At 49.1% G+C, this 144,179-nt stretch overlaps 1 protein-coding gene across 1 annotated transcript; it reads left to right on the top strand.

Annotated features, from left to right (window-relative positions):
• Positions 1-9,476: 9,476 nt before the first annotated feature.
• HS3ST2 (heparan sulfate-glucosamine 3-sulfotransferase 2) lies at positions 9,477-93,204 on the top strand. The gene is made up of 2 exons (XM_080679175.1): positions 9,477-10,261; positions 91,845-93,204. The coding sequence occupies exons 1-2, from the start codon at positions 9,810-9,812 to the stop codon at positions 92,461-92,463; spliced, it is 1,071 nt and encodes a 356-aa protein (XP_080535301.1). The 5' UTR covers positions 9,477-9,809; the 3' UTR covers positions 92,464-93,204.
• The last annotated feature ends 50,975 nt before the right edge of the window (positions 93,205-144,179 follow it).

Raw genomic sequence — 144,179 nt, forward strand, 5'->3', positions numbered from 1 at the left:
CCCCGTATAATAAGGATGTACTCATGGGTCCCATTCCAGAGTCTTCTCGTTCTTTTTCATGTTTGAATGAGGCCAGTTCCAAGACTGCTAGCTGCTTAGAGTAGTTTGGGGACAGGGTGGAAGGCAAAGATTTGGGCAGTTGGCAGTTTTTTTGGGGGTTTATTGTCTCAAAATAATTTTTACGAGGTTGATAAGTCTTTAGCCCCAGGGGGGGATCATCTCTCTAAGTGAGATTAGAAGCCACAGAGGGCTTTAAACAGAAGGACCCCTTTAAGGGTTGAGACAACTTTAGGAAGACCTGTTGGGACTGTATCAATCAGTGTCTACTCAGGAAAACAGAACCACTCAAGGTATTTCAAACAGAAATAATTTAATACAGGAGATTGGTTCCAAAAGTGATGGAAGGGTGGGAGGAGCCAAAAGGGAAGGATGCAGTTGCTTAGCAAGTAGTACTTAGGCTTCAGACACCAAAGGGGAGATGATGATACCAGAGCCCATGACTGTTATATCACTGTGATTGCTGGAGCATCTGTTACTGTTACTGCAGCCTCAGGAACCACAGCCACAACCACCTTGCAGGAAGCCCAAGGTCACACTCCGACTAACACTGTAGGATCCTGTCTGAGAGGTGCAGGGTCTGTTACTCCTGTGCGTTTTGTGCTACTGAGGCTACAGAAATGCCCACTTCTACCTCCATGCTACATGAACAAGCAATTTGAAACCTACACTTAGCCAACACTGCAGTTGCTGCTAGTGCCATGTGAGCTAATTCTAGGAGAACATGGTCTCTCCCGTCCATTGTTTGCCACTGTCCTGCCAGGGCCTCCCATAGGGCAAACCTAATTGAAAAGCAGCTGGCAAAACCAAAACAGCTAGCCAGGGATGCTGGGGAATGTCATTTTCAGGTTCCTAGCACCTTGCAATCCAAAGGGGAGCATGGAAGAGAGGGAACAGAAATGAGAGGGGAAAAAAGACTGGGAGTGGCTATTGGAGGAATTAGGTGAGAAAGGAGGGCAGCTTGGACTAGGATGACAGCAATGAGGTGGTGAGAGGCAGTCAAATTCTGTATATTTTTTGAGGTAAGAATCAACAGGATTTGCTCACAGATAAGACATGGAGTATGAGAGAGAGAGAGAGGGGGGGGGGGAGGGAGAGAGAGAGAGGCTAACTGTGTGTGTGTGTGTGTGAGAGAGAGAGAGAGAGAGAGAGAGAGAGAGAGAGAGAGAGAGAGAGAGGCTAACTCTGGATTGTTCTTGGTCTTAATGAAAGATTAAGTTCCTATGTACTTAGATGACTAAGACCATGATAAAAGCAGGTCTTAAGGAAGTAGGAAGTTCAGTTGTGGACATGTTTAGTTTGAGATGCCTATGAGACATCAGGTGGAGATGCTGAGTAGACAGTTCAGGGAAAGAGAGATACAAATTTGAGATGTAGTCGTATGTAAGTGGTATATAAAGCCATGGGACTTATGATGTCACTGTGGTAGATAAATAAGAGATGATGCCCAAGGACTAATCCCCATGATACTCCAAGATAAAGGCCATGGAGGCAAAAAGAAACCATGAAAGGTGGTTTAGAAGAAGCAGAGGGGTGAGAACAGGAGAAGAACGTGGCATCTTGAAACCCCAGTGAACAAAACCTTTTAAGAAGAATGTCAATTGCGTCAAATGCTGCTTAGAGGTCAAGTTCAACGAGGACCATGAATTGACTTGAGATTAGCACTGTGGACGTCATTGGTAACCTTGAGAAGAACGGTTTTAGAGGAGAAGGAGCACAAGTGTGATTGGAATAGGCTCCAAGATGAGTGGAGAGAAGAATTTGGAGTCCCTGGTGAATAGAGATCCAATGCCTACCCCCATGCTGCTGAACTATATGTTTATCTCTATGTATTTATCCAGTAAGCAAATGCTGGACAGCCACGCTCTTGAGGAGTTGAACTTTGTGTGTTGATGGGAAGGGCCCAGTGGAGAGGGTTAAAGCTGGATTCAGGAGAAAAAGGGAAGGACTGCTGGAGTCACGTCCTTAAGAAGACAAGAATGGACTGGATCTAGTGCACAAATGGAAGGGTTGGCCTTATCTAAAATCAAGTCATTACCAGGAGAGAAAATCAAGCATGTGAACATAGCTATAGGTAGGTGGGAGAGGTGGTGGTAAAAGTTCTCTTCCATTTGCTTCTATTTACCAGTGAAGTAGGAAGCAAGGTTGTCAGCTGATGAGAATAGGAGAGATGTTAGAGGTCTGAGAAGAGGAGAGAAGGAACTACATCGGAGAATGGGACCACGAAGGGGCTAGGGAACTAACTGTAGGATGATTGCAAGGAAGTGTTAAGAGTCCACTTGAGATTAGAAATGATGAGTTTTGAGTGATTCTGGTCATCATGCTCGTGCATTTGCTGTGTTCAACAGCGTGGGTGTACGCACTGGGCACTGGCTGGGCAGAAAATTGATTTTAAGCAAGAAATATAGCACAGTGAGAGAGTGCTAAGGGAGTTGATGATATAAACAACAACAGAAAAACGAATATCATATTTCTCCATGGAGTTTAGACCAAGTAAAGAGAGGACAGGAAGGCAGTGCTCAATAAACAGAGATTCACCCCTTTAAGACAAGTTGCACTAGATCCTCATGACTAAAATTGTTGTCCTCTTGGTAAATGGGGTATTTGAGGGTCTTCCCTATATATTTACCCAACAAGCAATGTTGGACACTTGTCATGAGCTATGTTACTTCCCTAGAATCATTTAAAATATCAGGGAGATAAGCTGAAAACAAAGCCGGAGCAGTCTTAAGTGATTACAGAGAACAGAGATTGATTTTATTTTATTGCCAATAAAATTTTCAAGTAGGTTGAAAGATGCAAATCTGGTTGAAAAGTACTTATCTGTATCAATTAAAATAGCTTAAATCCAAAAGATAATTTATCGATGGATATCATTTAAAAGTTTGCAGCATAACAATGGCTAGTGTTTATTGAGGGCGAATTGCTAGCCAGGCTCTGATGAAGAGCACTGCATTTGTTATCTTGTTTAATCCCAGTAGCAGAGCCAGGACTGGAGGCATCTGCTTCCAGAAAATGCACTTCTAACCACTGTACTCTTGAGGAGAGCTTCAGGCAAAGCTGAATCCAGGGATTTGAACATTATTCCCAAGACTCAGTCTTTCATTCTCACTTTAATTACTCTGTGTTGAATTAGTTCCCATGCATGTCAGGTCCCCTCCATTCATGACAGCTCAGGCTTAAACGATCCTTATATTTAGCATTTCCAGAGAAAGTCGTTTTCCTCTTCTGAAAGTACTAGATCTACATCAGTCTGTTTATAATGTTAGAAAATAGATTCACAATATTGTTAAGTAAAAAACCCTCACGCTTTACAAAACAGTAGATATGGGCTGACCCATAAATAAATACATTTACAATTGAGAAGATATAAATAAAACACTAACAATAGTTATTTCTGAGTGTTATGATTTGGGGGACTATATTTTATTTTTGCTTCTCAGTATTTTCATTTGTTTTTACATTAAGAATATATTATCTGTATGATAAAACTATTGAAGGTAAACAAAAACTCAATAGCAGCAAACAAATGTATATCTCCATATTGTTCTCTGAAGCTAGGTCCTTTCCCACTCATCCCATCCTGTGTTGCTAAGTCCTGTGTCTCAGGAAATTGATAAATTGGGGGTGGCAGCACCACTAGTGACAGTCTTATCTGCTTCCATTTGGTTAAAGACAAGAAGAGGAGGAGGAGTACCCCAGGCCAGCTCTGCCACATTAGTATTTATTTATTTATTTATTTATTTATTTATCCTCTCCGGAGGATATTTTCCATTGATTTTAAGAGAGAGTGGATGGGAGAGGGAGAGACACACCAATGTGAGAGAGACACATCGGTTGGTTGCCTCCCACATGCCCCGGACCAGGGCTGTGAGCATGCATCCGAGGTACATGCCCTTGACCGGAATTGAGTCTGTAAACTGATGCTCTATCCACTGAGCCAAGCTGGCTAGGGCTCTGCCATATTACTGAACATGGGAACAGGCTCAGTATCTTCCCTGACACTATAAGCACTTTGGGTCCATTTTGAAATGGAATGTTAGTTCTTCCTGGGAAGCCCTCACGAGGTAGCATTTAGTGGTGCATCACGAAGGAGAGAAGACAAGTAAACCAAGGGGGTCCCAACTGAACATGCAGCCAAACTCCAAGTACCAGGCTGATTTGGAAGTAGCTGTTTAGTCCCTGCCTCTAAGGAGTTTCCGTCTCATTAGGAAAGCAGGGCAGTAAGATAGCGTGGATTAAATGATGCAGGGGTGAGGTGGGCTCCACAGTGCTCACCCCAGGGGAGACCATGGTGAGAGCTGGTCGTCAGCCTCCCCATTCATGCTCCAGCAAGGGCGCCCCATTCTCCAGCCTGCAGCGCATATGAGAACATGGAAAATCCACCCTGCTTCAGACTGCTTCCTAATTTCTCAAGTACAGATCAGAATAATCCCCATCCTACTGTCATGGGGAGAGGATTAAACTGGGTAATGCATCAAAATGCTTAGCCTAGTACCTGCAGCTGAGAAAATACACAATAAATGGTGCCTATCATTATTATGAGTATGCTCACGAACAGCAGAAGTAAGCCAACATGGAGATGACAAAACGTTTGGAATCTTACAAAGTACTTAAAATGGCTCCTAATCTTATAGATCTGGTTCCTTCTGCAGGCAGTATCTGGTTTCTTGAACCTTTGCCCTGTGATTTTATCCAGGGTATGGAGTGTACTAGTATGTAAAATTGTCTCGCCCTCACTCCCAACCTCCTTCCTAAATGTAGAATATGCATTCGCATCCTCCTGGCTCGGATGGGAACTTGGCACCTCTCACAACCTGCAGACCACATGGCTCCAATTCACAGTCCTTTGCTTCATAAGAACTACCATCTTTGGAACATTTTCTCACATTTCACAGAACTCAGCTCGAGAGGAAAATGTGAAACTTATATTGAACTAAAACTGAAAAATAAGGCTTGATTGGTCCAAAGACTTTAGGAAAAGAAAATGTCCTTGTTTTATAATTTTCAAATTCAAGGTCTGAAATGCAGGGTATCAGAGTGAGAAGGGAGACTCGTGGTAATGCTGATGCAAAAGAGACAAAGGCGTCTCAGCGAGGGAGGAGCAGTGCATTCTGTGCTTGCCATTCTGTGACACACCAGCTCCCCAGCTCCTCAATCCTGCGAGCTCTCCCAGCGTTCTTTATCGGTATGAGCTATTCTGAATTCTTCTTTTTGCTTACATTAGCCTGAGTCTGTTTTTGCTGCTTGCAACTCAGTAACCCTTACTGATTCCTAAGTAAAGGGGGGTGGGGAGGCAGGTGTGAGTGAGAAGGAAATGAATAAGGAACAAAGAGCAGCAGAGAAAATGGATAAAGCAGCTAGATCCTATGACTACTTCAAATTTTGAAGGGTTCCAGTCCTAGTCCAAATGTATCCTTTAAAACAAGTCTCCATCCCACCTCCACCGTCTCCCACGAAAATGGTCCCTGTTCCTTGTTATTGATGTGGCTACTGTTTTGGTATTGGTCAGGACTCGTTAATTGCAAGTAACAGGAAGATAACTAATCAGTTGAAGCAAAAAAGCCCAGGGACCATGCTTCTGGCGTGGCTAAACTTAGAGTTGACAGGGTGCTGTCTGAGCCGCCACCTTTCAGTCCTGCTTTCCTCTGTGTTTGTTTCAGTCCCGTTTCCCCTCCTGATGGCAGAGGTGGCCACTGGAAGCTCCAGGCTTACTTTGTACTAGCTCATCATCTCAGACGAAAAAGCGTTTCTCTTTTCCAACAAAAGTCCTGTGGTTGATGCTCACTGGATATCTGAGTTGCTTTCAATAAAGTATGATTAGAAAATTATAGTTGTTCGGGCTTGGTCATATGCCTGCCCTTGAATAGGATCAACCCACACAAACCACACAGGAAAAGAATGAGAGAAAACCTTTTCTCCAAGGACATTAGGATTACTAGTTGCTCTCCATAACTTTTCTTCAGTTCTTTCTGGATGACCAAACACCCAAATGTTATCCAGGAATCGAGCCACGCAGAGTGAAGACTACAGTCCAAAGGATCTCCCAAGACAACCTCGGGACAGTGTTCTCACCAACTGAATATAAGTGGCAGTAATGGACGCAACGTCCAGGAAATGTCCTCAGAGGGATGTGCCATGTCCTTCTCTGTCCTTGCTTCTTGCCTTTGTCCGGAATGTGGTCATGATGGCTGGAGGTGAATAAGGCATCCTGGACCATCCGGCCATGTCGGAATGGAGGAGACACATCTTGGAGCTTGGGTCCCTAACACTGTGGAGCCACCAGCCCTGACTCACCTTCACCTTCTTCCAGGTGATAGAAAAAGGAACAAGAGCGTCTTTGACAAACCATAACCCAATATAATCCTCCTCAATCCCTCCAAAGGAAACTCATGGTGCTGCTATGAAAAGGGGTGAGAAGTACTAGGCAGGCATGTCCCATCTTACTCCCTGAAACACTCTATCTAAGCCATGGTCATTACTTGGGTGGAACTTTGAAGAGGCAATGCTGCTGGCTCTGGTGTATTAGAATACCGAGAACTTCAGAGTGTACACATTCAAAGGAAAAATAAGTTTAAAACGGAGCCAAGCACAGAGTTGTGAGAAGGAACTACACCCATGTTTTCCCCACTAAGATCAAAATGCTGGTCAGAGTGGGTTAATCTACATTTAACCTTGTAACTTTAAGAATGGAGGGCAGAAATAGCAGGTTCACTTGTGAAAGTACCTATTAGAACCCCTTTCAACATATTTGTGTTGACATTTTTATTAACAACTTTAGTAATTAAATTGTAATCAAACACAGATATGACATGATGCCAATAGAATGGTTGTCTTGAATAACAGAACCATAGAACTACACATCAGAACCCAAAGAGGTTTTTGAAGTTAATCTTGACTCCCCATTTTACAGGTGAGAAAACTGAGGCTCGGAGAGGTCAACCAACTTGCTCCAGGTACACCTGGAATCAAGGGTGAAGCTGTCTGGATTCAATCTTCCTACTTTCTCTTTTTGAATAAATGGAAGTTATATCATGATTCAAGATTCAAGTAGAAATTTAAAAAAAAAATGAAAGCAGTGAGCTGATGAGACCAGATACAATGCAATCAGGTCAAATGTGTAAGGACCTACATGTTCGGTCCAGAAAAGCCCACTGTCCAAGCACAGTGTGCAGCTGATGTGCCTTAATCAGCAGCACTTGTAAGAAACACTTAGAGATATGAGTTAGCTGCAAGCTTGAAGTGTCAGCAGCGTGATGGGGCTACAAGAAAGAGATAAAGCAGCCATAGGTGGCATCGCTAGAAACAGTTTACAGAAGACAGGTCTGAGTCCTGTGAACCTTTCAATCTATACCTGTGATTCCTCCTTCAGTCCCAGGTGTCAAGAGTTTAGAAATGATCTAGACCAGTGGTCGGCAAACCGCGGCTCGCAAGCCACATGCGGCTCTTTGGCCCCTTGAGTATACCTCAATCAGATTGAGGATGTTTTTAGCAAAGGCCATCTTAGGAGTACCCTAATTAAGTTAATAACAATGTACCTACCTATATAGTTTAAGTTTAAAAAATTTGGCTCTCAAAAAAAATTTCAATCATTGTACTGTTGATATTTGGCTCTCTTGACTAATGAGTTTGCTGACCACTGATCTAGACAAATTAGTTCAGCTCTAGGATGGCATTACATGAGGAATGGTCAAAGGAAGTTAGAAAACTGCAAAGCACTGTAACATAGAACTTGAATCTTGGAGTCAGACTGCCTGGGCTTAATCCCAGCTCTGTCAATTACTGAGGATATGTTCATTAAGCCTTGATCTCACTGTCTGTAAATGAGAAATGATAACAGTACCCTAAACCTTTGGAGATAAAGGAGGTAATGCATGTCATGTGATTTGCACATTACTGGCACAAAGCAAGCACTCCATAAATGTTAGCTACTATCGGGATTAAGGAAGCAAAGTGATGTGGGGATAATGGTAACAACCTAATAGGCTGTGGTGAATATTAAATGAGTTAACACATGCAAACTTGGTAGCAATTATTATCTGCAATAGAGGGACTGATCTAAGGTTTCCATTGATGGGCCTGGTTTAGGGGCAAAATATACCCTGACAGGCTACGGTTCACAGAGCCTGATCAGAAGGATGCTCAGGGGTGTGTGTGTGTGTGTGTGTGTGTGTGTGTGTAGGGGGAGGGGGAAGGAGTGAGGGTGGTCACTCAGACATTCTATGGGGGTACTCACTTGACCACCTGGGAAGGGTGGCTTGGCATTGTCATGGACTGACAGCTGCTTTCTGGGCCATGGTCCTTTAGGCCTGTTCTGATGACCTCTGAGTAGGGTTGGTCACTCAAGTTTGCTCCGGTCATGGCCACTGAGGCTTGCCTGGGGGCAGACACAGGGATCATTCCAAGTGGGGATGCTCCTAAGTCCCTCCCCTCTCTTTCCTTCACCCTCTTTCCTTCTCCCTGGGCCACTGAGGGAGCAAGTCCCTAGTGCCCTGGACCTGAGAGACCCTATGGGAGCCAGGACAGCTCCCAGAACAGTCCGCCGCTAGGGGGCGGCCGCTAAGAGGGAACCCGCCCGCGCGGAGTCCGCTCCTTTGGGGTTTGCGCACCCCCACGCCCAGAGAGAGGTGGAGTGACAGTGGGGTGGGGGCACAAGCTTCATGGGTGTGAGACAGCCAGTCGCCTGGTGAGTCAGCGCGTGGGGGTAGGGGGCGAAGGAGCTCCCTGAATAGTCACGGATTCACACTCCTGCTCCGCTCCTCCACGCATCCCGTCTAGAGCCTGTGTCCCCCCGTCTCGCGCGTGTCCCCATCCTGCGTGTGTTCCCGCGAACGGCACGATGTCTGAGCCCAAGCTCTGAGTCTGTTTGATGCGGTGGGGTAGGGAGGGAAGGCAGTGTCCCTGTGGGTGTGTCTATGCCAGGTTGGGCGATTTCTTCCCACTCCACGTGAGTGTGGGGGTGTGTCCCGGTGTGTCCCTGCATGTGCGCGCGTGTCCCCGCCGTGGGACCGCTCAGCAGTGCAGAACGCTCGCGTCCGCCCGGCCGTGTCTGGGTCCGGATGCTGGCGCCATCTCGACCCAGGCTCCCACCCCGGCGTCGGGAGGCCAGCGCTTGGGGTGTCCAGCCTTCTGACGGAGCAAATGCCTCCACACCCTCCCTCCACACCCCGCGCTGGCCAGGGCGCCCCAGGGCGCGGCCTTCGTGGGCAGGGCCGGGTGTGTGTCCTGGGCGGGACAGAGGATGGGGGCGGGCCAGGTCCCCGGGCGGGGCGCGGGCTCTGGGGACCGCGCGGCTGACGTCAGGCGACTCCTTAAATAGAGCCGGCAGCGCCTCGCTCGCCTTTCCGGAGGAGCCGGAGCGCGGCCGCTCGAGCGCCACCGAGCGGCCGCCGCCACCGCACAGCCGCGCCGCCGCGGGTCGGGAATGGGGCTGCGGGCGCCGGGCGCGCTCCCAACCCTTCGCGTCGAAGGGCCGAGAAGCGCCGGGAGTCGCCCCGCCGCCAGGAGCCCCGCCGCCTAGGACGGCGCGATGTGGGAGGCGCTGCTGCCGGTGCCCCCAGGAACGACCGCCCCCCGCCCCCCGGGCACGGTGCGCGCCCCGCCGGCAGCGCCTGGAAAAGACGGCAGCCCCACGGCTGACCCGCGTGGCCCAGGCGGCGCCGCCCGAGCCCTCTAGGCGGCCGCAGGGCCCCAGGAGCTCGCCGCCAGCGCCCCCTCGGAGACCATGCCCCCCGGCGCGGGCCCAGGGAGCCATGGCCTTTAGGGTCCCGGGCCGCGCGGGGCCACCTCAGCCGCGGAGGGCGCGCAGGCTGCTCTTCGCCTTCACGCTGTCGCTCTCCTGCACTTACCTGTGCTACAGCCTCCTGTGCTGCTGCGACGACCTGGGCCGGAGTCGCCTCCTCCGCGCGCCCCGCGGCCCCCGCGCGGACGTCCCGCAAGTTCTCCCGGAGCCCCGCCCCTGCGACCCCCCGGGGCCGCCGCCCCGCGCGCCCGCCGCGCCCCCGCCGCGCCTAGCGGCTTCCAACCTCTCGGGCTCACCGAAGCCGGGCACCAAGCGGCTGCCCCAGGCCCTGATTGTGGGCGTGAAGAAGGGGGGCACGCGCGCCGTGCTGGAGTTTATCCGTGTGCACCCGGACGTGCGGGCCTTAGGCACCGAGCCCCACTTCTTCGACAGGAACTACGGGCGCGGGCTGGACTGGTACAGGTAAGGGGGCAGCCCCGCACCGCGCCTGCTTCCCACCGGCTTCATGCTCAGAGTCACCCCTGCCTTTTCTCTTCCCCTTCACCCGGCTGGTCGGGTGGGTTCAGGCTGACACGTGGGGGATGACCCAGAACTTCCGTTTCTTCTCTGGACACGCGGTTTCTGGAATGGCAAAGGGCCCTTGTCCCTGGAGGGAAGGGAGGGCTCTAGCCAAATTCAGGACGGGCAGCGAGCTGACTCCGTGTCCAGCCTTTGGGATGGAGCACGGTGCCCAGGGAAGGGGCAGGGAGGACGCCTCTCACAGTCCTCCCCCGGCCTCCTCCGCGGGCCTTTCCTGGCCTCTGAAGGGCCCTGAGAAGGATGGAAAGTAGAACAGGAGGACCTTTGTGACAAGGCTCTGTGCTTGGGGAGGTCCCCACAGTTCCAACCGGATGAGCGAGGTCATCCCAGAGGTGCCGGATGAGGAAGTTCCTTCTGCAGGCTCACTTCCAGCCCCAGGTTTTGCTGCTTTAGCTGGGCTCAGACCCCGTCCCTCGGACCCGAGTTCCTGGTCTTCGACAGGGAAAGGATACCTGGATGGGAGGCTTCGCTCTCCCTTAGCTTGAGCAAATTCCTAAAACACTTTGAGCCTCGGGTTTCTCGTCGCTTCTACAGCCGCCAAGATGGGGCGTTTGGGATGCTGGTGAGCTCTCAGATGAATATCGGCGGGTTGTAGGGGCAGCCAGTCCACTCCTCCGCTGCACTGCTGAGGGTGAGAGTCACCCAGGTTGGTGGGTCTGGGGATAGCCTGAAGCTTCTGGAAGGTGGCAGCTGCCACTGTTCAATGTCCATTTACCTCCCAAGCCCTGTTTGGTGCTGAGGTGTAGGCCTGGCCCATGTGTTGGCTGAGCGGGGTATCCTGGGGATGGTATAACGTATAGGTTCTCCATGACACATGGCTCACAGACTTCTCGACATCCCCCTGACCCCGTGAAGACTCTAGAAAGGTCTGCCTAGGATTGGAACTGGGGAGGGTAACATGGTAACTGCACAGTAGCTGAGGCTAATTTTTAAAATTTGTATAAAAGTAAACCCATTAGGAAGTAGCAAGTCCTGGGCAAAGGACAACTTTATTAGAAGGACCCACTGAGCTCTTAATAGGGGGCCCTGGATTTGCAAGAAGCAGGGCAACAGGCTGACTTCCATCTTTGCCAGTTAGCCTTCAATGGGCATGGTTGTGGGAGCAAGGGTGGCACATATGCCATCCTCAGGAGACAGGCAGGCATGCAGTCTGTGTCCGGGAAAGCCAAGCTGGGATAGCTGGCTGGGGGTGGCCCAGCACCATTATGTTGGCTCAGTGGAATAGAGTGATCCAGAAAGGCAGGTTTGGTGCTTTCCATGCTGTGACCCTCAGGTACCCATCTGGGCATCTGAGCTGAGCAAGGGCAGAGCCGGAGCCTGACCCCAGGCGGGGGATGCCACTGCATGCACCTGCAGAGCCCTGTGTGGGTCAGTCATGGCCACACTCTACTGCACAGCAGAGTTTCCTGGGGGAAAGGCTGGAGATCATTATGAAGCCCTTTGCCAATGTGAAGTGCTTTCTGTGTGCAAAAATCACAAAATGCTGGGCACCTGGCCATTAGATATTGTGTCCTCCAATAAACACCCGTGCCCTGCACAGGCTCTGGGCCCTCTTCCCGCTCCACCCCGGCGCCGCACCTCAGGCTTCCTTCCCAGGGCCGTGTCATTCAGGGATGGCTGGTTTTTATTTTTAACCTTGGCATGTGTGATTCGAAGCCAGCTTAGCTGTGAACCTTCGAGATGGAGCCGTGCCTTTTTTTTTTTTTTTTTTTTTTTATGTAGCACATTTGGATTCTGCTAAAATTCTCAGCTGAGTCTGGTAGGTTTTATTTAACATCAAGCACACTGACAGCTCCACGTCTCAGGGTCTGACTTACCCTCCCTTCTCCCTTCATATTTTTAAAAGAATAATTAGCCTGGGGGTCTGCTTGTGAATTGCCATCTATGCTAAGGTAATACCATTTGGATCTGTTTCCATAATTTCCAGAACATTTCTATCTGTGTGTTTTACCCTTCATCACTCAAGTAGTAAGCATTCATTGCAGAAATGAAGGGGATTTCTGAGGTCCTTTAAAGCCCACGGTCCCACTTGATTCCTGAATTCCACAAGTTGAACGGCAGGTGACGTGATGCTGCTGCCTGCCTGCTACCCCAACTGTGTCACAGATGTGAGAACTGGAACCCCAAGGAGGAGCATGTGGAACAGGGTCACAGGCAAACTGATGAAAGTTAGCACCAGAAGTCCCTGGCACATGTGTGTGCCAGCGTGTGTGCATTCCAGCAGGTGCTCTAACCACGGCTCCCCATGGCTTGCCACCAGGAAGCCAGGATGCACTGGTAGACTTGCCCAGTGTGCCTTTGTGCCCTCGGTGGTGGACTATTTTCCAAAAGTGGAGTTGCAGAGTTCCTGGCAGTGGGTCTCATGTGACTTGTCCCTGCTAAGCCCCTGAGGATAAGTTCCTGGGGCCAAGGCCCAGATTGGATGGACAATGGGAAAACTAATAGCTTCACCCTCAACCCAAAGGAGAGACTTTTTGCTGTGGGCAGACAGATAAACCAGGAGGTGACAAGCAGTGCCTGAAGGCGGGTGACACAGCTAGAGGGACACCCTCGGCAGAGACCAGGAGACAGAATGTGCACCTTCCTTGCTCCCAGCCCGAGCTCTCTTTCTTGGGAACCAGCCCAGGTCAGGCCACCCAAGCAGAGCCCCGCCCTCTGCAGTGGTACCTCCTTTAGGTATTTCCTGAGACCCCCTCACAGAAGCTCTCCCCTCACCTATCCTTCTTGCCTGGTTCCCTTCTTTCAATTTCCTTCCCAGGGAGGCAGCTGGGCCTGCAGGTGGGGTCGGCTACCTGCCTGCCTGCTGGGCAAAGTGAAAACACCCTGAGGAGGGACCCGGACAGCACCTGCCAGAGACTGGGTGTGGTCACCTGGATGCTGTGATTGGAGGCAAAGTGCTCTTTCTGAATCTCCGGGTGCTGGGCGTAGGAGGGCACCTGCCTAACTCTCACAGGGGGAGTTTTGAAGAGTGGATGAAACACTGATGTGAAAGTGCCTGGAACTCTGTGGTCCACAGAGAAAAGGCAGAATGTTACCGCTGTAGCGACTGTCACCCCCTTGCACCACCCACACTCCTATGACCACCTCCGTACTATTAGTATACAAGGATGATTTCTGCTGGGCTGCTGTCACCAGATGGGGCTGAGGAGTTAACTAATTGCTGGGAAACTTGTTCCATGAGATGAGCAAGGGTCCTGGCCTTAAATTTTCCTTTCAGTTCTGCTTCAATTTAATTTTCATTTTTGCTCCCTTCCTTCAATAAAAAGTCACTTCACGTTTCTCATTGTCAGTTTGCTCACCTTTAAAATGGAAATGCTGCCTGACCTGCTTCGCAGTCTTGTGAAAATCAGTAAGACAGCCCATGTGACAATGCTTCCCCGATCTAAGATTATGCTTAGCATGCTGCCATTCACCAAGGGCTGGGAGTGAGGCTGAATCGTCAGGCTCTTCATTTTTTATTTTTTAAATTGATTTCAGAGAGAGGAAGGGAGAGGGGGAGAGAGATAGAAACATCCATGCTGAGAGAAAATCATTGATTGGCTGCCTCCTGCACACCCCCTGCTGGGGATTGAGCCATGACCAGGAATCAAATCATGACCTTTGGTTCATGGGTTGATGCTCAACCACTGAGCCACACCAGCCAGGCTAGGGCCTTCAACTTTTATAAAGAGATACGAGCTGTGCCTCATCCAGTAGTTTTTGGCGTCTTGGGGAGGCTGAGTTTTGCTAGTTTTCGGCAATGGGTGGGGAGCGTTGTGCAGAGGAGGTGAGCCTTCTCTAACACACTGAAATGCCGGCAAGAGCAGGGTAATATGTGATCATTGACTGTGCTCCGGTTGCTGCATTTTGATAGATGAGCCTGTTCTGTAAATTTTAGACTCCAATCCACTGCGTATTTATTTGTTCATTGTGGATTGTGTTCTGGGACCATGTGAGACGAGGAAGACACACTATTTGCCCCAGAGGCAATGTTCACATAAGAAAGAGAATAAAAACACAGAATAAGGTGTATTGCTTTATCCAGCTCACTGCAGTCAAGAAATTAATCTTTAAGGACATACTTTAGGAAGGAATAAAACCAAAGGCAGAGGCCAGGGAAATAGTTAAAATACAGAAGGCTTGAAGCATCTTTAACAAAATGATCAAGACACAACACACACTCATCCACACTGTTGAGTGTGCACAGATGCCTGGGTAGGCACACCCACATGACACACACTTATCCATGCTGTTGAGTGTGCACGGATGCCTGGGCAGGCATACCCACACCCACACGATACACACTTATCCACGCTGTTGAGTGTGCACAGATGCCTGGGCAGGCACACCCGCACACACCATTACATGTCTGTGCAGACTCATCTCCGTAAGGAGTGTCGCAGCCTCGGTCCGGAGGATGTCGCACACACTGATTAAATGAAACCGCCCATAAATCCCCACTCACCTGGCAGCTCCTTCGCGGGAGCACGCTGTCGATACAACAGTCCCTGCACGCGCCCAGCTCTGGTCAGGCCCTGGGCGAGCAGGACTGTCTTTTTGAAGAGGTGGCTTTGCTCTCTGGAGCGCAGAGGGACGGTGGAAGAGGTTGCAATGAAAATTTTTTAAAAAGCATGACTTTCCCCAAAGCCTCAGTTAAGGTTTTTAGGTTAAAATGCGAAAATATCACTTACCATGGATTCTAAAGAGCATACCCCTCACATTTAGCATCTGACATTAGGGTCTACCTGACGATGGGTGGGGTCTCAGCCTCAGTGAGATACCAGCTTCCCTGAGGGTGGGAACCGCTCCCAGAGGGTGTCTGCCCTGGAGACGGCTGGCGATGCCTGGCTGGGCCGGACCCATTCCTTGCTGGTCTCTGCAACCAGCAGGCCTCTTCTGGCCAAGGAGCTGGGCCGTTTTGGGTGCTGATTGTCACCCTGCCATCTCCCTGAAGGCGTCTGTCCTGAAATGAGGGAGCATGCGGGCTGACACCCACCAGCAGGTGAGACGCCGTGCGGACATGTTCTTCACGGCTGCTGGCTGCCAGCTGCCTGCAGGCCCACCGGGGCCTCCCAGGTGAGCGGTCACCAGCGTGCTTGCTGGTGCTCCCTGCACAGGCATGCGGGTGGCAGAATCACCCCTTCCCCAGGGAGAGCCCACACATCATTCCTGAGTGGCCGAGTGTGGGGTGGGGGGATTGGGGGGAGAAGGAAGCACAGGGCTCTCTCTTACGGGTCCCCTAAGGGGCCTCTGGATGGGAGACCTGGGGGGCAGGGGGGTAAGCACGGGCTGAGTCGGGCTGGAGGGTCTGAAAGGTCACCCAGCCAGCCTACCACTGGGACTCACGGTCCTCCAGGGCTCAGCTGGGCGGGTTCTCCATTGAGTTGTCAAACGCCCACCATGGCAGGCACAGCGCCAGGCAGGCCAGCTCCGACACTATGTTCTCACCGCGGGCGGGCGGCAGTGATGGGCTGAAGTGCTTTGTAGCCCTGGGCAGCTTGACGAGGTGGGAAAGCCACCAGCGAGTGGAAATAACAGCATTTCAGAGGTAATTGCTGCCCGTCACGCCCACAGCTGGGCAGCAGGGGTAGCTGAGATGCTCTTCCAGGGACAGGGCCAGGGGCAGTGGGTTCCTGGCTGTCCATCTGCAGTTCCTTCTCCAGCTTGAAGCCAGAGGCACTAACAGTGGCTCCACCGCACCGGCTCCAGGCGTAAGAGAACTGGGGTCTGTTCCGGGAGAGGCCGGCTCTGGGCGGGCATCGCTCCCCTGTCCCTGACGGCAGGTTTTCCAGGCTTCCTATGTCCTGGTGCTGCCTTCCTGATGCCTGCCCACCTGGCACATCCTCTGTTGTTATTCTCTTACTATCGTTGGGTAAGTTAACACATTCAAAAATTGTAGTTTTTCCATAAAGAACTGGATCATTTTCCCTTCAGTGTATATACTTTAGAATAGAGACTATGTTCTCATAATGCAAACTTCAAAAGTGACCGAGGAGAGCTAGTGAAACTGCCCTCGTTCCTGCCCGTGTCCGCCATGTGCTCCCTTTCCCGGGTACTCCGGGGGGTTCGTTTTTGTGTGCCCTCCAAGGCGTGCACTGTGCATTCGTAAGCACAACACACATCATGCAAATATAGTTAAAATGCATATTTTTTAAAACAACTTCATTTGAAAACCACCCTAAATGGAAAGCCAGCGTTACTTGCCATGATTAGAAAGTAATCATAAAAATAAATATATTGAAAACAAAACAGTGCTCTTGGATTTTGCTGCCTGAGGTGGCTGAGAGGCCCAGGCCTGCCTGTCTTTGTTTAAAAGAGGATATTTCAGAAAGACCAGTTAGAGCGGTTAAAGAAACACTAATAATGCCAGGCATTCCCCCTGTAATCAGAAGGCTTGGGAGTGAAGTGGAAAAGATGATGCATTTTCCCCCATGAGATTCGGCGATAGGTAGTAGGTCTTTGTTGAACTTAAAATTAGCGGGATGGGGTGCACGCCAGCCCCACAAATGCCTACTGGAGTCTGCAGAAAGCCCAGCTCAGTGAAGCCATCGCTGTTTCCAGCGTTCAGTTTCTTTGATGTGTTAATGATAGGAAGAGACAAGCCAAGCGAAAACTCCGAACAAACATGAGCATTAGGAAAAGTACTTTGGCCCTGGCAGTGTGGCTCAGTTGGTTGAGCGTGGACCCTGGCACTGAAGGGCTGCCGGTTCAGTTCCCAGCTAGGGCAAGTGCCCAGGTTGAGGGTTCGGGCCCCGTCGGTGCTTATGGAGGCAACCCATCCATGTTTCTCTTTGACATTGATGTTTCTCTCTCTCTTTCTTTCAAAAAAAAAAAAATCAAGAAACATTTTTAAAATGTATTTTGACTTGCAGTATATGCAAGATAGTCGGCCTTCAGAAGAGCAGGGTTCCCTGCATAACAGCGTGGCGGGTGTTGGAGGTTTCTTCACTGCTCTCTCTGGTGGAAAAGCGGCATGTCCCCATGACTCTATCTCCCTAGGTCCGTGGTTGGCAAACTGCGGCTCGCGAACCACATGCGGCTCTTTGGCCCCTTGAGTGTGACTCTTCCACAAAATACCACGGCCTAGGCGAGTCTATTTTGAAGAAGTGGCGTTAGAAGAAGTTTAAGTTTAAAAAATTTGGCTCTCAAAAGAAATTTCAATCGTTGTACTGTTGATATTTGGCTCTGTTGACTAATGAGTTTGCCGACCACTGCCCTAGGTGGTCCTGCACCCGCAGGCGTCAGGTTGCAAAAGTCAGCAGCAAGTTAAGGGAAAGGAGCTCATCCCTTTTTAAAAATTATGAAGCTCATCGAAAAGAATGGCCTCTCACCATTTGAGACAACATGGGTGGACCTAGAGGATATGATGCTGAGTGAAATAAGTCAGACAGAGAAAGACAAATACCATATGATTTCAAGTATATGTGGAATCTAATGAACAAAATAAACTGACGAACAAAATAGAAACAGAGGCATAGAAGCATGGACAGACTGATGGTTGCCAGAGGGAAGGGGGTGGGAGATGGGGGGAAAAGGGGCGAGATTAGGAACTAGACACTGGCAGTTACAGAATAGTCACAGGGGTGTGAAGTACAGCATAGGGAATATAGTTGGTAGTGTTGCAATAACTACGTATGTGCCATTTGAGTACTGGAAATATATAACTAACCACTCTGCTACATACCCGAAGCTAATATAAAATAACATTGAATGTCAACTGTAATGGAAAGATAAAATTGTTGAATCAGGATCTAAAGTTACAAAACATAACAAAAGTGTGAGGCTCACGTGGGACAGGGTGTCTTTAAAAGCCAGGCTGCCACGTTGCGCTCCGCTCCGCGCACCTGGCATGAGGCTTGGCGCGTCCCAGGGCAGGGTCACTTCGCTCTCTCCACACTGTCACCTCAGCGAAGGAAGAGGGAAGTAGTGCTGTGTCCCTGGACACAGAAAGGACCTCCACTTGAGAAAGTTGCCCGGACGTCCCGTATGTTCAACAGAAGTAACTCTGAGAGCATCTGAGCGCAGCCCCCCAAGCTTGCCTCTCGTCAGGCAGGTGGCCATCGGTGCTGAAGGGAAGGCCATGCGAGCTCAGGGTGCCCTGGCCTCGGCTCACTGACGGGTGCGGGAGCCCCCGGGACCCTCGGCTGGCTAGGAGCTGCCTGTGAAGGGGGAGCAGAGGCATGGATTAGATGCCCTCGGGGGAAGGACAAGGTGGCATTGCAGCAGCGATTCAAAGCTTGGGCTCTTGAATCAGATGAAAAGTGGGGATCTCAGTGGGATCTCAGTTCCACCTCCTGCCCGGTGTGTGTCCACCAACCCGTGGCTTTTCTGTGCCTCAGTCCCCGTGCACACGGGGATGTCACAGTACCTGCCACATGGGGCTGCTGTGGGGAGGACAGGCCTGAGCATGTTACCATGCTCAGAAATGTCTGGCATGTGGAAGGTATCCATGCGTGTTAGCTGTCATTGTTGGTCATTGATGTTTGCCATCAGACTTTTGCTGAACTAAGTGCTGAGGATCTAGAGATGAATAGGATGCAGACCCTCCACTGGGCTCTTTGTTGTTTGATGGGGTCATTACATGTTCATGGAAGTTTTTACAGAAGTCAGATGGTGGCAGGTATCATAATAGAGATACAAGCAGAGCTATAGCATGAAGAGGAGACAGAAGCCACCTGCAGGGTCTTGGGAACACATCCTGGAGGAGGTGGCGCGTCACTGGGTCTCCATGGGCATAGAGGAGGACTTTTTCAGGGGATGGGTGGTCTTGTAAGGACGTTTTTTTAAATATATTCATCTCATGATTTCACGTTTGCTTACAATCAAATCATAAAATAAAGTTGGTTCAGATTACTTGAGTTCTGCATGCATTTATTGACCACCACTGAGCCAAACCTTGGGAAAATGAAGATGAGAAAGAAGATCTCTTTAATGAGCTGAAGGGGCAGAGAAGTCCGATAGCAAGACTTGCTGAGAGAGAGAACACTCCTGGCATGTGGGGTCACAGAGGAGGGGCTCCTGCCTGGGGCAGGTCAGAGGGGCTGTGGGGGAGCTGAAGCCTCAGCTTTAGGGGCTTGCATTGCTGTCGCCTGGATCTGGTGCTTCTCATCTTGTGGTCCCAGCTCACATGTTACCTCACACACCTTCCTGAGCTGCCGGCGCTGCTCCCCTGCCAGCATCACCTTGTTTTATTTACTTCGTCTTTGCTTCAGTCTCAGATTATCCTGTTCTTTGTTTTTTTTTTTCCCGACTCTCCCCCACTAGACTCAAAAGTCCCTGAGAGCAGGGATCTTGTCTGTCGTGTTCATGACTGTACCCCAGAGCCAGAACAGTGCCTGGCAAACAGTGGGTGCTCAATCGACAGCTGTTGAGTGTACACAGTTAGGTTTAGGGATAAGTAGGAATCGGCGAGTCTGCGCCAAGGCTGCATGCTGGCCCCCGCTCTTTTGTAGGCTTTTCACACAGGGGTCTCGAGAGACTGGGTGAGAGAGTGCAGGATTCGGATGCTATGACCCACCCCTCATCTCCACAGGTGTTTATTGAGCACCTACTCTGTGCTGGGTACTGTCAGAGTCCCTGGGGAGAGAGCAGTGAAAAACAAAATCCCTGCCCCATGGTGCTCACTTACTGTGGGGTGGGAGCAGAGGGACATGAGATGGATATGCACATCACATCCATGGCACACGGGGACCAGCACGGGCTGTGGGGAGCATGAGGGAAGAGGTGGCAGGAGGGTGCAGGTCTAGGCAGGAGGGAGGAAAGGACTCACTGGGAAGGAGCTATGCAGCCAAGACCTTACATTTCCCAAGGCTCTCAGGCTGCACTGTAGGGGGTGGAGGCAGGGCAACTGGTCAGGAGGTTTTGCAGTGGCCACGGTGGGGGCGAGGTGGGCAGCTGCAGGATTGCTGATGGGTTGTGTAGGGCAAAGGCGGTGGTGATGATGACCTCTATCAAGGGTTTGATGTCTTTCCAGCCCTTACAGTGACGGGCTGGCGTTTGAATCTAACATACTTCCCAGTACAGCCCCTGGTGTGACTGGCATGCACCTGTCTATAGGTGCCCTTGAACTAACCGAAGAGAGGAGTCCTGTCCTGCGGTAACTTAGAGGCTTCAGGGCCACCCGCAGGCAGGTGGCAGGTGGCACAGTCCCTTTTTCTAGGGCTCATTGAGGCCTTTTATAAGGCGCTGCTCTTAGGTAACCTCTTAAGGTTCTTGGACGGTTGAGTTAGCTTTGTCGCAAACCAGAAAAAGGCGATTGTCACTCAGTATCTCGCTCTTGTTCCAGCCTCATGGACACGCACGGCAAGGGAGCTGCCTTGATGACGTTGCTAGATTTAGGGATTTGTGTGTGTGGTTTCCTTCAAACAGAATTGAGCACCATAATGGTTTCCTGCGAGCTGACTGGGACCCGAGCCCCCCGACTCCCCCAAAGCTGCCGAGCATGGGGGAATGCTCTCTGCTTTGGCAGCCTCTTTGCACTGTGTTGCTGCTTTGATGGTTTTAATGAAGATATGCAGTCATCTCACAGTTTTCATTCTGCTCGAGCGGGATGGCTTAAAGTGGAGGTGGCATTTCCCAGGATCAATCGCATTTTCAGAAGTGGTTGGTAAGCCCTCCCCAGCTTTTGGCCACTTCTGGCTGAAATGCTGTGGAACCTGAATTATTAATTCCGTGAAAAATGGGTTAAGTCATTGCAAAGCTCTGTGGTGGCAAACTTGTACTTTAAGCTCCTTTCTTGTATTTTCTCTGAGAACCAGACATTCTGGGCCACGTGGCCACTCTCTCTCTGCCAGCCATTTCTCCTGGAGGGAGAGAACCTACTTCATTCCATTGTTCTCCCTGCCAAGGATGAAGAGGAGGAAATGGGCATGAGTGACTGCGGGAGGTACTTATGTCAAAGCCATTTTTATAGGCACTCAAATCTGGACCTCACTCAGATGACAGCTGTGCAAACAGGGCTGTCTCTACAACATGAAGCTCTGAGCCCGCTTGCCCGTTCAGGTGGCGGATGCCCAGGGGAGCGTGCAGGAGGACAGGCAGCCCTGAGCTGCTCTGGGCACGGCCTGCGAGCTGGGCACAGTGACCAGCTGCAGAGCTGGCCCAGGGAGAGGCAGCTTGGAGCAGTGATGGCATCACAGATTCCACATTCCCAGGGACTCTGGGCACGAACAGGAAGAATGACGCTGGCTGTGGGACAATAGGGGGACGGGGGGAGGAGGATTGTCCCATTTAGACAAATTCCATTTAGAGAGAGTGCTGGTCCCATTGGAGGGTACTTGTCCCATTTAGAGAGATGACAGCTAGTCAATCCCAACAGGCTTTTTGCAATCCCTATATTGCCAGATCTTCTAGGCTTTATTGTGGGTTTTTTATTTAAGAAAAAAGCTTGAAATGTGGCCTTTTAAAAATGTGAATTGTCAGTTTATAATTGTGTCTGACTCACGACTTTTGTAGAACACGTGGACCCAACAGGACACGTTTGTGGCTGGTGTTACTGTCGGCTGTTCTTCCGTGACTCTGCGAGGCTGGGCCTTGGAAACGGGCCTTAACGCTTTCTCCCCGCCTCTGGCGCCCAGAGCTGAGGGGTAAGCGCGTCACCTTTCTAAGCTCGGCTTTCTTCATGTGAGACGAGGGTTTTTAGCGTTCCTGCCTCCTAAGGTTGTGGGGACTCAGCGTCATAAGTACATGTTAGGTCTTATTCCTGGGTTGTGCGTGGAGGAGGCATGACCCTCACTAGGCTGATGGGTATGCTTGGAAGACGAGAGGCCTGACATGGACCTTGGTCAAGGTGAGGAGAGTGGGGTCTTCGCAGGCCATAGGGAGCCCAAAATCCCTACTGCTCCTCATTGTCACTCACGTTCGTGCCCACAGAGTCCCTGGGGATGTGGTGTTTGTGATGCCATCACTGCTCCAAGCTGCCCTCCCCGGGCCGCTCTGCAGCTGGTCACTGTGCCCAGCTCGCAGTGCCAGCCCAGAGCAGCGCACGGCGCCCACCCTCCGGCACACTGCTGTCGGCGTGGGTCATTGATAGGGCAGAGGTGCTCAGAGGTGTGCGGCTTAGAGACGAACTTGCTTGCGTGGACGTGAGTGCCTCTTTGAGTCAGTGGTTTGGTGTAGATAGAAGTCCAGCCTGGAGAGGGGGGTCTTGCTAGCAAGGAGAGGCTGTGGGCGGGGCCAGGAAGATCAGCCTGGAGGAACTGCTGTTCAACCTTGACCAGTAGTGGGCACCTGCAGGAGGACAGGAGAACCTTGGGATGGCGGTGCCAAGGAGGCTAGAGGGAGAAATGATGGAGCAAAGAAGGCAGCCACCCCTCAGGAGGATGAATTGTGTCAGAGGTGACAGAGAGAGTTGACAGAGAGGTGACAGAGTTCCCTTTTACGCCAGCTGAGCTTGTGTGTGAAGGTGGCTCCCTGGGATCGGGGCCCCTGACACGTGGAGCTTTGGTGGGAGAGCTGGGTGATCACATGGCCTTGGTCTTGCCTCGGGCGGTCTGTCTAAGACTCCTCCCCCATCAGCATGTCATCAAAGTTCCACCTAAAATCTGACACGTTGTTCCTCAACCTTCAGCCATTTGGGTGTCATCTTCACGGTTTATTTTGGATGCATCTAGAAATACTTCATCTCCTTTACATGGTATTGATGCCCACTCATACCTTTTGATTTAACTTAATTACTTAAACATGAAACTTTGAATCACCATCCTAAATGAGAATCACCCATTGTTGGAAATAGAGTAGTCATAGAAACCAAACGATGCAATGAAGTCCCAGCCTCACGCTGCTGCCTGTGCCATCTTCTGCCTGAGGCAGCCCCTTTTTTCTGTTAAAGACAGAGAATCACAGCTGTGAGCGGGTGTTAACAACATGTCAGCACCTAAGACTGTCTCCATGATGTAATCTAAAGCTTTGGATAGAATGAAAAAGGGAAGGCAATTATTTCCTAATGATGTGGTTTTGTAGCATTTAAAGCCATGCCTGTGTGCCACCTAAATGTGTTTTTAACCACTAGTGCTTCATGCCCCGCACTTTGGGAAATGCCAGCCTAACCACCCAGATCCTTCTCGCTTTGAGGTCACTGGGTCATTTTATCATACTTGAGTGTCATGGTCCAGCAACAGCTTGGGGGGACTGGCGGACACTCTAAAGTCCGGGTGGTTTGCAAAGCTGTGGTTGCAATTTAATTGCAGATTGGTGGAGCATCCTGGGGGAAGCGAATGCCTCAGAGGAGCTGCAGGAACAGACCCAGCCATGTGGTGTTTTCAGGTCTTTTTCCAGGATCAGTTTCATGTAGTTTTGGACTCTGGGTTTGATAAGCTGCAGTATGTGCTCTTGAAGATATTACCTGAGGCCTAACCCAAAGTTTCCTTACAATCCCAACATAAATGACCCAGGCAAACCTTTATTTATTGTTTCTTTAAAAAACTGTGAAGGTTGGCTCTCAAAGGCATTGTGCTGAGTGAAAGAAGGGTTGCGCTGTAGGATGCCATTTACATGACACTCACCAACAGAGAAGGCTAAAGGACAGAGAACAACCCGTGGGTCCCTGTTTGGGGCTGGGGGGCGGAGGGGAAGGTGGGTGCTGTGACCATCAAGAGGCAGGTGAGGGAATTGGAGGCCATGGAATATTCTGTACCCTGATTGTGTAGTAGTCACATGAATCTATACATGTTACAATTCATAGAGCTGAACACCAGTAAAAAGTCTGTCTTACTGTAAGATATTTTAAAATATAAAATAAAAAGTAAAATTTTATATTCAAAACATCCATGGGCCCTGGCCAGAGTGGCTCAGTTGGTTGGAGAGTCCTCCTGTACACTGAAAGGTCACAGGTTCGATCCCCGGTCAGAGCACATACCTAGGCTGCAGGTTCGATCCCCGGTTGGGTTGCATAGGGGAGGCAAAGGATCTCTCTCTCTCTCTCTCTCTCTCTCTCTCTCTCTCTCTCCCCTGCCTCTTTTCCCCTCTCTCTAAAATCACTTAACATGTTCTTGTGTGAGGATTACAAAATAATAATAAAAGTTAAAAAATTAAAACATCCATGATTAGACAGCTCAGCTACTGAAGGGCATCATACACCCCTCAACAGCAATTCCTAATTGTCAAAGAGACCCAGCTCCCAATTTTTCTAGTTCACAAACCTCCCTAACTTCCATCCAGGTTATTAGTTGGAATCAAGGATAGTAGTGGCCTTTAAATCTTCCCTATCACATGCCCACACTCGTGACTGACACTGTGGTTTGAAGCAAAGGTTCAGAAGATTCCATTTAGGTCTGGGGCCACCGTGGCCAGCCCAGACATTCAGCAGGCACTTCATAGTCTCCTGACATCATGTCTGTCCTGGTGATAACCAGCCCAAGGATTGAGCTAGAAGCGCCCCTCCCTCCACCTGAGCCAACTCAGCAGGGACAAAAAGCTCCTGGAAAAATCCTGTCCAGCCAGAGCCAGGAGGAGCCGCCCCAGACGAGAGGCCCACACTTTCCTCTTCCCATCCCTTGGTAAGGACCCCATGCTCCCACAGCCCCCATGCCACAGACTCCACTCCAGCCACTGCTAAGGTGGCCTCCAATCGTCTCCTCTCTTCCCGTGGCATCTGAAATTGGGCACAGAGACCACGTGAACAGCACAGTGGTCATTGAAGCCTGGCCTGGTGCTGGCACTGGATGCAACGGCGCCCTGTGACCCCCACTGACACCAAGCTTTACCGAGTTGGCTGAGTGGGTTTCTTTTCCTTGGGTAACTACGTCACTACCTGGTTGGTTGGGCGGAAGTTCTCTGGGCTGGAGGCAAAAATAAGAATGTTACCACCTGTGGGTGATAGTGGAACTCACAGAAGTGGCTGCAGTAACTCAGGAGCCTGTGTAGCTGAAGAGGGAGGTCACAGGTGGGTGTGACCAGGAAGTAATTTAACACAGTGATGGGGATGCAGTGATGGGAAGGTGGAGGGTGCGGCAGTTCGGGTCGTAAAGCTCAGTAGAGCAGCAGTGTGTGCACAGACGGTTCAAGGGCCACCCTCCGATGCCTCTTCCTCTATGTCAGCTTCGGGGAGAGCTGGATTATGTTGTCTGGTGCTACCACTTCCCAGTGACTGGTCTGCTTGGTTATTCATAGTTACTGATTTCAAAAGTGATGATCATGCTACTTATCAAGATGTCTGGCATCTATTATGGTTACCATTGTCCCCAACATATAAATACTTGTACTTTTTCTGATTATAATCCTATCTAATAAAGAGGTAATATGCTAATTGACCACCATGCCCTCACAAAGATGGCGGTGCCCACAGCCAATAAAGAGGGAACATGCTAATTGATTGCCACGCCCTCACAAGATGACGGCGCCCAGTCCCCTCAGTCCCGCCTCATCCAGCCTCAGTCCCCCAGTCCCCTCAGCCCCGCAGGGGAACGCTGTTGGAGGCGATTGGGCCAGCAGGGGAGGGCAGTTGTGGGCAATCGGGCCAGCAGGGGAGAGCGGTTGAAGGCCATCGGGCTGGCAGGGGAGCAGTTAGGCGTCAATTAGGTCAGCAGGGGAGTGGTTAGGGGGATATCAGGCTGGCAGGCAGAGTGGTTAGGGGCAATCAGGCAGGCAGGCAGGCGAGTGGTTAGGAGCCAGCAGTCCAGGATTGTGAGAGGGATGACATCCCCCGAGGGGTCCCAGATTGGAGAGGGTGCAGGCTGGGCTGAGGGACAACCCCCCCCCCCAATGCATGAATTTCATGCACTGGGCCTCTAGTTTATCTATAAGTAAATAAGTAAGCAAATAAGCAAATAAAGGTATATCCACATGGTGCAGGCAGTTTGGCAGCTAAAGAAATATACATATACACTGAATTGAAAAGTTCTGAAGACTATTGCTCAGTTAAAAATAACAAGGTGAAGAATGCATACTATCTTATGTGGAGAAGGTGGGAAGGAACAATATGTATCCCAGTGTTGACATTTATGCATAAGTTAGTTCTGAGAGGACACATAGGAGGAGACTAACAGCAGCAGTTCCTGGGGAGCTGGGTGCACAGGACCAGAAGCAGGGGCTCCTCCCTGCCTGCTGGGTGTTGGAGCCATGTCAGTATATTCTTCGAAAATTAAAATGAGAATTGTACATTGTGGGAAAGTAGGAAATCGATAAAAAGAATTAGAAAGTTACCCAAAATTGTACTTCTGGTTGTAACTGCTGTTAGAATTTTCTTTGTACCATTTGAGACAAATCATGTGTATATTTTATATACCACTTTATATATAGATACATACATGTATATATTATGTTTTAGACATCGTTTTATAACTTGCAATACATTTAACAGCATGGCATGGCTGCCTTGCTGTGACAGTAAGTGTGGATCTACAGAATCATGTTCAGCACTTACACAGCACTTAGCTCTATAGCCATATCATTAGCTATTTAACCAAATCTCCTAGCGATGGAAGTTAGGATTGTCCCCACATTTTATTATTAAACAATAAAAACAACAGCAGCAAGCATTCTGTCTGTTTCCAGGCTCAGAAGAAATCTCTTACAGAAGAATTGTGGGTTTGAGAAGAAGCCTGCTTACACACAGACACACTGATTTTGCCACAGATCCTCCCCCACCCCCACCCCCTTCCACCCCTGGGACACCGCCTTTCAACGCGGGTGGCGAGCTAGTCGGTCTTCGCAGTCTGACACATGAACACAGCCTCCTTTTAACTGGGAAACTTCTGGCTGCTTTTAAAAATGTTTATTGCTCATTTGCATTTATTTTCTGAAATGTTGGTTACTGTTTTTCCTGCTGGAGATTTTTATTTTTATTTTAAAAAGGGGATGCTTCATGCTTGAGGCTCTTATTTGGGTTGCCTCTCACTGTCATCATCTCAGACATGTTGCTGGTGGGCGAACAGACTTTGGCTGGCTTTTAGATTCTCATCTAGTCTGACAAGCACCTCTCCGTAAAGGAGTTCACATTTTTTGTGTGTTCTGATTATCAAGATATTTGGACATTTTTCTATCATTTATTTTGTTCATGTTCATTGTTCATTCCCTCCTCTCCTGACTCTCTGTTATTGAATTAGTGAGGAATTCTTTTTTTTTTTTTTTCTTTATTGAAGGAGCATTGGTTTTAACATTATAAAACTTTCAGGCGTGCCACAGAACCTGCCGTCTGTACCACCATGCCGTGCCACAGCTGAATCCAGCTTCCGTGGCGCTATGCAGTGGACCACCGCTAGCTGTTTGCCCTCCCCCTTCCCTCTGCTAACCACCCATCTGTTGGCAGCCTCTGTGAGCTCTTCTGTTCATTTTTGAAAATATTCCACATATAAGTGAAATCATCAGTATTTATCCTTATTTTACTTAGCATAATACCTCAAGGCCCATCCGTATTGTCGCAAATGGCAGGATTTCTCATGATTTCAGCCATCATTCTCAGGGCCGAATAATAGTCCATTGTATACACCCATGTCATGGCTATTGTGGCCTCATGGTTATTACCTCTTGTAAAAAGTCTTGGAATTCCTGGCGTGAGTTAAACGCATCTACAGTTCCCAGTGCCAGCACATATTTCTCCTATTTTTGTCATTAGCAGGACCAGGGAGGTGGGTGGGAAGCTGAAGCCGGCATTGTAACCTTCTTTTACGTCCTGGAACTACCGGGCTTATTTGCGGTGTTTCTCTCTGGGAGCTGGATCTAAATTCTTGGTCTCATGCTTATCGACAGCCTCTTTCTCCTCTTTCCTCCCTCACACCATTGAGCCTTCAGTGCCCCTGTGTCTCGCCGAGGAGGACAGGGTGGCCTCATCTGCCCAGAGTTCTGGAGGGTCCCCTCCCCCCAACACAACACACACCGGCTCCTTATTGGGACAGCACAGGGCATGGACACCCTTGACCTTGCCGTAGGTCTGAGTTTGGATTTTCCTGAAACCAGAGATGGATCCAGGAATGTGAGTGCAAGTAGTTGATTTAGGAGGTGATCCCTGAAGGCAGGGGTGATGGAGTGGCAGAGGGACACAGGGGCGGGGAGGTCGATTCTGAGAGCTGCCCGGCCCTGTCGTGGCTGGGACCCAGTCCCCTGGGGAGTCTCGGGAATGCTAGGGAGCTCTCAGAAGTCCTCAGCGTCGACCCTCCAGGAAACTCACTGGCTGGGAGTTTTCCCCAAGGTGCTTTCTTCCTGGTGGCTCTGGCCTGGCCTGTGTGGGAGAAAGGCCGCACCTCGGCCTTGGGGAGAGCCCTGGACAGCCTCAGAGAGGGGCCAGGGCCTGCGGCCGGCTGGGCGCTTCTGGGTTCACAGGACCCACCACCAGGGCCGCTGGAGCCCACAGCAGGCGAAGGGGGAGTGGGGGCGGGCACAGGCGTATCTGACAACCCGGCAGCGCCCTCTTGCTCAGGAGCTCGAAAAGAAGCTCGGTTCTCACACTTGAAGGGCTCCCCGGGCCCAGGACCTCAGCACCCCCAGGACCTACTTTGCTGCTCAGTACTGATCGCTCAGCAATGACCTTTAAGCCCAGTTTCCAGGCTGGACTTGGTCTGGACAGAAGATCCGATTCTCCTCCTACCTTGGTCTCTTGCTAAAGGCGCCTGTCCGGCCTGCAATGCTCTGCCTGCTTCCAACCAGGCTTCCTCCTCTGGATGGGCGCCTTGCGGCAGTGCCAGCGCAGCCACCGCTCCCGGGGCTGCCAGCCCCCTGTGTGCAGGCGGCGGTGATGTGGATGGTGGGAGCGGCCAGGCCTTCACACACGAACACTGCCTGGTTCCCCTGAGGAGTGAGTGACACTCGGCAGTCCTGCCTACCAGGAAGGAGCTGCTGTACAGAGCCCTTAGCTCTGGGTCAGGGGATCCATGTTCCAGGTCCAGGAAGTACATCAGCTTGCTCGGACTTGGGTAAACGATGCATGTGCTCCTACTGTTTCCATCTGTAGAATCTGAGCGTTCGATTGGACTTGTGTATTCTGAGTGGATCTTAAAGAAAAATAGAAAGTAAGAGTGCAAGAACATGGCCAGAATTTGGGAGTTGCCTTCACAGGGCCTGAACCTGGAGACCATGGGCTTCCAGGTCTGCTGTCTGTCTCTAGAATCTCTGAGCAAAACTGCATGGAGCTCCCGGGACGCGCCACTGCTCCCTGGTGGCCGAGGCGGGGTCCGCGCTGCTGGCCTGTGGATGCGTCCCCCACAGGCCCACCAAGCGCACCCTCAGAGGCAGGGGCTCGAGGAGGCTTTTTCAACAGTTGGTGGGGGCTTCTCTCTCCTCAGGCCGCAAAATGAGTCCTTAAAAATCACGCAGCCCCATTGCCTCCTTGGCTGCTCCTACACCCTTGTTTCGTTCAGTCCAGGTGGGCTGTAGCTGAGTAGTTCAGGCCAGCCGCCTTGCTGGGGAGAGTCGTTAGGAAGAGCTGTCGATTAGGTGTCCTCAGCTGCTGACACCCGGAGCCGCATTGAGGGAAGGGCAGGGGCACAAAACGGGCAAGAATGTGGTTGAGAAGAGACTGTGCCGAGGACAGTGGCCTGCAGCGGCAGGGGCCTCTGAAAAGTCTCTTCTCCTCCTGTCAGCTGTCAGGGCGGGTGGGACAAGTGTCTGCCAGGCGCCCCAGTCCCATCCAAGAGCCCAGGGAATGCTGCTTCTTCCCAGGAAATCCCGCCTGGGTCTCATGACCTCAGGACTCGGGCATGCGGTGCCATCTTCCGTGTGTACCACCCACACGGCCCAGCACTGCCCAGCCACCAATACCCGCCCACTGCTCCCTGCACATCAGCCGGCTCCACCCCCCCAGCCTGTGGGCTCCCTCGTGATGACCACCGCGCCTCCTTGCGATGCTGAGCGACCGCAGTACCTGCCGTTGCTGTGACACGACGCACGTGCCTGCCGCTGGCCACCTCCTCTGTGCCTAGGAAAGTGCTGGCACTGTGACACAGAGTACTGGTTGCTGAGTGAACAAGTGATATCTGTGTGACATCAACCGGGCAGGGCTCAGGCAGCTCCAGGCAGCTGGCGAGGGCGGAAGGGAGTGACCTCCCTCGGGCAGCTGGAAGGAGCTGCTAAAAGGAAAGGAGTCGCAGTATGAAGGATTGCGACCATGTTCTTTTCCGCCTGTAGCTGGACAATAGCTGCCGTCTGCATGGCCTGCCAGTCACATTTGATAACCTGAATCACACCTTGCAGCAGCATTTCTCACGCTACATCTTTCTTGTCAGAAGCTGCAGGACTGGGACCTCTGTGAGTTCAGTGAAATGTCCTCTCCGCGCCATAGTTTCCTCTGGCTCAGGCAGCATGTTCTGTGCTTTTCTGAAGATGACACGGTTTTCTCCCTTTCACCCAAAGATTCCGAGATGCCCTCCAGTGAGTTAGAGCTAATCCTGTTGGGTGGGTGCTTCTAACTTCACTTTGCTTATAAATTTCCCTGAGAATGTGATGGAAGCTGTGCTCCCATCCCCCTCAAATTGACAAATACATACATGCCACATTTTTCAGAACTTACTGCCTGTAGTTACTGCCGTCTAAATATGGTCTTCTCAAAGAGCTATGTCTTTTTACCTCAGCTTTTTTATGTAAATGGGAATGGTCACTTTCTGGGGGAGAAAAACAGCAACCCTCAAAGTTGTGCAAAATAAGACAAAGAGTAGCCTTTAACTTTACTCAAAAGTCCATTTTCGCCCTGGCTGGGTAGTTCAATTGTTTGCAACATCACCCCAAAGCACCAAGGTTATGGGTTCGATTTCTGGTCAGGGCATGTACAAGAATCAACCAATGAATGCACCAATAAGTGGAACAACAAATTGATGTTTCTGTCTCTCTCAAATCTATCTGTCAGTTTCTTCTTTTGTTGTTGTTAATCCTCATTAGAGGATATTTTTTCCATTAATTTTAGAGACAGTAGAAAGGAGGGGTCAGGTGGAAAGAGGTGGGAGAGACCCACATCAATTGGTTGCCCTTGCATGCACCCCAACGCCGACAGGGAATTGATGGGAATTGAACCCCCTACCCTTCAATTCGAGGGCCAACACTCTAACCACTGGAACAAGCCGGCCAGGGCAAAAGTCAGTTTCTAGGATAACACTGGCGCCCAGAGGAAGCTGAGGTGGCGGTGCCGTGCACACGGGGTCTTCGACAGCAGAGGTATGGGGGAGCTCTGCCCCAGGGTGGCCTGGTGCCCAAGGGTGCCAGATTTCCTCCTCACGTTGACTTCATGCCACCTCATTTCCTCTGCACTCCTGTCGGGGGGTCACCTCCAGCCCAGGCTGTATAGATTCCAGAGATATCACTTGCTTTTGCAAGTGCCCAAAGGAGCTCACAAAATAAGGATGCTTCGATGTGTCAGGGTGCACTGGGAGGCAGCAGCAATGTCATCCAACTGCCGAGAGTGCGAACTCACCACTTCCTCCATGCCCTGCCTCACGCCCTTAGGAGAAAGGTCCCTGTTGTCTAAAATTTATCAATATTTTTACTTCCTTCCCACAAAACACAAGAACCTTGGTATACGAACCTCTACAGCAACCCCCATCTACTATGTTTTTGTCTTGGATTTTACTTACAACTTGTTTTTACCGACCCATATCCTATTATTATTACTTCCTTTTTAGAAAATAGTCAACATCTATGTAGATTTACCTGGAGGTTTCTTTTTAAAAATATATATATTTTTATTGATTTCAGAGAGGAAGGGAGAGAGAGAGATAGAAACATCAATGATGAGAGAGAATCAGCAATCAGCTTCCTCCTGCATGCCCCCTACTAGGGATTGAGCCCGAAACCCGGGCACGTGCCTTGCCTGGGAATTGAACCGTGACCTCCTGGTTCAAAGGTTGACACTCAACACTGAGCCACGCCAGTGGGTGATCTGGAGGTTTCTGAGTTCCTTTTCCCTCACGACCTCTGACATGCCCTCCCTCCTCCGAGTCCCACTGCCATCCACTGAAGTATGGCCTTCGGTATTTCTCCACTGGTACATTCTGTCTCTTGTTTTTCTGAAACTGTCTCTATTTTGCCGTCAGTCTTGATAATTAGTTATCTCCGCATGGAACTCTAGGTTGTGGGCACTTACATAGTGGGCGGCTGCTCTTCCTCTGGTCCTGGACAGGGCACTGCCAGCGTCTTATCTCGGGCTGCTTTAGACTAGAGCCTCGGTGTTCTGTAATTTCATCCCAATGGGTCTAAAGTATGGACTTGTTTAGTTTGATTTTGATTGGAACACATTTTGCTTCCCAAATCTGAGGACTAATGCTTTTTTATCAATTCTGGAAAATTATCAGCCATCATTTCTTTTGAGTATTTTTTTTCTGTTCTACTTCCTTCTAAGAGCTCCTGTTAGATGTATGTTGTGCCTTCTAATGTATTTCTCCCATTTCTACCATTCTCCTATTTCCTTCCTTCAATTTCTCTGTATTAAACTATAGAAAGTTTCCTTTGTATTTTTTGTATTTGTGGGAGTATTTATTTTTAACAAGAAAAAGGCTCAATTTGGAAAGACTAGAACTTTTGCCAAAACTTGGATTTACCCATTTCCCCCCATAATGTATTATCCTTTTATTAATATTTCTACTTTTTCTTTTAATCGCTTCAATTATGTTAATTTTACACTTTCTTTTAAATTGCTTTATTATCTCAAGTTCTTGGAGAGATCCCATTTCCTCTCTGTCCTGTCTTCTTCTTCTCCATTGTGGTGGATCATATCTCAGCATGCTTTGTGATTTTTTTACATTTCGAGCTCATCTTAGCTGCAGTTGCTTTGGCATCTAAGTGCCACGTGGAAGTGTTCCCACTGAGTGGCTTTGCATGTGCTGCTGCTGAGCTGGGACACACTTTTGTGTGATTCCTTGCCTCGAGATTCCTGTACCATGCCAGACACAAACTCAGGGCCTCAAATTCTTAAGACTTAGTTTTTCCTCCCAGGGCCCTGAGTGAAGACAATGGTCCTTAGAATTCTGAGCCAGTGGGAAGAGTTACTCTTGTTTTCCGCCCCAGAGATGGGAACCCTTGTAAGAGTCCCAGCTCTGTGCCGGGACTCCCGACAGCACTCACCTGACCTCAGGTCACACCTTCAGCCCTTCTGGAGCAGGACAGCATTGTCAAGGAGGCTTGCAGAGAGCTGTGTGCCTGAGGGCTCCGGGCATCATCTGTCAGTGCTGCCTTCATTTCTGGCAGTCGGGGACTTCACTTTCTTTTTTGTGAACTCTGTATTTTGTATTGCAGTATTTTATCTAGCATTTCTATTGACAGGAAAACTTATGTTGGCTCAGGCTACTTTGCTCGGGGCCTCATGGTGGCTCTTTAATCAGGGCTCCATTTGCTTAACAATACAATAAACAACTTAGTAGGATACTGAGGGTAAGGCTTTGTGCTAGAGCAAATTCAACTTTTGGTACAGCTCCAGTCTTTTCAAATTGAGTTTTCTTCTCATTAACAAGCGACGCTATTGTCTGATGGCATTTCAGTATGGACAGATTTGAGTTGGCCCTTCAGGGAGGTTTCTGCATTGGGCGCAGAGCCCAGTCTGCACTTGCGAATATGTTATTATTGGCTTTGGACAGTCATGTCCCCAGCACATCTCATTTCAAATCCCTTCTGTCTTCCCCCTGTAACGCCTCCCATGCTATATGCTTGACCTTACTTTGTACCCTCGTGTAAGTGTAGTGAGATCCTGGATCATGTCCCATCCATGGGTTTAGTATCGCCCGTGGTGCCAAGCATATAGTAGGCAGTTACCAAAACAACTGTATGCTTTCTAGGAGCTCATTTGTAGATATTAATACTAAAACAATTTGAGATGTCCTTTCACACCTATTATACCAGCAGAGTTGAGAAAAATGCCCCTTGTTGGAGTGGGCGAGAGGGTATAAGAACTCCTGTGCACTGCTGCTGGGAAGGCAGACGGACACAATTCTGAAGAGCAGTCTGACGTTACTGTCAATCACAACATGTCACGCTCAGACCCAAAGACATTCTCACAGAGCTCCATAGAAAGACATGCAGAGAGCGATGCGGCGTGGTGGTGGCGGTGGAGAGTTAACCCAGTCTTGGTGCGCGTCCCTGGGAAAGTGAAAGGTGGGGACACAGCATGGGGTCCTATGCGCATTTAGAATCAGCACATACATGAATACAGAGCAACACGGACAGACCTTAAAAGTACAGCGTGAGTGAAAGTGCAAGAAAGGGACGGAGACGCTCAGCACAGCACCATTCATGTAAATTTTTAAAAACCCACATGCAAAACAATACACATTTTGCAAGAACAGACTCAAGAAAAAAGATGCATGCCAAACATATGAATATGGACTGCCTATGGGAGACGGGTATGAGGACAAGAGTGGATTCAATAATTAATAAATGCACAGACCAACGATGATAAACCACAGGGCACGGAGTATGATTAACTCTCAGTGCATGATGTTTAAAAGATAATCAGAGCCAAAACCGGTTTGGCTCAGTGGATAGAGCGTCAGCCTGTGGACTGAAGGGTCCCAGGTTCGATTCAGGTCAAGGGCATGTAGCTTGGTTGCGGGCACATCCCCAGTGGGAGGTGTGCAGGAGGCAGCTGATCGATGTTTCTCTCTCATCGATGTTTCTGACTATCTATCCCTCTTCCTTCCTCTCTGTAAAAAATCAATAAAATATATATATTTAAAAAAAAAAAGATAATCAGAAAGAAACATTTGTTCAGTTGGGAGTCTCATTTCTCTGACTTGCTGCCAGTCCATGTGGTATGTAGAATCCTGTCACTTTTATTTTAATATTATCCTTCCCTTCCTGGTCTCGGAGAAGCTCTTTAATTGCAGGAGTTGGATCTTATCTGTTGTTACATGGCTGCAGCAAGATGTAGTTGAAAGACGAGTTCAGGGTTCAGATGAGCCTCTTACACGGACTCTGTGACCTTGGACAAGGTCATGTCATCTTTCTGACCCTCCATTTCCTCATTTGGAAAACAAGGGTGAAAAGACCTCTGATGCCTGTTAAAAGGACTGAGTATTTGTGACCTGCTGTCCCCTATAGAGTGTCTACAGTAGGTGTTCAACCTCTCCTTGGATGGTAGGAGTTCTGTCCAGAAATGAGCTTTTGTTCAGCACAGACGGAACAAAAGAAGTTGGCTTTAGGTCTGGCTAAAACAGGACTTCCAACAGAATTTTTTAAGCACCAGGACTGCTTCTGAGTATAGTTGTGCAACATTTTCCTTTGAGTGCCATCAGGGAGGAATTCTCTGTGTTCACACCCGCCTCCACCATCCCACGCCCCAGCCCCATGTGTCTGCGCTCAGCCTTGAGGAGTCTGACTTCTCACTCTCCTTCCTCCCGCTGGTCTTGGGAGCGACCCCCTGTGTGTTTGCGCTGACTTCTCTCTCCTTTTATGCGCTGTCTGAGAGAGACCTAACTCACAAGGGGCCAGGTGATTGCCCGCGCCTGCTGCAGTGGGGAGAGACCCTGACACTGGCCTGTGGACCATGGCGACTTTGTGAGGCCTTGGGACTGATGTCAGTCATCTTCACAGCAGGTCACACATGCTGTAGAAGTACCCAGCTGCTTTCCAGGGTCTTGCATTTAACCTGAGACGTCTTTGAAAGCCTTCATATTTTGAACATTTTGGAAAATGCCCTGATTCTCTGTGATTTGGGGGGTGTTTGCACCCTGCGCGCCTTGTTTTTCTCAGCTAGGAAACAGGAACAATGGCGTGCTTAAACAGCCAAAGGGACATGAAGCATGCCATGTACCCTGCATTGCAGATGTGACAGATAGTCCCACTTTGTGGCAGTGATCGCTCCTGATCCATGTCATTTCAGCAAACGCATACTTCTCTAGAAGAATCTGTCCTCTGCCTCTTTAAAATAATATAGCCACCCAAAGACTAAGAATATAAATTAAGTGTGTGTGTGTGGGGGGGGGGGGATTTTTACTAAAACGCTTGCCTTGTGGCAGTGTTGCAGCTCACCTTCTCCATGTGGTGGAGTTCTCACTCTGATTCAGACAGACTGAATAGGCTAGGTTGTGCTGCAGTAATGAACAGCCGCAGCGCCAATGGCTTGCATAGCAGAGGTTTATTTCTTGCTTATGCTACGTGTCCTCCAGGTATGGGACCTCTGCTCACTGTGGACTTGCAAGGACCCAGCTCATGGAAACTTCACCTCAACATGGGCTTCAAGGTCACCCCAAAGTGGGAAGGGTACGTGGTGTGTGTGTGCTCTGGCTCTTAGTGTTTCTGCCTGGAAGCAGCTTCAAGAAAAGGTTGATTCAGGACGAACAGGGCCCTTAATGCTCCATCTTTTGGGTCTGCTTCCTCTGAGCTATCTCAACCCTCAGGTTCTGGCAGTCCCAGGCATCACATCAGCACAGCACCCAGTCCTCAGAACAGAGCCGCTTGAGCAGTTTCCATACACATCCTGGGAGCCCCCCGCATTGCCATCCTGAAGTGATTCGATGACCATGGCTAAGGTGATACTGTGCATTGCCATCAGCTCAATGGAGCTTGTCCCCACTCCTGGGCCTTAGCGTAGGAGTAGCATTGCTCCCGTAACATAGAATGCAGGATGCCCACTTAAATTTGAATTTCAGATAAACAACAGATTTTTAGTGTAAGTCAGTCCCAAATATTGCAGGGGACATGCTTACACTAAAAAAATTCATTGTTTATCTGAAATTCAAATTTGACTGGATATCCAGTATTTTTATTTGCTAAAAATAGCAACTCTATATGGGCACCCCTACCCAAACCACATACAAGAACAGGTGGTTCCTCCAACGCAAAATCAGATGCTGTGTTATCAGAACAAGAGACAATGTCTACCGGGTGGTGTAAACCACAGTTGTTCATGACAATGACTATGAGGGGCTGGATGGGTGTGATTTCGCTGAGGTGTATATGTGGAATTTGGTCCTCAAAGAATACCTCCCAGTAGTATGAAACTGTACCAGTTACCCATTGCTGTGTAACAAATGCCCCAAAACTTAGCCACTTAAACCAGTAATTACTTCTCATGGCCCCACGGCGTGACGGGCTTACACAGCATCGCTCATGCTGTTGAGGTCAATTACCAGCGGGGGCTGTAAGCATCTGAGCGGTCTACTGGGACAAAGGTCCAGGACGGCTCACGTGGCTGGCAGTCAGCTGTGAGCTCAGGTGGGTTGTCAAGCAGAGTGACGACACGTGGCCTCTCCACGTGGCTTGGGCTTGTTAAGGAGCTGGGAGCTGAGAAGAAGCATCTCGAGAGCAAGTGTTCTAGAAGGTCCAAGCAGAAGTTGCTGGATTCCAGAAGTCCCAGAACATCACTTTCGCTGTGTGCTGTTAGTCAAGCAGCCACTGGGGCCGGCCTAGATCCAAGGGCAGGGCAAGTAGACCCCGTATCTCATGAGAGGAGCAGCACGTGTGTACAGGAGGGAAGGAATGGACGGGGTCGCCTTGGAGATTGCCAACCACATGTACTTTATGTGCATTATGTAACTTACCTTCACGTTCACTATTAGGTAGCAACTGATGGAGCCCCATTTAATAGATAGGAAACCGAAGTCTTAATGCAGTCAGGGGACTTGCTCGAAATCAGACAGCTCGGAAGTGGCAGAAAAGCACTAGAACTCAGGACTTCTGATTCCCAGCTAATATTTTTCTCTCCACTGAAGCCCACTGTCCACTGGAGGGGAGCACCACTCTGCGTGGATTTGAGGATAAAGATGCAGCTCCCTCCTCCTGCAGGAGGACGCTCCCAATATAATGCGTGTTCTCCTGTCACGTGTGCGTGTCCACCCCCTGCTTGTTGTATCTGGGTCTCCTCTAGCATTATTTTTGATAAAAGGTAAAGAACTTCTCAGACTAAGGTAATTTTAAAACAGTGATGGTGTCGATGGCTGGGAGAGTATTTATTCCATAAATACCCCTCCCCTCTCCCTTCCATGCGATGCGGTATGCTCCCTTACCTCATCAGTGCTGAGTGCGGTCACGTGACATATTTTGCCCAAAAGGGATATTAGCTGTTGTGACATGATCAAAGGTTGGAAATGTGCTGTGTTGTTGGGCTTGCTCTGCTGCTCACCATAAGAACATGCCCCAGGGAACCAGCTGGTCCTGGAAAAATGGGACGCACGTGGAGGAGCCCGGGACCGGGCCTGCAGCTTAGACCCATGCCCAGGTGAGCCTGGACCAAGCTCATTCTGGACAGAGGTCCTCCACTGAAAGGGAGGTGCTCACCAGGGAACACATGGCAATGTCTGGAGGTAGTTTTTGTTGTCACAACTAGGAGGAGGGTGCCATGGGCATCTGGTCGGTAGAGGTCAGGGGGCTGTTGAGCACCCTATGTGCACAGAACAGCCCCCATGACAAAGAAACATCCTGCCCCCAGTGTCAGCAGGCTGAGGCTGAGCGCCCTGAGTGGGACTAACGAACGTCCAGCCCGTAGAGGCATGCGCAGCAGCAAGTCACTGAGACTGGAAACCTCTGAGTTTGGGGCAGGTTTCCAGTGAGTGTTATCGGTAATGGCAGATGTAATGGCAAAGGCGAGAACCATGTTTTGTGAGGCAAGCTCATAAGTGGTTCTTCCCAGGTGGACTTTGCCATCTCCTTGCTGGCTCTGGGCCCAGTCACGTCCTCTGGCAACGTGTGGCCCAGCTGATCAGCTCAGACCCTGGGGAAGGAGAGCACCCGCTTCGGCCTCAAAGATTCTTCCTTCGTGTGTCCTGTCATCCTCTTTCTTGACTCCTGAAGCCCTCAGTGACCATCTGCCTCCCAGTCCTGCCTCCCCTCCCGCCTCAGTCACATTCAGTTTGTCTAAGGGGTTTCTCCAGCTGGTCACTAATGCTTGTTTCTCCCTGAAGCCTTTTCCCACATCCTCTCTGGAGGGCCTCCCCAACCCCAATGCCTGTATGTCCTCGACGGTGACTCATGTCCCCAAGGAAAGGAATCATTCTTTTCTCGTTAAGGAAAGACAAAAGGTGTTCCTTTTGGTCCTTTATAAAATCTCGTAAGATGTTTTTATATAATCTTGGTTTCCAAACTGAGAGAAGGATCAGGTTCTGACTGTTCTGCACAAAAGAAATTATAGAAACGGTTTTCACTTACTGAACATATGATCTCATTTTATACCCTTAGCTGTTTCGCTCACTTTGAGGGACTTTTCAAAAATTGAGATACATTTGCATATAGTGAAGTAGACAAGTCTGATCCATTTTTACACCTGCGTAATCACCAGCCAGATCAAGAACATTGCAGCACCTCAGCAAGGCCCCTGTGCCTCTTCCCGGCGGTCACTACCCACAGAGGTCATCTTAGTCTGTCTTCCATCATCAAAGGTTAATTTTGCCTGTTCTCGAACTTCACAATGTATCATGGTATTTACTCGTTTTTGTCTGTCTTTTCGCCCACATAATGTTTTCAAATTCATCTACATTGTTGGGTGTGTATCATTTACAGGATTCATTTTTTTGTTTGTTTTTCAAAACAATTTTCACCCTGGCCAGTGTTGCTCAGTTGGTTGAACATCATTCCATGTACCAAGAGGTTGTGGTTCCATTCCTGGTCAGGCACATCCAGTAGGGTGTGTGTAGGAGGCAGCCAATTGATGTTTCTCTCATCAGCGTTTCTCTCCCTCTACCTTCCTCCCTCTCTAAAATGAACAAGAACTTGTTAACGTTTTTTTCACTTACAGTTGATATACAATATTATATTAGTTTCCAGTGTATGCATAGTGGTTAGACATTGTATAACTTAGTGTTCCCCCCATAAGTCTAGTACCCACTTGGCACCATACATAGTTATTACAATATTACTGACTGTATTCCCTATGCTGTACTTGACATCCGCATGCCTAGTTTGTAATTACCAATTTATACTTCTTAACCCCTTCAGCCTTTTTTTAAAACCCTCATCTGAGAACATGCTTAGAGAGAGGAAGGGAGAGAGAGAGAGAAACATCAATGTGAGAGGGAAACACATCAATCTGTTGCCTTTCCTACGTGCCCCAACCAGGGTTCAAATCTATAACCCAGGCATGTGTCCTGACTGGGAATAGAACCAACAATTCTTTGATGTACATGATGGCCCACTTTATCTTTTTCACCCATTTCCCCAACCCACTCCCATCCGGCAACATCGGCTTGTTCTCTGTGTCTGTGAGTTTGTTTTGTTTTTGTTTCTAATATGTTTCTCACATATTAGTGAGATCATGTTATTGGTCTTTCTCTGTCTGACTTATTTCACTTAGCTTAATGACCTCAATGTGTATCCATGCTGTAGCAAATGGTAAGATTTCGTTCTTTGTCCTGGCCTAGTAATATTCCATCGCACATACTAGTTAGTATGCACCTCCTCTTTTTATCCACTTGTCTATCGGTGGGCACTTAGGTGGCTTCCGTGTCTTGGCTTGTGCATAATTTGGAGGTGTTTAAATGGCTTTTCCACAGGGAAGAGGAAGGATTTGGTACATTGTCTACCACTCCTTTTTCAGGGGTCCAGGAATGGAGGAGAGGGAATTAGGGCTTCCGGCGAAGGTGGGCATTTAAGTCTTTTCCCCATCCCACACTCCCAGGACAGTGATCAGCACAATAGGAGGGAAATGGCTTCACCTGTTTGGTAGAAACCTCAAGGAATCCTGCGAGGCCAGTACCGATGAGGCTGGTCTGAAGGTGCTGTGGAGGGCAATGACACTTTCCCCGGGGCAGGCAGAGATCCCTGACGCAAAGCCAGCATGGTGGCTGGGCTTCCTCCGACACTGGGAGGCTGCCATGAGCAGAAACGCGCCACGGAAGGCACCTCCCTGCGCTGGCAGCCAAAGCAAATACAAATCTCTGGGGACGGGGCGTCCTCAGAGGCTGGCTGTCTGGCTGAGCAAGAAGCCTGGCACACGTATTGGCCTAAGGAGGTTGACTCTTCTGTAGTTGATTTGATGATGTGTTCTTTCCTGGAAAAACACCCATTTCATCCAACTTTTCAGTTTATAGGCAGGGACACAGGTGATCCACATGAGACACATCCATCGGTTGCCTCCTGCCCCCCGACCCGGTCCAAGGATCAAACCTGAAACCCAGGTACGCCCCCTTGAATCCAACCCACAACCCTTCGGTATGCTGACCGACACTCTAACCATTGAGCCACGCTGGCCAGGGCTCCCAATTGTATTTTGAATCAGCTGATAGTTGGCTGGAGTATCACTTCAATGGTGTGGAATGTGTGTCTCAAACTTTCTGAGCCTTGAGCTGCTGAGAGTACCTTCCTGTGCCCGCAGGCTCCTGGAATCTTCAACTCGAGTGGTATCTCCTATCTGGTGCACAGGGGGGAAGGCAGAGGCAGCCTGAATGTCTCCCTTTATAGGTAGAGTTCTTTAAAGTTAGAACATTACTGGGAGACATGTCTAGGTTTAGTGTCTTTTTATCAATAGTTTTCTGATTATGATTTTCACTCTTTTGAAACATAGAGTTGTTGTCATTAATTCAGAAAACTGTTTATCTCATATTGAATATTGGTTTTGGCATCCTATTCCTTTCTGTAACACCTGCCACCTCTCACCCCTTCCCCTCTATCCTTCTCCTCTGAATCCCAGGAACCTTCGCTAGGCTGTCCCCATCATCCCTTAGCTGCTCTTCCGCATCGTTCGTTTAGCCGTAGAGGATCAGGTGCACTTTTAATGGCTTACATCATTGCCTTGAAACCACACTCATGTCAGTCTTCCCCTCTGTCCCAGCTATGTTTTTGTTCCATGGAGTCTGCATTTTCTTTAATTTTATTGAAAGTACAAAGCAAATGCCAATGGGATTTACTTCTGTTTCCTGCAGAAAATCATTTGCAGAACACTCATTTGTCCTCTGCCCATTTTAGGACATAGAGAGCTGCATAGGCTTCACATTTTAAAATTACTTTTAATTGATGAGCGCTAAATCCAGGACCGGCATTTCCTCCCAAGTAGAGGGCATTGGGCTCCTCTAGTGATCTCCCTCCACAAAGGTCCTGGGCTGATTCTGCAAGTTTGGGGACTGAGCTGGGGGACAGAGAAGGAAGGCGAGGCCACAGGCCACATGTGACAAGGCCACATGGCAGGTTCCAAACAACCCTGGTGTCCAGACACCTCAAAATCAGGGGTTTTTGTGAGGCTCAGGACTCTTATGTACAAGAGACATTAAAAACAAACAAACTGACTTAAATGAAAGAGAAGTTATCTCGCCCAACTGAGAAAGTTCAGGGGTCATTCTGCCTTTGGGATGGCGGGGTTCAGGGGTCATTCTGCCTTTGGGATGGCGGGGTTCAGGGGTCATTCTGCCTTTGGGATGGTGGGGTTCAGGGGTCATTCTGCCTTCGGATGGCGGGGTTCAGGGGTCATTCTGCCTTGGGGAGGCGGGGTTCAGGGTATAATGCAGTTCCCTCTCCCTCCCCCCTCAGCTCCATGGGCTGGCCTGGTCCTCAGGCTCTTCATGGTGGAGTGATGCCTCTCACCTCAGTCCTCATAGCCTCACCTTCCAAGTTCAGCATGAGGGATGTTTTCTCTCCCAGCATCCCAGGAAGAGCTTAGGCATAGATCGTTGCTCTGATTAGATCCCATGCTCACCTTTGAGCCCCTCATCACCTCCTGGAGTGGGGCCTTCTCCTGGGTTCAGCAGGGTCGCACACCCGCTTCTCAAGCAGGGGCTGGAATGTGCCCCATGTACATTCTAAAAACTGTTGGGGTCCTGTTACTCTAAGGGTGAGTGGATGGCAGGGCACAAACAATAGACGTGCATTACAGACGCTGTCTCAGTTAACTCTGTGAGCCCACTCCTTCCGCAGTGGGCCAGTGTGGCCTGGCCTCACAGGGCTGCAACGTGCACTCCGCAGTCAGGCCAAATCCACATCCAGGGCCAGTCACCCCATGGCCGGACATGTGCATACCTGCCACAGTTCTCCAGCAGATGGAGTGCCAGTGGGTGCCTTTTGCTGCTGCATGAAGGTGCCTCATAGGCTGTGTCACGTGGCAGGCCTCTCGCGGTGGCTCCTCGGTGGCTCTTTCCGCAGGCTGAGAGCTCTTTCCCCGTGCTGCCAATCTGGACGCAGTTTCTTTGGCTTATTTTTGCATGTTTAAGTATGTAAATCCACAATCTTGTGTCATTTTCCAGAAATAGAAACCTTGCTGCCAATATAGGATTATTCTTCTCCCCAGCCCCCAGGTCTGGTCCCAAAACATAGACCCGCACTGAGGAAGCTGGCTCCCACCTACCTCCTGGGTGCCGAGCGTTAGTGGTGGGGCAGACGCGTGGGAAGTCCATCCTGGGGCAGATCAGCCAGGCTCTGGGAGAGAATAAAAATGTGTCCATAGATGCTACATAATCTCAGTAGCAACCCTTTCCTCGATGCTGACATCTAATACAGCATATGCCCCAGGGTTTTTACATGCACTGTGTCATCTAATCCTTACAACAACCCCACAGGCATATATAACACCACCCCAAAATAAGGAAAGGGAGGCTCAGAGAGGCTAGATAACACCTGTTTGTTTAAAAAAATGTGTATTTGCCTTAGTCCATTGCTCAGTGGTTAGAGCCTTGGCCCCCAGACCACAGGTTCGATTCCCAGCCCAGGTCAGGCCTTGTGCTAGAAGCAACCAATTGATGTGTCTCTCTCACATAATGTTCCTCTCTCTCTCTCTCTCTCTCCTCCTCCTCCCTCCCTCCACTCTGTCTAAAAATAGATGAAAAAATATCCTTGGGGGAGGATTTTTTAAAAAGTATATTCAGTTAGGTCTCAAACCCGTAACTTTGTGTGAGATTTCCTGATGTTAAGTGTGGTGACAAAAATAATATTAACTTTAATGACTCATGCAAATGTGGCTGAGGGTGTGATATGGATTCAGACCGGCTGGGTTCAGGTTGGGCCTTGGGCACATACTACCTTTGGGACCTGGTGCCTTTATTTGCTCTTCTGCGAAGTGGTAACAATCCTGGCCTCCGAAGATGGTCAGGAGGCCAAAACGCGTGATGGCCACCTGGCAGTGGCATGAAGGCTCAGCGAGTGCTGCCCCTCGATCTGTCACTTCATTTGCTTGTTACCCTTAGCTTTCCGCAGTCAGTGTTCATTCTCACCGAGAAGATGGGAACGCGAGACGCTTACCTCGTCGAAGGACCATTTTCTTTCCTCAGGCCTCGCTGATCCCCTGCAGAAAGCCAGGGCCGGTGCTTCCAGTGCGTCTCCAGGAGGGTTGGAGATGACTGTAAGCATAAGCTGTGGGAAGCGTGTTGAGATTTCCTTTCCAGACCCGTGTCAGAATGGAAGGGAAATGTGTTTGAGGAAAATGCACCTACAACTTTAGCCAAGTGCCCAACTCTCACAAGAACAAACAGAACAAGGTTTAACTCTGGATGAAACCCCGGCTCTCCGATTGCACACTGGGAAGACGTCTCTGTGCCACCGCTAATGATAGCCCGGACGTCAATAATGGAATGTGAGAGATAAGCTTCTAATCAATATTTTTTTTTTTTTTTGCTGGTTTAGATTAAAGCACAGAAAATGCCCAAATGCTCCATCTGCTTCCTCTAAGATTTCTGGTAGGCTAGAGCCCAATTATGGCTGCCTTATCCATTTTTAATAATCTTCCTATGACATGCAAACGCAGGGAGGGTGCGATTATACCCACGTCAGCTTCTGTTTTAGAGCTTCCATTTCATCCATAATTAATAAGCCACTCGGCGGCTGGAGGGGAGATGAAGGAGAGACGGGAGGGGTCCCGAGGCAGGCCAGTTGCCCCTCCGCTGCTCACACACCCACTCTGCCAGCCTTTCCTGCCGCCTGCCTCGCGGGGGCGCCGTGCCGGTCACCACAGGGCTCTGGACATCCAGGAAGAGACACAACCACTATGTCAGACCAGCACGCTCAGCTGCCGAGATACCCGGGATGGCGTCTGCTCTTGCCTTGTCAAGTGCGGATAGCTCCACGCCGCGTTCTCACCTAGAAGGCTGTAGGCGGGCCTTGGAACCAGCTTCGTTGTCAGAGGACCGAGCAGTCGGCTTAGAGAGGAGACAGGTGGTTGGAGCATTGAGCTCAGTCACACAGCCTGGCTCCAAGTCCCTGCTCTGCTCTGGGCGACCTTAGACAGGTGCCTTCACCTCCCTGCGCCTGCTCCTGTATAGAATTGAGGGCACGCCTGCCTCACTGGGCTTCTCCGTGAGCATGGGTACCAATTCGCCCTGGGGGTGGCAAAGCGCTGCATCAGCATAATAAAGAACAAGCAGTGTTGCGGAGCAGAAATACCAGAAGACCACTCTGCCCTTGGTTTCTGATCCTGCCCACCTGCTCCTCCCGGTTCGGTGTCCCCGGGCTCTGGAAAGACCCACGCTTCACACGAGAGACTCGTGTGGAGTAGGCTGTGACACAGTACAAGTTATTGCTCTTGTTCACACACGGTGTGACTGCCTCTAATAATTCTTGGCACAAGTCTTTCGGGGACTCACAAATTTGCAGAAGCCTAGTCGACGGGATCCAGTAAGTTCTCTTGTCATTTGCTGAAAATGTAATTGAATCAACAATTTACTGCTCGATCTCATGTTCGGTGCGACGGCTGCCAGGGCTGCCAGACCTCCCTCCCTCCTTCCTGGGCAGCCTCAGGAATCCACCCCCCGCCCTCCCCCGCCCTACAGCATCCTGGTTGGGCGGAGGGTCCTCCCTGCCTGAGCTGGGTTCTGCGCCATCTTAGGAGGTCTCCCCTTTCCTTCAGCATTCCCACTGCCAGTCATGAGTAGTCCAGCAATCTAATCTGTAACCTATTGCTGAGTTGGACCTCAAACACTCACCTCTGGAAGAGCTGAGCACTGCCCGATGTTGGCGGGGGAGGGCAGAATCAGAGCTGTATTTCTGAGGAACGAGGGTCACCTTCACCTGCTTTGGTCCCGGGGCCTTTCTTGGGAAAGTTGGTGGTTCACCTGAGACTGACGGGGAGGCAGGATGTGGGCAAGTGGCGTGGGAGTGGGAGCACTGATTGCCCCACCTTCCCCGGCCCGGGTGCCCCCACGCACGCCCAGCACCCCCTGCCCAAAGCCTCTGTACCTGCTCGTCCGGCTGGACTTTCTGCCCCCAGGAGGTCACCTGGCTGGTCCCCTGCTTCACTAAAATCTCTGCCTCAGTGTGAATGAGACACTCCCCCCGCCCATCTCACCCCTACCCCCCGCACATTCTGGAACTTCCCATCCTACTCTGTGCTGCATTTTCTTCACAGCAATTCTCACTTTCTACTGTATCATGCACTTCGGGGAGGGTCTCTCCCGGTCTCGGCGGGACTTGCTGAATTCCTGCTCCTAGGACCATTCTGACACATGGTGGGTTCCAGTGTCTGTGGGAGGAGCCTGGGAACCAGCCACGTCTAGTTCAGCTTCAGGTCTGTAAGCTGCTTTTCTGCCTCCAGAACCCGGCGCTCTCTGGTCCCTCAGGGACTCGGCTTCACCCTGGTCTCTGCTTGCGGCCTGGGTGGCTGCCCCAGCCACGGCCTGAACAGAGCTGGACCCGCTGGCTGCTGGCTCAAGCAGGTGTTGATGCCATGTGCCTGTGGGGCCTAGAGGCGGGCTGTGCCCTGGGAGGTCTGTGGGGAGGCGAGGTGACAAGGCAACTAGAGGAGCTGCGGTCCCCAGGCCAGCCCTCGTGGTCTCTTGTAGACAAGCCTCTGCCATCACCTGAATACTAATTAATTTTTAATCCAGAGTTGGGAGGGGCTGCCCTCCAGGAGCCATGCGTCAATGGAACTTAAAAAATAAAATACAGACCTCTTACTGTGGCCTCTACCACCTGGCCACTGCCACCCTCTGCAGCCTGGCCCCTGCCCCTGCTCACCACTCTCCATAGGGCCCCTCTGCTTCCTGAACCTGGGAGCTCTCTTCCTACCCCAGGGCCTTTGCACTTGCTCCCTAGGATGCTCTACATCCCAGTTGTCTCCCTTTCATCCTTCAAACCTGAGCCCAGCATATCCCATTGGAGAGACTTTTCCTGCTTAAGGTAGACTCTCCCATCCTGTTTAATTCCTCCGTGACATATTTTGCCTACTTGTTTAATTTGTCCTGCCCCTCCCCCCAGGGAAATGTGAGCTTTGTGAGAGTGAGGTCCATTTACCACTGTGGCCTTAGCGCCTAGCGAGGCACCCTGCACGTCATAGGTATTCAGTAAACATGTGTATTGAATAGATGAAGGGATGCACCAACAGGCCACATGAGCGTCCGGGATCTAAAGGCACTGGTGTGGAGTGTGTCTCATGCCCGAGGCAGAATCAGCAGCAGAGGTTGCTAACTGGTAGACTGAGGAGGAGGTGGAACATGTGGTTGGTTGAGGGATCTAATTGGCCTCCCAGAGTTTTTAAAGGCAAACTAACAGGCCCCTGTTATTCTTGCAATCCCAGCTGGTTAGCATCAGTTGTCTTAAACTCTTCCCATAGCACACGTGTCTGTTACCTGCCTGGCCCCTGCAGCGTGGGTTCACCTTCCCTGGGCTGCTGGGTCATTTGGACTCAGAACACAGACACCTGTGGCTTCTACTGTGGTCTCCCAAGAAGCTGGCCCAGAGCCAGTCTTCTCACGTAGCAGCGATGGCCCCAGGCTCAGAGGTGATCTTGATGGAGAAGGATGAGCAAGGTTGACAACCAAGAGGAAAGAAAATGGGTGAAAGGTAAAGATTTGGGACATCTCCTGTGGGATGTGGGAGGCAGCCCCTGAGAGCAGCAGCCAGGTCTGTTTGGTCCGGTGCTGGTAGCTGAGCACCAGCACATCTTGGAAAGTTCCGGATGTGAAGGAAACACTGGAGGTAACTTTTTAAATGGCCAGGGCTAACACGGCTGTTCGCTTCTGAATTTACGGCATCCCCCTGAGTTAGGGTTTACCACTTTCCCCATCAACCTGGTAAAAGAGTGGAGACAACAGATAATGATTTGTGTCCTGTGTGCCTTTAAGACGCAGTGGGGCAAAAGTGGCATTGTGTGTAGGTGGCCCAAGTGTATGCATGTCCTTAAGCTGCTGTAACAAATTACCTCAAACTCAGTGGCTTAAAACAGTAAGAGTTTATTCTCTCACATATCTGGAGGCCAGAAGTTCAAAACCAGCAGCACCGGGCTGAATCGGTGTGGCAGGGCCACACTCCCTCTGGAGAGCCTGCCTGCCTCTTCCAGTTGGTGTGAGACACTCCCTGCATATCTTGACTTCTGGCCACATCACTCTCATCTTCAAGGCCAGCTTCTGCAAGCTCCTCATGCTCTGTCTTCACATGGCCTGCTCCTCTGTATGTGTCAGATCTCTCTGCTACCTGTTAGCTAGGTGTGTGCTTGCATGAGGGACTAGTGTCAGTTTAAGCCCCCTCAGGCCACTTGGCCCACAAATGGATGCCAGGCAGCAGTACCACGGAGTAGCTTAGCTAAATTGCCCAGGACTATGGTAACCTTAATGTATGGGACACACATTATCTTAGTAATAAGCAGGGTGAAAATTGAAGTCTCAGGTAACATATCAACTTAAAAACTAAAAATACAGAGGGGCTGTCAGAGTCGTCCAGTCCACACTGTCGCTGCAGCCAAGGGCATGCATCACGGTCAGCAGGTAATCTCTACTCGCGGAGCTGGTGCTGTGATGATGCGCTTCTGACCCTCTCAGACTGTCCTAAGTATCAGCTGGTTACAAACAGCAGGAACCTCTTCAAATTATGTGAAGAGGGGACTTATCAAACAGTTGCAGGATCTTTCCCAGAACCAGAAACCAGTGTGGGAACTCCAGGGCCACAGGAAGAGCTAGCCAGGAACCAAGGCAGCGTTTCTGATCTTGGTTCCAGGTTCCAGGAGAGATGGTTTGACTGCCGTAGTTTGAACCCAGTCCACAGCTGGCCCAGTTCAGTCCAGTCCAGCCATGGCTGCAGGGCCATTCCTGTCATGAAGGGCTGCTCGTGGAAGGAGATGCAGACCCGGCAGACAGACCCCCGTGTATCTGGTGTAGTTACTGAACACATGCAGATCACATGTTGCTACTTCTGGGAGCATGGCCCTCAAGACACTGTGATTAATAAATAAACACAGTGCTGCTTTTTAAAAAAGGCAAAATAGATGTCTTGATAGGTAAATCAAGGAAAAAAGAAAACTCGAATGTACAATATTAGAAAAACCAAATAACATATATATACATACTAGAGGCCTGGTGCACGAAATTCATGCATGGGTATGGTCCCTAGGCCTGGCCTTCGATCAAGGCCATTTTTCCCAGCTGTCCACAGCCGGCCCTGCCCCTTGCTGCCACCCACCCCCGGTTCCCCATTCGCCATCAGTTGATCGGTGCCTGATGGCCAGGGGAAGAGACCAAGAGGTTGGCTGTTCCTGCAGGTGGCCATCAGGTGATCTGAGCCTGCCCGCCAGGGAAAGGGACCAAGAGGTGGTCAGTGTGCCTCATAGTGACTGGTCCAGCAGTCATCTGGTTGTTCTGCCGTTAGGGTCAATTTGCATATTACCCTTTTATTATATAGGATAGAGGCCTGGTGCACGGGTAGGGGCCAGCTGACCTGCCCTAAAGGGGGTGCCAGATTGGGGTGGGGGGTCCTAGCGGGGGGGCGGGTCTGGCCTGGGCTTGGGGCTGCTGAGGGTTTTCAGGCTGGCCACACCCCCAATCAGAGTGGGGGTCCCCACTGGGGGGCAGGGCCAACCTGGGTGAGGGGCCACCAGGGGTTTGCAGGCCTCAGGCAGTTTGCAGGCCAGTCATGCCCCCGACTTTGTCAGGAAGGACATCCGGAATGATGTCTGGAAGATATCTGGTCTATCCAGTCTAATTAGCATATTACTCTTTTATTAGTATATATATATATTTGGCCTGGTGCACAAAATTCATGCACATTAAAAGGGAATTAATTAGAGGAAATATTTTAATATTGCTATTTGCCCTTTCTCTATAATAGAAGTGTCAGAGATGAAAGAAAATTAGTAAAATGTATATGAAAATCTCCCTCCTGTCAGGTACACACCGCAGGACCCAGAGTCAAGTCCCTGCCCACCTGCATGTGCCTCTAAATTGTGCGAGACTCAGACCCAGCCAGCCCCACCCCTGTCAAACTCCGCAGGGTGGGGGCGCAGCCTCAGTTCCCCTATCAAGCCCCGCCGGGTTGGGGGCACAGCCTCAGGTCCCCTGTCAGGCCCCACCGGGCGGGAGGTGCAGCCTCAGTTCCCCCAGACCTGGCGCGAGGGCGTGAGGGTGGGAGGGCGGGATGACAATTTGCATATTAGCTCTTTATTATATAGGATTGCATTTATTAAAAGGTAAAACCTCATTTAAGCAGATGGTTTTTTAGAGGGAAAACTTGATTCAAGAAGGTGTAGAAAAACTGAAAATATGCTAACAATTTTACATGCATTTGAAAATAATGTCCAAAAAAAAGCTGCAAGACCAAAAAGATTTTATGTGTGCGTTTAATCAAATACTCAAGGACCTAGGTTATTTATGCTGTTCAGACATATAAAAAATGCGCTTTCATGTTTATCTTAGCAAATTGGAATTCTCTGACACCAAACTTTGAATACAGATGCATAAACCCTGCATGATATAGGAGTAAATAGTGTTCAGCTAAATCAGCAAAAAGAAACACGTAGCTAGAGAATGTGGGGGTGATGCGTCCAAGGGGATGTCTTCCAAGAACGCAGGGACGGCTTGTTACTCGGATGCACAGTTGATTGGATGGCTTTTAGATGAGGCCTTAATGGAAGTCAGTGGTCATTTATGAAAACAAAGTAACTTTGGACTAGAAGTTACCTGTTTTATGCATCTGACTGGTGCCCTACAGTGTGTTCCAGCAGCATTTAAATGTAAAGCCTAGAACAGCACCATGACTGCAGTGACTTAGTATTGTTCTGGAAGGTATAGCCAATGTAACAGACAAGAAAGAAGGTAAAATAGTCACAAATCCTGAAAAGAAGTGACCTCTTTCTTTTTCAAGATTAGTGGATAATGATATTATCTGCCCACAGAACCCAAGGGGATCAACCAACAGTCTATTAAAACTAGTAAGAATTTGGCAGAGGGGAAAATACACACACACACACACACACACACACACACACACACTCACACACACACACACACACACACACTCACATACACACAGACACACACCAATTCAACAATATTGATACACACACACACACCAATTCAACAATATTGTGTGTGTTGGGGGAGCAGGGTTGTTTACAATGGAAATAAAAACATTAAATAAATGTACAGAAAACATCTATATGAAGAAAATTACAAAACTTTACTAGATAATGTAAACAACAGTAGAGGGCATGGCGTGTATCTGCATGTCAATTATTCTCAAATTAATTAACTGATTATTTTTAATCCTCACCTGAGGATATGTTTCCATTGATCTTAGAGAGAGGGGAAGGGAGAGGGAGAGGGAGGGAGGGAAGGAGAAGGAGAGAGAGAGAAAGAGAGAGGAAGAGAGAGAGAGAGAGAGAGAGAGAGAGAGAGAGAGAGAGAGAGAGAGAGAGAAAGCATTGACTGGTTGCCTCCTATATGCACCCTGACCGAGGACTGAACCCCAACTCCAAATCTGAGTATGTGCCCTGACTGGGAATCAAACCTGCAACCCTTTGGTGCACGGACGATGTTCCAACCAACTGAGCTACAGTGCTAATTTATTCTTTTATTCAAACAAAGGGAAACATATTCCTGGAGATCGGTGAAAATACTGAAAACATTTTGAACATGGAGAATAAAGTTATTATATTAAAACATAAGTTTATAATAATTAAAAGTATAGTACTACTATAAAAAGCACCAGTGGAATAGAATCCATAATTTAACATGATAACGTATTTGAATCTGTGGGACAGACTTACTAAAAAACGGTGTTGGGACAACTGGCTAGCTATTTGGAAAATATTCTTCTCTCACATATATCAAAATGTCTCAACGTGGTTACAAATTTAAATGTTAAAAATACAGTGGTGCCAGGACTTTTATGTGGCTTTTATGGTTGCAGATATCAGACTGCAACCATTTCTTTCATGAGTAAACCCTTTTTGCTGAGGAATACCTGGGTGACGTTTTGGTTTATGATCAACACATTTAGAGGCTCCAGAGAAGACCTGCCCCCCTGCCCCCAGCATCTCTGGGGCTCATAAGCAAACAGCTGAAGGGCCCACAGAGCTGTTGGACTGGCTGGCTGGCTCCTCACTCAGGAGCTCGAGGGTGCCCTCACAAGAAGACAGCACACACCTGTTAAAACTTTTGGCCTTAAAGAGACATACATTCTCTAAGGAAAAGTTGCAGTTTTCCAAGCCCCAGCTCCTCACAGCTGCTTAAAACTGACAGCTCCTCTCCTGGCCCCGCAGGATGCCCTGCAGGAAAGCCCTCTGGGTCACACTGACTGCTCCTGGTTTACAGATGGTTCCCATTTAAAGTGTGAAAATATGTGCTCCGAGGAGCTGAAAACCCCAAACACCACACTCTGCAGCCTAGAGATACTGTTCACTGGAAAAGCACCTCCAGCAAGGCTCCCGCAGCCCGGCTGCAGGCCGGGCAGTGCTGCCCCCGCTGCGTGCCAGCCGGGGAGTGTCGGGGCCGTGCACTTTTCCTTGTACGCGAGTCAGATCCAGAAGAGGGCCTTCCTGGCACTGAGGGGCAAAGGGCCGTGAGAACCTGACTGTTGATCAGTGATGCTTTCACAGAAAAATCTCCATCAAAAGGGGGAAATGTTAACATTGACAACCGAGGCCGGGTTTGGGAGGGCCTGTAGGAGGAGCGCTTGTGCCCTCTGTCAGGTGCAAGGCCCTATAGGAAGAACTCTTATGGGTATAACAGCCCCTCCTCCTCTGCTCCCCTCTATGCTAGAACTTACTTTCCTTTGTGTCCCTGGGGAATTGCACCTGACTCACCATGGTTGCACATACCAGATTGCAATCTTTTCTTTTTTCCAAAATAAGTCCTTTTTGCTGGGGAAAAAGAATACAGTAGTACCCTTATCCATAGTGATACATTCCAAGACCCTCAGTGAATGTCCGTGACCACAGACAGTACCAAACCCTATATACACTATGCTTTTTCCTATGCATTTGTACCTATGATAAAGTTTAACTTAAAAATTAGGCTCAGTAAGAAATTAACAACTACTAATAAAATAGAACAGTTATAACAATACTGTAATGAAGTTATGTGAGTAGTTTATTAAGTAAAATTAGGATGACTTGAACACAAGCATTGTGATACCTGGACAGTGGATCTGATGACCGAGATGGCTACTGAGTGACTAACTCTGGACAAAGGGATGAGTCACGTCCTGACCAGGACAGAGCAGGACTACGTGAGATTTCATCACGCTGCTCAGAATGATGTGCAATTTAAAACTTATGAATTGCTTATTTCTGGACCATGGTTGCCCACAGGTAACTGAAACCATTGAAAGCAAAACCGTGGTAAGGCCGGGACATCTGGTAAAAATTTTCCAAGAATGACACCCATGACAGAAAGCGTAAAGGAAAAGACTAAGAAATTGGGCTCCATAACTATATAAAATCATTTTTACTCTAAAAATATTATAAAGTTAAAGCAGAATGGGTAGTGATATATTCAACCCATATTCAAGAGTTAACTGTCCTTGGAGAACCAAGATGGCGGCATAGGTAAACACCTGTACCTGCTGCCTCCCATAACAACATCAAAATTACAACTAAAATACATAACAACTATCATCCAGAACCATGGGAAAGCTGGCTGAATGGAAGTACTGCAACTAGAGGTAAAGAAGAAAGTGCATTGAGACTGGTAGGAGGTGCAGAGGCATGGAACAGGCTGGCACCTGGGTGCACTGCTTTTTTAATCAGGAGAGATATACAAGCTCCCACTTGCTCTGAGCTTCAGTGCCAGGCGAGACTCTGGGGGACCCAGACACATACAGGGAGAAACTGGACTGTCTGGCATGGAGGCGGCTTTCTTCCAGATGGAGGTGCTCACAATGGTCATTGTTCCTGTGCTGGTACCTCCCTGGTGCAGGGCTGACTGGCAGCCGTTGCTGTTTGCTCCGCCCTGGAGATTCCCTGAGACCCTACCCTACCCAGTTTACAACCCCACCCAAGCTGTGTGGAGCAGCTTTTGCATATGAATGGCCTGTCCTTTCTCAGCCTAAAACCTGTCAAACAAGCTGCAGCTGGGTCAGGGAGCCCCAACGATATCTAAATAAGGCCCAAGGCCTGCAGCACCAGCAGCCTGCCTTGCTTCACAGCTGGGCCTTGTCTGGGCACTTCCAAACCTGATACAAAGGGGAGGAATCTGCATATCTCTCCGTAGCTCCTGCTGGGTGGCCCCAGGCAGTGGCTGACTTTGCACCTCCTTTGAGATCCAAGAGCCAGTGTACACAGTGGTCAGTGTGAGACTGTACCAGATTAGAACTCTTCACATCCATAAGCAACACACTCAAGGGGCAGACTCAGTGAGCACCAAAGCCCCACTGAAGCAAGTCCTGCCCCATAAGGGTGTCTCCTGCATAGCAGCTCTTCCACTGTAGATACAGCTGGTCCCCACAGCCAATTGGCCTGGAGGTCAATTCCTCCCAGTGATACCAACAGCAATCAAGGCTTAACTACAACAAGACTGTGCACCCAGCCCACAAAGGGGTGCACCAAGAGTGTCCACCTCAGGTGACTGGGGTGGCTGAGCTACTGGGCCCTATAGGACACCTAGCACACAAAGCCACTCTGTCAACACAGGGAAGCAGCCAAAATGCAGAGACAAAGAAAAAGGTCACAAATGAAAGAAATGGAGGAAAGCAAACTACTGGATATAGAGTTCAAAACCACGGTTATAAAGTTACTCAAGAATCTTCTAGAAACCTCCGAGAAATTTAGTGAGACCCTCAAGGATATGAAAAAGGACCAACTAGAAATTAAACATACACTGACTGAAATAAAGAATAATATACAGCCATCCAACAGCAGACTAGAGGATCCCAAGAATCAAGTCAAAGATTTGAAATACGAAGAAGCAAAAAACAACCAACCGGAAAAGCAAAAAGAAAAAAGAATCCAAAAATATGAAGATAGTGTAAGGAGCCTCTGGAACAACTTCAAGCGTACCAACATCCGAATTATAGGGGTGCCAGAAGAAGAGAGAGAGCAAGATATTGAAAACCTATTTAAAGAAATAATGACAGAAAACTTCCCCTACTGGGTGAAAGAAATAGACTTACAAGTCCAGGAAGTGCAGAGAACCCCAAACAAGAGGAATCCAAAGAGGACCACACCAAGACACATCATAATTAAAATGCCAACTGCAAAAGACAAAGAGAGAATATTAAAAGCAGCAAGAGAAAAACAGTTAGTTACCTACAAGGGAGCACCCATACGACTGTCAGCTGATTTCTCAACAGGAACTATGCAGGCCAGACGGGAGTGGCAAGAAATATTCAAAGTGATGAATAGCAAGAACCTACAACCAAGATTACTCTACCCAGCAAAGCTATCATTCAGAATTGAAGGTCAGATAAAGAGCTTCACAGATAAGAAAAAGCTAAAGGAGTTCATCACCACCAAACCAGTATTATATGAAATGCTGAAGGATATTTTTTAAGAAGAGGAAGAAGAAAAAGGTAAAGACAAAAATTATGAACAATAAAGTGACAACAAATACATATCTATCAACACGTGAATCTAAAAATCAAATGAATAAAAAATCTGATGAACAGAATAAACTGGTGAATGTAATAGAATCAGGAGCATGGAAATGGAGTGGACTGACAATTCTTGTAGGGGAAACGGGTGTGGGGGGCAGAAAGAGATTGAACAAATATCTTATATGCATGTATGCAGTACCTATGGACAGGGACAGTGGGGTGGTGAGGGCCTGGGGTGGGGTGGGAACTGGGTGAAGGGGAGCTATGGGGGGAAAAAGGAGGGACATCTGTAATAATCTTAACAATAAAGATTAAAAAAGAAAGAAAGAAAAAAAAGAGTTAACTATCCTTAACTTGTACATATTGATAACATATAAACAAGAAAGAGACAAATATCCTAATAGCAAATTGGGCAATGAGCACAAATAAGCAATGTGTATTTCTATCTACAAATGAAAGAAAAATGCTTGATTTTGTAGTCACACAAAAAAGATAAAATAACAGCATCTTTTCACCTGTGAAGTAGGAAGTACCCTCTTGTGGGCTGTTGTGAATGTCAGTTGTGGAAGAAAAAAGCCTTGGACTCAGTCACACACAGAAATCCTGCTTTTAGAAAACAGTTTCAAGGAAATAGCAGAGTAGATGCATGATGTTTAATAACTTTTGTTTAAATATTTAAAAAGGCCAACAAATCTCCAAGGTGGGAGATTGGCGTGGAATACCATACAACAGTTTGAGAGAGGAAGTACATGGATGCAGGCTATTAACACGGGAGATTACCTATTGTGCAGTAACGCACTTTAAAAAGTTACAGAACAGCACGCTCTTTTAGTGGGATTCTATTTCCTTTTTTGAAACTACTGTGTGTGCACAAAATCCTACAAATAGAACCATAAAAGGGCCGGGAGAATATACCACACACTGTTAATAGTGTTTATCTCTGTGTGCCGGGGCGATACAGGATCTTGGTTTTTCCTCTTTCCTTGTCCGGTGTGCTATTTCCACAGTCAGGCAGATAGTGCGGTGTCAGGAAGTATCTCGAGTCCACAGCAATTAAGTTTCAAATCCATTTCTGAGCCTGGGCCCTGCCCAGGGCTGTGGTTCATCTAAAGAGGAGTCCGTCCACCACTGTGCCCCACCCTGCAGTTCCGGGCACTGATGTGTTTCTTTTCAGAGTGAGCTTTGCTGCCACAGCACCCGGAGGTCTCCCAAGTGGGGATGCCCACCTAATGCCAGTCCTTCGTGTCCCCTGCCAGATTTAGCCAGCGGTGCAGTGCTTTTCCTAATTGAATAAAGCCCATCATTTCATTTTTAAGCACACGGTCCCATTAGTGTCAGTAATTAGACATTAGCAAATATGAAGATGGCCCATTAATGAAGCAGCGTTTTTGGAGCTCGTGGGGAGAGCCCAGCGGGGGGACTCACGCACAGATGCTGATGGAGGATGTTGACGGACCTGTTACATCATCGCAGCAGCGGGGGTGGCCTGTGCCTGGCAGGGATTAAGCTCCAGACCTGCTGCTGGGACTTGCATTGTCAGGCCGACAGAAGGAAGCCCAGTGAAGCCACATGAGGCGTCTATGAAACTAGCCCTTCGGGGCCAGGCCGACTGCCTCAGTGAGGCCACCCTCCTCGGCCCTGTGGACAAGCCTTTGAGCACCATGTCTTCCATCTCATGGGGAGGCCGTGCGGCTTGTGCACCCGCCAGCTGAGGATGCAAACCCAGCTCTGCCACTTTCTAGCTCTAACCATGGGCAGGTTACTGCCAAGTATTTGGCCCACCCAAGACTCGGTTTCCTGGTTCAAGATTATAGAGTAGGTCTGAGGTGAAACCCCAATCTCCGGCCTCCGCTTCATTCAGGCTAGGGTGCAGATGGAGCCCTTGCATGCCATCGTGGTCCAGCGGAGGTTGGAGAGAGCCTTCGAGTCCCAGCCTTATTCGGGCCACTGACCCCTTGAGAAGACCGGGTAAACACAGCGAACCTGCCAGTATACTGAATACTTACTGTGAGGGGTTTTACACATGCTCACATGACGTTTATAAGGTGGGCACAGTTATTAACATCCTTGAGCGTACAGTGAGGAGACAGATGTTCAGAGAGCTTAACAGCTTGTCCAGGATGACAGGACGTGGCTCGGGTAGAATTGGAATCCAGGCCATTCGCCTGCAGAGCACAGGTTCCCCCCTGGGCTGTCCTGTCCTGTGCACACCCTCCCAGGTGTTTACATACACAAAACAGCATTTCTCAGGTGATTCGGGGTCCGCGGACCACCGCCGAAGCCCGCAGGGATGCCCAGTGCTCCGTGCTGGCAGGAACACTGAGGATTGGGGGTGTGTCTGCAATCTGACCACTTGTACTCTCTCTCACGGTGACTGTCAGCAGCCTGCCCTCTCCCTCCTCCGTAGCCCTGAGACCTGCTGGACCCCACGGGCCAGGTCACTCCTCTGTCTCGTTTCACTCAGAGGAAACGCGGACCTCCATCTACGAGCTCCGTCCCACACCCCTGCCTCTTCTGCTTTGTCTCTGACCTCCTCTCCAGCTGCTCCCCAACTCCTGCCCACTCCAGCAGCCTGGCTTCCTCGCATCCCCGTCCCCGTGCACAGCAGCACAGTCCCCTGGCGTGCGCGCTCCTCTGAGAGCCTCGCGCCTGCTCCCTCGATTTTTTTAAATCTCTGCTCAAACACCCCTTCTGGGTAACGCCTCCCCTAAGATGTTAGCCTCCCTCACCCCCCAGCCTCCCTATCCCTGCTTCATTTTTCTCCTTAGCATGTGTTTAACATGCTGCATAGTTTATTCGTCTTGTTTATTGTCCATCTCTCCGTAGCAACATGATTTCCATAAAGGCAAGGATTTGTCTTGTTCAGTCCACCTCTGGACTCTGGAACAGTGCCTAGCACGTAGTAAATGCTCAGTAAATATTTGATGAATGAATGAACCTGGTCCAATACCCTTCTACCCGCAGGGCCCTGGTATTTGGAGGCAAAGTCCCAGGGAAGCTAGCACGTTGACTCTGTTGGGAGCAGTCGGGCCAGTAACATTTCCTGGGCTGGAAGTCTGTGTGGCTCAGACTTTGATGTTGGCAGCGATGAGGACTCACTCCCAGGACCAGGGTGGCTTCCTGGGAGGGGCAGGCAGGCCTGGCGTAGCCCTGTGGGAGCCAGGGGGATGACTCCAATGGCGGCTGTGCTTCTCGGCAGTCTGTGTCGTTGATGGAAGCGAGGTCTGTGCCTGGAGGGGCCCGAGGAGCACAGCAGACACTCATGAGCGCTGCAAGCGTGGCCTGTAAATCTCTGCCTTGACGCGGACCGTCCTCTGTCACCTGAGCATTAGGATGTCAAGTGCAGCCCTGGAGATAAAGCGAGGGGAAGACTGTTTAATCCACCCATCACTTCTCTCATCGACCGCAAAGGTGATTGCTCCAGACTTATTTTCCAGAAGATAAATTCCCCCTTAAACACATCCTGATTTTATTGTCATTTACCCCAAGTTTTAGCTCCTGCACCAAATATAGCAAATGCTGCTCGTGGGCAGTATTTGGCCCAGAGAGGTTTTGTTTGGCTCACATGGTATTTGAGGAAAAAAAGTATTGGGCGCCAACTTAAAAATAAAAACATACCACAAAATGGAATTTCTGACTTGTCTTAAAAAGTGGGGAAGTTGGGCAGCAGCAGACCCGTATTCCCGCTGGCTGAAGTGATCGCTCTATAGGTGAGCTGAGGGCCCCACCGCCCTACCCAGCTCTTCCCACTGTTTCCTGCCTAACCCATGGAAGTGTCTGAACTGGCAACTCTAGCCTCCGCCACTGGGTCTGGGCTGCTCTGCTGAGGGCACAGGAGGGGGCAGCTCTTGACTCCAGAACAGAAGATTCTCTCAAAATTCATCTCAAAGAATCCGAAATATAGACGTATTAAGCAATCTTCCCCCTGCCTGAAGCTCTTGTACTTGTAAGAGGCAAAATGAGGAGCTATTTATATGATTTCGAGACATGTAGCCACTTCCATGGGTGTGCTCTCGAGGAAGAAGGCTGGTGTCAAACCCTTCCACCTCTGCACACACGTGACCGTGCACGTTTCCTAAGCTCTCCATGCCTCAGTTCCCTCATCTGTCAAGTGGCGATAACTGTAGTTCCTGCCCTACTGGGTTGGAGTTGAGAATTACAATGCTCATGGAAGGCATTCCGGGCACACGAGAGGTAAGTGGTCGACCGTGTTTGCTAGAACAGGGACCCTGCACTGTCACGAAGATGCTTGAACTTGGAGTCTTCAGGGCAGATTCCCAGGCCTGCCCCTCCGCTCTGAGGAAGACACGCCACTTCTCTGAGCCTGGGCTTCCAGCGCCCCTGGATGCGGAATCTGCCGCATAGGTTACCACATGGAGCTGGTGGAGGCAAATGAAGCCGAGCACGTTCAAACCACCACACTCAAAGCCTGGCACAGAGTAGACATTCAAATGCCCAGCAGATCTCCTCTCACTTTCGTGGCAAGTTTCTTGGACTGTTTCCCCTTGACTTCTACTTACATCTGACACTTTGGGCAACAGACAACCTAGACGGAGCAGAGGGGGCGGTGGGAGATGGCTTTTGTCCCTGGTACAGGGAACTTTGACTACTAATCACCCCCTTTGTTCTTTAGCTTTTGTAAATGACCATGCAGGGGATTCTGGGTGGGGGTGTCTGGCCTCTGGCTGGATCACACATGTCTACTCTGTGGCAGTCTCTGACAACACAAATCCATGTGCTCCTATTGGCTTTTGTTGTGTAACCAACCACTCCAAAACTTGGTGGCTTACAACAACAGCCTTTACTAAACCCAGCTACTCTGCAGGGTGGCAGTTTGGCCTGAGCTCACCTGGGCAGTTCTTCTGGTCTGGGCCGGGCTCACCTGAACTTGTCTGGACTCACTCATGCATCTGTGGCCAACTAGTGGGTCAGCCAGTGCAGACTAATGTCTGGTGGCTTTGGTGGCTTGGTCCCAGATGCACGAGATGCTGGGGCCCTACCTCCCATAGGTTAGCCTGGGATCCTCCAGCAGGTTAGCCTGGGCACGCTCAGTGGTAGCTATGGGGTTCAGTAGCAGCAGGAGGATAGGCCTTGATGCATGAGGATTTTTCAGGTGTTTGCATGTGTCACATTTGCTACCGTCCTATTGGCCAAAGCAAGTTATGTGGCCAAGTTTGGGTCATTGTGGGAGGGTTCTACCAAAGGGGGCTGACACAGGAAGGGGAGTTTCTGTAGCCAGTTTTCGCTGATGGACCCCACCATGACCAGTCGGCCAGCTGGCAAACTGCTCCCTCGACTTGAATTGAGTGGAAAACCTGGAGGGTGAGTGCTCTGCCCCACATCCCATCTTCAAGTTCTCGGGCTCACCAGGAATTTGTTCCTTGGCGGCTGCACCAACCAGCGCTCCTGGGGGTCCGCACCCTGCTTCCCCAGCCTGGTCCACAGTGATGCCCATTCCAGCCTCCAGCCCAGGCTTCCCACGTGGCCCAACATGGCCAGAGTCACTCGGGCAGTGGGCCCATGTGTCTAACAGTCTGTGCCTCTTAAATGCCAAACTCTGCCAAGGCCATATGCTGTCTGGAAAAAGGCATTGTTCACTAGGAACATCATTGCTGAGAACCGACAGAGGCAGCCGCCGGGGCGGGAACCTGTCAAAGTCGTGACCCATGCTGGGACCTGTGTGCCTGCAGGCCCAGGCAGCGGCACCAGCTGGACCCACCTCCGAGTTCCTGGTTCTTCTCGGTTCTCTGGGCCCCACACCCCTCAGCTGCTAGCACCAAAGGGGGCAGTGTTCTGAGTCCCCAAGGCCCTCTGGCGAGGTTCACCAGGGTCTACACCCCCAGGCACGTGGCCAGGATCTGGACAATCTGGGGCCTGCCTGATCTTTCTAGAAACCCTGTGGGGAGGCCGCATGGGAGAGTCCCCGTGTCTGTTTCCCCCGGAATGGGATGATGTGGGGCAGGACTCCTAACTGCAGCTGGAATGGGGTGGGGGTGGGGGGGCACACCAAGAACAGGAAAGGGCCCAGAGGCCAGGACTGCAGAAGCATGCCCAATGGGGCCTCAGCACAGCAGCCAACATGGCAGCACTCACCATGTGCCTGTACAGTGGGTACTGTTGGCATTGCTACTTTAGAGAGGGGGAAACCGAGGCACCAGGCACTGTGCTGGCTTAGCCAGGTGAGTGGAGGGAATGACCAGCATGCCCTGGTCCGTCGTCATTACACCTGCTTCCAGAGTTGGGAGAACGAGGTGGTCGTGGGAGGTTGGAGGGGAACTCGGAAGGACAGAAGCAGATAAGGGGAATGAGTGAACCCAGAAATGGTGGTCTTGCCATGGTGGGGTTGTCACACAAATCGTATCCCCTTAAATGGGCCGGCACCCCAGAGCTTGGCCTGGATGGTCTCCGGCAGCACCCCAGCTGGCCCTCAGGCAGGTTCCCTCAGGTCCTCTGCCGGAGCTGACCTCTGGCCTCTGTAGACTTCCAGGACTTCACACTGTTGAAGGGGGGTGGGGGGCAATAATACATTCTTCTCCCTTCCCAAGCTCAGAACCGATTGAGTGGAATCAGACAAATGGCAAAAGTCAGCTCTGTCACTGAGGAGGGGGCTACAGAATGTAGTCAGAAGAGCCCGCTAATGGGCCTCTGAGTTAGACTCACCCCCTGGTACAGCATAGCTGGGGGTGCGTGGCAGTCAGGCCCAGAGGAAGGGAGAATACCTTTGTTTGGGGGGAGCTGGCTCCAGCAGGGCTCGGGGAGCGGGCTACCCACAGCGTGGTTGGCTACTTCCCCAAACTTGCCAGCTTGCTAAGTCCGCACGGGGAAGGACTGAGGGGTAGGGAGGGACCAGGGGTGTTGGTCTAGCTAGGGCCTTTCCACATGCTCACAAGCGGGCAGGGAATGGAGGTCCTTCTCACATGCCAGGTAACTCAGTGACAGGGAGCGCATGTCCCTCTGTGCCAGGCTGGGAGCTTCTCACGTGGACAGAGGAGAGGACCTGAACACCCTAGGGCAGGGGTGGGCAAACTTTTTGACTCGAGGGCCACAATGGGTTCTTAAACTGGACCGGAGGGCCGGAACAAAAGCATGGATGGAGTGTTTGTGTGAACTAATATAAATTCAAAGTAAAGGAGCGGAGGGGAGAGCAAGAGAACCCTCCGCTCTTTCGGCTCCACGGGCCGGATAGAACAGCTGAACGGGCCGGATCCGGCCCGCGGGCCGTAGTTTGCCCACGGCTGCCCTAGGGTCATGGCGGACCCTGAGGAGGGTCAGGCCAGCGTCAGCTTGGATTTCATGCCAGACCCTCCCAACCCCAAAACGCCAGGCAGTTAGAGCATCCTGGGGAGTTCCGGGAGCTACTGTCTCACACAGCATGGTTTAGCACTAACCTGCGCCAGGCGTGGGGCAGGCATGGAGGGTTTGAAGGTGGTGCCACGGATCAGGGCACTAACAGCTGTACACCATGCAGCCCTGAGTGCTGTCTTGCGTGAAGAACAGTTTCTCAGAGGAGGTGCTGCTGGCGCTGACTGCTGAAGCAGGAGCAGGCATTCCCGGGCACAGTGCTGGGACTGGGCGCCGTGCAGGGCAGGACTGTGGGAGCCGCACCGAGGGCAGGGCCTGAGCCTCCGGCCTTTCTGCAGTCAAGGGCACGTGGACGGCAGTAAGAGACCACGAATGCCATCCTGAGTGCGTTGTTGAAGGTTTTTTAGAATTTGTTGCATGTGTTACAATTTCTTAAACTTCTGTCCTTGTAGCCCCTTCGTGATTTTTTCGATTTAATATAGAAAGTAAAATTTAGAAAGTAAAATGTTATCACTGTGGTAAATGGAAAACTGGTATCTCTTGTCAAAGAAATACAACTAAAACAAATGAAGCTATTCACTTATGATTGGACGCTGTTGTCTGCCAACGGCTCAGAGCCTGAGACCTGCTCTCCCTTTGTCAAAAATGTGTTTGAGACTTTGTCCTTGACTAGCAGGAGCGATCAGAGAGGGCCTTTCTGGTCTGCGAATCAGTTAGTTCATGCTGAGCCCCAGGACCACCCCAGTCACCCCATCCTGTGGGAGACCCGTAAGCCAGTGGATTCCTGAAGGATATTAAGCATGACATAATCCAAACAACAGAATAAGAAGCTATGGAGTATATTGAAAGTTGGCAAGTGGTGCAGAGAAATAAAACAAGACGTGAAGATGGGGAAAGCCGGGGTAGGAACTGCGATTTTAAATACGTTGGTCAGGGATGTCTTCCCTGAGAAGCTGTGCTCGCATACAGACTTGGAGAAGGGATGGGAGGCATGGAGATACGAGGGAAGAGCTGTGCTCCCACCCAGACAGAGCAGCAGTGCAAAGGCCCTGCGGCAGGAACGTGCCGGGCGGGTTCAACTGCAAAATAGCCAGTGAGGCTGGAGTGGAGTGAAGGAGAGAGGAGATGATTGGAGGTGAAGTCAGAGGAATAAGGGGGCGGTACAGATGATCTGCTGGTATTTGCCCAACGTTTCAGGAGGGAAAGTGGAAACTTTAGTCAACCATTTTGTACTTCATTTTCACGAGATGAGCACCAGCCTCCACCTGCCTGTGCCAGGATCGTCTGGGCTCTGGCTACACACTCGACATTACTACAATGTCGTCAGCAACCTGACGTCTGTGTCTAGACAGCCTCAAACTCAACCTCTGCTTTCTGAGCAGGTACCCAGAGTGACTGGCTACTTTCTGGGATTCCAACAGGAGCCTCAAGGGTTTCAGCGTCTCATCGATCAGCTCAGGAGCCCCAGTCCCCGAGGCCCCGCAGAGGGGGCTGTGGCGTCAGGAGCTGCCCCACTCTGCCGGCTCCTGTGCGGCCCAAGGGATGGGATGGCGCTCCTCTGTGGAGTGGGTTCTTGCCAGGGCCTGCATGTCCTGGGCCATGCCTTTGGGAGGATAAGGCAGACGGTGGGCGGGGTGGGTGGGGGGTGGTCACCCTCTGCTGTGTTGGTAACCCAGTTGGGAAACCCCCACCCCCCAGGGATGAGCTATGAGCTGCTTTAAACCACTGCCAACTGGATGGCATGGGTCACGTGGTGGCAGTTCCCTCCCCGGTGGAAAGTCAGAAGGCTCTTCCCATCGAGCCATCTGCCTCGATTCCTTTGGCCCCATACACCCTCTTCCCTGAGCCAGTGTGTCTAGGGAGCTGGTCCCACCTTACGTGACATTGACTGTGTCTAAGGTGTGGCGAGGGGAGGAGAGGCGCTCGGCACTCACAGGCTGAGTTCGCCGCGGCGCTAATGCGGCTGCACACAGGCCTTGCCATCCATCCGTCTGCCAGCTGGAGTGTAAATTAATCTGGAGGTAGCGACGCGACCTCCGAACGCTCCCACGATGCCTGAGTGTGGAATCTCTTCCTCCGCTCCCCCAACTTTCATCTTCGGCCACCAAAGCATGGGATTTTCCATGGCCACACGCCTCAGACAGGGCTCGGGCCCCTGGTCTGGGAGGGAGACCGTGGTTGCCAACCCTGTGCTGGGAGGGTCCAGGTGAGAGAAAACCAGGAACCGCCCAGCCCCACCAAGCTCCATGCGGCCTAGAGCCCAGCCTGTGGGCTATCTAGGGACGGTCTGCCTCCTCGGTATTAGTGAGTAATCGAATGACCGAGGGAGGACTCCAATTGGCTGAGTCTCTTGTCTCCATGTGTCTATGTCCACTAAAGGTGTGGGAAAAGCTTGCATGTCAGAGAGAACAGACCACCTGTCGGTTTTGACTACCCAGCATCCCTTCCCCTCTCTGGCTGCCCTTAGTTTTCCTTTGGGGAACCACCTTTATGCCATGTGGTCTTGGTTGGGGGAGGAGAGGTTATAAGGCAGCAGCCCATCCACTGAGGTGGACACAGAACCTAAGCTGGCCAATCAGGGAATCCCTTCCCTTGGCCATTGTGATGTGTTCAGGGATGGCATGTGACTCAAAATGAGTCAATCAGCATTTCCCTGAGATGCTATGTGGACTCGGCTAGAAGTCAGCCCCTTTTCTATGGGAACTCAAGTGTGCCAATGGTCATCTACCAGGCACACTCAGAAGCAGGCGCAAAGTGCAGGCTGGGAGCTGCTCTTGGTCCTGCCTCTTACCTGGCTACCACTTCCTCTGCCCCCTCTCCCCTGAGGCCAGCCCTCCCCCCCCACCCCCCGCCCTGTGCTCCAGTGAGGGCAACAGGATGCACATCCCACCGTGTTGGAATGGCGAGGATCAGGGAAACCATGTTGAGAGAGGAGAGCATGCAGGAAGCTGACGGGAGTAGAAGAAAGGTGACTTCCTTGGCAGAATGCTAACTTCTCACCAATGATGATGCTGGGTTTTCAGGGCCCGTGGGAAGCTGGAGAGGACACTTCAGAGCATCTCAGAAATGGTGCCCCCAGTTCTTTACCTAATTTAACTGTTTGCAAGATCCTCAAGTTCTCAGCAGGTAATTGGCCAGCGCTGAGCACACAGGCTGGGCACCGGCAGCCAAGAGGACACGTTTGAGTTGGTCTTCACCATGATTTTGTAGCTATTGATATTGTTTAAAACCCCTTGCCAAACTTTTATAATTGAGAAATTTCCCATGAAAATCTTTATTTCTGACTTCACTTCTTTTAAAAAGCAGCATATGTGAGCTTTCCGAAGAGCATGTGGGGGTCAGCGAGGGGAGGCGAACTTCGCTGCAGTCGGGTCCTCAGACCACGGTCCCAGCTCTCCAGCCAGATGCTCTGCGTGGGCACATGCAGACCGCAGTCCAGCACTTGCGGTGTGTTCTCCTCTGTGACAGATGCCGGCTCCCAAGCACGTGCCCTGTGTGTGCTCCCCGCTCTGTGTCGTGAGATGAGAGGAGACAGGAAAGTGCAGGCTCATTTCCAGCCGAGTGCTGGCCAGGTGCTGGCCCAGCAGCAGCCCCGCCGCCCGGGGCCCACCCTCTGAGAGTGAGCCAGGAAGTGGAGTGACCAGAGAGATGGTGCAATGGGCAAGAACTGAAGGAAGACGAGCCACTTTGCCAGGACAGCAGAGTTCTAAAACAGAAGCATTTGAAAAGCTGTTACCTGGAGGCCAGTTCATAGCAGGCCCACCCATGCTGTGGAAGATGGATGGGAAGTTCAAGGAGACACAGTGAGCATGGCCGAGAAAGTGAAGGGGGCTGTCTTGGGACGTCATTAGAGTGGCTGGCACAGCCACTTCACTGGTTGGGGGAGGGGGTGTATTTTTGTTTTGCTTTTTGGCTTGACAATAAAATATTAGTGCTGGCTGAGCTGTACACTTCCTTCTGTTGTGATTTGAAGTTAGCAATTAATCACACCCTCCTCACTTCCTCGTTCCAAAAGATAAAAAGCATAGATGCCGTGGAAATGAACATTAATTTCTACTTGCACTCCTGGCCAGACCAAGAGCAGGCATTCTACAACCAACCACCATCTCTGACACCTGACCTTCAGGCTAGCCCGCAGGAGAAGTTGGGGTGCCCAGCCAGCCAGCCACAGAGAGGATCCGCCTTAACGGCATGTTGGTGTAGTGGAGAAAAGCCAAGGTGGCATCCAGACCCGCCTCCAGGAACCAGGAGGGCTGGCCCCTGCCCTAGTCGTATAAGGGCTCCATTTCTAGGCAGCTGGAAACAGAGGGGGAGGGAGGCATGAGGGTGAAGAAAGAAGCTGAGCCACGCTTGACCCAGATGTCACCACATAAGTGTCCTTTCCGAGTCTCACAGAGCACCTCAGGGACTGTTCTATAAGTGTCATGTGACTCATGTCACTGTTTTACCTTATTCAACCCTTGTACCAGCCTATGAGGCACGACTAGTATTGTCTCCATTTATAGATGAAAAACTGGCTGAGGACACGCTGGTTAGAGGTTGAGCTGAGCTTCAAACCAGGCTCATCTACCTCCAAATGGGAGCTCCCCGCGCGGAGGGCATGGGGCTCCCCACGCGGAGGGCATGGGGCTCCCAACCAGAGGGCAGGCAGGCAGAAACCTCCCTCCGGGACTTTGGCAGGAGCTCCGTGGCCCTGACACAGGACGTCATAATAGGAGCTTCACATCCTATGTCTCCTGGCCCAGGGCAGGGCCCGCAGCATCGCTCCCCCACACACAGTCTCCAGCAGCTGGAGCCGCGTTAAACCTCTGCCGACTGGATGGCTGGGGAACATGGGGCAGTTCTCCCCGCTGTGAAAGTCAGGCCACTGAGACATCCACCTCCATCCCTTTAGCCCCATACTCCATCCGCCCTGCACCAGTGTCTTCACTGCTATATGCGGCACCACCCTGTGTTTGTCTCTTTAAGGGTCCGTGAGAGGTGGCCTGGGAGAGGAAGGCCACCCACCCTTGTTCTCCTAAACCTCCAATTCGGGACAGGCCCCCAGACGCCACCTCAACCCGGAGATGCCCCTATTCCAGAGGTCAAGGGGGGAGCCTTCCCAAGGTGAGCAGCACCTACTCACCTTGGCGTGTCAGAGAGAAATGAGGACTTGGGACAGCACAGTGGCCAGGTCAGCCCTCTGGTCCTTGGTGGTCGAAGGCTGGGAGTCAGAGGTTCCAATGGACCATCCTGGCCCAGCCTGGCTGTCTCTGAGGGTCAGGTCATCGGAAACCAGGCTTGGTCCTCTGGCTCATGTGGGAGCCGAGCTTCCTCACACCCCAACACTGAGAGCTACGTGTGCCTGGCTGAGAGGAGAGCAGAGTATCTGCTAAGCAAAAGAGCCTGGAGGCACATTCGCTTCTCCCTCAAAACCTCTCCAGGCCGCATGGGCTCCGCTGTGCAGCTCAAGTTAGCTGCACAGTCACACCCAGAGCAGCCGTTGGTGCATAGAGATACGAGTCTCCCAGCAAACACAGCCAAGCCACAGATGCTTCAGAGCAGTGAACACACTGAACTATTGCTGTCCCTTTCCCTCCGATGCCAACAGGCAGAAAGCCTTTCTCAGGAAGCACGCTGGGGAAGGGGTGCTGGGAGCTAAGAGCGCGTTCGCATTACCCTGCACTCAGGGCTCAGGTGACCCAGTGTTGGAGGCCCATGTTCGGCCCAAACTCTGGTAAAGTGGTTCCTTGTACAGGCCCAGGGCCACTTCCCACCTTCTGCCAAAGAGCCCCGGGTGCTGCTCCTAGTCACCCCACCGCTTGGGAGACGGCCTGGCAAACCAGGTGGAGACAAGGCTGCACCCATTTTCCCTTGGCTGGGCACACGAGGACTTTCAATGCGCCTGAAGCGGTATGTGTGCGCTGCCCACAGAGCCACCTGTTTGTCCCGGATTTCAAAACACAAGACAAACTCGGGCCCGAGGAGACACTGGCTCCCGCTCCGGTGCCAGAGCACATTTTAGAGGTGAGTCCACTTGGAATTATGAGTCACAAACCTCTCCAAGCCCCCAGCACCTCTGAGTGAACGTCTGTGCCTCGCGTTCGGTGGTCACAGCCCTGGTGTCCGCGACCTGGGAGTAGGTGCTGCTCCCAGCTCCTCCCTGGCTCCTGGGCAGGCCTGGCTCACACCTGGCCGTGCATGTTATCTAACCCTCACAGAGGTCCCGTGCGGGGTTGTGTTCGAGGTTCTCCCGAGAAACCAACCAGTAGGCCACGTGGAGAGGCGCCTGCGAGGGAGACGGGCGGGAGGAGCTGGCTGGTGTGGTCAGGGAGGCCCTGAGGTCTCGCGGACCAAGGTCCGCAAGCTGAGACCCGGGAGAGCCCGTTCCTGGGAAGCTGGAAGCCGGGGGGTCAGGAGGCAGGGGGAGCCGGAGGCGGAACTCAGTCCAAGTCTGAGGCCTGAGAACCAGGGGAGCCGATGGTGCAAGTTCCAGGAGCCCTGGCACCAGGGGCCAGAAAAGATGGACGTCCCAGCTCAAGAAGAGAGAGCGAGTTCACCCTTCCTTTGCCTGTTGCTCCCTGGGGGCCTCAGTGGATGGGATGATGGCCCCAGGGGGGTGAAAGACCCTCTTTACTCAGTCAACCCGCCCACCTGCTCATCCCTGCCAGAAGCGCCTTCACAGACACACCCCGAAGTGATGTTTCACAGCCGCCGCATCCCTCACGAGCCAGGTTAACACAAAATTACCCACTACACCCGGCCGGCCGATGGTTCAGTCGGTTGGAGTGCTGTCCCATACACCAAACAGTTGCAGGCCTCTCTCTCTCTCTCTCTCTCTCTCTCTCTCTCTCTCTCTCTCTCTCTCTCTCTCTTTCTCTCTCTCTCTGCCCTCGGGTGAGGACAAAAGTTATCCATTGCAGAAATATATCACTTTCTCCAAGGTGTACGTGTGGAAACTGACTCAGAGAGCAGGGTGACCTGCTCAGTGTGTGCCCCCTCCCACCGGACCACCCAGGCCTGAGGACTCCTGCCCTGGGACAGTGCTTTGTGAGTTGAGCTTCACACACCCAGCAGGCCTTTACCACAACTGCGGGGCAGGGAGTAAGCCCTGAGATTTGGGGGATTGCTTGTAACCATTCTTTCTGGGAAATACTGAGCTTTTGACAAAAAGATCTCTCTTTTTAAAACATTTTAATTACATTTATTAGGGTGGCATTGGTTAATAATATTCTATCGGTCTCAAGTGGCCATTTCTGTGATACATTATCTGGATCTTGCACGGACTGCCCGGCACCCAAAGCTCGATCTTCTCCCATCACCACCTGTGAGCGAGAATACGATCCCCTTTACCCTTTCCTACCTCCCAGCCCTCCCCTCTGGCAACCACCACACTGTTGTCAGTGACTATGAGTTTTTGTTGTTTTTCTAGTTTGTTCATTTATTGCCTTCAATTTCATATCCCACATGTGAGTGCAATCATACCGTCCCTAGCTTTTTCTGTCTCACTTATTTGGCTTAGCATGTTATTCTCAAGATCTATCCATTTTGTCTCAAATCATAGTATTTCATCTTTTCTTAGGGCTGAGTAGTATTCCATTTGTATTTACCAGAAAAAATATATAAAAATTTATTTAAAAAGACATATGTGCCCCTATGTTCACTGCAGCATTATTCACGGTGGCCAAGACATGGAAACCACAAAGTGTCCTAGGACAGGCGATTGGGCAAAGAAGATGTGGTATAAGAATATTTCCTTATAAATACCAATAAAGCAGACTGCAGAGCTGCCTTTGGAGCAATGGCTGGTCTCAGGTTTGGTTTCAAGACAGAGCAGTGCAGTAGCGTCTCCCTTCTGCCACGCCACCGTTCTCGGAAAATAAGGAAGCACCGCTCCCCCCCCACGCCCCCTACTACCCTGTCAATCAGGAGGGGAGGAGCCCTCACCTCCCCCTGCGCCACCTCCAGACCTGGAAGGTTACTGTTTTAATACATGCAGAGAACTAAATGACAATGACTTACCTCCCCTTGAAAAAATATTGACACGAGAGATCCCGTTACATAAGCACAGTAAAAGTGGGCTTGGGGTTTCCTAAAGGAGTTTTATTAAAGGAGCATTGCTGCATTTTTATTTATTTTTTTTTAATCATTGGAATTTTTTCACCATAATGGGATCATACCTTTAAACTGTTTCCCACCTATCTTCCTTTTGGGGATATTTAATAAGCAAATTGGAAGCCTACCTTAGAGGGCATGTGCGTGTGCTTTGCCACTCTTTCTCCTGGTCGCTACAGGGTTCGGCCACACACGTGCTTCTGCAGCGAGTGAGCTCTCCACACCTTCAAGGAGACGCCGTCTTCCCTTTGCATCTCCCAATGAAAAAGCGTGTCTTTGTTTTGTTACAGTTGCTTGAGGCCTTGGGGAGCATGAGACACTGTGCAAAGGACATTTAATTCTCATCCTTACTCTCCCCCCGCCCCGAGTTATTACAACAATTATGTGATGTATGCACCATAATTGGTCCCATTTAACAGATGAGAAAACTGAGGTTTCAGGTGGTTAAATAACTTACCCCTGATTTCTCAGTTAACGGGATCAATTTGAATTAGAAGCCAGGCCAGGCCGACTCCAGAGCTTGTGGGTTCAATCACTAAGTTATTGTGCCTTGTTAATTTAAAGAGCTACCACACTGGCCTGAGGCCTGAAGAAAGCCTTCCAGGGGGTTAAGTGAACTGAGACTTTGCTGGTCAATTCCCCAGGCATCTAGGATCCTGCCAGCGGCTTGGGTGGTGGAAGAAATCGCCTGTGTTTGGCGGGAGAGGGCCGGGTCTGCTGACAGTTTAGTTAATCCACATGGAGATTGCTGATGAGGATTCTGGTTAATTAGTTGTGAAATTTTTAAAAACGAGCAGATGTGCCGCGGAAATGCATTTTACTTCCCACGCCCTGGGGAAAGCTGTGCGTGCTCACCCGTCCTGGCTGAATATCAGTGGCGTGTTTTGCAAGACGTGGCTCTTCTGGCTGTGTCCCAGCAAGGGTCACTGTGTTCTGCGCCAGCCGCAGGCAGGCAGCTCCAAGCTCCGTCGTCACGTCGTCATTACAGGCCCACCAGCACCTACTGTGCACCAGCCCCCCCTGGGCCGGGTGCATGCTTCATCTCATGCTTTCAAGAAAAGCCGCCACGCAAGCAGGGTGCAGGGTGGGCTTGCAGTCGTGCATACATGCAACAGAGTTTATGCTTGTGTTAGTATCTATTAGTTGTTGTGTTATTTCCCACAGGACCAACCGTAAATCCACTTTTTCCCACCCTGTACTGTAGGGAGAGTAAGAAGATACCAGAATAGCATGGGGCAGCTTCCTGTTGCCGTCCGGGCACAGGCACATGGCACACACACGGAGACCAGTCAGCATGCTTGCATAGTACTTTCATCTTAACATTTTGACAGGATAAACTGAAACTTATTAGCAACCCATGGTGCCCTGTGCCATGGAGAGTGCGTGCCCTGTGCCATGGAGAGGGTGTGCTCTGTGCCAAGGTGAGCACGTGCCCTGTGCCATGGAGAGCGTGTGCCCTGTACCAAAGTGAGCACGTGCCCTGTGCCAAGGTGAGCACGTGCCCTATGCCAGGGAGAGCGTGTGCCCTGTGCCATGGAGAGCGTGTGCCCTGTGCCATGGAGAGTGCGTGCCCTGTGTCACGGAGAGTGCGTGCTCTGTGCATGGAGAGTGTGTGCTCTGTGCTATGGAGAGTGCGTGCTCTGTGCCATGGAGAGTGCATGCCCTGTGTCACGGAGAGTGCATGCTCTGTGCCATGGAGAGTGCGTGCTCTGTGCATGGAGAGTGTGTGCTCTGTGCCATGGAGAGTGTGTGCCCTGTGCATGGAGAGTGTGTGCTCTGTGCCATGGAGAGTGTGTGCCCTGTGCATGGAGAGTGTGTGCCCTGTGCATGGAGAGTGTGTGCTCTGTGCCATGGAGAGTGTGTGCCCTGTGCATGGAGAGTGTGTGCTCTGTGCCATGGAGAGTGTGTGCTTGTGCCATCGAGAGTGTGTGCTCTGTGCATGGAGAGTGTGTGCTCTGTGCCATCGAGAGTGTGTGCTCTGTGCATGGAGAGTGTGTGCTCTGTGCCATGGAGAGTGTGTGCTTGTGCCATCGAGAGTGTGTGCTCTGTGCCATGGAGAGTGTGTGCTTGTGCCATCGAGAGTGTGTGCTCTGTGCCATCGAGAGTGTGTGCCCTGTGCATGGAGAGTGTGTGCTCTGTGCCATGGAGAGTGTGTGCTCTGTGCCATGGAGAGTGTGTGCTCTGTGCATGGAGAGTGTGTGCTCTGTGCCATGGAGAGTGTGTGCTCTGTGCCATGGAGAGTGTGTGCTTGTGCCATCGAGAGTGTGTGCTCTGTGCCATGGAGAGTGTGTGCTTGTGCCATCGAGAGTGTGTGCTCTGTGCATGGAGAGTGTGTGCTCTGTGCCATGGAGAGTGTGTGCTCTGTGCCATGGAGAGTGTGTGCTTGTGCCATCGAGAGTGTGTGCTCTGTGCATGGAGAGTATGTGCTCTGTGCATGGAGAGTGTGTGCTCTGTGCCATGGAGAACAAGACTGATGGCCTTGTGAGAGGCCAGAATGCTCTCTTATTGGAGTTAATTTGTGCTTCTTTGAAAATGTAGTGAATGTGGACATGTTGACAATTTTGTATCTTCTTTTAGGAATTATGTCTTTTCCTCAGTTTCCTATTGGTGTGCTTTTCTTATTGAATTGTAAATCTCTACGTATTGAAGACATTGAATAGACTATTGTATATGGAACAGAGTCGTGGGGTTTTTGGCATTTTACCTCCCACATGATTTTTTGCCTTCCCAAACTCTTAAATGTTTCTGTGGTCACATGTGCATCTTTGGTTCCCTCCTTTGGCGTCATGGTCATAAACCTCCCAGTTCTCAAGAGTGCACACAAGTGTCCTCACACTCAAGCTCCTCTCGCTGTGTTCTCAACACAGGAAGGAATCTTTAACCTGAACTGACCCTGGCGTGGGTGTGACTGAGGAAGCCCGACTCCATTTCTCCCAGCTGACTTGCTGATTGCCCAGTAACGTCCCAATGACCCACAGTTTCCCAGCCGGTAGACATGCCACCTTTATTATGCGTGTTGTTGATAGTTGTGCTTTCCTCTGGCTTCAGATTCTGTTGTATTAATCCATTTGCCTCTTCGTGTTTAAACCACTGCATCGCCCTTTCATAACCAGGATTCTTCCTTCTAACACAATCTTATGTATACATCCCAAAGAAACTTTATCATTGTAATGTCAAATTCAATTTTTAAATCCTCTTGGGGTTGAATTGGAATTACATTTGATTTATAGATTAATTTGAGGAGAATGGATGTCTTTCTAATATTACGACACTTTCCATCTCCCCATTTATTAAAGTTTTAATTGAACTGTCTATAAATTATAGAACAATATTAAATATTAATCGTGTTAGCAGGCATCTTTGTCTGGACGAACTTTAATGAGACTCCGCAGGGAGGTGACCCGCTCAGGCGCTGCAGTCAAACCAGCGGCTCCTGTCCTGGCTCCCGGCAGGCCTCTGGGCCTCTGGGCCTCTGGGCGGGTTACTTCTGTGCCAAAACTTCCGTGAAGAGTGAGACCAACACCAGCACCTGCCTGGTGCCAGCTGCTGCCACGCGGCTCCCATGCGCTCTAAGGTTGTTGCTTTAATTAGTACTGAATGTGGAATTACTGAGTGTTTTTTCGGAATCTGTTGAGAACGACCGTTTTCCCTTTGCCCCGTTTCTGTGCTGAATGATGATCCTGTATTAGATGCGATGAAGTGGATTTCAGTGGGGCCTGCAGCTTCTCTTTTCATAAACTGCGCTTTGGTAGATATCATTCATAATCTTGATGGGTCAGTTTCTCTTGCGGCTCCGCCTGCCCACGCTGGCCTGCAGGTGTCCTGCCCCAGCTCCTGGCTGCCGCGCATCGCCGCTCCTCCTCGCGGACAGGAGCAGCCATGGCAGCTCTGCCAATCTAGCTGCTCTAATGGAGGCCTCAGCCATTAGCTTCTGCCCGCAACTCTCTCCCCACCAGGTCCCTGGTGCTGCAGCTCCAGAGCTACAGGAACATTCCGTGGCAGGAATCCCCTTCCTTTCATTAGTGTCACTCCTGCTCCCCGCAGCCCCCTGAACCATCGTTCCAAGCCGAACACACTTCATGTGTCACCTCCCTTCTCCCAAAATGCGCCTCCGTGTGGTGCCAGCCACCCGCTCTCACACTTTCTCTCAGCATTTTGACTGAACACTTTTTGTCCATCAATTGAGGGCTGACCCGGTGGCAGTGCAGTGAGCAGCGCCCGCCCTGTCCTGGGAAGCCCTGCCTGAGCCGGCCCTGTCAGCCCCCGTGCTCACTAGGTCCCATGGAAGGTCTCTTCTGCTTCTCCTCTGCTTCTCCTCTGCTTCTCCTCTGCTTCTCCTCTGCTTCTCCGGGTGCAGAGCGTGGCGCCTCCAGGCCTGTTCCTGCCGTCCGGGCCCTGGGTGGTCCTGTAAACAGACATGACCGGTTTTATGTTAGAATGAGAAATTGTTATTGATGGTGCTTGGCCTATTTCCAATCATTTTTAATATTAACACCATCAGCCCCACTTTTTCTACAGTCTTTTGCTATTCTTTTCTTACTTTCTTTTCCTGTCTCTCTTGTTACACGGGCTGCATTTTCTTTGCATTTTTGTTTTCCAGTGTTTGGGAAGGTACATGTCCTGCTTTTAATTCTTAATGTTACAGTTCCCTGACAGAGGAAATGTGTCCCTTTTGGTAAAAAATCTCGCGTACTTCACTCTGCCTCTTCCCTCCCTTATTTCTCTGCTGCCAACCTGTCTTTGTTAAGTCAGCCTGGGAGTCCGGATTTAATTCATCAAATTATTGATTTTTTCAACTTTATTGAGGTGTAAATTATCAGTTTTTATCTTCTTTTTACAGGAAAGTCTTGATGTTAGAACTAAATGTATTAGGTATCAGACTCAGAGCTTCCTCCGATCCCAGTCACTACCCTTTCACGCACGGCGCGCTCCTTTCTGAGCCTGCCACCCGTCTCCAGCCTCGCGTTTACTTTGCAGGGACGCTGTGGAGAGGAAGTGGCGTGCTTGCAAGCTGTGGCATGTCCTGTAATGCTTTGCTTTTATATTCACAAGCAAGTCAGCTAAGTGCTAAATATTGGAAGTCACAAACTTTTCTCCAGAACTCTATGGACAATCTGCGTTTTTTCTAACATTTAGTTATGCTATAAGCTACTCATCTGGCGTGTATTTGTAGAAAAAATATTTTGTTTGCTTTATCCATCCTGTAGCTATATAATACTTACAGAACTTCTGCATTTCATGTATAATATAAAATGTTTGCCTAATGCGTGTTGGTAGAGATAGATGATGGGTGGGTGGATGGGTTCATGGATGTGGGTTTTATTTTGTTCAGACTAAGCTGGCTTTTTTATCTCTGGAAATGTCTTTTTAATGAAATCTTTGCCAATAGCTCTGTCCAATTGGTCTCAGGTTTCTTCTTCAATAACACTGCAAACTGCATGTTGCCTGTGGCCACTCTGTCCTCCATGTCACCTTCTCTGCCATCAGTTCAGTCTCGTAGACTTTTATGTGAGAAGCCCAAGATCAGGCTCAGGTTTTTCTGATGGTTGTTTTCTACATCATGGGTTCTTCCCTTCACTGCTCTCAGGGCAGTTTGCTAACGCATTTTCAGATTCTCTGCAGCCGCATCTGACCTCGTCCACATCTGGCTGTGTCTCCTCCTGCTGTCTGTTCACCCTGTTGTCTGCTCAGGCCCTGAGCTACTGCTCATTGGCCCCTCTGCTGTTTCTCTGAGCTCTCAGCTCTCCTTTTACCTACTCTCTTCCTCCTCCACCCCAAGTTGTAAGTGTATGTTTATTTATTTGTCCATTGTGTCGTCTCCCAGGCGAGAGGCTCTATGAGGGCGAGTAGCTCATCTACTCGATTTAGAGACACGACTTCAGCCCTGGCACAGTGACTGGCAAACAGTGGGTGCTCAGTCATTGTTTGCTGAATGAATGCCTGTCCACGTTACTCTGGCTTGGATTCCCTTTGGCTGTACCCACATTGTTTTGAGCCAGAGGTTCCCAAACTTTCATCACCGAAGTATCGCCTTTTTACCACATTAGTGTGCCATAGGCACCATTATTTACTAGACATTTGTCTTTAGAGCAGTTCACATCCTAAGCAACAAAATCTGCAAATAAAGGTGATGTCCTAGTTCCCATTTCTAAAATGCATTCACATAAACACGTAACTGGAAAACGTGTAAATTTCATCCACGAATCACTACACTCCTCCGGCGCCACGTGGCCGCACTGGGAGACCTTTCTGAAGAGCTCGGCGGCTGCGTTTCCGGGAGGATCCCAGGTCCTCTCGTGTAAGGCTCTGGTTCCTCCCCACGTCAGTCCTTTGGGGAGCCTGAATCATTCCTTTCGGGCCACCCTGACAGGATGGCAGTGACAAGGACCGAAGATGGCACAGTCAGCAAGGAAGACACCATTCCTCCTGATGGGGTGTGGAGACTACCAGGGGGAGAGCCACTGGAATGAACAGATATGCAAGACAAGTACAGATTGTGCTTAGAGCTATGGGGGACTAACCCATGGGGTTTAGAGAGTGACATTCGAGTGGTGACATTTGAAGAGACTGAGGATGAGAGCGGCTGAGCTGTGGGAAGAGCCAGGGGAAATTTTTCAGGCAGAGAGATGGGCAAAGGCCTGAAGACAGAAAGGATAGGGCTGGAGGACTCAAGAGTGTCTGCTCATCTTGCGGAAGTCCTAGATGCCTTCAGGGCTGAAACGCAGAGCTGGGCCACCCCACGTCACAGCCCCGACAGGAGCCAGGTGTAGGTGTGGTAGGCCTTGGGCCTGAAGAAATATTGTTACTCAACAGCCATGCATGCAGCTTTGGAGGCCTGGGCGGTGTGTGAGCAGCTGACTTCCCAGTGCTTTGCCAGCAGCACTGCCCACTGCTCTTCTGGCTCCTTGCATGATCAGCCACCCCCGCTGACCCTTTGCACGCATGGAGTTTAACGAATCCTGAAGCACTTACACCTGCAGGAGACACAAAGGAAACGACTCCTGTCTGGCTAATTTCTCCCAGGGAGGTAATAGCTGCACTTGGGTCACCTCCCACTAGGGGGCACTTACTCAGAACTGCTTCTGAGGGCGTGGGTGGCAGGCAAATGTGATAAACTGAGGAGGAATGTGAGGAGAGTAAGTGGAGGCTTTGAGCTTTATTTCAAGAACTTTGGGAAGAAAATGAGGTATATAGGACTGTAACAGGAGAGGGTGAAGGGAAGGATGAGTGGCTTTTTGAAAAATCAAAGAGACCTCAACTGCACAGCATTCTAACTGTCGTCAATGACACTACATTATACTAGAGGCCTGGTGCACAAAATTCATGCACTCAGGGGGGCAGTCCCTCAGCCTGGCATGTGCCCTCTTGCAGTTCGGGAACCCTCGGGGGATGTCTGACTGATGGCTTAGGCCTGCTGGGGAGTGGGCCTAAGCCAGCAGTCAGACATCCTTAGCACTGCCGCAGAGGCGGGAGAGGCTCCTGCCACCGCCGCTGCACTCACCAGCCGTGAGCCCGGCTTCTGGCTGAGTGGTGCTCCCCCTGTGGAGCGCACTGACCACCAGGAGACAGCTCCTGTGTTGAGTGTCTGCCCCCTGGTGGTCAGTGTGCATCATAGTGACCAGTCATTCCACAGTTGGGTTGATTTGCATATTAGCCTTTTATTATATAGGATATTTGAAAGTTGCTAGGAGAGACCTTCAAAGTTCTGATCACAAGGAAAAAAAATGTAACTGTAGTGATGGATGTTACCTCCACTTATTGTGGTGATTATTTTGCAATATATTCAAATATCAAATCACACTACACACCTGAAACTAATGTTATATGTCAATTCTTAATAAATAGGTAAATAAACTAAAAAGAAAGACTAAATTACGTTGAGGAAGAGGAACCATGAGTGGCTGGTACGGTGCTTATGGCTCGCACGGGACTCACAGGTTTGCCAGCTCAGACCGCAGGCAGCCAGTGGAGTCTGTGTGAGCACCATCCACGTGTGCAGTGAGGAAGCTGCTACAGAAGCTACAGGCCAGGAAATGGAGAAGCTAGACTCAATCTGGGTTTTCTGAGTTCAAATTGTCCACAACTCCACTGCCCCAAGGCCTTGCTTCTCTCCGTGTGGCCCATGGACCAGCAGGCCAGCCTCAGGGTGAGCCTGCGAGAAGGGCAGCACTTCGGGCACAGAACCTGCATTGCAAACAGCCCCAGGCAGTGGAGTGCTGTCCAGTGTGAAGGGTGACTGAGGGGTCGCACCAGAGGAAGCGAGGCAGGCTTACGTGTGGGAGAGGAAGGGGAGTGATCCTGTTACCCCTAGAAGCTGTCCTGGGAGGTCCCCACGTCAGGCCAGGATAGCTGCAGATGGTGCCTGAGAAACTGAGGCCCAGTTGCCTGGAAATTTATCAACTGTACATGCAGCAGCAAAAACCACTCGCTCCACACCCACGGCCGCCTCTCTTCCCCCCTCCCCTCCTCCCTGAGCCCAGCTTTCTAAGAAAGGAGCTGTGTTCTGTCTCCCACATTGTGGCCTCCCACCCACACCACAGCCCCCGAGACGTGGTTCCTCCCCCTCACTCCACACAACTGCTTCCATACCGCCTGTCTTCTTCCCAATGTCAATGGAGACCTCTAAACATGGTTTTTCATAAGCCCATTTTTTTAAACTATAAAGAATACATGCTTGCCCTAACCGATTTGGCTCAGTGGATAGAGCGTCGGCCTGGGGACTGAAGGGTCCCAGGTTCGATTACGGTCAAGGGCATGTACCTTGGTTGTGGGCACATACCCAGTAGGGAGTGTGCAGGAGGCAGCTGATAGATGTTTCTCTCTCATCGATGTTTCTAACTCTCTATCCCTCTCCCTTCCACTCTGTAAAAAAATCAATAAAATATATTTTTTAAAAAAAGGAAAAAAAGAATACATGCTCATGACGGGGGAGGGGGTGAGAATCTAGTGAGTGCAGGAGGTGAAGGTGGGAATTCAGCTGCAATCCACCCTGCAGTCCACCAGGTCCCCGAGGCCACTCCCCAGAGGTGAGCTCAGGTGGCAGTGTGCTGTGCGTCCTGAGAGGAGGTTTGTGCACGTCTGCACTAGCATGTGTGTGTATATTTTGTAGGTAAATGGCACACATGGAACTCGCTGTTATGCAACTTGCTTTTTTCACTAATTACTCCATCTAGGGTTCCTTTCTGTGTCAATATCTGTAGGTCCACCTCATTTTTTAACAGCAACAAAATAATCTGTCTGGCCTCACAATAGTTTATTTAACCATAGGAACAGACATGTGGGTTATTGCTGGTCTCTTTCTGCTGCAAACATTGTTTCAGTAGTTAGGTTAAAGGCAGTTGCTGTAACCGATAGGGAGGACTTATAACCTGATAGATAGAGCACCTGAACTAAGCTGAAAAATAATCATATTATTTTAAATCTTAGAGCACCTATACTTATGTGAATAGGGGGTTAAGTTTTTCTTAAGTTTCCTTTTCAAGGCCTGTGCTAAGCAATTGAGGAGGTGACTCAGCTGTGAATCCAGCAAGCAGAACCAATAAGCAGGGTCAGACCAACCCACCAAGAGTCAAAACATCATCTCATCACATCATCTCATCCCCTGGTGACTAAAGGACAATAGCTGACATTTACGAACCTCCAGGGCTGCTCGTAGCTGCACTCTGTTCCCAGCCTCACCCCAGTCCCTTCCCCTTTATAACCCTGTCCCTTGCACTTTGCAGTAAGACAGAATTTGAATGCTTGAAGCGCCCTGTCTTCTTGGCTGGCTGGCCTTCTCAATAAACGCCTTATGTGATTCAACCCCGCCTTCGTTATTGGACACAGCGACAGGCAGCCCGAGCCCACCGGGGGTCTCCTGGTAACATAACAAACAGACACCGAGATCAAAGTGTATTTCTTGCTCACCACAGTTCAGAGGGTGTATCCTGGTTGTACGTGGTCTTCCATGCCCCTCTGCTTTTTGGACCTGCCCCCTTACAGGGCCACAGAGTGCCCTGCATTCAGCTAGTGCCGTGATCTCCACCAGCGGCCGCAAGAACCTTTAACACCTGCGATACCTGACTATCTAGTCGGGGCACTGACCTCCTTTCCCTTAGATTGTCAAGTAAAAACATGACAACAGCCAATACAATAGCTGTCTGGTATGAATGAATCAAAATTATACCTATTTTTTTTGTCAGATCGGCAAAAAGTATATTTTGTGTATGCCTCAGAATTTGAGTAGTTTACTCTTCTATGTGCCATGAGGTGGAAAAGGTTGAAAATCGCTGAGCTAGTGGACAGAAAAGATAGAGAAGAGGGCACACCTACTTTGTGAGCAACTTGGCCTGGAGGTAACAGGACTGTACTACCCACTGTCCATGGCACCAGCCAGCCACATCACCTCACCTGGATGCAGGGGTGGCTGGGAAATGTAGTCGTTGGCTGGGCAGTGGCCTTCTAGAAGCAGAGCTGCACCTGGCAGGGAAGAGCAGGAATCTTTGGTGGACAACTCCCCATCTCTGCCACAAATGCTGCCTCACACACAGTCTTTATGTGCCTGTACAGATAAATTCCTGGAAGTGGAATTGCTGGGTTAAATGGTACGTGCATTTTACATTTGGGTAGATAACATCGAATTTCCCTCCTCAAGACTGCGTTGAGTTATGCTGCTACCAATATTGAAGAGTAAGTTCTACACACTCTTGCCAGCAATAACTGTTATAATACAGGGTGTCCCAAACATGTATACACACTTTCACAGCTGAGAGCTCAATTTTGAAAATGAAATGTATTTCAGTAAACACAGCCTTTATAATTATTCAATGTGTGTGTATACATTTTTGGGACACTCTATATTTCAAAATATATTTTCCATTATTATAGGTGAATAATATTATTCATGATGGGTTTTTATTTGCATTTCTTTAGTTTTAAGAGAGATGGAGTACCTTTCATATATTTATTTCTACTCACAGCTCTTTTTCTATTAATCTTCTCAGCCTATGTTCCTAGTCCACCGGATGTTTCTCCTCTTCTTACTGATTTGCAAGAACTTTGAAAAAAATATAATTGAAATTATCCTTTGTTTCTCAAATACTTTTCCAGCTAGTCATTTTCTTTTATTTTACTTATCATATTTTTCCATCCCAGAGACTCACGTTTGCTCTGTAATCTGTCTTTTTCTCCATGATTTTGTCTCCTGCTTGGAAAGGCTGTCCTTGTCCCAAGACTGAATTCACATATTCTCACGTGACCTTCTACTGCGGCAGTCACACTCGAATCCAGGTTTTCCGACTTGCTGTGTTGCTTTGGGGACTGGCTGTCATTCTGTGTGTCCCAGTTCCCAGAGCCCACAGCTGGGCCTGGGGACAGTGTTGGTTTCATTGAGTCAGCGTGAGACTGAGCAAGATGGCTCGTGGCGGAGCTGAGCACAGCCGCTGCACAGATGTAGCTTGTTTATGTCCAGGGCACCAATGCAGTGCCTCAGTCAGCGAGGGCTACTACAACAAAAACGCCACAGACTGAGTGGCTCGAACAAGACAAGTTTATTTCTCCCAGTCTGGAGGCTGGAGGTCCAAGACCAAAATGCCAGCCGATTTGGTTCCTGGTGAGGCTGTCTTCCTGGTGTGCAGCCGGCTGCCTTCCTGCTGCGCCCTCACATGGCAGAGGGGAGAGCTCATCGCTCTCATGTCTCTTCTTAGAAGGGCACGAAGCCCATTCCTTAGGGCTCCACCTGCATGGCTCCCCAAATACCATCACCTGGGGGCTAAGGCATCGACGTGATGTGCAGGAACACGAGCATTCGGCCATAGCGACTATGCGGTGGCTGATCGATGCTGGGTGCCTGCTCTTTAAAGATATACATCATGATGATGTAATATACTACACCTTGCGAAACGATTGCCAAATCAAGTTAATTAATGTATCCATCACCTCACAGGGTTACCCCTGTGAAGATCTAGTCTCTTAGCCACTTTCGAGTATATAACACAGTATTCTTAATGACAGCCACTCGTGCCGTACATTAGACCCCAGTTATAAGATTCCTCATCTTATTGCAGAGTTTGTACCCTTTGACCAGCATCTCCCCCTTTCCCCAATGCCTCAGCCCCTGGCATCCACCATTCTACACTCTAGTTCTGAGTGCGACACATGGATTCCACCTGTAAGTGTGATCATGTAGTATGTGCCTTCCTGTGTCTGGCTCCTGCCATTTGTGACAGCATGAGTGACGCAGTGTTCGGTGCAGTAAGCTGTGCCAATTCTCTGGTTACTGAGCAATAGAACTCAAACTCAGGTCTCTTGGATTCTAAGTCCCTTGCTCACCTCCGGCCCTGAAGTGGCCCACTACCCCTGCCACCTCTGTGTGTCTCTGTCATGCAAGGAGGATCCCTTTCTAGTCTCTGTTCATCACCAGACCGGCTCAGGACAAACCCCACCGTGCACAGGCATGGGAGGAGGCAATGGGCGCTCTGGAAAGCCGGGCCTCGGTAGCACAGGCAGGCATGAGGCACTCTCTTCTCACCATCACCCCCAGGGACGTGCCGGGGTCTGGACAAACTGGCTGGACACCGCAGGGAAGGGACTCTGCCCTCACACCTCCTTCAGCTCCCCTCACACGACAGGGCTGAGCAGCCTCTCTAGTTGGGGAGACCAAACCACTGGGACCAGGCAGGCTGGGCGCAGTGCCCGCCGTTCCCAGTTCTCTGGAAAAGCCAGCTTCCAGCACGGGGACCTTGGCGCCTGCCCACACTGGGCGCAGCACACCCCTACGGCCAGAGGAAGGGCCCCCACCCTGTGGGAGCTGGGTGCAGCAGCTGCTTACACCGGGAAAGGGGCCCAGGCCCCTGTGGCTCACATGCCATTGACTCCCTGAGAACAGAGGCTACACCGGCTTATCATTCCATCCTCAGCAAATGCATGTTCAATGAGCGCATGCCAGGCACAAGACGGGCCCTGTCAGCATGGAGGTGGGACCATCATGATCTCTGCCTTCTGTGACCTTACACTCCAGGGTGACAATAGATGAGGTAATGTGTAAAACAGGGGCGATGTCTGTGTGGGCACAGTGGAACGACAGGGGTAACAGATGCCTGACTCTCCCGGGAAGGGGGTCAGTCATTAAGATGCAGTCAGGAAAGGCTTCCTGGTGGAGGTGATGATGAGCTAAGAGCTGAGAGAAGTTTTGCCTAACAGGCTACAAAGGGCTTCACCAAAACACACACAATAGGTCAAAAATCTCTTAGCATGAAAAATGCAGAATTGGGGAGTTCTGAATAGTCCCGTGTGGCCAGAGCCCCGGCGCCCATGGGCCAGAGTCAGGAGAGCCACATAAGTCCCAGGAGGCCTTTACTGTGAGCAGCAAAGGATTACGGCTGCGCTCACGCTCATGTTTGGTCCTGGGTCAGGTCAGTGTAGGATGTGGGGCTGAGGAGGATAGAGGGGTTGCACCAGCCTCAGGTGTGGGGGATGAGCAGGGTTGGTTTTCAGAACCGGTTTCTTGCAATAAAGCCTTTTCCCTCCTCTCCTGCTCCTAATTGCCCCTCTGGAGACTGCGATGGTTTTCAAGGAGGCTGGCTGTCCAGTTAGGAGCTAATGAGTCACTAAAGAGCCCCCAGGCAGCCAAGTCTTCCTGAACACATCCTCGGGGTGAGCAGATTTAGCAGAAAATACGATCCTCCCGAGAATCCTTCCATCACGCTCAGGTGTGCCCGCCCTGCAGGCTCCCAGGAGACCTGCCCGCGCCGGCCCAGGGCTCACACACACGCAGGGTCTCCCTTGTGTGGAGGGGTGTCTCTGCCCCACTGGATGGGTCAAAGCTATCACTTCCAAGCTGACAAGGACATAGGTAGGGTGTTTTCTTTTGTTGGTGGGGCCGCAGGAAGCCTGTGATTTTTCCTCAGGAAGAAGATGGGCTGCAGGCTTTGTGGCATGGGGATGGGCACACGTCTCCCCCAGTACACACTAGTGTGCTGCTGCTTCTTTGTGCCAGGCGAAGGCTTGCCCTTGTGTTTTCCCTTCAACAGGTATTTACTGCAGCCCTACTAAGTGCCCATCATCTCCTTGGAGCTGAGAACACAGCCGTGTCTAAGACAGACCAACCCTATTCTCTTGGAGTTCTTAGTCTATGGCCAGGGCAGGTCTGGGCAGAGAGAAACATACAAACGGAATTTGATAGACAGTAAAGAGTACCATCGTGTTACTGAGAGTGCACCTTACACGGCTGCGCTTCCCAAGCTTCTCTGATCCTAAGAATCATAGCAGGGGGCGCGGGTGAGTTAAAATGGAGGGTCCTGGCCTGCACCTCAAAGCCATTGAGCCAGAATGTACAGGGAAGGGGCCTGGGACTCTCTTTGTCTAGGGCAGGCCAGGGTGATAGACAGCTGTTTTAAAGGCTGAGTGGCTAAAGGAGCACTCAGCGTGCAGCCCAGGTTCTTAGCTCCGAGGCCCACTCGGAGCATCTGGGAGCTTTAAAACTGCAGGTGCCCAGTCCGTGTGTCCAGCCCGAGTTTCTGACTTAATGAGTCTGGCGCGGCCCCGGCACTTACATATCTTCGAAGCCCTCCAGGTGGCCCCAGTGTGCAGCTTGACTTGCCACCACCTCCCCTCGCAGCCACACGGCAGAGGGACCACAGCCCTGTCCTGAACACCAGGGGGAGCCTTGAGCAAAGGGCTGTGTGCAGATAAGGCAGAAATGGCACAGGACCTGTTCTTTGACATCTCACTTGACCTTCTTATATTTGGAGCGTGGACTCCCCTCAGTCTGTGAGCCTGAGCACCTGTGGCCACGGTGAAATCTGAGCACTGGCACATTGACGCCCCCTCCCTCCCCGGGACTATCTGCTGAATCCTTCCTCTGCCCAAAGTCAGAATGTCAAGAAAAGGCTGGGCGCCGTAACTAACACCGCCCGTTTCTGAGGTTTCAGGATGACCTCTCGATGCCTTTGACACTGGGTCTCTGATCAATTGGTTGAGCACCTATTGTATGCCAGGTATTATGCTAGGAGGGCAAAAATGAATAAGAAACACGCCCAGTTGCTGAGGATCTGTTGATATAAATGGATGCATAGCTAATGGTTCCACACACTGGGATGGGGTCCTCACAGCTGGAGGCACAGAGGGCCATGACACTACACGGAAGAGCTCACAGAGGATGTGACTTCCGGGTTAGACTTGGAAAGGTGAATCAAGGCTCACCAGAGTGAGGGAGATGAGAAAAATGATCCCGAGGCTTAGAGGATAAAAACAAAAACCTCAGCAAGTGCAAACCACATGAAAGAGCGAGACTTTGTGTTCAACGTGGCGTGGGCATTGGGTTGCCAGGAAATAGCAAGAGATTAATTCTGGAAAGGTAGGCACTGGCCTTCAGACCAAGTCGGAGAACTCGGACTTTGTCCAAAAGAAGAATTGATAGCTGACGAGATTGGGTTTGCTTTAAAAAGATTTCTCTGGTGGACACAGAATACAGATGGGTTAAAAGGGAGGAGAGGATGAAAGCATGGAGGTCAGAGAGAAAGCTCTTGTCGGAGGAGGAGATGATAAGAGCCTGAGGGGGAGACCTGAAAAAAGTTGGGGAGGTAAAGCCTCTGAGAATGAGAGACAGATGTGAGATGGAGTCAGAGTGACGTAGGTTTCTCTGCTCTCTGAGTGGATTTAGGGTGATGGCATCTGTAGAAACCGGTAAAGGAGAGAAGTGAGTTGGGGAGGAAAATGGCAAGTTCGGTTGCTGAGGCAGGGAACCAGTCCACAGACAGCCGGGCATTCCAGCCCAGAGCATGGGGAGGTTGGAGCTGCTGCTGCAGACACACGAGTCGGCATCTCGCAGGCGGTGGTGGAAGTCCCCGGAAGGAATGAGCCCCTCCAGGAAGATCACATACAAGGCAAGAGGTGGGAACACACCTGTGGGCAGGCCCAGAATGGCCTGAACGTGTGGAGAACTTGAAAAGGGAGCGAGGGCTTCAACGCATAACTGGATTAGACTGGTTGTTGGTTTCACTGTAATCTCAACAATATCGATGGAGACCTTATTGTGTCATGGACTATGGTAGACCCTGGAGATATAGGTGTAGGGAAGGTGCACCCTGCCCTCGTGGAGTTTATGTTCAGTGGGTGAGCATAGCTCCCACCTGGAGGAAGCCAGGGTAAGTTAGGTTCTTGGGTTGCAAGCAACAGCTATCAACTATGACTAACGTAAAGTAGCAAATACCTTTTTGGAAGGAGGTGTCATAACTCATAGAATGCAGACGGAAGTGGAAGAACCAGGGCCAGAGCTAAGATCGCTGCAGGGATTTGCTAAGAGTAGCTGATGAGGAGGCTTTTCCAGGCCCCTATACTGGTGGGAAGGTTCAGTCCAAACATTTCAGTCTTGATGGCCCATTATTAGTCTTTATGACACAACTAGAGGCCCAGTTCATGAAAATTCATGCACTGGAGGGGGGTTCCTCAGCCTGGCCTGCTCCCTCTCACAGTCTGAGAGCCATCAGGGGTGGGAGGCAACCTGGTGATCAGGGGAAGGCGACACCCCCATCACACCTCTGCTGCTGCCACTGCTGGCAGCGCAAACCTTGGGCGGCCCTGGGTGGCTAGGTAGCCGACATCCGAGGCTTGCCTGCGCCTCAGGCTGGCCCTGGGCAGCTGTGGGCGGGTCCGGCAGCACCATGTGCCTGTTCCCCCCCCCCCCCCGCCCCCGCAGGGCTGAAAGGACTGGGGGACTCTGGCAGGGCTGAGGGGACTAGGTGCTTCCATCTTTTTGATGGTGTGATGGTCAATTTGCATATTCTCTCTTTATTAGATAGGATTGGCACTGATTGGCCTAACTTCATTCATGCACCCACCTCTTGGCCCATCAAGATTTTATCCAAAGCAGGAGTGGTGGTTCCTCAAATAAAAATCAGGGGGCTCATATCAGATGTAGAGAAATCATTGCTGAGCAGGTTAAAATAACAGGTGGGAGGTAAGTCCAAAGGATGAGTGTCAGACCATTATAGTAATTTTTGCAAAGCTACATAGAGAATAAAGGAGGCTGAAGCTTAAGCAGGTTATAGGGTGAGAGAAAAACTCAGTTGTATGTTAGCATCTGGAAGCAAGTAAGCAAAATTTAAACAATGACTTGAAGAGGAAAAATGAGCATTAAGGAAAAGTGTATGCCCTGGCCCACATGTGTGAGCAGGGAGCCACACAGCCAGGCTCTGCGTGCTCCCCTCCCACAGGCTCGGCGCTCTGTGCCAGTGCCGCACAGACATACCATGTGAGGATGTTCCCGGGGGGAGAGAGAACATTTGAAGCGCACAGGAGCCGTTTGGCCCTGGCACAGTGACGTGTGGTGCTGCTTGCAGTCTGTTGTCTGTGCTCCTCCGTGTTTGAGGGAGGGACACACTGCAGCTGACGTGCCATTAGGAACTAGAGACATGGAGCTTCACTGCAGTTCAAAACCCAGGGATGGTGTGATGCTCTGCAGACCACTGGGACTGGTCGGAATTTCCCCAATGGCAACAGTGCTCCTGGCCAAGTTCATCGCCCATTAGTCTCATAAGCTCGGGAAATGCTGTGTCCCCACTTCCTTTGGGTATTCTTTAGTGTTTTCAAGGGAAATCTGTTTCATGGCTTGTCAAGTCGACTTCTTTTTGTTTGGGGGATTGCCTTTATATCCATAACCCACATGGAGTTTGAAAGTCCTTAAGTTTAAATGTACTCTCACATTCATGTAATTCTCCCTACTTCCATCATAAAGGCTACCATGTAATTACAATGTATTCCATGGTCATAATCTAACATAGCCAGATGTATAAGAAAAGCTGGCCAGAAGATTCTATTCAAGTGTATGTGATTGTTAGCGAATAACGATAGCTGATTAAAAAGTGGCCTTCTCAATGTTAATAAATACTATGGAGACTTTGAGCTCACATGGGTTCATTATAAACACTGGGCCTGGGAGCAAAATATCAATTGTATCTGCCTATCTCTTGCGCAGTGACTGAAAGTTCAAGGGGCTAACAGGCAGGCTTGCAGGGAAGGCAGCAGAGGAAGAGATCTGAGAGTGCAGGTGGACAGGGAGCTCCTGCCTGCCTCTTCCTTGGAGACCAGTGGGAGGGTGCTGGATCGGTGTGGGCAATAGTTGCAGGATAGAGGAGAGAAAAGTTGAAGGTATGCCGGCTTATGTCTTCCTCGTGCAGTGGGAGAGTGGTTGTGTGTTAAGGGTGGGTGCTTATGGTGAGAATTTGGAACACCTACTCTGAAGAACAATAAGGGGGCTGTAAAAACAAATATACCAAATTACTGAGCAGTGTTGAGGCTCAAGTGAAGATAGAGTTAGTAACCATAGGAAGGATCCAGTTGCCAGGGTCAGCAGTTTTCTCTCCTGCTGTTGGGCAACCCAGATGCAGAATTAGAAATGATGAAAGGCTGGAAGGATGCATTATTAGGGACTGGAAGAGCAAGTAGTACAGGAAATTGAGGAGGAAGAGGAAGAGAAGGAGGAGGAGGAGGAGAAGGAGGAGGAGGAGGAGGAGGAGGAGGAGGAGGAGGAGGAGGAGGAGGAAGAGGAGGAGGCGGAGGAGGGGAAAGAAGAAACTGAAATGATTGTTCATTCGGTCCAGAGAAGGTATGCAAGAAAGTGAAATCAAGAAGATCATAGATGAATTTGAAGATCGGGTATAATGCGTTTGATACTGTGGTAAATGCATAAAGAAATAAGATTGCAGTCCATTCGTTTCCTTGGCATTTCTTGGTGAGTAGCTATATCATTCCATGGTCTGCCTTTGTCTTCACATTGCCTTCTCTGTGTGTCTCTTCTCCCCCTTCTGTTGTCTTAGAAGCATATTCCTCACTGGACATTGGGCCCATCCTAACCCAGGATGATCTCATCTCCAGATCCTCACCTTATATCTGCAAAGACTTTTCCAAATAAGGTCTTCATAGGTTCTGAGCGGATACATCTTTCGGAGGGTCACCATTCAACCCACTACATCGTCCTAGAGTGAAATTTCAGAGTGAACCATTTCAGAATTAGGGCAATTCTAATGACAGGATCCAAGGAATGACCAGGAGTAAGAATTGCTAAGAGAGAAGAGAAAATGGAGACCAAGGACTCTGAAGCCAGGTCATTGAGTAGGGATGCTGATGGAGTCTGGGATGAAGAAGACTAGGAACCAGGAGTCTATATTCCAGAGGAATGTGAAGACGAATGCTATGGGGGTTGGTCAGTCATAGTGTTAGGAGTGAGAACCCTCTATTGGAACCATCTGAGGAGATTTAAAAATATCCGACCCTGAATAGCTTTAACCAGCCGGTCCTGGATGGGCCCAGACATCCGTATGTTTTTTAATCCCTTGGTGGGATTAAAAAATGTAGCCAGCATTAGAAAAACGAGTTTAAGGTAACACATGACGTCCAGACAGAAGTCACAACGCGGAGCCAGGGGGTCCCCTCCAACAAGGTCTGAAAGAGACACAGCTGGGGAGGAGGTCCACCACCATCTCCGAGACCTTCAGGCAGAGCCAGGAGAGTGAAGCCGGGCAGCGAGAGGTGTGGCGCTGCCTGCGAGGCCCCGCTGGCGCTGGCGAGGGCTTCTGTGCTGCTTCAGGCTCCTCCCAGGGAGGGAGTGCAGCAGGCAAAGGAAAAGAATGCTTTCTTTCTTCTCTTTTCAAACAGAAAGTGCTGAGACTTTGTTTTGTTCTCAGTTAATTTAGTGATGAGGGATACTTTTATTTTATTTACTTATTTATTTCAGTTACAGTTGATGCTCAATATTATTTTATATTAGTTTCAGGTGTGCAGCATAGTGGTTGGAACTCATTTCTAAAATACTTACTCTACCTACAAAACCAGCCTTTTCCCCCAAACAGATTTTCTAACATATTTGGAGAAGTCTCTTTTGCCAGAACAATATTCGGTGCCTTCCTCTGTATCTTTTTTTTTTTCTTTTTGGTAATCCTTTCCAAGGATATTTTTCCTGTTTTTTTAGGGAGAGTGGAAGAGAGAGGGAAAGACAGAGAGAAACAGCGATGTGAGAGAGACACATCGATTGGTTGCCTCCTGCATGAGCTGACCAGGAGGGGAGGAGCCTGCAGCCCAGGAACGTGCCCTTGACTGGAACGGAACCCACAGCCCTTTGGGCGCAGACCAATGCTCTATCCACTGAGCCAAACTGGCTAGGGCTCCTCTGTAACTTTTGAATATGTAATAACCACGTTAACAATTTCAAGCAGTGTACAAGGTTATACAATAAAAGTCACTCTCTTTCATCCCTGACCTCTCCCTGGCTCTCCCCAGAATCCACTGTGTTTGTCAGTTTCCCTAGATACTGTCTCACCTGTTTTCATTTAATGCTGCATCCTGGAAATCACTCTATATTGGTACACATAGCTCTACCTACTCTGTTAACTGGCTATTCCATCATTTATTTAACCCATGCTGACGGACACTCCCTGTCTGGAAGCACACTGGTTAAAGACTAAAAAAGTCAACAAGTGGGAAAGTGGGTTCCTTGCCAGGTGAGAGCAGGTGAGCCTCAGAGGCACAGAGGAGAGAGGTGCCCCCACCAGGGAACTGGGAGCAGGGAAATGACCCGCACCGCCACCCCCACCCCGCAGCCTGTCTGACCCTGCTGCTCTGCCCGCAGGAGCCTCATGCCCCGGACGGTGGAGAGCCAGATCACGCTGGAGAAGACGCCCAGCTACTTCGTCACTCAGGAGGCCCCTCGGCGGATCTTCAACATGTCGCGGGACACCAAGCTGATCGTGGTGGTGCGGAATCCGGTGACCCGTGCCATCTCCGACTATACTCAGACGCTGTCCAAGAAGCCCGACATCCCCACCTTCGAGGGCCTGTCCTTCCGGAACCGCACGCTGGGCCTGGTGGACGTGTCCTGGAATGCCATCCGCATCGGCCTGTACGCGCTGCACCTGGAGGGCTGGCTGCGCTACTTCCCCCGCACGCAGATCCACTTTGTGAGCGGTGAGCGGCTCATCACCGACCCCGCGGGTGAGATGGGGCGGGTGCAGGACTTCCTGGGCATCCGCAGGTTCCTCACTGACAAGCACTTCTACTTCAACAAGACCAAGGGCTTCCCCTGCCTGAAAAGGACAGAGGCGAGCCTCCTGCCCCGGTGTCTGGGCAAGTCCAAGGGCAGGGCTCACGTGCAGATCGACCCCGAGGTCATAGACCAGCTGCGGGAGTTTTATAGACCTCACAACATTAAATTTTATGAGACCGTTGGGCAGGACTTCAGGTGGGAATAGGCCTCCGACAGGCCAGGTCTCTGTGGGTCTCTGCCATGGGTTTGTTCTTAGGGCCTGTGGCCCCCTCCCCCAGCAGAGCCGGGCTCCAGCGCTTTCCCCAGCTGGGACTTTATCATCCTGGGACCAGGGAGCCCAGCCCTGGCGAAGAGTCGGGGGCCCTGCCGCTAGCTCTCCCCCGTCTGCCCAGGCAGCACTGACCTGCTTCTGGCACGTCCAGCCAATTCTGAAGCATTTCCCTCCGGCCCATAGGCTGCCTTGGGAAGTTGCTTCAGGAAGAGTGGATCTTCCCATTGTGTTCGCTGTTACCCGTGGTGATGGCTCTGTTGCTGTGAGCACAGCGGTCTGTCCCTGTCGCTGTCCCCCCCAGAGTGAGCTTGCTAATTCCGAGTGTCATGTACTTCCCTGTGAGCTTTCCTCTCCCTGGCTGGTGGCATGGGATACCATCCTCGTCCTCCCGCCCTTAGCAGCTCATCAAGAGACGCAGAGCGGACACGGCCCCTGGCCACTGCGAGGAGACGGGCCTTTTGATGATGGAATAAACCGGAGCTTTCTAAGGCTGTGGCCTCAGCCCTGCTTGAAGGTGGCAGTCTTTGAAGAACACTTGGTGACTCTCCCTGCTCCCTGTGGACAAAAGCACATAATTCTGCTGTTACGGGTACTTGCCTCACGCGAGCTTTCATGTTCAGCATGCAACAGAACATGCTTGTCCATGTGAAATAAATATGGCTCCCTCGTGTCCCGAACACTGGCTCTTCTCTGTAAGTTGGGCAGGAGCACAACTTGTTCATTCAGGGCCTCCAGGCAGGGTGGGCTGGTCCGGGGCGGGCTGGGAGGGAGGGAGAGGCACAGGGGTACCAGCAAGGGTGAGGAGACGGGAAAGGAAGCCCTTGCTGGCGGAGCTGGGGCAGAAATGTCACCCAGGGCTGGAGGGCCATCAGCTGAAGCAGAAGTCTGGCTGTATCACTCTGCTGAGGCTTTACATCCCTGAGGGCCCAGGGGCCGAGAGGACATCAGATACGCATTTGCTGGGCCAGCAGGATATTTTGAAATAATTTCTAACATTTAAAAATTGGAAGGGGTCATATAAAAATACGGATGTTGGATTTATTTTTAATGGAAGCTTGCTACACAGAGCCTGCACTCCAGCGTGGCAGCAAAGGGCTGCTCCCGGCCTTCCAGTCCCCACCTGGCCCTCCCCACGGATTTAGTCCTTTGCCTGGCCCCCGGGGCATGGGTATCAGCCCAGCTGTGGGTGACCTCAGAGTAAAGTTCAAGTGGTGCCAAGGTAACCCCAGGTGACAGTTTCTGGGTCATCTCCTGCTTCTCCTCCCTCACCCTCTGCTCCACCTCTGGGCCTTTTTCTGACTCATGCCTTTGGCTGGACTGTGCCCCACCCCCTGCTCCCATAAGACTGCACTCGTGTCCCTTGCTGGGTATTTGTGGGACCTTCCCCAACCAAACTGAGTTCTCTGCCCGCTCTTTTGTGTGCACTTGGGAGCTTGTACACATCTCAGTCACAGCTTTTATCGATGAGAGAATCACTGTTTGTTCACATGACTATCTACAGGGTAAAGCGGGTAGCTGGCTAAGACGTAGTAGGCACACAGCAAATGTTGGATGGATGAATGTGTGAGTGGGTGGATGGATGTGGGGGCCTGGAGGCATGGACAGGAGTGTCCCAAGGACCTGCACTTTGAGACACTTCCCAGCTAGCTCCACAGTGCCCACAGTGGCCAGGAAAGTACTGGACCCCCAGGGCCATTTTGCTTTGTCTGCTCCATCGGGCATCATGCAAGTTCTCTGAAAATGAGAGGCTGGCTTAAAAGGCTGTAGGAGACAAATAAAAACATCAGTTCTATGTCTCGCCCCCTCTTCCTGCCCCAGGCATATCACAGGAGGCAAATAACTGTGACCAGGTAACCAGAAGCCAGTCCTGGGATCCTGGCCCCTCTGCGCATCCCCGCAGGCCTGGCAAAGGGACAGCGAGGCCCGTGCAAGCCGCTGCCTCCCTGGAGCTGGGGCCCTGAACCTCCGGTGGCCTGACGGATGGGTTGTACATGGACATTAATGAGTTTCCCTTACATTCCTCCTTCAAAGGTATTGGTGGCCTGTGATCCTGGTCCACATGGGGGCCAAAGTTATATCCAAAGGAAGACAGAATGACATGGGGATACAAAGAAACCCCCCAAGAAAAGAGTTGGTGAGATTTGCTTGTTTATCCCAATTGGGGAGAATCCAGTCCAATGGACAAAAATTCTGAGTTTTGTGTGCACACAGGCAGCTTCATTCCTTTGCATTACAAGCATTCTCAGACCACCCAGACTAAGCAGCCCCCTATATGAATGAGTAGGTCAGAGTCTACTGTAATCAGCATAGGGATCATTATATGCCAATGAAAGATGCTCGAGTACCTCAGAAATCCTAGTTTAAATCAGTGATACCTGTGTACATGAATCTGCTCAGCAAAATCTGATTCTTATTCCAGTACAAATGTACCCTTTCACCCAGGCCTCCCTAGGGCAAACTTGCACAAGTTCCAAATATTCATGTGTCTGTGTGTGTGCATGCATGTGTGTATGTGTGTGTGTGTATGTGTGTGTTCAGTGAGAAGTGTGTTTCTCTCTCACTACCAGTCCAGGGTGCCTGGTGCTTCCACATTAGCAGTGATTCTGGCTCCCTCCCTCCCGGTGCTCAGCACCCTGCCTTGCACTCAGCAGGAGGGAGTGCAGAAATGGACGAAGACCACCCAAAGGAGCACAAGAGCACCTGCGGACTCAGAGCTGCAATAGGCAGGAGTCCGTGGTGAGACTTCTGGTGTGCCCTGAAGGGAGGCGTGGCAGGGGCAAGCTGGAGGCGGGCTAATTAGAAGCAGGACATCCCGTGTGCTTGGTTGGCGGGCATATGTGACCTCCTCTGGTTGGTCCTGAGCTGGAGGCAGATACATAAAAATAGGAATGCTGGCATCATGGACCACACCCTGACCATTCGGGCCAGTGGCTGCAGAGGCTGCTGGCCAGTCCTGTTGTCAGATTTGGTCTCACTGTTGTCCATTCCAGCACCCAGTCTCTTGAGAGCAAGTGGGCTCAGGCAGAGCCAGCCTCTTCCATCTGAGCTTGCAGCACCCTCTCTTCTCACGGCTTCTTCATGCTGTGAATGTGCCTTCTAGGTTTGCGCAAGGGTGTGGGATTGCTTTGGCTCATATTCCCCTGGGGTAGAACGTAGTTACCTGGTTGCGTTAGTTGCAAGGGAAGCTGGGATGCATGACTGCATTAGTCCTCATCCCGGCTCCCAGACCAATGAGGAGGAGAGCCACATCCTGCTTCCTCTATAATGTAACAAGCCAAAACCATGCTGAGAGGCACCGGGAAGGGAGCTGGGACTTTTCTGGAGGAAGTGATGGGGAGCCGTGCCTGACGATGAGTAGGAGTTCCTCTTCAGGAGAAGCGTGACATATGCCAGTCTGAAATGCCCTGTGGGCCCATCTACACCACACCCAGTTTTACCTCACATTCAGAGGGGACCTCACACCTGCCTACCTGGTACTATGGGCAGAAATGGAGACGCACTTTTCAGGGTAAGGTGAGCCACAGTAAACGTAGACGCCCCGAGAGTCTCTCTCTCGCTCCACATCGCAGCTCGTAGACTGGAGAGCGGAGAAACCAAGTCAGGCGGATGAGCAGGTGCCCCGTTGGCTCCTCACACTGTGACAGTGAGCCTGGCTCTTGCTGAACTTGGTTTCCTGATAAATAAGGAGAACATGTTACTTTTATCATTTAAAAAAAGAAAGCATATACAGTATACCTCCACAGCCAAAACAAACTTAGAACAAATTTTATTCCATTTTTCTAGTGAAAAATGAAATATGAATGTGCCATTTAAGGACTGTACCCCTAACTGCTTTTTACTGATAATTGTGCCTTAAACAAATTAGGGGTTCATTGTCTCAAATGAAAGCGGTCGATTAAAGAAGCGTTGAGCGGGACAGCACAGGCCTGGTACCATGGCCGCGCCGTTGTTATGCTGTCAGGGACTCGGGCTCCTTTTGTCTTTCTGACCCGTCATCCTTAGTCCCTGGCTCTCGTCCTCGTGGCCCGGGATAGATGCTGCTGCTCCAGCCACCACATTATGTTTCAGTCAGAAAAAAGAGGGAAAGACAGAAGACAGGAAAATATTCCTCTTGACCATGTCAACCCATTTGAGGAGATTTTCCACAAATTCTACCCAGTCCTTTACGCTTCCATCTCATTGACCACCTCTACCTGAAAGAGAGGCCAAAAACAGTGTGTCTCTTAGCTGGACACCCTGTCTCCCTGGCAACCCAGGACTTCGATGCTGAGGAAGAAGGAGAGAGTGGACGTTGGGAAGACAATTAACAGTCTCTGTTACAATGAAGCTCCAGCAGTTTGAAAAAGCTGCCTCTTAGATTACCAACACCTCGCACTCGGTCTTCCAAACGGCTCTGATACCTCCCACCTGGCAGCCCCCCAGCTTGTCTCCTATCCCTTCCACTTGACTTCACAACAGATGCCCCGGCGTCAGGTTCTCCCTGAGCACATGTGGTGTCCACTTTCTTTGCCCCATCATGTGGCATCTGCATGCCCCCCACTCCCCGACTCAGAATGCAGCAGAAGGGACCAGACCATGAGTGGAAAGTGGCAAGAGAAAGGAAGGAGAGGGTGTAAGGGCTTCCAGCAGCCTCTTAATTCCTGAGTCATCCTTGGCCTGCGTGCTTCTGTGGGCCCTGGTCGAAGCCCCCTCCCTCAGAGCTCTCTGGAAATGCATGTGTGTGACTGGCTTTCTTTTACTCCCCTGTGGAGCCTGTGTGGCTGACACGTGTCTGGCTGATGCACATCTGGCCAGAACATAATTGGCCACATGTGACTAACTGGGTCTCGGCCGCCTGACTTTGGCCTTGTGGGAACGGCCGACCCAGACCCTCAGTATGGAACTTGTCTGAGGAGTATCAGTCTGATGGGCACATGCTCGTCTTGCAGTGGGGCTGGCATCTTGCCCGCTGCTTCTGTGTCTGCAGCCCTGCTCTCGGGCTTCTGGGAAAGGGCTCTGTTCCTCTCTAGGCCTGGAGCAAAGGGTGAATTTGTAGCTTGGCCCCAGCTGCTCCTCAGCCCTAGCTGCTCCTCAGCCCCAGCTGCTCCTCGCCTCTGGCCTTCCTTCCATGCTGGGTATTTGGCTCCCTAGAGCCCAGTATGAACTCCGCAGTTCTGTCTACCAGATGAACCCAGTTTTCATGGGGTCAGTGCTAGATTCCTCAGAGCGGCTTTAAATGCATCTCATGCCATCATCAGAGTCCAGAACCCTCGTCCAGAGGCTGCGGTTGGGCAGCCATGGGCAGAGGCAGAGTGAGGGGTCTTTGGGTGACACAGCCACAGTGATAAACTGGCAAAGGCAAAGTATTCAGGAGACAAAAGTATTGACACAGGACTCCAGTCTTTCTCCTGACTTTCAGTAATGATTACATGACTTTACATCACTTGCTCTTGGTAATAATTAGAATTTTTATTCCCATTTTGCAGAGGGAAGAAATTGAAACCCAGAGATTTTTTTTAAAATTCACTTGTCAAAGGTAACAATGCCAGGACTCAAATCTATAACTTCTAACTCCAAATTCCTTGTATTCATAAGGAAGAAACTAAAATTTAAGTTCTTTCGGGAAGAATTTGACATCAATGATGGTTGTTAGGCCTGGAAATGAAGACCAGATATGCATGTCTTTTAGTCCCAGATATTAATATCTGAGAAATGGAGATGATAAGAAGAAATTGGGCATAAACCCTGTTGTTTTGTTTGTGGCAAAGAGAGGGGTGAGGATTTGACCCTAGCATGTCTCAGAAATCACACTGACATGAGGAGAGCAGATCAACATAAAACTCCAGAACTAAGTTAAATCTTCAAGATGGAGACAGACGTTGTCAAGAAATGTATGTGACAAAGGTTTCCAGGTCACTGAGTCCAGACACAGCTCTGAGTTTCTCAAAAGTGAGTGAGTAGTGTGCCTCGTGGGACCCAAGGATGTGAGCTCATAAACTGGACCCAAGAACCAGTTTCTGGGGAGGCTCTTTCCTAAGACCTGACGGTCAACATTATGCATCCTTGGTCATTATGTTCCCAGGAAACCCTGGGGTCTTGTTGTGAACTAATCTGACAGCTCTCTGCCATGCTGGCCTCCCAGTTCCCTGGCCCTGTCCCAGCACGTGAGGGCAGCTGAGCTTTCTGGTCATTGGTTGGGAAGGGTGGAGTCGCCATTCAACCACAGAGTCACTTTACATCTCACCTAAGATGAACTTCCAATGGCGTATCTGCATCCAACGCATGCACGGTGAACTCACATCGCACAGAACAAGGACTGCATTAGTTTCCATTTCTCCCCCTCCTCTGTCACCAAATGCAACTGGCGACCTACATCAATGTCCCAAATGAGTGCTGAGCCTGCTCCCAACAGTCCTCCATGGTTCAAAGTCAAGCAATGTAGAGACTGTTCTTTAATACAGAGCCTTTATAAAGACTCAAATATAAGATACTATCTTTTCTGAGGGACGTTTTCTTGGGCGGGGTGGGGGGAGCTTTCAGATCTTATAAATGTATATTTGAAGACAACTTTTCAATTTTGAGCCCAAGTGCACAGCCATTAACCTTTGGGAAAAAATGGCAGCAAAATGGCCTCCAGGTAACCGAGTGAATGAACCTTCTGAGTAGGATAACTTAATGTTTCCCATTTGGAGGGTAAGGTTTTTCCCCAAAATGCAGGTTTTCTTTTTGGCATAACTCTCATTTGGCTAATTCTACCTGCACCATTTAGCCAGCAGGTTTGCTGTTTCGTGTTGTCTCCTGGAACCTGTGACTACAACCTTGACATCCGGTGGATAAGAGAACACTGCTCTACCCGTCTGCTGTGGCAAAAGAACACGTTTCCACTTCATCTAGAAACAGCATCACATTGTTGAAAGGCACAGTCTCATGTTATGCCATTTTAAAAAAAATAAAACTTTCTTTTCTACCCACTCTGATTCTTGCAGGGAATCTAGAAAAATGAGAAGGAGAGAGAGGGAATTAAAAGCCTTGGATCAATATGATTAAGATCATATGACTGGAGCCATGAATGATTGATATATATGAAATCCAAGCAATAACATATCGAGGGTCTTAGGTTATTCGCTCTCACCTCTCTCTATTGAGTGAAATAGAATCAAGCCATGATCAATGGTCAGATAAGTGAACCAAAGTTGCTGTCCTCATGGAGAGTGTGAGAACGAGAGACCCTAATGTTTGCGAAGATTAGATGTGGCATCGAGATTTCAGGGACTATTCACTGGACCAGTGTTGCCCAAACTTTAGACATTTGAGCATCATCTTTACAATTTTGGTCATACCCACATTCCACCTGTGCTATTATTACCTTACTCTTTTCATCAACCCCTTCCTATTTATTTTGAATGAAAACCTTATGTTTGTACTAGCAGCCCAGTGCATAAATTTGTGCATGGGTGGGGTCCCTCGGCCTGGCCAGCGATCAAGTCTGATGGGGGCCGACTCACCCAGTCCCAATTGGGGCTGATCAGGCCAACCAACTGGGGGGAGGGACCGAAGGAGGTTGTCTGTGGGAGCACTCTGACCACCAGGGGGGCAGTTCCTGCATTGAGCATCTGCCCCCCTGGTGATCATTGTGTGTCATAGCAACTGGTCATTTAGGCTTTTATATATAGAGATCATACATGGAAAACCAGTCTCACAACCCTGATTAATTAAAATACAGACACCTAACTATTCCTATGAGGGGGTGTCTTTGCCCCATTCCTTTGGTTTCCAAGAGAAGGGGTTTTCACAAAGAATCCAAGATTCTTGTCTACCATCTCTCCTCTTCCTAGTGTGGCAAGAATTTACCTGGTTGGTGAGTGCAGTCATTGGTCCACATTTGGCTGGAGCTTATTTATCAAAATTAGCTCCTGATTGGCTAGAGCTATTTATCAAAAATCCTAGTTTTTGTCTCCTTCTCTTCCCCTCTCCACCCAGACTGGAGTCAGGCAGTGATGTAGGTAAAAGGGTTTGTTCCTCAGACTCACATATTCCCTCAGGTGGGCTGCCCACAGTGCCAGGGATGGAACGAGGTGGGGAGGGCATCAGTAAGGCCCCTTGACACAAACAAAGCCAGGCCTCATCCTAGGCTTTATCATAATAAGAAGGCCAGTGCAATCTCCCATCTTCCTATACTTTTGTCTTTTTCTCAGTTGGTTCAGAATTCAGAGGGAAAGAATAATAGTACTTTACTGGGTCCTTCAAATCCTAACAAATATGAAAAAAAAATATTAATCATCAATATGTTACCTAAAATCCTCTCAGTACCAACAATGAGACATTCCTCCCATTTAGAAATCTATATATATATAAAAGCCTAATATGCAAATTGTGCCCTTGGGAGTTCAACTGGCAGACCGGGAGTTTGACTGCTCGCTATGATGTGCACTGACCACCAGGAGGCGGCATGGAATGAAGGAAGGCCCCAGTTGGCAGCCAGCAGCTGGGGAAGGGAGGCTCTGGCTGGCAGCAGGAAGGCCTCAATTGGCCCTGATCGCTGGCCAGGCCTAGGGACCCTACCCGTGCACAAATTTCATGTACCGGGCCTCTAGTATTGGATAATGATTTGGGAAGTTGTAGAACTTTATCTTTTTTCTAGCTAGAATAGATTATATTTTGAGTTTACCCTGATGGATTCTATATAAAGAGTTACCGACAATAATTTGTGATATTGGGGCAGTAAAAACTGAGACCAAAATCTAAAGCATTCCGGGCACCAAATTTTTTCTCCAGGAGCAGCATGATATTCAGATTTCAAAATCAGGACAGCGGGTCATCCACAATGGCAGGAGGTGGGAGTCGCTCTCACCTCCTCCCAGGTCCAAGGGAACTACAACTGAATTATAGAACAATCACCCTGAATAACCAACTGAAGACGAGCTGAACAGAAGTCTTATAACCAAGGGTTTACAGAAGAAGCCACATTGAAACCGTTAGGAAGGGCAGGGAGTGAAAAGGGCTGGGCCCACACCCACCTGGGGTGGCTAAGGATCCAGAAGGATCTCTCAGCTGCAAAGGTTCCCCCTGAGGAGGGTGAAGGTTCCCAACCCTGGAGCATCCTGGACCGTGTGCCAAGCCACGCAGAGGCACCTCTGCAGCGAGCGCCTGATGACAGGACACTGAGAGGAGAGGGCAGGGCCCTGGAAGCTTTGGGAGAAAACTGCTTTGCCAGAGGAATGCCTCTCCTGCAAGGCTGACTCCCCTGGAAATGCTCCCTACTCACCGCAGGTAACCAACGCCCGGCGATCCAGCCGAAGAAAACTACAAAAGTGTAAGTGTTCCCATGTCCCTTTTGTCCGGGACAAAGAGCCTGAACCAGGACCCACAGGATCTCTGACCTATTTTGGACCCAGGGATGGACAAGAAGTCCCCCTCTGTGAAGATGCCCAAGGAGAGAGAAATGATGGGGGGGAGGGAGGACTGAGAGAAGATTCAGAAATTTAAAGAAAGGTTGTGCGAGAGGGTCTTTCTTAGACTTAAGGTGATAAAAGCGGAAAAGTGTTTGATAATAATTCCTATTTCATGTTTTCTTGAGATTTGAAAACACATTACCTTTTATTAAAAAAAAACAAAAACAGGAATTAAGAAATGCTATCTTTAGCCAAAAGGCTATAGGGTGGGTTAATGGGACAGGCTCGAGTTTAGACAACCCAGCTCAGATCTGACTGTGCTTTTGTGAGTGGTGTGAGCTGGACCTCTCTGCCGGCTTCTCATCCGTGTGGAGGGCTGGTAATGGCAGGTCCCAGGCTCAACATTCTCGAGAAGATGACTGAGATGATAGACGCCAAATGTTCGGCAAAGCAGTCACTAATTGACGTATTCTTTGTGCGTGTTTAATAAAGGAAAAATCTTACCAAATTTTAAAATGAAATGCACAGCTTCTGGCTTCCTGAGGGTGAATTTAGCCTACGTGTTTACCTCTATTCTCTCTCCAAATACCATTGAGATGATAAAAAGCAAAAACCTTTGTAACGCGGAAGAGAGAGAAAGCTATGACCAATAGATGCGGAACTCTGGGGAACTCCTGGGAGATGGGACATGCATACAGACAGACGGACAGAAAACTCCAAGAGGCTAAGCACATGGCTCTGCGGGAGTCGGGTGGGGGCGAGGAGTTCTTAGCAGCTGGCCCTCCCCTCCCAGTGCTGCTGGCGGAGGAATAGAGAGCGGAAGCTGCTGACTCAAGGACTGATCAAGGATGGAATAAGCTCTTCAATAATTTTTCAAATGTTTCCTTGGGTCCATGGTGTGTGTTGGTTTTTCCTTCAGAAGGTAGGAGCAGTTGGCAGGAGTTACACAGTGTGTGTGTGTGTGTGTGTGTGTGTGTGTGTGTGTGCGCGCGCGCGCTCCAGGTCCTCGTGCACAACAGCCTTGTAGCTCCTGTCTGTGGAGGGTGACCAGATGGACATGTGCGGAGCACTGGAGAACGGAGCCCTCCCTCCATCAATACAAAGACAGCTGTCAGGACAAGTAGTTTGGGACTCTCTGGACTACCCTCATTCCTCCAGGGTGCACACACCTTCCCCGGAGCAGAGGGCTCGGAAAGACACTGCTTCTTGTTAGTGCTTTCTGTCATCCTCAGCATCAGCTACTCAGCCAGCAGCCTACTCCAGAGAAGCAATGACAATTTATAGCTGCCATTAACGGGCTGTTTTATAGGAAACCACAATAATAATTGGATGTCAAGTGTTGTGCATCTCAGTAGATGAAAAGCACCAACCACTAGAGCCTGGTGTTTAATGTTTTAATTGGATTATTAAATTTCCCATCACCTCGCTCCTCTAGCTTCTCAGTGTGGCTTCCAGCTGTGGCCCCATCTCTGCCAATACTATCTTCTCCAGCCCAGAATCTAGGCATTTGCTTCTGAAAACCTATTTCTGGTCTATAACTCTTTATTGAGAATGGGTAGACAGCCACCCACTGGCCTGGACCCTGGAGAAATAGGGCAGCTACCAACTTTTATGATAGAGAACCTCCACCCCCCCCCCCCCCCCGCAAAAAAAAGTCCAGCTACGAAAGCATCTCAGGTCCCTAGGTTTGCTCAGCTCACTTTGCACAAACTGAACCCCATAGCATTTGGCCTGACAAACCCAGTCCATTCAGAAGGTTACCACAGGGAGTACCTGGCTTCTTCAACCCACTGGCTACAGGCTCTTGGCAAGGACTATCTTAGCAGTTTACAGTCAGAATCTGTCTTTGGAGTTCTCCTGCTCCAGATTCTTGGGCATAAATTAATATAGGAGTCACCAATAACAAGTGTCAGGGAAGTGATATAGTTATTTGGGGAAGTGGCAAATAGATTGAGGCACATGCCAAGCATGCCTTTATATGTCCACTCCTGGGTGAAAGAGAAAGTATGGCCTCTTCTAATGAAAGTGAGAAAGACCTCCTAGGAGATGCGATGTTAGGAGCTGGCTGAGCAAAAGAAGGAAAGGACAATCTAAGAGGGATGTCTCAAAGGCGGTTGTCCTGAGCCCACCTGCCTTATCATCTCGGATCTCAGCTCAGCCAAGACCCTAGTGTCCAAAGCCAAGTGTGAAACCTAATGGAGACTTAGGAGAACTCAGCAAGGCAAGGAGCCAACAACTCCCAAGGAACTCAGACAAGCCAAAGTCTAATCCAAGTCTAACCCTGGAGCCCTCTCCATAACCCATTCTAGAACATGGCCAAATCCAGAACTCTGGAATAGTAGCTCTGAATTCAGTCTTGCCTAAAATCCATAACCAGGGCTCAAGTCCCAAGCCCATGTCAAGATAAGGAATAAGGTGGGAGTCAAAGGTATCAAGCTGTTGGAAACCATCAACCAAAATTATTCATTATTTAAATCCAGAACCTCTGACCCAGTATTTCTCTACTAGAAGGAAAGTAAACTCTGAATAGACTTGTCTGATAACATCCCCAAACACCTTATTTAACACTAGAGGCCCGATGCACGAAGATTCATACAAGAATGGGCCTTCCTTCCCCTGGCTGCCGACACTGCCTTCTCTCTGGCCGGAGCTGCATTTCTGCCTTCCCACGCTGCCCAGAGGCCCGGAGAGGCTGGGGCGGTGTGTTGGGTTAATCTTTGTTGGGTTAATTTGCATACTCACTCCTGATTGGCTGGTGGGCATCGCAAAGGTACGGTCGATTTGCATCTTTCTCTTTTGTTAGTGTAGATGGTCTTCCCATTCTCTGGGAAAAGAGACTGTCTTCCATTCAACTAGGAAACCCCAAGGTTGACACAGGTCCCAGCATAATAAGTGCTCACTCCATGACTAGACGGGAACACGAGTCAAGTTAGAAGAAGGTGGTCTTTGGAGTCCATCAGACCTGGATGAGGATCCCTGCTCTGCCCCTTCTTAGCTGTGTGACCTTGAGCACATCTCTCCCCTCGCCTCACCTCAGCTGTGGAATGGTGTCCACAGAGTAGCTGTGAGGAGAAAATGGAACACTGAACCTCAGCTACCTGGCACAGAATGTTGCTTTCCTTTTTTTTTTCTCTGAGGGCAACATCTCTGAGGATGGTATTAGATAATACCTATGTTTTCTATCCATCTCTGAGTGCAGAATCCTCAGAGGGTTTCAGATTCCTGGAGTCCGTGTGGCCAGCCTACTGCCCAATATCCTATAGCGCATCTTTGCAGAGCTTTCTGTATCAGTTATCTATTTCCACAACAGAACTGTGTGACAGACAAGCATAGAACACCAAGGTTGTACAACAATAAACAGTGATTGTTGCTCATCAGTCCTGGATTGGCTGAGCTGTTCAGCTGATCTGGGCCATTTTGTGCATCTGCAGTCAGCTGGGTCATCAGCTCTGCTCCAGGGGGGTTTCATGCTCCAGCCGGCCAACCTGGGCTACTTCCCATGGCAGTGACAGGTTTAAAGGGGTGAATAGAAACCTACAACAGCCTGTGAAGTATGGGCTCAGACCGGACACACCAAGAGAGAGAGTAACAAGGCCAGCTCAGGTTCCAGGATGAAGTGCCTCTTGATAAGAACTTCAGAGTCACCTTGCAAGAGAAAAGGATTCAGAGAAGAGAAGGATTGTGACTGCTTTCTGTAATCAATTCATTATACCTTCTTTGTCCTCCTCCTTCAGGCTCTTTGGTTTTGAGAGAATATGATAAGAGGCTGGAAGGAACGCTATGCTTGGACTGAAGTGAGATACACTGGGTTCTAATATCAGCTCTAGTGTAACTTAGCCTTTCTGGACCTCGATTTCCTATCTATACAGTGATCTCAATAGTAGGACAAGTGATGCCTTGGCCTATTCCCATTACTCCATTGGGACATGCCCAACCCCCGATAGTAAGCACAGGAAGAAATATCTAAGCAGCAGATTGTCAAAATCACTGGTGTTGGCCCTAAGCCTACCCACCTACAGAGGCAAGGGCTGTCCACCTCAGATCCCACATCAGCCATGACCTGGGACACCCCAAAGTTCAAAGCCAAGTAAAAAATCATGGGGCACCAGGAGGTGGTCTTTCACCATTTCCCAGGAAAATGTTTCTCCAGGTAGCTCTGCCAGCAGTAGAAAAGGAAGTCAAATGGATAAGCAACTGCACAATTCATTCACCATCCATTTTTTACCAAAGTCTGTGGGAAAACCCATGGTACATGCCATGCTGCGTTCACTCAAGGTAGTTCTTGTACATGACACGTGTGTTTTCCCCTCTGCCCTCATCTGCTATCTCCCTTCCCCCGATGCAGTTCCAACAGCCACACACAGCTCTTCTTCTAGTTACTGTTCATTCCATTTGCATTTTCTCATTATAATGTTATCGTCTAAAGTGGAAGTCCTATTACTCAGGCTATCAGACATAGTGCCTGTGCAGGTTCAGTGCTTACTGGCATCTAAATTCCACTTGGTTAAAATCCACTCTTGGAGTCAAAGGACAAAAATCATCCCACAGTTCCACATGCCTTAGTTCCTCACTTTGTCTTTCTCCAGATAAGACTTAGCTGACCTTCATGGCTCCTTCTGAATGTACTCCCATAATTCACTTTCCTTCTCTTCAGCAGACACAATATCTATCTCCTTCTCTAGGTAAATGCCCCTCTGATCAATACCACCAACTCAAGACCTACCTCGTGGGGCTGGGGAGAGATTAAATGGATGATGCATTTCAGTTCTTAGTACGGTGCTCAATACATTGCAAGTAACTCAATAAAGATTAACAACCAATAGTCCTACTATTAGTATTAATGTTAGCATCAGAATTCGTCTGTCACCGGCCCCTGTAGAAGTCACTGCAGTCTTTATATTAGTTATTCCCACATCCTACATCCTCTCTTTATATTAGTCCCACATCCTATGTCCTCTCTTCAAGGCAAGACGTGTCCCCCCACTCCAAGTCCTCTAGTGCCCTCTTCTCAGGATTTGCCCCTCACCTCCGCAGGCTTCTACCCCAGCAGCTCAGGGAACAGTCTCAGTTGGCAAAGAAGCATCTGCGCCAAGTCCTAGGAGGAAGAAAGAAGCATCTTCTGTGCTTACTCCTGAGCCAGGCGGAAGCTGGTGCCATAGGGAGTGGGTGGTCCTGGAGAGGCACGAAGGGGCCTCCCTTCAGAATCGAGATGGGGAATCCAGCAGCTGGCAGGAAGCGAATGTGATCCCACGCTCTGCTGCCATTCTGGAATGGCTGGGATGGGGAAGGGCGATGGTGTGGAGAGGAGAGCGTTTGAACAGCGGTGTTCTTTGCAACATCCTGCTCACACCTAGTTTTCACCAGACATTGTTTACACAAAGGAAGGTATAACGGTGCTTATGGGTTACTCCTGAGCTGTAAGTATGGAAGCTAAGGCAAAGCCACTTCTCTGGAACTCCTCAAAGGCATCCTGGGACCAAGAACAGGCTCTGCCACCACCTGGTCAACCAGAAGCACAACCATCGCACCCTCAATCGTCTCTCTCACTCAGTTATTTCTTTTTTACGATAAAGCCAACTTTATCTTTTAAATGTATCTTTATTGTTGAAAGTGTTACAGATGTCTCCCTTTTTCCCCCAGTGACCCCCTCACCCTTCACCATCCTCCACCCCCGGCCTTCACCACACTATTGTCTGTGTCCATGGGTTATATAAATATGCATACAAATTCTTTGGTTAATCTCTCCCCATCCACCCTCCCCTGCCTTCCCTCTGAGATTCATCAATCTGTTCCATGCTTCTATGTCTATGGATCTATTTTGTTCATCAGCTTATTTTTTCATTAGATTCCACATATGACTGAGATCCTGTGAAGCTTGTCTTTCTCTGACTGGCTTATGTCACTTAGCATAATACTCTCCAGGTCCCTCCATGCTGTCTCAAAGGATAAAAGATCCTTCTTTTTCACTGTTGCATAGTATTCCATTGTGTAGATGTACCACAGCCTTTTTATCCACTCATCTACTGATGGGCTTTTGGGCTGTTTCTAGATCTTAGCTAATGTAAATTGCGCTGCTATGAACATAGGGGTGCATACATTCTTTCTGAATAGTGTTTCTGGTTTCTTAGGATATATTCCTAGAAGTGGGATCACTGGATCAAATGGCAGTTCCATATTTAATTTTTTTGAGGAAACTCCATACTGTTTTCCATAGTGGCTGCACCAGTCTACATTCCCACCAGCAGTGCACTAGGGTTCCCTTTTTTCCATAACCTCTCCAACACTTGTCGTTTGTTGGTTTATTGATGGTAGCCATTCTGACGGCTGTGATGTGCTATCTCATTGTCATTTTGATTTGCCTCTCTCGGATAATTAGTAACTTTGAGCATTTTTTCATATGTATGTCCACTTTGGAGAAGTGTCTAACTGGTCCTTTGCCCAATTTTTTTACTGGATTGTTTGTCTTCCTTTTGTTAAGTTGTATGAGTTCCTTATATATTTTGGAGATTAAACCCTTATCAGATGTATCATTGGCAAATAAGTTCTCCCTTGCAGTGGGCTCTCTTGTTATTTTGTTCCTGGTTTCTTTTGTTGTGCAGAAACTTGTTATTTCGATGTCCTCCCATTTGTTTATTTTCTCCTTAGTTTCCATCTTCTTAGGAGATGTATCAGTAAACATATTGTTATGAGAGATGTCTGAGATTTTGGTGCCTATGGTTTCTTCTAGGACTTTTATGGTTTCACATCTTACATTTAACTCTTTTATCTATTTTTAGTTTATTCTCGTATATGGTGTAAGTTGGTGATCTAGTTTCAGTTTTTGTTTTCATGTCCTGTCCAATTTTCCCAGGACCACTTATTGAAGAGACTGTCTCTGTTCTAATGTATGCTCTTGCCTCCTTTGTGAAATATTAATTGAACATACTGGCTTGGATTGATTTCTGGGTTCTCTGTTCTGTTTCATTGATCTATATGCCTGTTCTTGTGCCAGTACCAGGCTGTTTTGGGCACAGTGGCTTTATATTATAACTTGATATCTAGAATATATATAAAATAACTTTGTTCTTCTTTCTCAAGATTGCTGCAGCTATTTGGGGTCTTTTTAGGTTCCATATAAATTTTTGCAGTGTTTGTTCTAGGTGTGAAATATGCTGTTGGTATTTTAATAGGAATTGCATTGAATTGGGTAATGTAGACATTTTAATTATGTTGATTCTACCAATCCATGAACATGGTATATTCTTCCACTTGTTTATATCTTCCTCTATAACTTTTTTCAATGTTCTGTAGTTTTCCAACTACAGGTCTTTTACCACCTTGGTTAAGTTTTTTCCTAAGTATTTTAATTTTTTTGTTGCAATGGTAAATAGGATTGTTTTTTCAGTTTCTCTTTCTGAGAATTCATTATTGGTGTATGAAAATGCCATTGATTTCTAGGTGTTAATTTTGTATCCTGCTAACTTGCCAAATTCTTTTATTAAATCTAGTAGTTTCTTGTGGTATCTTTAAGGTTTTCCATGTACAATATCATGTTATCTGCAAAGAATGAGACTTTTACGTCCTCCGTTCCAATTTGGATGTCTTTTATGTTTTCTCCTTATTTGATCACTGTGATTAAGACTTCCACTAATATGTTGAATAACAGTGGTGAAAGTGGACATCCCTGTTTTGTTCCTGTTCTGATTTTATTTTTTCCCATGCAGTATGATGTTGGTTGTAGGTTTATAATGTACTAGAGGCCTAATGCACGAAATTCGTGCAAGGGGCTCGTCCCTCACAGCAGCAGCAGCTATATCTGCCGCGGCTTTGTCCAGAAGGTTGTCTGGAAGGTCATTCAGCCATCCAGTCTAATTAGCATATTATGCTTTTATTATTATAGACTAGAGGCCCTATGCCTCTAGTGCCTCTCACAGTCCAGGAGCCCTCAGGGGTGGGAAGCAACCCGGCAATCAGGGGAAGGCGACGCCCCCATCACACCACTGCTGCTGCCACTGCCAGCAGTACAAGCCTCGGCCTGCTCTGGTTGCCTGAGCCTCGGGCAGCCCTGGGCGGCTGGGCAGCGGCCATCCAAGGCTTGCCTGTGCCTCAGGCGTTGGTTGGGCAGCCAACATCCAAGGCTTGCCTGGCATTGGGCCAGCCCTGGGTGGCTGGGGGGCTGAGGGCACTGGGGGACTCTGGAGGCAGGCGTGCAGAGCGGCCGGACCCGCCTAGGGGTGGGCCTGGCCGTACCGCACTCCTGCCACCCTGGCGGGGCTGAGGGGACTGGGCACTGCCATCTTTGAGGGCATGGCAGTCATCTTTGAGGGCATGGCAGTCAATTAGCATATTCCCTCTTTATTAGATAGGATGGCCTTTATTATGTTGAGGTATGCTCCCTCTATTCCCACTTTGCTGAGAGTTTTTATCAAAAATGGGTATTGGATTTTTGTTGAATGCTTCTTTTGTGTGTCTATTGATATGACCATGTGATTTTTGCCTTTCAATTTGTTTTGTGATGTATCACGTTTATTGATTTGCGAATATTGTACCAGCCTTGCATCCCTGTAATAAATCCCACTTGGTCATGGGATATGATCTTTTAATATATTGCTGGATCCGATTTTATAATTTTTGTTGAGGATTTTAGCATCTATGGTTACCAGGGCTATTGGCCTGTATTTCTCTCTTTGTAGTGTCTTTATCTGATTTTAGAATGAGAATAATGCTGGCCTCATAAAAAGAGCTTGGAAGTGTTCCTTCCTCTTGGCTTTTTTTTTGGAATAGTTTGAGGAGTACAGGTGTTAGTTCATCTTTGAATGTTTGGTAAAATTCCCCTGTGAAGCCATCCAGACAAGGGCTTTTGTTTGCTGGGGTTTTGTGTTCGTTTTTGGTTTTTGTTTTCGTTGTGTGTTTTTTTAGGTTTTTTTTTTTGTTTGTTTTGTTTTTTTTTTTAATTACTGCTTCAATTTCATCAGTTGACCTATTCAGAATTTTTATTCTTCCTGATTCAGTTTTGGAAGATTGCATTTTTCTAGGAATTTGTCCACTTTGTCCAGGTTGTAGAGCTTGTTGGCATAGTTGTTTATAATATTTTCTTACAATCCTTTGTATTTCTGTGGTATCAGTTACTTCACTTCTTTCATTTCTGATTGTATTTATTTGGGCCCTCTCTCTTTGATTCTTGATGAGTCTGGCTACACGTTCATCAATCTTGTTAATCTTTTCAAAGAACCAGCTCTTGGTGTCATTGATCTTTTGTATTTATTTTTAGTCTCTATGTCATTTATTCCTATTCTGATCTTTATCATTTCCTTCCTTCTACTTACTCTGGGCTTTTCTTGTTGTTCTCTTTCTAATTCTTTAAGTTGTAAGGTTAGATAGTTTATTAATAATTTTTTGTTTGCTTTTTGAGGTGGGCCTGTAGTGCTATTTATTATGAACTTCCCTCTCAGGACTGCTTTTGCTGTGTCCTTTGCTGTGACTTTGGGTTGTTGTGTTTTCATTTTCATTTGTTTCCAGGAAGTTTTTGCTTTCTTCCTTGATCTCATTGGTAACCCATTCATTGTTTAATAACATGCTATTTAGCTTCCATGTATTTGAATGTTTTTGGGTGTTTTTACTGTAGTTGATGTCTAATTTTATGCCATTGTGATCTGAGAAGATGCTTGATATGATTTCCATCTCCTTGAACTTGTAGAGACTTGTTTTGTGTCCTAACATGTGGTCTATCTTTGAGAAAGATCCATGTGCACTTGAGGAGAATGTATATTCTGCAGCTTTGGGGTGAAATGTTTTGGAAATGTAAATTAAATCCATCTGATCTAGTGTGTTATTTAGTCACTGTTTCCTTGTTGATGTTTTTGTCTGGAAGATCTATCTAGTGAAGTCAGTAGGGTGTCCCCTGCTATGATTGTATTGCTGTTGATCTCTCCCTTGAAGTCCTTCAGAAGTTTTATATATATATACTCCTATATTGGATACATATATGTTTACCAGGGTTATATTCTCTTATTGGGATGGTCCTGTTAGTATTATGTAGTGAACTTTATTGTCTCTTGTTATGGACTTCATTTTGAAGACTTTATTTTGTCAGATATAAATATTGCTATCCCAGTTTTGTTTTTTTTTTTCATTTCCATTTGCATGGAAAAATTTTTCCATCCCTTCACTCTCATGCTATGTGAATCTTTGGTTCTGAGGTGGATCTTTTGTAGACAACATATATTTGGGGCATGTTTTCTTATTCATTCAGCTACCCTTTGTCTTTTGATTGGTGCGCTTAATCATTTACATTTAAGGTTGCTATTGGTAAGTACTTATTCATTGCCATTTTAATTCTTTATGCCTATGTTTCACTCTCTCTATTTCTTATTATTACAGCAGTCCCTTTAACATTTCTTATAATACTGGTTTGGTAGTGAAGAATCCATTTAGCCTTCTTTTTTTTTTTTTTTTTTTTTTTTTTTTTTTTTTTTTTTTGTCTGGGGTGCTCTTTATTTCACCATCTATTTTGAATGATAGCCTTGCTGGATAAAATTATCTTGATTTCAGATCCTTCCTTTTCATTACCTTGAATACTTCATGCCATTTCCTTTTTGCCTCTAAAGTTTCTTATGAGAGCTCCTTTGTAGATAACAACTTGCTTTTCTCGTGCTGCCTGTAAGATTTTCTTTGTCTTTAATTTTTTACATTTTAATGATGATGTCTGGGCGTAGGCCTGTTTGAGTTCTCTTTGCTTGGGACTCCCTGTGCCTCCTGCACATGTGTGACTTTTTCCTTCACCAGGTTAGGGAAGGTTTCTGCCATTATTTCTTCAAACAGGTTCTCTATCCCTTATTCAGTTTCTTCACCTTCTGGGACTCCTATGATGTGGCTATCATTACACTTCATGTTGTCCCATAGCTCCCTTAAACTGTCCTGTTTTTTAATTGTTTTATCTTTTTGGTTCCTGATTGAGTGATTTTTTTCTACCCTGTCTTCTAATTTGCTGATCCTATCCTCAGACTCCTCTAATCTGCTTTTTATTCCTTCCAATGTATTCTTTATTGCTGCTATGTCATTCTTCATTTCTGACTGGTCATTTTTCATAGATTCTATATATTTTCTCATGCTGTTGAGCATCCTTGTAATCATTATTCTGAACTCTATATCTGATAAATTTCTTATCTCCATTTCATTTAGCTCTTCTTCTTTCATTTGGGGCTTGTTTTTTTATCTCCTCATTTTGGCTGTCTGTTTGGGTTTGTTTCTGTGTATTGTGGTAGATCTGCTATGACTTTCAGTCTTTTTGGAGGACCTCTGATGCAGGACAATGTTAGATGCTGTTTGTGACTGGCCCTGGTAACCTGTTTGGAGCTATCAGCAATCTGCAGCTTATGGCTCACTCTGCTGGGGCATTTGGGCTGGACCAAGATGAGCACCAAGATCTGCTTTTCCTAGCCTGGGGTCCAAAGGCAGATCAGGCAAAGACTCAAAGCACCTGGAGATCTTCCTCTGCATACAAGCTGATTATTATTCTCAGTCTCTTAATGAGCCTTATGCTGGATCCCATAACAAGGTGTAAACTCCACAGCGTGGGATGAGAGGCTTTCCAACACGGTGGGGCAATTGCTTCCCCACCCCACCCTCACCCCCAACCCCTGGCAAAAGCTGTCTGATGGTTAAGGTCTGCCTAAGAAAGATGTCCTTGGAAGTATGGGAGAATGTCTTAACACATGAATTTCAGTGACTGCTCTCCAAGCTCTATCCCGAGAGCCCGCTACCCTGGATTCTCCTCACACAGCTCTAGTCCACTCTGCTAGAGCCCAAGGTGAGTGTCTGCACTAAATTTTGTGTGTTGGTCCTTTAAGAGGGTGCCTGCATTTGTAGCCATCTCTCCCTGGCAGACAGCAACCCTGCTGCTTTTCACAACCAGATGTTATGTGGCACCTTTATCAGTTCTGGTGCTCTGGGATGGGGAGCCTAGCTTGGGATTTAGACCCCAAAGTTCTTAATGGAAACCCCCCACAGCTGATATATCCCTCCAGAATTTCAGCTGCTGCTCATGGGAGCTCAGCCAGCCCTCTCGCACCTCCATACTACCAGTCTCTATGCAGTCTCCACTTTCCATCCTTGGTTTTCAGGGTTCTCTCCAGCTAGTCTTATGTTGATTATTCAGGATGGCTTTTAGTTGTAATTCCAGTTTGGTCTTGGTAGAGTGTCACTGAAGCTTCTACTTAATTCACCACTATCTTGGAATCCTCTCTCACTCAGTTCTTAGCCCACCAAAAATAAATATAGAGTGGCTATGAATCCCTTTTCAAAAGTTAAGAATAGTCACATCTCAGCTCACACTTCAGACTTCCCTAAAATCACTCAAATAAGCAGCATCTGGCCTTGGCATGCCCTGTACCTCTTGAAAAGTGTCCCCAGACTGAACACTAGTGGCAGAGGCCATGGTTCACAGCTTGGCCCCTCCAGGGCACCTCCAAGCCCAGCACAAGTAGCAAGAAGCTACTTATTCATCTTTACTGATTGCTCTGTAGCTCAGTCCAAGTGGCCCTGAGCAGAACACAGGCTGTGGCTCACCTTGCCCTGCACCTCCTGGGAGGACCAGAGCCAGCACACTCAGTGGACAGGTTCAGACCACTTCAAAACAATACTTAACCACCTCCACAATGACACACGTAAGGCACCAGAGCCCCCTGAAGTAAGTCCTGCTTTATAGGGTAGGCCCCTACACAGCTGGTCCTTCATAGTTGTCGGTGGTCTCAGCCAGCCCTTGCAGCCAATCAGGTTGGGGATAAATCCCTCCCATTGACATGCCAACAGCAATCAAGTTTCAAGTACAACAGAAGGGTGTACACAGCCCACACAGGGTGTGGGGCACAAATGGAGTGCCCAGCTTGGGTGATAGGGGAGGCTGTGCCACTGGACCCTACAGACCACCTAGTACATTAGGCCACTCTACCAAGTCCAGAGGACATAGCAACTCTTCCTCAAACATAGGGGAGAAAAACACAGGAAGGCTGCCAAAATGAGGAGACAAAGAAACATGTCCAAATGAAAGAAAAAAAAATAGAAGAAGGAGAAGAAGAAGAAGAAGAAGAAGAAGAAGAAGAAGAAGAAGAAGAAGAAGAAGAAGGAGAAGAAGGAGAAGAAGGAGAAGAAGAAGAGGAGGGAGGAGGAGGAGGAGAAGAAGAAGAAGGAGAAGAAGAAGGAGAAAACTCCAGTAAAGGAACTAAACAAAATGGAGACAAGCAAACTACTAGAGGCAGAGTTAAAAACTGTTTATAAGGATGCTCAGTGAACTTAGGGGAAGAGTAGTTGAACTTAGAGAGAACTTCCACAGCATAAAAAAAAAACATGAAAACAAAACCATAAAAAGAACCTGTCAGAAATGAAGGATACACTAACTGAAATTAATAATGTACAGCTAATCAACAGTATAGTAGATGAAACAGAGAATCAAATCAGTGATTTGGAGTATAAAGAAGCAGAAAACACCCAATCAGAAAAGCACAAAAGAATCCAAAACAATAAAGACAGTATAAGGAGCCTCTGGGACAACTTCAAGTGTACCAACATCTGCATTATGAAAGTGCCAGAAGGAGAAGAGAGAGCAAGAAATTGAAAACCTATTTGAAAAAAATAATGACAGGAAACTTCCCTAACCTGGTGAGGGAACTAGACATATAAGTCCAGGAAGCACAGAGTCCCAAATAAAATGACATCAAGACACATTATAATTAAAATGCCAAATGTTAAGACAAAGAGTGAATCTTAAAAGCAGCAAGAGAAAAGCAGCCAGTTACCTATAAGGGAGTTCCCATGAGACTGTCATCTAATTTCTCAACAGAAACTTTGCAGGTCAGATACATTAGCAATAAATATTCAGAGTGATGAATAGCAAGAGCCTACAATCAAGATTACGCTACCCAGCAATGCTATCATTTAGAATCAAAGGACAGATAAAAAGCTTCCCAGACAAGAAAAAGCTAAAAGAGCCCATCACCACCAAATCACTATTACATGAAATGTTAAGGTGTCTTCTTTAAGAAGAGGGTGGGGTGGGGGAGATAAAAATATGAAAAACAAAATGGCAATAAATACATATTTATCAACAATTGAATCTAAACAAAAAAGAAGAGTAGATCAGAAACAGACTGATAGATACAGAGAACATTATGATGGTTGCCAGATGGGAGAGAGTTTGGGAAGATAAAGGTGAAGGGATTAAGAAGTACAAATTGGTTGTTACTGTAACTGAAAAATATAAAAATTATTTAAATTTTTAACAAGGTCCATCTCTTTATTTTCCATAAGCAACCTAATTTTCCATTCTGAGCCTCCTGGTGCTAGCAGGAACCTCCACCTTAGTTACTCAAGACCTCCCACCACTCAACCCAGGCTACAGTGTGAAGAGTCTTACACAGCCCAGGATCTTCAGTCATCAGCTTCCCCAGAGAGTTCTGCCCTCCCATCTGTGTACTGTCTTCAGCTCTGAGTTCTCTCTGCTGCTTCCACCTCTGTGCGACACAGGGCTACAGGGCTATGCGGCCAGGCTGGGAACACAGTTCCTACAGTCTCTGTCTATGGACGCATCATGTACCCATTTCTCCCTGGGGTGGTTCTGCCTTCCCACTGTTCCAGGAATCCACTAGCCTCTGTCCTTCTCCCCAACCCTGGGGGTATGTCTCTTTCTGAGTTTGAGAGAAGCACCTCCCTCTCCTTCCTGAGTCTTCCAACCCACTCTGCTCCTCCACAAACCTACCCTCAATATCTTTAGGTTTTTAGCAACAAGAGAAATCTCAGGGAATAGTTCTGTCTTCATCCCTGACACATTCCTCCCCCGAGGCAATCCAATACCAAACCTGCCACCTGCCTGCATGGGAGAAGAAAAAGGGAAAAAGTACAAATTAACATTTCATAGTACTACATGAACACTAGCCTTTAAAATAGTCTGCCTACATGTTAAACCCACCCAGATGGCCTGTCCTTTCAGGAGCACACCTATACACTTAGAGAGTTGATGGTCTGTTGAACCAAACCTTGAAGTTACTCACTTGCCTACCTGCTTCTTGCTGGATCAGCCATCCATGCTGGAGTGTGAGGGAGGAGGAAGGTGGAAGAGTTTTCGGAAGCACAGGATAGGGCTGGGCAGGATCCCTCATGGGCTGACCCCATCCTGTAGCTCCCACAAAATTCTCTCTTGAATTTCAGCGACCCCTCTGAAGCATAAAATCACCATCCTGCGGGTACCCACGATGTAAGTGACAATGTGAAAGCCATAGCCAATCTTGGCGTTCATTCAGTCACTCCACAAAGTCAGTGGTTGCCTGCTCTGCACCAGAGCCTGGGAGAGCTCCAAGTATCCATTCATTCCCCCGTGCTTCACTGATCTCGAACGCTTGTTCTGTGCCAGGCACTGTTCCAGGCTCTAGCGACACAACAGCAGAGGGGAGATAGCCAAGAGAGCTATAAAGTGGAAATAACACGTTATAGGGAAAGACATAAAGATAAACAAGTAAGCAAATAAACTGATGACAGAAAATGTAATATAGCAGGATGATGGAGAATGATGGGGTCTCCATTTTACATAGGCTGACCAGGGAAAGTCCCCTAATGAGGCGACCTTGAGTGGTGATAAGAATGACAAGATGACGGAAAGAAGAGCGTGCGCACAGAGGGAGGAGCAGTGGGGTAGTGCTGGGTGTGCCAGTGTGGCCGAGCATGAGTCGCAAGGACAAGAGGGCTGGGGATGAAGTCAAAAGACATGAAAGGGCCAGACTTATGGAGCCACTAGTCATAGCAGGAATTCTAACTCTGTTCCAAGTGCCATGAGGAGCCATTGGAGAGTTTTAATCAGGCAAGCACATGAGTCATATCAAAATGATCTTTCAGGCTCAAGTGTGCAGAATGGATCATTCTAGAAAGATAAATATTCGTGCTCCCTAGTTGCCTGCTTGGTTTGCCTGCTTGGGATGGAAGTGATGATAAATGGAATCCTCATCTAACATCCCATTGACACCAGCCTGTGATGGGATGCTTACTTCCAAGATGATGCATTTTTACTACCAGTTTGATTTCCCTAATAACAGATGTTCTTTGAACAAAATGAGTTCATATACGTATATCTTGCTTGAACTTATTTTCCTTTAATGCAAAAAGAATTCAAAAATCAGAAAAGTGAGATCATTATAAGAGCCAGAGATTGTTCTCTGTACAATGCCTTCCATTCCGTCTCACTTTTGCTTCATCTACTATCAGCCGTGGGCAAACTACGGCTGTTCTATCTGGTTCTCTTGTTCTCCCCTCCGCTCCTTTACTTTGAATTTATATTAGTTCATACAAACACTCCATCCATGCTTTTGTTCCGGCCCTCCGGTCCAGTTTAAGAACCCATTGTGGCCCTCGAGTCAAAAAGTTTGCCCACCCCTGTACTAGATGCTGCTTGTGGAAGGTAGTCCTTTTGAGGGAAGGTGCATTGAGCCCCCCACATGAGTTATGACAGGGTGTATTTGTTAGGATGGGCCAGCTGCTGTAACAAACACACCAACCTCCTAGTGCTTAACAATAAAACTTTATATTTGCTTGTCATATAGTCGGTGGCTAATCCTTCACCTGAAAGTACGGTCTTTTTCTCTTCCCTCAAAGCTGGGTTGGCCAATGGAGTTTGGAAGAAGTGACACTGTGCCAGGTCTAGGCCTGGCCTTTAAGTGGTGCGCAGCCTGCCATGATATCAGAAGTCAGGCTACCCTGAAACTTCCATGCTGTGAGGAAGTCCAAGCTAGCCATGAGGAGAGGTCACATGAAAAGAGAGAGAAACGGGGCGGGGGTGGAGGGGCGGGGGGGACTGGTTGCCAGCTAGCATCCAGCCAACATGTGAATGAAGACTCCATGTTGAACATTCCAGTCCCCTGCCTTACATTCTGTGCCTCCCTCACCTCAGCTTCCAGTGACCACCCCAGCACCATCCCTTTTGGCCATCACCTTGATGAGATGACCCCTGCTTCTGTGAGGAGGCATCTGGACAGCATGGACTTCATGGGAGCCGCTTGGGCCTTTTTACTTTTCTTACAATGATACCTCCAACAGGTCCAACAGTACATAAAAAGATCATACACCATGATCAAGTGGGATTTATTCCAGGGATGTAAGGCTGGTGCGATATTCACAAATCAATTAATGTGATAATCACATAAACAAAAGGAAAGATAAAAATCACATGATCATATCAATAGATGCAGAAAAGCATTTTATAAAATCCAGCACCCATTTATAATAAAAACTCTCAGCAAAGTGGGAATAGAGAGATCATACCTCAACATAATAAAGGCCATATGTGATAAACCTACAGCCAACATCATATTCAATGGGCAAAAACTAAAAGTGTTGCCCTTAAGATCAGAAACAAGATAGGGATGTCTGCTTTCACCACTGTTATTCAACATAGCAATGTTACTATTGCAACAACAACAAAAATAAGGTACCTAGGAATAAATTTAACCAAGGAGGTAAAAGACCTGTACTTGGAAAATTACAAAATACTGAAGAAAAAAACCGAGGAAGATACCAATACTGTGTTCATTGATAATAAAAATTAACATCATTAAAATGTCCATACTACCCAAAGCAATCTACATATTTAATGCAATTTCTACTAAAATACCAATGGTATATCTCACAGATACAGAACAAATACTCCAAAAAGTATTTATATGGAACCGTAAAAGACCTGAATAACTTCAGCAATTTTGAGAAATAAAAACCAAGTTGAAGCTATCACACTACCTGATATTACTAGAAGGCCATAGTAATCAAAACAGTATGGTGCCCTGGCTGGTGTTAGAGCATCAGCACACGCACTGAATGTTCATGGGTTTGATTCCTGGTCAATGGAATGTGCCTGGGTTGCAAGTTCAATTCCCAGCCCCAGTTGGGGCCTGTGCAGGAGGAAAACAATCAATGTGTATCTCTCACACTGGTGTTTCTCTCTCTTTCCCTGCCCCCCTCCACTCTCTCTAAAAAAATCAATGGAAAAAATATCCTTGGGTGAGGACTAACAAAAACACACACCAAAAAAATAGCCTGGTACTGGCACAAGAACAGTCATATAGATCAATGAAACAGAATAGAGAGCACAGAAATAAACCCACAACTTTATGGTCAATTAATATTTGACAAAGGAGGCAAGAATATACAATGGGGTAAAGACAGTCTCTTCAATAAATGGTGCCAGGAAAACTGGACAGATGCATGCAAAAATATGAAACTAGACCACCAATTTACACTATGCATAAGAATAAACTCAAAATGGAAAAAATACTTAAATGCAAGTTGTGAAACCATAGAAATCCTAGAAGAAAATATAGGCAGTAAAATCTCAGACATTTCTCTTAGCAGTATGTGTACTGATACATCTTCTGGGGCAAAGGGAATAAATAAACAAATGGGACTACATCAAACTAAAAAGCTTCTGCACAGCAAAAGAAACCACCAATAAAACGAAAAAGGAACTCACTAATTGAGAGAACATATTTTTCCAATGATGCATCTGATAAGGACTTAATTTCAAAATATATAAAGAATTTACATAACTCATCACCAAGAAAACAACCCGTCTTGTCCAGTGTGGCTCACTTGGTTTGGCATCAAAAGGTTGCCAGTTCAATTCCTGGTCAAGTCACATGCCTAGGTTGTGAGCTGGATCCCCACTTGGGGTGGGAGTGCAGGAAGTAGCTGATCAGTGTTTCACTCTCACATTGATGTTTCCCAATCTGTCTACCTCTCCCTTCCTCTCTCTCAAAATAATAATAATAATAATAATAATAATAATAATAATAATTTTAAAAAAGGAGACAGACAACCCATTTAAAAAATAGGCAAAGGACTTGAATAGACACTTCTCCAAAGAGGACAGACGGCCAATAGACATATGAAAAAAATGCTCAACGTCACTGATCATCAGAGAGATGCAAATTAAAACCACAATGAGATATCACCTCATGCCTGTCAGAATTTATCATCAATAAATCAACAAATGACAAGTGCTGGTGAGGATGTGGAGATAAGGGAACCCTAGTACACTGCTGGTGGGAATGCAGACTGGTGCAGCCACTGTGGAAAACAGTATGGAGTTTCCTCAAAAAATTAAGTATGGAACTGCCATTTGATCCCACCTCTGGAAATATATCCTAAGAAACCTGAAACACTAATTTGGAAGAATATATGCATCCTTATGTTCATTGCAGCATTATTTTCAAAAGCCATGATCTGGAAACAGCCCAAGTGCCCATCAGTAGGTGAGTGGATAAAAGAGCTGTGGTACGTTTACACAATGGAATACTACTCGGCCATAAAAAAAGAAAAAAAAAAGAAAAAATCTTTTGTGACAGCATGGATAGCCTTGAGATTATTATGCTAAGTTAAGTAAGCCAGTCAGAGAAAGACAAATATCATATGACCTCATTTATATGTGGAATATAAAGAACAAAATAGAAATGGAGGCATGGATAAATGGAACAGACAGACGGCAGTCAGAGGGGAGGGGGTTGGGGGGCTGGATGAAAGAAGGTGAAGGGATATGTGTGTGTGTGTGTGTGTGTGTGTGTGTGTGAGTATGTGTGTGTGTGTGTGTGTGTGTGTGTGTGTGTGTGTGTGTATATATATATATATATATATATATATATATATATATATATACATATATATATGGATATAGATACGGATAGCCAGAGGGGCAGGGGGTGGGTGGTAGGTGGAGCTGGGCAAAGGGGGGATAAATGGGGACGGAAAGAGACTTTGCTTGGGGCAATGGGTGCACGATGCAGCATGTAGATGATTATTTGTTGAGTTGTACACTTGAAACTTGTATGGTTTTGTGAACCAATTTCACCCCAATAAATTCAATAAAAATTACTTACTTAATTAATACAAAGATGACACCTCCAGCCTCCAGGTGTGGGGTGGGGGTGCGTTACATGGGTACACACCTGCCACCTAGATCTTTAGGCAGGGGGCCCTCCAGGAACTGTTACAGGACCCCAGAGCCAGAAGTGACCCCAATCAAAGATCAGCAAGGCCCCAGGAAACATTATACACAAAACTCGTATTTTTTTCAAAAATCACTCACTATTTAAAATTTATTTTGCCTAGTCTTATTCAAAATTTCTTCTCATGAGCATTTTGGTTCCCTTTCCAACCAAATTATTTTATTAGCCATCGATAATTCACTTCCCAACTGAGGTGTTGTTTACATCAAACAACCCCTGCCATTCAGTCACGAGTCTCCCTGGGGGCTTTGTAGTGACCGGCTGCAGAGCATTTAGACCCAAGGCTGAGAGCCACATTGCCTAGGTTTGAATTCAGTCTCTGCCACTGACTAGCTGGGAGACCTTGGGCAAGTCACTGACCTCTCTGGTCTGTTTCCTCATCAGGAGTGGAGGTGCAGGAGTAGCTCCTTCATAGAGTTACTGTGAGGATGAGTCAGTTAATCCATGCCCAGCACAAGTGTTAGCTACTGGTGATGTGAGAAGGCCAGCTGGGATAAGGGTACTGCTGAGTTCTGATTGGCTGAACTGTTTTGAAATCTGGCCAGACCTAGTATCAGTGATGGCAGTTGTCCCAGATTGGGACCCTGGAAGCTGGCCTCGAAACAAGGATTCACATGAAAGCCACTTATTAAGACGTGCTCCCAGGAAGGTAGGCCTGGGCAGGGAGGGTAAAGCATGGGCATGACATCAACCAGAGTAGTTTCTGTTTATGCAGCAAAACCTAATCCTAACTAAACAATGACTCACGCCCCGCCCCCCCCAACCCCCCTTCACGGGCTGCAGTCACTGCCGTCTTACTGCAGCGGCTGCTGACTTGATCAATGCCATGTCTAGGTCCTGTGCCAAGTACTTTACAGATATTAATTAGTTCATCTAATTGTCAAAACTTGATGAGCTATCGCATCATCATCATAGGTCCTAACAGGTAAATGATTCACCAGAGTGTATCCCCAGATATAGTATCTTCCTCTAAATAATGGCTGGGGAGAGTGCATATTGATTCTTAAACATATTGGCCGATGCAAACTTCTCTAGTGCAATGGAAGCTGGGATGTGCGCACCTGCAATATGGCAGGTTATTAGGTCTGAAGTGAGATGGAAAGGGTGTCATTGTGATGCAGCTTGAAGCCCTGGGTCTGGCAAGGCGGTGGGCCAGTGGCAGCCTGTGGACTGCATCCTGACACCAGCCCTAATTGGCTGACACTTGAGGCAACAGCCAGGCTCTCTGGGCTCTGCAGCAGACACTGCAATTGATCAGTCATGTCTGTGAGGCTGTGGGACTGTGTTTTAGTCCTTCAGCTGCTTTACTAGTAAAAAACTCATAAACGGGGTGGCTTACAAACAACTCTTTCTCGTAGTTCTGGAAGCTGGGAGGTCCAAGGTCCCAGCACCAGCAGATCTGGTGTCTGGTAAGGACGTTGGTGAAGGTCTGCTTCATGGTTTAGAGACCGCCCTCTTCTCGCTGTGTCCTCATGAGGCAGAGAGGTGAGAGAGAGAACTCTCTGGGGTCCCTAAAAGGGCACTAATCCCATTCATCAGGGCCCCACCCTCATGGTCTAAGCACCCCTCAAAGGCCCCTCCTCCTAATGTCATCACATTGGATATTAGGTATAGACATATGGATTGGGGTTGGGGGGGGGGGAGTTTGAGAGGGGCACAAGCATTCAGCCACAGCAGGCTGGGAGTGAACTGAATAAACCAAACACATCAACTTGAAGAAGCTACTTTAGCAATTCCATTTTGCAGGTGAGGAAACTGAGGCCCAAATAAGTCATTTCCCCAAAGTCACAGTTAGTATGAGGCAAAGCTTGAATCACACGCCTTGCTTGTTGAGTCCAGGGCTGATGCTGGTAATCGCTCTGTTATCATGACGGCCACCAAACTGGACACTAGACAGGGAGGGGGTCAATTGGGGCTGCATGGGCCACAGCCTCACTTCAGACCCTGGATCCATTCCATTGCTGCCAGCCCCACCCGATACACTCCCCGCAGCCTCCAGGACTCCTGGGACCAAGGGCTGCAGCCCCCTGTGGGACGGTGCGGCATGGTCTGTGTGGCCCTGCCTGCCTGTCCAGCAGTGCAGACCGGTCTTGGCCTGACACACTCCCCGCACTGCCCACCCCACGGCAGCGCCCCAGCAGCGCAAGGGAGGGCTCTCTATTGATCGTTGCTCTCTGCAGCTGCCTCTGCCCAGAGCTGCAATTTACCTCGTGCTCAGAGGTCACAGGAGGGGCCCTGCTGCCTGCCCGCCCTTCCTCCCACAGAGCCTTTTGGCCACTGCAAAATCCATTTTTAAAGGGCCACTTCGTGAGTCACAGTGCTGCTTTCACAGGGGGCATGGGGGGCGGGTAAGCAGTGGAAGCCAAGGGCCTGCGAGCCCTGGAGCCCCCTTTCCAGCCCCCAGTCAGGCTGCAAACCCCAGAACCTCTACTCCCTCCTCACCTTCCCAGACGTTTCAGGAGCCAGGGGCTCCCGGCCTGGGGAGCGCCCCCCAGGCCCCCAGGTGTGCAGACGGGAGCAAGATGCCTCCATCTTCTATTTAAGTCTGTTCAGAAAGACCACCTGCAACTCATCCTGATTGTCATGACAGCCGGCGCCCTGCCCTGTGCAGGCCCCTTAGTGCCAATTCCCTGCCACCTCTGCAGCACCTTTGGGGGCGGGGGGGAGGGCGTGGCTACGATGATCTTCACACCATTTCTCCGGCTGAGGGGCAGTTAAGCAAGCGACTTCCTCAAATGAATTTGAAAGCTGGTAAGTAGCAAAGCCCACACTGAAACTCAGGACACACACATTTTGAGGAGGCGAGGCCATCACGTGGGCCGATAGCGTAAGTACACTCACATGCGCAGCACGAGGCTTTTCAGCAGGAGGTGAAGGACGCCGCCCGAGGAAGGCCCTGTGCAGGCTGCCCACCAGCTCAGCTGCTTCCTTCCCGGGTCTGGTGGCCCCTCCATCCCTTCCCGCTCCTGGCCGCCTGGTCAGCCACCGCCACCTGCAGGTAGACTTGGTCACTGCTTCTTTTGGGCCCCCTGACTTTATTCGTTCCTTCATTCATTCATTCACTCACGTGGTGCCAGGACTTCTGGTCTGTGCCAGGAGCAGAGAACAGTCCGTGGAGGCGACAGACCTTCCCGGGGAAGAACGAGGGAGGGCAGCACAGGAGGGAGGGCCTGCTGTCATGTCTGAGGATGAAGAGACGTTCCTCATGTTCCAGGGGAGGAACAGGAGACGCAGGGGGAGCTCAGGCACAGCCAGGGTGGCCGGCGCCAGCGACAGCATTGGCTTCTGTGCTTTCCTCCTCCCGCCTCCCCCTTCCCCCCCTGTATTCTTTGAGATGGACGAGGGGGGTGGTCGCTGCCTCGGGCAAAGTGCTGTCAGCTTTCCCGCCCCTCTAAAGCTGTGTGGCCCTCTTCATGGGCTGTGGTACCTGGGGAGAGGACCGCGGTGAGGCACAGCAGGCAGGTCCTACAGGCCTGGAAGCCAGGGTGCTCGCTCGGCCCCTCTCCAGCAAAGCGCAGATGACAAGCCTTCGGGGACTCAGTGTCAGGGACTCAGTGTCGGGACCCGACCAGATTCTCCTGCTCACATGCCCTGAGCACAGTGACAGCCCAGGGAAGCCGGGGCAAATAATGATGCTTCTCACATTAGAAATCTTTTGCATTCTTCGTCTTTTTTAGAGGAGTGGGAAGGAGAGGATGTTTGTGCCCAGCGCCATCCATTGGTCTCGCTGAGCCCTGGGCAGGACCAGCAGGAAGGTCCAGGCCGAGTTGCCCTGTCTGCCAGGCTTTCCAGCACTTCCAGTGCCGCATCAGCATCCCCTCCTTTCCATGCATCCTGCTGAGCTGCTCACCCCGCCTCTCCCTGGGAGTTTGGGGGAACCCCTCGCTGCATCCAGCGCTGCCTCAGGAGAAGTGCACGCCTCTCCGGTTGGGTCTGACAGCTGGGCCCGGACTCCACCCGGCCAAGCTCCATTATCCTGCCCTCTGGAGCTGTCAATACTTCCCACACCCCCTCTGCCAGTACTCACACCGAGTGTCCCCTCCTGCACAGACGACCCTTCCCCTCAGTGCTGCCTTCTCTCCCTTCTCCACTGAGACACGGTTCTTAAAAAAAGCACCTTCTGCTCACAGACCTTGCGTCCTCGCTCTAGGGCATCCAGGGGTGAGCAAACTTTTTGACTCGAGGGCCACAATGGGTTCTTAAACTGGACCGGAGGGCCGGAACAAAAGCATGGATGGAGTGTTTGTGTGAACTAATATAAATTCAAAGTAAAGGAGCGGAGGGGAGAGCAAGAGAACCCTCCGCTCTTTCGGCTCCGTGGGCCGGATAGAACAGCCGCGGGCCGTAGTTTGCCCACAGCTGAGGCCCAGCAAGGTGACCGCCCTATGCATTTGCTGTCGCCAGCTTGTGTCCCTGCATGTATGTGAGCCATTCATTTCTCACTTAACCATGTGACTGGGATCATCTGCATTTTACAGGGCCTCCGCGGAGGGGTGAAGGCACGCGCTCAGGCACGCCACAGCCTACCCCTGCCTCTAAGCACCTCAATGAGCCCTTTTCGTGGGCAGACCGCCATTCCCACTGTCCCCTGGAGGAGGAGGCACTCGATTAACAGTTGTTGAATGAATAAATGTTCAAACACTTCAATGACTTTGTGCCCACTTTGTCCAGAAATCTTTTCTGCAAATTTTTATAATTTACTAATAAATATGTCTGGTAGTAATGTATCAGTGTGTCTCACAATCCCAGAATACCTTTATGAATTAAGTATCTTGAAAAATAAAAGAGATGGAATTCAATACAATTCTGAACCTCCTCCTTCCTGTCAAAATGCCAGTGCTTTCTTAGACAGGAGAGGACGCGGGCTAAATACTAATTTGGTTGGGCTCATGAAGTATACTCAGGCACCCACAGTGCAAACAAAAAATCAAGACACAGAAATAATCAAAAGAGATGAGCTTGGTAAATCCTGTACAAAATGCTGCAGGTCTGAAAATATTTATTGGGAGAAACATACACATTAAAGAAAGGTTATTCAGCAGAAAGGAGAGAAAAAAGACACAAGAATAAAAATGGTACACATTTAGAAAATGTTTCAAAAAGTTAAATGAAGTAAAAAATTCCCTTAGGCAAATTGAAGAAAATACCCTGGTAGTTGTGTATGTGCACAGCAGCTGGGTGAGCTGGCATCAGATAACTCAGCTGGTATCATCAGTAGGGTCAGCTTCTGCGATGATAATGACCTTCAAAGCTCAGGCTTAACGTGCAAAGGTTACTTCTCACTCACCCCACACTCCAGCACTGGATGCGTGAGGCTCTCTCCACGGTTCCTTCATACCAGTGTCCTGAGCACTCTGTCTAGTCTCTCCTATAGGTCACTCGATGTCCTGACCCCCATATAATATCAGGGGTGCCCATCGAGGCCAGGACCCCAGGGGTTCAAGCGGCCCTCTACGTTCCCAATACCAAGTAACAACAGTGAGCCAACACCGGAGGTTATGCTGTCAACTTAGCAGGGTCAGTCCAAACTACAGACACATCAGCACACGCACGCAAGTATTGGGGGTTGACGAGCTGAAAGTCCAAGGGTCTCCACTGTCCTCCGGTCTAGGCCATTAGCAGAGCAGTGATTACTGATCAATCGGAGCCCCAGAAACCTCGGCATCCAGGGACCACGTCTTGCAAGGATGACTGCTGACCCAGCTGGGGACAGCACAACCTGGGATAATGAATGGCCACCAAGCCAGGCCGCCGAGCGGTCAGTGCGGCTCATGTGCAGGAGGGCGAGTAGCAAGTGTCCTGTCCTTAGTGTCACTCCTACCCTCCTTGTGGAGTGTCTCCTTTCAGCTGCAGGTGGCAGATTAGCTGGTGGTCTCCCAGCTCCGCCCTCAAGGTCCAAATCAGAACATGTGGCCACGTCCTCGGAGATGCGTAGTCATCGGTATTGCTTGACCCTGTGAGTTGCTCCCTTTTGCTGGCAACCCAGGACGTGGCTGCCGGCCCAGACTTCTGTGTGTTCAGATCATCAGATTCAAACACAAGTCAGACTTGGTCATGCTAACTGCTCTCCACAGCCAGGATGCAGGTTGATGCCTAGCCTCTGTGTGGAGTATTACTGAGACGTAGTAATGAAACCAGACAACCAAGGGGTCCGGGCTGCCTGTCATACTTGAGCCAATTAAGCAGAGACAGTGTTGAATCATATATGAGCATCTATTCCAACCCTGCCTGCAGTACAGGAGAGCAGCAGATCATTCACAAACATCTGCTCTGCACCCACCATAAGCCGGCTGCTTATGTTGGGTAGACAGACAAGACTGTGTGGGGCAGTAGGAATTACAGGCAAGGGAAAGTGGGCATGGGATAATCATTCCAGGCTGTAAGTCACACAGGCTGGGGGCGTCACAGAGACAGGCACCCTGGGACCAGATTACAGGTAATAGGGGTGGGGGTGTGAAGAGCAGGTGCCTCCAGGACTAGGCGCCGCGAGGTTGTAAATCTTTCCAAAATGACAGGCAGTTCTGGGAAGGAGGACGGACTGCATTCTAATGTGAGCCCCCATGTCCCAGGGCACATGACTCCCAGCGAGGTGAGAGTGTGCTTTCTCTAATCAGAAAGAACCACCACGATTAACAGAGCAGGACTGATATTTCCTATAGTTGTAGTTAATTTCTAATATTCTACTTCTGCCTCTAACAGTAACACATGTGCTGGCAATAAGGGTTCTGCTGAGAAGTGATGCATGTCACTTTGGCTCACATTTGATTGATGGGAGCAAATCCCTCTGCGTTGCCTGAGTTTCTCAGGGCAGCAATGTCTAACTCTCCTACAAGGAGGGCGTCACAGAACAGCCATCCCTCAGGCAAATGGGGTTTAGATAAATGGTCTGTACTCTCCCGCCTTTCTCCTCAGCTTGTACATTCCTTATTTCCTTTAGATCGCAGGGTGTTATGTAACGTGCATGACACCACTGAGGGGCTGGTCCCCTGGGGTTTGCATGGTCCCCACGGCGACTTTGATGTCTGGGAAGAAGGATCACTTTGAGCAACACTGATTTAATCTCAGCTGGAACTTGCTGTCTGGATCATCTCACACTAAATGACCTTTCCTCACTCCTTGCACAAGGTGCATGCAACCCAAACCCCTCAACACATCAGTGGCTCGAGCAATACAGAAGTGGAGTTTTCTCTTGCAATAACAAGAAGCCTTGAAACAGGGGGTCCAGGGCTGCTCTGGTAACTCCGTACTTATCAGGGACCTAGAACCCTTCTATCCTGATGTTCCACTGTCCTTAGTCCATCCCCTCGTGATCCGAGGCGGCTGCCTGTGCATAGCCATTGTGTCCATACGCTAAGCGCCAGAAGGACAGGAGGGAAGGAGGACATGCCCCTCTCCGCTTAAGGAAACTTCCTGTGAACCCTACACATTTCCCCTGCCATCTCAATGGCCATACTTCCCTATAGGAGAGAACGGAAGATGGTCTTTTATTTCAAGTGGCAGTAAGCCCCAAGGATACCAGGAACAGGAATGGGCCTCTGGCAGTCTCTGCCACACAGCTCTTGCCTTTCTGCTGTATTCCTCAGTGTTGGCATCTCTATCTTCTCCTACCCCCCACCATTGCCCATGGGTGCTGCCCTCACCTGCTGGTAGTACTTCAGGCCACGACTTCTGGCTCCTGGGGACTGGCTTCTTCCCTCCTCCTTCACCTCCAGACCATCTCTCCGCTTCCTGCTCTTCTTGCTCAGAGGTGATATTGCGCCACATCCAGCAAAAGATGTGATTTGCTTGGCTCATCAAGGGTTGCTCTTATGGTTTTTAAATTAATGCATTTCTAACATTTACATCAAACTAAAAAGCTTCTGCACAACAAAAGAAATGATCAACAGCATGAAGAGGCAACCTACAGGGTGGAGGAAATGTTTGCAAACCACGTATCAGATAAGGGGTTAATATCCCAAATGTGTAAGGATCTCCTACAACTCAATAGCAAAACAATTAAAAATTGGCAGATGACCTGAATAGACATTTTTCTAAAGAAGACATACAACTAGCCAACATGTACATGAAAAGGTTCTCAACATCACTCATCATCAGAGAAATGCAAATTGAAACCACAATAGATACCACCTCACACCTGTTAGAGTGGCTATCATCAGAAGAGGATAGTACGTGCTGGTGAAGATGTGGAGAAAAAGGAACCCTCGTGCATTGAGAGGAGAAATGTAAATTGGTGCAGCCACTATGGCAAATAGTATGGAGGTCCCTCAAAAAATTTTAATATAGAACTATCATATGATCCAGCAATCCCACTTCTGGGAATATATCCTAAGGAAATGAAGTCACTATCTGGACAAGATACCTGTGCCTCTGTGTTCACTGCAGCATTACTCATAATAGCCAAGACTAGGAAATAAGCTAAGTATCTGTCAACAGATGAATGGGTTTAAAGAATGTGGTATATATGTACAATGGAATATTATTCAGCCATAAAAAAGGAGAAAATCCTACCATTTGCAACAACATGGATGGATCTTGAGGGCATTGTACCAAGTGAAATAAGTCAGAGAAGACAAATATTGCATGATATCACTGATATGTGGAATCTAAAACAAAATACAAACCTATGGAAGCAGAGAGCAAAATGTGACCAGGGTGCAGGAAGTGGGAAGGTATGATCACAGGGCGCAAACTCCAATGCTACCTGTAAGCCCTGGGAGCCTGACGCTCAGCATGGCGGCTATTGTCGACAAGACCGTATTATATACTTCAAAGCTGCTGAGAGAAGGTCTTAAATCTTCTCACCACACACCAAGACAGTTGTAACTATGCAATTGATGAATGTGCTAACTAACCTTATTGTGGTAATCATTTCGTAATATATACGTGTATTAAATAATCGTGTTGTGCACCGTAAACTCACACAATGTTATCTGTGAACTAGAGGCCCAGTGCATGAAATTCATGCACAGGTAAGGTCTCTAGGCCTGGCCAGAAATCAGAGCCCATCGGGGCCTTCCAGCTGATGCCAGGGGCTTTCCTTCCCCAACTGCCTGCTGCAGGCTGCTGGCTGCTGGCGACAGGCCATGGGCCTTCCTTCATTCTGCACCACCCCCTGGTAGTCAGTGTACATCATAGAGAGTGATTGAACTCCCAGTCTCCCAGTCGAACTCCTGAAGGGATACTTTGCATATTAGCCTTATATATATATAGATTAGAGGCCCGGTGCACAAAATTCGTGCAGGGGAGGTGTCTCTCAGCCCGGCCTGCACCCTCTCACAATCTGGGACCCCTCGGGTAGGGTCTCTAGGCCTGGACAGCGATCAGGCCCTATCGGGGCTTTCCTTCCCCCAGCTGCTGGCAGCTGCCCTGCCCCCACCACTGCCACTGCTGGCCATCTGTGCCACACTGCCTCCCCCTCCCCCACCACTGGTCACCTCCCTCCATGGGCGACAGGCGTGGGTGCAATCACTTGGCTTGCCTGGGCCTCCCTCTGTAGAGCAATCACTGGCTGGCCCCACATACTTGCCACAGCATCACTGGCCAGTGGCCTGGGCCTCCCTCTGTGGGGTGATCAATCACGGGGCCCCCAGATCTATCACCCCACAGAGGGAGGCCCTGCCCACCTGGCTGGGGCTCCACAATGGATCACTGCTCAGAGGGTGGCCTGGGCCTCCCTCTGCAGGGAAACTGTGGGGCAATGGCGGGGCCCCAGACCATTAGCATCACACCCGCTTTGGCTGGCCTGGCGCCAGTGCGTGTCATAGGGTGGTTGTCTGGAAGGTCATTCTGCTGTTTGGTCATTCAGTCCATTTGCATATTATGCTTTTATTATTATAGATTATATCTCAATGAAACTGGGGAAAATATTAGAAATCAGGCTCCTTCACATGGGAACCCATATTCCTGGTTGCTCTCACAAGCTTGGAAGATCTGGCCCAGGCAGCTGAGCTGAGCAGTCATCCCCGGGGAGACGTGCCAGCTCCCTACACGTCAGTGCTGCGTTTCCAGCATCTGTACCCCTTATTGCTCCCAGAGCCATTTTCATGTGGCCTGGGATTCTGCTGGGTTCTACGCTGTGGGCCTCAGGTGAGTTATTTACTCTCCATACTCTAACTCATCTGGGTGTTTGTTTGTTGTTTGTTTGTTTGTTTGTTTGTTTTTATTTGAGACAGAGAGAAACATCAATGTGAGAGAGAAATATCGACCAGCTGCTTCCCGCATGTGCCCGACCGGGACTGAACCTGCAAACTGGAAATGTGCCCCGACTGGGAACAGAACCTGCGCCTTGCAGTGCATGGGACAATGATCCCACCAACCGAGCCACACTTGCCAGGCTAATGGCATCTGCTTTCTAAAAAGGTATTAGAAGGCACAATAACATCACAAACCCTCGGCAGGGCGGTGTTCACTGAGAACGCAACATCACTTCTATTCTCCCCCGAATGCATAATAGAACATTTGAATTTAATTATGAGAAAGCATCAGAGAACATCAGATTGGGAGACAGAATGACTGACAAGTGCTCATCAAAAGTGTCAAGATTATGGAAGACAGGGACCTGTCACCACCTGGAAGAAATTAAAGACACAGCCACTAAACGCGGCGTGGGGTCCTGGGGCAGGCAAAGGGCCTCAGGGCACATGGGATGGTGGAGTTTGTGGGTTACTTAGCAGAACTGTCCCAGGGTTAACTTCCTGGTTTTGAAAATAGGACTACGGTTATGTGAGGTGTTAACATCGGGGGAAGCTGAATGAAGGGATACAGAACTCTCTACACTGTTTCTCAACTTTTCTGTGAGTCTAATTTTATTTTAAAATGAGAAGTTAAAAAATGAAGTTATTATAAAAATATTCATCTCATGGGGTCATGGTGCGGTCAAAAGAGGTCACATGGTACAGAACGTGGAGCTGTTTTCATCCTTCTGTCTAGCACAGGGGGCTGCCTTCTGCAGCTCTAAGTAAGGGCTTAACTAAAGACTTCGCTTGAGAAAAAGAAAACTAACTTTCTTTAAGTCACACCATTGCGTTCCCAGGATAACCTGTGAAAAGGGTGCTGTGATCCTCGCTTTACAGACGAGGACAGCGAGATGTGAAAGGGCTTCTAGTTTACACACGTGAACACCACCTGCTGTTCCATGGCCGCAGTGAGACCGCTCTCCCACAGCGCTTCCAGCCAGGACTCACCACTCGCCCCAGCACCCACCCACCCGCTTCTAGCCTCCTGGCCTGTGCTGTCCCAGCCAGGGCTGCCTCTGCGGGTTTCTGCTCCCACACTTAGATTTCATTAGCACGATTCTAATGGGACTCATATTCACTAGCCCAGCATGGTAATTAATCAGGCTTCTCCCAGCTCCGAGCCTGTTCACTGCCTCTCCCTGAGAGCAATCCTCAGCCCTCATTCCTAGGGCAGTGAGCCCTGCCTACGCGCTTTCCCAGCTCCCGTCCCTGGGCGCTGTGCACTCAATTATTTCTGGGGGAGGCTGTGAGAGTGGGTGGTGACAGGGCCCCTCTGGGCCTTCCGGGCCTCCTGGCCTCCATAGAAGGCCTCCGATTGCCCGTTGCCAGCCTCTCGCCTACAACAGCATGGCCTCAGCTGCCCGCCAGGAGCTGAAGGCGCCTGCCTCCTTTCTTCATGTAACATTTATCTTCATATTCCCTGCTCCTGACAAAGAAGGAGTGTGTGTTCACTGGGGGAAAATCAGTTCATGTAAAAAATCACAAAAGGAATAAAACTCAGCCATAATGCCACCAGCCAGAAATGAGCAGTGCTAGTATATGGAGACACAAGAGATCCTTGACCTTTTAAAATATGGCTTTTGTGCAAACTGCATATTATATGTTGAAATACCTAACTCAGAGACCCAGACCGCAAGCGAAAGCAGGGGCAGGGCCGCCCACCTCGTGGGGCAGGGCTGTGGCTGCTAATGACAAGTGGCCTGCGCAGTCCGTGCAGCCGCCAAGGGCAGCGTGGACAGGGCGTGGGAGGGCAGCAGAAGAAAGTCAAAGGCAAACTAAAGGGCCAGGCAGCTCCTGAAATCTGTCGCACGGAGGGAGCTGTGGGACCAGTAGAGTCAGAATCCTGTGAATTTTCAAAACGGGCTAGAGATCTGGATTTTTAAATAAAATCACCCAGTTTTTAAATGCTGGCAACCAATTCAATTTCTAAGCAAACGGGCTTCATCTGGACTGTGGGATGTTTAGCAGCTGGAAGGATTCCAGGTCATCCCAGGCCTTCCTCTCCTGGACAGGCCGCTCCTCCCTTCCTGCCCTGCCTCCTCCATGGCGGCAGGGAGCCCTCTGACTGTCCTGGGCCAGGCAGTGGAGAGGCGACAGTCAGCAAAGGCCCTACTCTTCCCCTGCCTCTGAGGTGATGGGGGAGGACTGGCATGTCATCCTTCCACATTTGGTTCACCTGCAGTTCCTTCCAACCATCCAAGCACCATCCTTTGGGAGGAATTCTAAGCACAGTGCTCAGTAGCAGCAATGCTGTGATGGCCGCCTCTGACGCGTGTTAGGTGGGAGGTTTGAGGTTGGGGACTGCCATCCACCAGCCCTGGCTCCCAGTTAGAGGAGGGAAGCCAGCAGGGCCTGAGTCAGGGGAGCAACTAAAGCCATTTTCCCAGTGGTCCCTGCAAGGGGGGACCATGGATGTGTTCTTTTCTTTGAGGGCATTTCATCCACGTGATTATTTCACTAAACTTGTTCCACCCACTGGACTTGAGCCACATGGGAATAAGAAATGAGTCTGGTTTGACTCCCTAGTATGTCTCTGGTGCCCAGCAGAGGCACTGGCACATAGTAGGTTCTCAGTGAACACCACTGAGTGAATAGATGAGGCGCAGTGTCCTTCCCATCAATTCCTCCTACCTTTGGTCCAGGCAGAGCCTCTGCAGATCCCCATCCATGTGACATGTGTAGCAACCATAAGTCGGGAACTTTATTACTGTTAGCTCTCTGGGAATAGGAATCCCTGGTAATCTGTGAGCCTACTATTTCACCTTCAGAGAGCCAACTTCCAAATACCTCTAGCAAAACATCCTATCTCAGTGGTTCTCAACCTTTCTAATGCCGCAACCCTTTAATACAGTTCCTCATGTTGTGGTGACCCCCAACCATAAAATTATTTTTGTTGCTACTTCATAACTGTAATTTTGCTACTGTTATGAATTGTAAAGTAAATATCTGTGTTTTCCGATGGTCTTAGGCGACCCTGCTAGTGGTTCTCAACCTGTGAGAACCGCTAGTAAAAGAATAATATGCAAATTGACCGTCACTCCAACACACAAGATGGCTGCCCCTATGTGGTCAAAGATGACTGACCCCATGTGGACACAAGATGGCTGCTACAAGATGGCCAGCAGGGGAGGGCAGTTGGGAGGGACCAGGCCTGCAGGGGAGGGCAGTTAGGGGTGACCAGGCCAGCAGAGGAGGGAAGTTGGGGGCGACCGGGCCTGCAGGGGAGAGCAGTTAGAGGCGATCAGGCCAGCAGGGGAGTGGTTAGGGGCATCAGGCAGGCCAGCAGAGGCAGTTAGGGGTAATCAGGCAGGCAGGCAAAGTGGTTAGGGGCGATCAGGCAGGCAAGCAGGTGAGCAGTTAGGAGCCAGAGGTCCTGGATTATGAGAGGGATGTCCGACTGCTGGTTTAGGCCCGATCCTGGGGATCGGGCCTAAACCGGCAGTCAGACATCCCCCAAGGGGTCCTGGATTGGAGAGAATGCAGGCCGGGCTGAGGGACTCTCCACCCCCTGTGCATGAATTTCATGCACCGGGCCTCTAGTCCTATATAATAAAAGGCTAATATGCAAATTGTCCCCTCGGGAGTTCGCCTGGGAGACCAGGAGTTCGATCGCTCGCTATGATGTGCGCTGACCACCAGGGGGTGGCAGGGAACATGGCAGGCGACCAGCAGTAGTGGGGTGCTGAGGGAGCAAGGGAAGGAGGAGGGGGGAGGCAGGGAACCTGATTGGCCCTGATCACCAGCCAGGCCTAGGGACCCTACTTATGCATGAATTTCGTGCACCGGGCCTCTAGTTAGGTGTAAAAGTGAGGAACTCTGTAAATATTCTTTCAATATTTTTATCTGTGTGTCTGTGTATAATACTTCGTATTTCAAAATCGTATCTTTCATATAACCACATATTATAACTATCTTCTTGGGATAATAAATATGTTTTTGTAAACTTATTTTTAACAACCACATAGAATTGCATTGCATGAATGTACCATATTTCTTATTAATGAGCATTAAGATTGTTTCCAATTTTTTTATATTGTACATACATTGGTGGTAAACATCCTTGTCCAGAAAAGCTTGCCCACAGCTCTGATTATTTTATTTATATTATAAATTTATTTATTTATATTTTTTATTATAAACTACCTGGTCAAATGGTATGCTAATTTTAATGCACAAATTACCCTACCTAAATATTGTGCCAAATGTTCACATACTGTGGCATTTCCCACCCCCTAGTTCACAGTGGATTTAGAGCTAGATTATGGGGCAAGACACCTAACAGTCATCTGAGGTATCAATGAAAGCATCGCATGTCACTGAACATTGTATTCAGCAAAATTCCTCTCAAACAAGGTTCTTATGCAATTGAAGAAATATGCTGAGACATTCATAAAGAAGAAGTTTGGTGGGGCCCCACAAGAGGCTTACTTGAGGAACAAATAGACGGTCATTAAACTACTCTCTGAGGAGGGAGGGTCCACATAATGACTGGATGTTATTTTGCTTAATGTTAATGCAAGTTCAGGGCCAGAGCTGAATTGTTGTGGCATGGACAAAGAGGCTGGAGACTACTGTCAATAGTGCTCCTTTTCCACTCCTCCCCACACAGCGCTCAGCCACTCCAGTTTTTAACTCCTGAGCAAGCAAATGTTTAAGGAACGTTGGTTTTAATCAGGTTGAGTGCTTTGCATTAACTGGCAGGGTATCAGTGGTAAACTGGTAACTGGTAAAAGCAAGCTGAAGAACAATATATTTTATATTTCCCACTTTTTTAAAGGGAACCTACATAAGCACTTATATGTTTCCATATCTATAATAATAAAAGCCTAAGCAACCATCGCAATCGAATGGACATGGGGTGACCAGGCTGGCAAGGGGGGTAGTTAGGGGCGACCAAACGACTGAGCAGCAGGCTGTGTAGGGCGACCAGGCCCGCGGCGGGGGGGGGGGGGGGGGGGCAGTTGGGGGCAACAAGGCTGGCAGGGGGGTTAGTGAGGGGCGACCAAATGACTGAGCAGCAGGCTGCGTGGGGTGACTAGGCTGGCAGGGGGTTAGTGAGGAGCGACCAAATAACTGAGCAGCAGGCTGCGTGGGGCAACCAGGCCTGCAAGGGGGGGGGGGGGGGGAGTTGGGGGCAACCAGGTCAGCAGTGCGGGCAGTTAGGGGCGTTCAGGCAGGCAGGCAGGTGAGCAGTTAGGAGCCAGTGGTTCCAGCTTGTGAGAGGGATGTCTGACTGCCAGTTTAGGCCCGATCCCCAGGATTGGGCCTAAACCAGCAGTCAGACATCTCCCAAGGGGTCCTAGATTGGAGAGGGTGCAGGCTGGGCTGAGGGGACACCCCGCCTGTATGAATTTCGTGCACCAGGCCTCTAGTGTTTATATAAGCAAAGGAAAATATAGAATATACAACCTTTTAACCATGCTTATTAGGAATATTAGTTTATAGAGGGGAAGATCAGATTGTTTGTTATATTTTAAATGCTTGAATTACATCAATTGTTTGAATTGTTTCAACAAGCACATACAACTTACCTAATTTAAGTGTTTAGTTTTTTAAATTTGATTTGAAGAAGCACCAAGTGGTAGCATGCTCAGAAGAGGCCACCGCTCAGACCATCTCTGACTAATACTACCCTTGAAAACCTTTGCTTAAAAGCTTGGCGGTATAAATACTGATTGCCTGGGAATATAATAGGGGTCCTTTTGCCCTTGACCATATAGGATTATATCTAGTATTTTTATTTTGATTTAATGCAGATGTTGCTTTAAAATAGAAATTCCTGAAGTAAGGAATCCACCAGCAGATGGCCTTTGGAACCAGACTGCAGCTCCTCCCTGGGTCTCCAGCTGATGGCTCGGATTTTGAACTTACACCTACACAAATGAGCCAGTTCATTGAAAGAAATATCTCCTCTTTCCCTCTCTCTCCCACCCTCCCTCTCTCCTTCCCTCTCACCCCACCCCCACACCCCACCCCACCCCCACTCTTCCCTGCTCCTCTCACCCTGTCCCATACAGGGACTAAAAGATGAGCTAGGCAAGTCTTTAGGGGTAACAGTCTCAGGAATCGGGGTGAGCCTGGGCTGGCTGGGGGCAGAGGGGCAAATCAGATTTCCACTCCCCCTGGGAGGAAATGCAAGGTAGGGAGTTCCCCATTGCTTCTACAAGCAGCCATGGGAGAAATGTTGAACCTAGCACCCCGTCATTGCTCAGCAAGTATGGTCAGATGAGTGGTGAGTGAATGAAGGTTGTGAAGGGGGGCCCAGCCCTGGGGAGAAAACAAGGACTAGCCTCTCCCTGCGCCCACTCAGAGCCCTGCACAGCGCGGGGCACATTGGGGTTCTCAGTGGAGCCTTCCAAGGTCAATCACCCCTTCTCACCCAACCCTGAAAGAGAGGTGCAGCAGACACCTGTGCTGACCTCAGAGCACTCACACTGGGGGGCCTGCAAGGCACCCCAATGAACCGGGAATGTGTTTGAAGTCCCAGCACCTTCTAAGGATTCAGTTTAAACAAGCTGGGTGCTGCAGACACTTTGGTGAAAGATGCTAAATAAAGACATGAGATAATTACCAATTAAAGCCATTTTCTTAGAAATAGGAAGGTCCCATTTGCCAAGAGTAAAAAGTGGGGGCAGGCCCTGCTTGGGTGCAGGGCCCAACAGCTGGGAAAGTCATTCTGGGTGGGCTCAGAAGCCAGTGTGAGTCAGAGCGTGGGGTCAAGTGGGGCCAGAGCACCCCCCACCCCAACCTTAAGGGTGAGAAGTCAGCAGAGATACAGCAACAGGGCCCCCGAGGGACAGGAGGGCGCCTGTCCCCACTGCCGGGCACCTGCCTGGCAATAGTGAAGGGATTACTGGACAAGCATCCCTGAGGCCTCGAACTCAGGGACTCCCTGGCATCCTCTGCAGGATGTAATTTTGATGAAGAGACAAACAAGGGGAAGCTGGCCCCATGCTCCCTTTTCATTAATTTTACGAATATCTTTCTAGCATCTCTGTGTGACCCTGGGTGCTTGGGGGGCAGCGTGTCCACTGAGACAAGCATGACTGCCGCCCAGAGCTCACCTTCTAGCAGCCAAGCCTCCTGGGGCCTACGATGGACCAGACACTGCGCCCAGTGCTTTACCAGGCCCCGCCCATTTTACTCTCACCCCAAGCCTAGAAAGTGGTCTGTTAGGGTCCCCAGTTACAGAGGAGGCTAAGTGACTTCCTGAGATCACCCAACTAGTGAGAAACCTCAGGCTCTGAACTAGTAACCACTACATCTGCCCTGCCTGGCCTGAGAAAAAAATAAAGTAGAATTTATTCATCATAATTAGGAACTATACTTTATTCCAATTTCACCTGAGCTTGTTAAGAAAAATGAATATTAATGATTATCACATTTTAAAAAATATTTTATATGTTTTTATTGACTTCAGAGAGAGGAAGAGAGAGGGATAGAGAGGTAGAAACATCAGTGATGAAAGAATCATCAATTGGCTGCCTCCTGTGGGGACCGAGCCCACAACCTGGGCATGTGCCCTGACCGGGAATCAAACCACAACCTCCTGGTCCATGGGTGGATGCTCAACCACTGAGCACACCCACCCGGCAATTATCACATTTTTAAATAAAATCTACAGAATTGATCTTTTAGCTTTCCTCTTTGTACTCATTGATGCAATCAAATGAGTTAATAATTTTTCTGATATTAAGCCAACCTTGTATTACAAGACTAAGCTTGATTGGGTCATGTTTTATTGTATTTTTAGTATAATGTTCAAATGGATTTTATTAGAATCAATTTAATGGCCCTAGCCAGTTTTGCTCAGTGGATAGAGTGTTGGCCTGCAGACTGAAGGGTCCTGGGTTTGATACCTGTCAAGGGCATGTACCTCAGTTCCAGGTTCCCAGCCCTGGTCAGGGTGCATGCAGGAGGCAACCAATAGATGTGTCTCTCTCGCATCAATGTTTCTCTCTGTCTCTCCCCCTCCCTTCCACTCTCTCTAAAAATCAATGGGAAAATATCCTCAGGTGAGGATTAACCAAAATAATAATAATAATAATAATAGGATCAATTTAATAATAACTTTATTTAGGAATTTTACATCAATATTCATAAGGAAGTTTGGTTGGTAATATTCTTTTTGTGATGCCTTTATTAAATTTTGCTACCAGCTATGCTAACTTCATAAAACAATCTGAGGAACTTTTCTTCTTTTTACCTGCTCTAGCTATTCAAGTAGTCTAGAAATGACTCACTCCTTATATGTTTGAAAGAACTCATCCATAAAACTGTCTGAGCATGGAACCTTCTGGAAACTAGGGTTTTGTTTGTTTGCTTACTACTTTTACTATTTCTTTCTTCCATCTACATTTTCCCCTCCTTTCTTTAGTCAGTTTTATTCATTTGTATTTTCATTGAAAAGAATACATTTCATCCAGATTTTCAAATTCATTTGCATTGTATTGTAGTATATCCTTTGATAAATCTTTAAAAATATTCTCTAATTCTATATTTCTGATTCCCTTTCCATTCAGAATTTTGCTTATTTTCTTAGACGTCCCAGCATTTGGTCTATTTCACTGGTCTCTTTAAAAAACTGGGTCTTGGAAGTAGCTATTAATTTTTACAGGTCTTAGATATTCTAGCCAGATTCGGGAAAAATAATTGTCTTAAATTCTTTAGTCATTAAACAAGTAAAAACTGAAAATAAATGATCATTGACATCAAGAATTAGGAATAGAAGGCCAACAAAATAAACACAAGGAAAGCTTGACCTTCTATTCTTAATTCTTGATGTCAATGATCATTTATTTTCAATTTTTATTTGTTTAATGACTAAAGAATTTAAGACAATTATTTTTCCTGAATCTGGCTTTAAGCTTATCTCATAAAACCGAAGATGTTGCCTTTCCTTTCCATTCTCTTTTAAATCGTTTCTATCCACAGCTGAGCTTTTAGGAAAGAGTTGTTATGGTTACAATAAATAAATAAATAAATAAATAAATAAATAAATACTGTTCAGAGATTATATTAGATTAAAAATAGTTTTATTGTACAACACAAAAATCACCCAGAATTCCACTATCTTTCCAATCATTGGTGCATATGGTTACTTCCTGTTTTCCTTTCAAAAAATCATATTATCTATTTTATCTTAAAAGCCACTTTCCTGCCTAGATATTGTGTGTGTGGCTATTAGGACCTCTTGCTACTCTTTAGGGCTGTGAACTTTTGGGATCTTACAGTAACTCATGTGAACATGAGATTGACAGGCACAGGTTAGATTGTATCGGGGTCTTCTCTCCTTCCTCATGTGAGACAGAAAGAGGACCTGCGACAAATATGAGTTTATCCTTCTGAAACAGCCACCTCATCAGCTTGAAGACACAGGAAACAAGGCTCCTCGAGCCTCCTGCCCGGGACCTGCCTCCATCCCAAAACTGACACGCAGCTCCATCCTAAACCAACCGGGCAAATCACACCACTTCCTCGGAGCCTCCCTTTTCTCATATGTAAATGGCAACAGGGCCTTGGCTGGCAAGGCAGTGGTGAGCTGTAAACAAACAATGCACTTAGGGCAGAGCCGGGCGCCCTTCATGAGAGCCAGTCCACTCCTGCCCAAACTCACAGCTCAGTCCAGGCCGAGGGGCCCAGGGCTGCTCCTCTGCAGCTTCACAGAAGCAGGAAAGCGCCTGTGACCCAGCGTCTCCGCGTCCTTGAAGCCTGAGGTGCCCTAGAGAGAGGAAGCCAGTGCCCTTGCGCGTCCCAGGCTGTTTATTATGCCAGGGAGGCTGCCCAGACTCATTACTGCTGCAGAATACAGGCCCCCGGGGCTGAAGCGGAGCCGGTAATTACTAACAGCTCCCTAATAACTATGGGCTCCGTGGAAATGAGTCAATCTGGAACCCGCATTTGTGTCTAAGCTATCCCAATCCTGGCTCGGCACCGGGGACTGCTAATGAGGGCCCGCTCCTGAGGCCAAGGGCCCTGACGGCCACTCCTGGGAGACTTTCAGTGCCTGCTCCCCCTAAGCTAGCCCTGGCTCACAGGCCTCCGCCCCGGGCCAGCCCGCCTCTCCAGGAAAAGACCTGGTTCTCTCCAGAAGGCCACCTTTAGAGGGGCTTCTGGCAGCAGCCTCCCTCTCTGCTCTTCTTCCCTCAGCTCCTGCTCCGCCAGACTTTATTCTGGTCCCAGGCAGCATCGATTAGAAAACCAGCAGTGACTTCTGAGAGCCACCTCCCCTCTCTGCCTTTCCTCTGGGAGCCACAGCGCTGCCTTGAGGTAGAGTGGCTTCATGGCTAACGTTTGCAATTAGGACAGCGTGCACCGTGCAATTTCAGTCCACAAATTAGGGTGCAAGAAACTGAGCTTTCTGGATGATTCTAAAGCTGATCTTTACTGGTCTCCCAAGCCCCATTTCCTGTGGGTGGTGGAAACACAACCACAGCAATTGAGAGAGGCCCCCACTTGTTTTCTGGATGGGTGGGAAACCTTATTCTGGGGGCAGAAGGGCCAAGTGCCAGAGGGTGGATCTGGTCCTTAGTCACTGCCACTGCCCATGCTGGCACCTTCCCACCACCCATGCCCTCCTGTCTCACTGTCCTCCGTTGTCCGTGCAGCGTCCTTGCTGGGATCTGCCCATTCTCCTGGCAGTCATACTGCTTGGTCATCCAGCTGTTTCCAAACCCTTCTCCCCAAATAAAGCCCACTCACATGCTTGCCTGCTGTCCTGGTCCTCCTCTGAGGTGCTAGAAGCCACTGACTCCATGATCGAGGAGGGACAGCTAATCCTTGGTTAAAATCTAAAATAATGATTCTCCCACGTGATCCAAAGTGAAAGTGGTGGGTGGTTAGGAGTGGATCAAGGGTCCACAAGGAAGACCCTCACGATTTGGGAAGCATCTGTAAGTGCAATTTTGGATACAACTGTTGCTCCTGGAGGGAACGAGATAGGTTGGTGCCTGTACTAGGAGAGCCTGTGATGAAGGTAAAACCAACCATTGCCTCTGACCCAAACAACAACAGACTTCTGCTCTAATGGAGTCTGGACTAGGACACCATTGCCATTGCTCGGGGACTGTTGCAGAGGTTCTGAAATCAACTTCCCACCGCCTCACGGTGGTGTTTGGTGAGGGCATTCCTCACAGACCTCCATTGACCACTGTGTCTGCACAAGGACCTGCTACACAAGAGCTGAGCATGATGGAGAGATGCACTCCAGGGCAATGTCAGTGCACATGTCCAGGGCGTTCTTGCCTCTAGGTGAGGATAGGACCATCGCTTTGGCAGCAGATTTCCCCATCTTTGGGAACTAAGCGCACACCAACATCGTTGCTTATGGGCAGGAATTCCTCACTTGTCCATGGAAGTGGTGCCTGAGGGGGTCACAAAGAAGCAAGCCTTTCCCACCAGTCTAAGCACATAGGAACTCTCTTATTAGATGCACATAATATGTGACACTCGGCTTCCTTAAACAATGATACAGCTACACTATCTAGATACAACTGAGCCTTACCGTCAGGCCATGGATCATTCCAACACTCAGCCTGCATGGCTGCCTTGGGAGACCCTGAGCCATGTCACCCCTCGGTGGCCTGAGTGGTGGGACTCACTGGCTTGTCTGTCTTTAGTACTCACACTGTGATATGGTCACTCCCGCTCCCCCAGGCAGCAAATCCAGGCACAAGCAATAAGAAGTGAAGCATGGGAGGCTGAATTGGGTGCAATTGGTGGGAATTACACCCACTGTGGGCTCCCAGAGCTGAGTTCCCACCATAGTCCTCATCTGCATTTGATACAAAATGAGATAACAAAGGACTAAAAATAGGGCCTGAGACAAAGTAGGTGTTCAATTATGGCTGGCTGGGCAATAATGTTAGGCAGTGTCGGATAGTGACATGAACTCTAGAGTCAATTCCTTTTGTTCACAGCCCAGCTCTGATGTTCACATGCTATGTGACCTTGACCTAATTACTTGGCTCAGTTTCTCTGCCTTCGATGGGGATAAGAATAGTCACAGCCACCAATGGATTGTTGTGGACAGC

This window comes from Plecotus auritus, assembly GCF_963455305.1.
Source record: "Plecotus auritus genome assembly, chromosome: 7".
Taxonomy (NCBI): Eukaryota; Metazoa; Chordata; class Mammalia; order Chiroptera; family Vespertilionidae; genus Plecotus; species Plecotus auritus.

Bases quoted from the DNA above. Each gene is read 5' to 3' on its own strand.
- HS3ST2 (XM_080679175.1), top strand. From the start codon at position 9,810: ATGGCCTTTAGGGTCCCGGGCCGCGCGGGGCCACCTCAGCCGCGGAGG. The intron at 10,262-91,844 runs GTAAGGGGGCAG...CTCTGCCCGCAG, and splicing joins CGCGGGCTGGACTGGTACAG to GAGCCTCATGCCCCGGACGG.